The sequence below is a fragment of the Coenobita brevimanus genome, chromosome 75 (assembly GCF_032717465.1).
Source record: "Coenobita brevimanus isolate Jiangsu-jjx chromosome 75, ASM3271746v2, whole genome shotgun sequence".
In the NCBI taxonomy this organism is placed as follows: Eukaryota; Metazoa; Arthropoda; class Malacostraca; order Decapoda; family Coenobitidae; genus Coenobita; species Coenobita brevimanus.
In genome coordinates, this window is record NC_137028.1 from 8,051,840 (window position 1) to 8,196,018 (window position 144,179).

The 144,179-nt window shown below is 41.5% G+C and overlaps 1 protein-coding gene across 1 annotated transcript; it reads left to right on the forward strand.

The window, feature by feature from the left end:
* Positions 1 to 69,226: 69,226 nt before the first annotated feature.
* Positions 69,227 to 118,694, forward strand: LOC145408058 (uncharacterized). Its single transcript, XM_080278859.1, has 12 exons — positions 69,227 to 69,356; positions 73,815 to 73,894; positions 75,297 to 75,491; positions 84,970 to 85,167; positions 88,258 to 89,414; positions 95,857 to 96,030; positions 99,685 to 99,871; positions 100,350 to 100,476; positions 102,050 to 102,373; positions 102,725 to 103,001; positions 112,621 to 113,125; positions 118,632 to 118,694. The coding sequence occupies exons 1-12, from the start codon at positions 69,227 to 69,229 to the stop codon at positions 118,692 to 118,694; spliced, it is 3,417 nt and encodes a 1,138-aa protein (XP_080134985.1).
* Positions 118,695 to 144,179: the final 25,485 nt, after the last annotated feature.

Below are 144,179 nucleotides of genomic sequence, written 5' to 3' on the forward strand. Positions count from 1 at the left end.
ACTGGCACATGGAAATTAAAGTAAGCAGTGAATACAAGCAGAGGAGGTGAAACGTAGCCAGATCGTGCAAGACAGCGCCAAAGAAAAAGAAACAGACATGGTGCGCGAGAAATGACAAACACAGCATAAGGCAGAGAATGAGAGAGAGAGAGAGAGAGAGAGAGAGAGAGAGGGAGGGAGATGTACAAACAAGATGAAATGACACTACCACATAACTTCCCGGGCGAGGACGAAGGGTGGGAACAAAGGATGGAGGACGGAAAGTGAGAGCAATAATGAAAACCTGTTGTACCATCTCTCGCTCTCCACCCTACCTGCGCTCCCCCCCCCCTTCCACCGTTTCCTCAAGCTGCCCCATCCCATCCACATTCCACCCTCCACCTGCTCTACCCTTCCCTCCACCTGCCACCAAACACCTGCCCAGTCTTGCCCTGTTTCCATACTGATGACATACACGTGAAGGTGTTTTGATTACCTTTACAGTGCATTAGTCAGCAGACGTATTGGATGAGATTACCACTGAGATGGTGATGTCCGGTTCAAAGACGTTTCTTACCTCTCTCCCTATCCTCCGAAAGGAAGATGGTGGACTGCAGAAAGATAATTTCATCCTACAGTCCACCGGACACATAGCAACAACCACACGGTTATATTTACTCTCGTATAAAATTTTGTAAGTTCTTAATATCGTCGATCTGAGGAGCCCCTCCTAAGTTAAATTAAATTGACTGACGGTACCTAGAATGATACACAAAATACATTTTTGGCCCTAATGGATTAAGGCTAAAGAAAGCATGATTATCCTTAATCATTACGCTACAGTTTCGCGCATTGCAAGGAAATGCTGTAGTGTGAGGTGTGATGCTGTGCTGTGTGATATTGTTAAGTATGGTAGTGTCATGTGCGGTAACGTTTGTGCCGCAGTGTGAGGTGTGGAAGTATGTGTTGTGACAGTCTGAGGTGTGGCAGTGTTAGGTTGTAAGTACGTGATTTGATAGTCTGAGGTGTGGCAGTGTTAGGTGTGAAAGTGTGTGATGTTATATTGTGAGGTGTAACAGTGTGAGCCGTGGTAGCGTGTGCTGTCGAAGAGTTGGGTGTGATAGTCTCTTACGAGGTAATGTGTGGTGTAGCGTGAAGTATGGCAGCGTCAGGTGCAGGTATGAGATATATGTGTAAATATAGCAGTATGAAGACTGTATGTTGTAGATGAGTATGGCAGTGTGAGGTATAATTGAGATTTGCATGTATGAGTTCAGAAGTGTGAAATGTGTCTGAATGTAAAGTGAACTTTGGCAGTTTAAGTTATGGCTGAAAATGAGGTACTGTAGTTAAAGGTGTATTAGTGAAGAGTGACAGTTATTCTCTTCAGCCTAAGAGAGACCCCTGGGAGTGAAAGGGATATAACACAACCAGGTAAATATGCTAATACTTCTACCTGCACTCCGCCAGAGGTCTCACGCCAAGCAAAAAGCCCCTAATCCAAACAACCTTGGCTCAGCGAGGAGGTTTTCTCTCCCACCACTACGGGAAGAAGAGGAACCGTGGCGAAATTACCGTAAATACAAGAAACGGCAACAAAACGCAAATGAGAGAGCGGTCGACATCAGTGACACAGTTCTGAGTTGTGGGAGTTGTTGTTGTCACCAGAACAGGAGAGTTATGGCGGGAAAGTGAGACGGGGAAGAGGAGAAGGAGGAGGAGGAGGAAGAAGAAGAGGAGGAGGAGGAAAGGGAGGATAACTTTTTGACGGGTTCGTGATGGGAGAGAGGAATATTATATACATATATATCTATCTATATATATATATATATATATATATATATATATATATATATATATATATATATATAGTTTGTTAATGGAGGAGAGGAGACAGCAAGCACTAGAAAAAGTTGTGATTGGTTCATGAGGGGAGAGGAGAATATATTCAGTTTTTAGTGGAAGAGAGGAGACGGCGTAGAGGAGAGTAAGTCTGTGATTGTTCCTGGATGGGAGAAAGGAAAAAAGGAGAAGCACTGTCACTGGTTCATGAAGGGAACGAGGAAAACGAGAAAGATAACTTTGGTTCATGATGGGACGGTGGAGATCGGAAGATAAAACTGATCTATGATACTTGAGCGGAAACTGAGCGATAACTCTGGCCCATGATACGTGAGTGAGGACTGAGAAAACAAAGAGTATGTGACAAGTTCATAAAAAAAAAGATGGTGGTTGACAAGTAGGAGGAAAATTTTGGTCGATAATAGACGAAAAGAGATGAGGAGAAGGATTATGAGTGGTCCATGATGGGAGAGGAGAAAGGAGGAGAAGCACAATTTTGTGAGTTCTCCGTGATGAAAGAGAAGTGGAAAGGAGAAGGATTTACACTGTAGCTGGTTTTTATTTGACGGAACTATATCACTCTCAAAATTTGAATACCAAATCGTGGTTGCGTGAAATCCGATGTCTCATTTATGGGGTAGAAATAAATCTCTTTGGTTACTAGTCAAATGAACCCTCCAGTCTGACTATACCTGGCTATCAACTGAGCTGGAAGGGGTTAGGGATCTTTGTCAGGTGGAAACGAACAAACTATAGTGCAATTAGGGAAATGGGTATCTGTAAAGGTTGTTTGAATACATCACATGCTCCACTGATCCCAGGATGTCCTCTTCGTTATATTTCTGCCAGCTCTGTCTATCTTTGTATCTAACACACACACACACACACACACACACACACACACACACACACACACACACACACACACACACACACACACACACACACACACACACACACACACACACACACACACACACACACACACACACACACACACACACACACACACACACACACACACACACACACACACACACACACACACACACACACACACACACACACACACACACACACTACATACCCCGTTACACATACACGCCCTCCAATCTGACTACACTTAGCCATCAACTGAGTAAATCGAGCCGGAGGAGTTAGATATAGCCTTAATACACCGCTTCATTACGAGGTGCCTTTCCTAAGCTGTATGAAAATACCTATTAGCACCAAAATGAAACCGAAGAGGGCGTCATTCGAATTCAAGGGGTATCTTTGGAAATAGTTCACGATTAAAGAGATGAGAAAGAGAGAGGAGGGAAAAGATTTGGTACATCAAGGAATAGAGAAGACTTGGAGATGAGAAAGAATAAATTTATGCAGCTGCTTTTGGAGAGAAGACAGACAAAAGGTCCAGATATGATAAAGGAGTGAAAGAAGAAAGTGAGGGTGAAGAGAAATGATGAGAGGAAATCAGAAACGGATGTGGTAGAAGAGAGAAAAGGATGGAAGGAAGGGAAAAAATATTACAGAGAACAAGAGAAAAATAAGGAAAAGAAAGAATTAGAATAGGAAATGTAAAAAAAAAAAAGTAATAGAAATGAAAATGAATTAAAGGAGGCGAAATGAAAGAAAAATAGAAAGCACTGGAAAAAAAGGGGAACAGGAAAAAAGCAGATAAAACAAAATGCAAAAATAAGGAAAGGGAAAACAAAATATAGTATATTTATCAAGACGCAGCGGGAGAAAAACGGGACATGTATTATGAAGATACGGCAGTTTAGATCCAGTGTGGACCCTCCTCAGGTACTAACAGAGACGGAATATCTGGGTGTAATGTGTTATATTGTAGTGTGGTCAAAGGGAGGGAGAGAAGGAAGTACCTTTTCTCTCCAGGTTCCTTCCTTCTTTCCCTCCATCCTTTCTCTTACCCGCAAAAAAATACCGTAAATCCAGGTACCATGTTGTTCACTTAAAGTTGTTTTCATCATTTATTTACTGATGATTTAACACTTTATCTTCCCTTAAAGTTGCTTCGATCCATTACAAAGTTGTTTTGAAGCCATGAACCCAGAACATGTCTCATTTACTCCTGTTTCACTTAAAGTAAAATTTTGCCTGCTCGCATACTAGACTTTGGATGAGAACTGACTATACGTTTCTAAAACCGGTGTATCTTTTCAGTAAACACGAATTCAGTATACAGTGAAGTCAGTCTCTACTCAAGCACAGATACAGATGAAAAGCTTAACTCTTACAGTCCGATAAAGTATTCATTTTAATCTTCTTATCGCCGGATGATTTTCGTTTATGATAAGATAGACGCTTTGAACTGGAGGGATTAGGTACAGCTTCTTTTACTATGGGAGGTCCTTCCAAAATTGAATAACCGAGCTTAGTAGTAACTTAATAAAGATGATATATATAAGTCATGAGACTGAAGGGATTAAGTAAAGGTAACGACGGGAACACAGCGCGAGATGAGGAAAAGGGAGGATGACGGGATGTAAATAGAAGCGCGTAAAACCCCTGCCTTTCCCCCAGCGCTGCGCAAGCATGGAGAGCGGCGGCGGGCAAAGCGGCCACAGTTTTTACCCCAGAACTAGCTGAGGGGTGGGATCCAGCACAGCACGGGGGCAAAGAACATAATGGCAGGTAATGAGAGCAGGGTGGAGTGTAAACAGTGGATCGGGGAGAGAGGGGGTGGAGGGAAATGTTGATCCGCATTGAAGCTTAGCATCCCTGACAAAGTTCAGAGTCTAAGTAACACATCATCCCGGAATCCTCATTAGCCCTTAACCTCGGAAGATGACTCCTAAGTTAGTATGTCTAACAGCAGACATTCTGCCCACCAATGAGACCTTACAATGTTTAAGAGTCAAAAAACTATTCCATTTTACCATTAAACCTTCGAGGACGACGCATTTGCAATATTCAGCCCAATACCAAACGATTTTACTCCCCATCAGGAAATATAATGATATCTGAAAATTAATGGCGATTTTTCTGACCCCTTCACTCTTAGAGGTGAATCAAATCGTGTAATGGTCGCGAGGGTAAATGACGCTCTGGTAATGAAGACGTTATTAATAGTTGTTTCTAACCCTTTCAGCACGAGGAGCCACCCCTAGGCTGAATAATATCATGTTTGGCAGGAAAAAAAAAAAATCGAACTGTAAGGGGAATTGGGGATTGTTGCTAACCTCTCCAGCATCAAAGACCTCTGCTTAAGTAAATTTAGATCAACTGGCGATGGCAAAAAATAAAATATCAAGGACATCCCGATTCTAAAGGAGTTAATGGAGTTTGTTTCTGACCCTTCACGACCATGTGTATCCCTGAAGCCTAATAACAAACGTCTACTGCTGGCGAGAATTGATCGTCTGAGTATGCGTTACGCATTTTTTTTTTTTTTTTTGCTACGATATCGTAATGGTTCGTGGCAAAACGTTTATAAATTGCTGCGAAGAAAGAAGGCTAGGTTAGGAAACTCTAGTAAAGACGAGAAAATTAATGGTCAACATATAATTATTATGTTAGCCCGGGGCTGTCCGCTCTGATGGCCAGGTGAGGGGAAGTGTGGAGAAGGAGAGGGGAAGGAGAGGGCAGGAAAGGTGAGGGGAAGGAGGGGGTTGCGTGTGCTTGTAAAGCGTGAAGGAAATGTGTGTTTTGTGGAGGGAGGGGAAGGGGAAAGGGATGGGACGGGGAGCTGGAACACCGAGGGAAAGTTGCATTATGTTGTGATGCAGCTGCGGAACGACAAGTCCTGGGAAAATTAGGACACGGGGGAAAGCGGTGTAGCCCCCTCATTATAAGGGTCTGCCCTTAGCTGAATAGTCATCTAGCTATAGCTAATCGACTTCATTCAGGCTACTGCCTGACAAGTATATTCAGCTAAGGTAAACCCCAGTCCTTTAAAAGATTAGAACTTACCTCGATAAATCCTATATAGCAAGGTTGTCCAACCGGGGGAGCGTGGAGCCTCAGTAAGGGGTACGTAAACGGTCGCCAGGGTGAAATAATATACCATGCATAACAAGTCGGTAAAATTTTATTACCTTTAATTCCGTATGTAATGATATCTTATCCTGTTTCAATTACTTAAGCTTTAAAGGAGTATATAGTACTTTGCTTGATAAAATACACACACACACACACACACACACACACACACACACACACACACACACACACACACACACACACACACACACACACACACACACACACACACACACACATACATACATATATAGATAGATACACTTATATATGAGAGAGGGGGATGTGAGCTGGGGGAGGGCAGCGAAATGGTTGGGGACAGGGCGACATGGAGGCGATTTGTTTGTGGCCATCCCTGACGGGATTAAGACGCCTCTCTCTCTCTCTCTCTCTCTCTCTCTCTCTCCCTCTCTCTCTCTCTCTCTCTCTGTATGTATGTATATATATATATATATATATATATATATATATATATATATATATATATATAGTTATTAATATATGTTGTAAAATATTGTTTTAATTCTACTGTATTATTTGACACGTCTAAAACTTAAGTTATGGAATATATTGTCAAGAATCGGGGGGAGGGGGGTTCGTAGGTTTAGGTACATCTGGTTTTGGGTGCACAAACTGTTAAGAGTTAGACAGCCCTGCTTCATAGGAACGAGCCCTACCTGGGTATATACGGCAGAGATTTTTCAGCAGGGACATCTCTTGACCTAAAAGGTTTTATTGGATATATCTAACCCCGTCACACTACAACCTGTCTTCCTTAAGGTGAAGAAACTTATCTGGCGGTAGCTAAAATAAAAGAAAAAAAATCATCGTATGAAAATGATTTTTGGAGATTACTTTAGCGATTCATTAAGAGACTTTCCCTTTATGCCGACAAAAATAATATCATCAGGTAGAACGTAAACGACGCCTCACCGCAAGGCTAATGCAGGTTTTGTGCTTTATTACAATACTACCATTTTATTTTATTCAGCTTAAGAGAATTTTTGAACAGAAGGGGCTGGATACCACCTTGATTAATCCCTTCACTATGAAATCAGTCTCTTATGCAGTTTAAAGTCATCTGGCGATAGCAGAGAACAGACTATAAAGACATCATCGTGCTGATGGGAGTGAGCTGACATAAATCTCAGGTATATAGTAGCCTGGACAAAAATGACGCCGTGGGACAGAATGTGTTAAGATCCAGCATGACTGCTTGGCCTGGCCGTCCCGTCCTTGCTGCAGGGGCTCCGAACCTCAAGAGAATGTTGTCGGTTGGGTTAGCCAAACGTCTGGTATCATTAACCCTTTCAGTCCGATGACGCCTTTTATTTTTATTTTGTATTACATAGAGACAAGTCTACTTTATTTTCAGTTTAAGGAGACGTTTGGCAGTAATGGACTTAATTAAAAATTATATATATATATATATATATATATATATGAAGTATAAAGGTAACAGAAGTCTGATAAATAGCCTACACTTATGCTGGTGTTCGTTGCCAGCACTGTCATAATTGCCCGTTGTCACCAGCGTAATCGGTAACAGTAACATGGGACTGGCCAGCGCGGTGGCAGGTCTTTGTGTGCCCCACAACCCAGGTTGACCGGTCCGTTGTGTGTCCATACCGAAACTTTGAGCCTGAATATAACTCTTCGGCTTGAACTACTCACCACGCTGAGAAATTTAGACACATAGTTTCTATTGTAAACATATTTTAAGTAACTTGTGTTATGCAAAGAGGAAAATGCCAAGACTGAGCATGCTAAATGCATTCCGTATTTAAACTGACCGTCATAAATAAGGATATACATCTTCCCGTACTAGTTCATGACTATAGAGTAATGAGATCTTTATTCGTTCCATCTGGTGATTTCTTTTTCCCACCCACATAGTTGGCAAGGCACGGTGTTTCTCCAGGATGGAGTGGAATTTGGAAGTATTTCATAAGGAAAGCGTTATCTGGCAACTAGGAGCGTTTAGGGACCACGTATAAAAATAAAATATCGCATAGTGGTAGACTTCCACCAGGTTGTAGGCAGCGTGGGGCTCCCAACGGCTGCTCCACACGGGGAGACCTCCCCGGGGCTCATGGTCAATACTGGTTTGAACGGCCATTTTTATGAAGTAAGAAAACGAATTCTTGCACAGTGCAAGACCTCCACCCAGATCACGTCTTAGGCGTGGGACATTCCCATCCCCATGGGGGGACGACCCCAAGGCTGCAGTGCCATTTTTTTTTTTTTTTTTAACCTAGGAACACGAAGTTTGACACACTGTTAGACCTGCCCCCGGACCAGGTTTTAAGCACGGTAGAACCTCTAAGGATTGCTGGGGGGGGGGGGAGGACAGAGGTCTCACGCATTGCTAGAACGCACGGCGATGTATATGTATATATTTTTTTTACAAGGAACACAGAAATTTACGGTGGCACACCACCATCCAAACTCGGTTTTAGGCAGGATGGTACCCCGAGGGCCACCCTCAATAGTAAGGTGGCCACCGCAGATCCCTTGTTGTGACTTGCGGCTGTACAGTTTTGCTGTGGTTGCTTATTTTATGATTGCGACCACCAGACGTTAACGTTCAAGTGAGTCTGGAGTCACATCAACAGCAATAACGTACAACCAGTCGACTTAATTCAATTTAGGAAGAACCTCCAGCAGTGAAGGGGTTAATGACTACGTGGCCTGGTGCTACGGTGCGCTACTTACACACTGTCCGTCCCACTTAGCAGCGGCATGGCATTAGAGAGTCTGCGAAGGTATCAGTTTGTGGTGAGCCGCAGCCAGAGCCATCAGCTGTAGTCAAAGCAAGGGGGGTGTTGGGCTGAGGGTGAGGTGCGTGTGTGTGTGAGTGTGTGTGTGTGTGTGTGAGAGAGAGAGAGAGAGAGAGAGAGAGAGAGAGAGAGAGAGAGAGAGAGAGAGAGAGAGTTACGCCTTCAATACGACTCTTCATTTGAATCTTTCTGCAACAGACGATTTTATTCAGCTTAAGAGAGAGTTTTCGAAGTGGAGGGGTTGGAAGCAGTCTTCATTAACCCCTTCAAAGAGAAAATTAGGTCCTCGGATTGAAGGGATTAGAGGTGTAATTTTGTGGTGACCCGCAGCACGATAGACGGATGGTTAGATGGACTGACTGAGAGAAAGAGAGAGGGGGGTAGGGAGATGTATAGAAAGAAAGAAAGATAGATAGATAGATAAATAAATTGAAAAAGACAGGAAGACAACATGTTATTTTATATAAAGCAACATAGGTAACCTTTTATATAGTTTCATATTTTTGAGTAAGTTTAACACATATGAAATAGAGTAATCATTATTTTAGGACGAAATCCCTAGCGCGCAGTTGGCTTATGATTCTGAACAAAAGAACCCTTGACTATATGGCATCTGTATCATTATCTACGATATTTTCTGCACTATGCACATTAAACGAATTGTTCTGACCTCCACAATAAAAAATGATTTTCCATAAAAATAAAAGGTGCAGGGCCTTCTCAACATCCTGTACGCAAATCTTCTCTTCTGGCAGTTTAAAAAGTGGTTAGAAGCCACTATTCCAGCAAAAAAAAAAAAAAATGCTTTAGTATTACTCTCCAAATACTTTAATTTCAGTATTTTCTTAACTGCTTTATGGTAACATATGGAAAATTACTTTAAAAGTAAATCACATTGCTTATTGAAAATCCGTCTTTCAGCCCCATAGAAATTCATTCATACGATAACTAGATAGGTAAATAAATAAATTAATAAATAAACTTATTGATTGAATGATTGACTGATATACAAACAGGCAGATCGATAGTTGGATGGATGGACGGATGGACAGATGGATGGATGGATGGATGGATGGATATATGGCTGTTGTAATGGATGATTTCAGAACAGGGAGCGTGCTGGGTTTTGTTCAGCTTACATGAGACACCTTCCAGATTTTGTTTTTCTCTTGGAGGGAACTGTTACTGCGGGCTCATGGCCTTTGGTTCCTTCTTCCTCGCATAAAAAAAAAAAAAAAAAAAAATTGTAGTGGCGACCATGACACGGGCGTAGGTTCGAATCCACCCCAGGAGATGACTGGAGGATTTTCATCATAAAATACAGTAAACGAATGTAGACTGATCATCTACTCTTAAATATACTGGAGTACGTAGCCTAGCCTTGGGACCCTACGCCTCGAAGGGGGTAATATGGGACTGACTACTGTTTTATATCGAACCTCTCCAGCTCGAAAGTCTGTCCCAGCATCTCTTCTGACCTGAATACAGGGTGTCCCCAAACTGCCCTTGCATCATCACGGCAAATGTTTGTCTTGACTTCTTAAGTTAATTTACGGTATCACAGTTCTAATAACTTCACCAAATTGTCCTTATTAAAACGAAATCAAGCACCACCTTATATGGGGCTAGTTGTTAGTCAGTTCCTAAACTTAACATATTTTTATCGGTGGCTTCGAGGAGAGTGTCCAGTTGCTACTTATTATTGATGGTGCTCATGCTGAAGAGTACTAAATCTTGTAAAAGAAAAACTAGTTTTCTCTTAAATATGCATAAAATGCATGATTTTCTTTTTTACCCTCTTAAAGTTATGAAGGTAAATATAAAGATAATTTGTGGGCACCCTACATAATCGTCTGTGTCTACACAATATAAAATTCTACATGTAAGTGGTGGAGGTGGAGGTGTTAAGTAAAGTGAGAGTGTCGTCATATAGCGGTGCTGGTCCAAGGCTGAAGCATTAACGTGACTGCCAGTAATTCCTTCACTTACGTAAACCCGTCCTCACACACCACATTCGTCGCTTGCCTTCCAATAAACGACCAATTAAAGGTAATATTCCAAATTGCTCGCGTTTTTAGTTGATTATATCAGCTGAGCATTTCGAATATAGCTACGCAGTTCTGTATACACGGGAGTTGCACACGATGCCGAAATATTTAGGTCACACCGAAACTACAGCCTTTCATGTACAATTGCGACAGAAATAGCGATACACTTTTAGTCAACCAACGATGCTGTTACATAATACTCCGAAAAGTTTACTGCAATTCCAAGATAAAGATGTTGACCATATCAATGGGTTTCGAAATTTTTGTCTTGATCGTAACGATGTAAAACAGCACTTGTGTTCGCAATTGTTTAGTCAACAGAAATATCGTATCCTTGATATCACAGTGTCATATTCAGTTAGAACTGTATTCATGTACAGAGCCCAAGAGAAAACTTTTCGATATACTGTATGTGTTTATGGATCTTGCAGCAGAAATATTGTTACTCAGAGGCTGGATGAAAACAGTCTTTTGCGATGTCTTAGCCCGTTTCAGTATCCCTGGTAACTGTGGGATGGTTGTTGTTGTTGATCAACTCCGGTCTGTCTGGACAAGTACACCCATAAACCACAGGCAAGCAACTGCTCGTGCAGGACCGTCTGGTGCAGTGAATCGATGTTCCCTTGCGGTTGACAGAACCCCGCAACAGCTATAGGCGCTGGGAAAAGTGAGGAGGTTTGGTGAGTTCCCGCCCTTTAATTCATTAAGCCAGAACGCCTTTTTTTTTTTTTTTTTTTTTTTTTTTTTTTTTTCATGCAATCTCATGACTGTTTCATTCTATTTAAGATAGACTCTTCAAATCGGAATGAGGAAATTATTGTATCCGCCGTGTAAAAAAAAAAAAAAATAGATACTTAAATAGACAGATAGACAGACAGGTAAACAGAGAGATAGCACCTACAGCCTACCACGTCAAGGTCACAGCCACCACTTTCCATCCTGCCATCTGCTGTCGGCTTATTCACAAAGAAACTCAACCAGTTTTTACGACAGACACATTTCCATAGCATTGTAGTATTTATTATTAAATGTTATAGTGGTTGGTGGCATTTCTCACCTCATACTCAGTCTAATTTGCCTGTGAAATTTTTAGTACCTGCAAGAGTGGAACAATCTCATACAGAACCTAAGCTTAAGAAAGCTGTTGATTGTGTTGACAGACATTTCAAGATTCTCTCTAGTTTGGTTGTGAAATGCTTGCTACCTGCATGAGTGAAAAAAGGTATATGCAAGCAGTCCTTTATGCAACTTAAACATCTAAAAATAGGTGAAAGTTATACCAGAAATTTCATTATACCACCCCAGTTTAATTGCAATATGTTTGGGAGATATGTAGGTGAAGATAAATTTATTACATGCAGTCCTGTAGCCTACACAAATTAAGGTTAAGATAGTTTTGTTGAGAAATTTCTGCCAGTTGTATGAGTAAAGATGAAAGTATAATCAAGCAATTTTATACACGACTTAAACTCAGGAAAATGAGTGTATATGGCAACAGGTGGCCCCCTTAGCTGTCTGGCTTTTTACGGTCATGTGATTCTCCTGAACACGTGCTGCCTCGGGGTACTCCTCTGTTTTGCCTGCTCCCTTCCGTACGATGGCGTTTGTACTGTACCCTTGTTATACGATAAATACCATACCTAACTATCGCTGTATATCTGATGATGCAGTTGCTCTTGTGTATTGAAAGTACATCATCATCATCATCATTCTAACCTTACTTCCGCTAGTTAAAATGGAATGGTGAGGCAGAGGCAGGCTGCAGAAAGAGGAAAACGAACGCACATGCAAAACTGGAACCACCAACAGAGTGCCTAGTGAACTGGAAGACAAAATCATTCACACAGCATTCAAGCCTTAGAAACTTTGGCTTCACCTCACAAACAAAAACGATCCATATCTACATATTTTTCTGCATTAATTTTCTTTTTTTCATATACACATCTCAAATACCAAGTCATTAAAAAAAAAAAAAAACACGAACTTTAAATGAGATACTTCAACTTCAGTCTCTGGTATAATTGATCCCGAATGATCCTGAGTCACCCATAGCCAACGTCATTAGGAAGTGCAGTTAACATTCAAGAGAACTTAAAAACAATGGTATTAGACGGAAGGATTCTTATCATTTGCAGTGCTGGAGGACGGAACTTGTACTTAATCGTCATGAATACGTCGAATTGTACTTCTGCACTAATGGATTTTTCTCTGATTAGCTTCAGAACTTAAAATAAACCTCCAACAGCCAAAGGGATTAACATATAAAACTGAATCTCCCAGCATCTAACACAGCCGCAGCTCACTGCTCCTTCTCTTACGGCAACTCTTGCGGCTTCCAAAAATCTCATTCATACATTATACCACTGTTATCGTTCTTTTATCTTTACTTGGCCAAGATTTTCGTCCTTTTGCAGCTTACTTCACGCAGTTCATTGGTAGAAAAAGAGAGTATCTCGACCCTACATCATTTCCCTAGCACTTCTTCATGACTAGCATCATAGTCTTGTGTTAACATGTTGCAGTTTATTGGTAAAACACAGTACTTCGGCTCATATCAAGTCTATAGCACTTTTTTATGACTTGCACCATAGCCTCATGTTAATCTCTTCTTACAAATCAGCACTCAAGATGGAGAGGTGGCAGTTTTAGGCCAAGTTCTAACAAAAGCGGTATAGTTCGAGTGGCCGCACCCATTCTGACGTCACCCACGACAGGCGGCATCTGATGGCCCTCAATGAATTGCGGTTACGGTTGTGGTCAATCGCTTACCGCAGTTACTTAATCTTCTAACCTTATTACTTCATATGTGCGAATTCCTTAAATGACTTCACATGTCCGCATTATACGAACTTTATTACCAACTATGACGTCTTGGCTTCGTATTTTAGATGGCATAGAAGTCTTTGTAGCACCTCGCCCTAAACTGTTTATTTTGCATATTACAGTACACTTTAGCATTCTCATGTACGCTATTTATACCGTTTTATTCCATTCGCAGTTTGCATCAGTAACATACAGTTTAAGAACCTGTCGAGCTGTAATGTGCAAAATAAATCGCTAACGAAGTGGTGTCACGAAATCCCAAAGCCACTTCGATGCAGCCCATCGTTAGAGTTGTGGCGAAACACTTACCACAGAGTTGTTCAGTCCTGTCACCTTATTACTTCACATGCGAGAATGATGCCAAGTGTCTGACAGCTTTTGACACCTAGGGCTTGTGGTAAAGAAATTGGTCGGACGTGCTAGAGCCATTTGCGCAATGGTTCCAATCCAAGATGGGACGGGGAGGGGAGGGGGGTTATATATGATTTTTCGTCCGTTTTCTCCTCTCAGGTTTTTGTCTTGTTCTCTACACCCTACCTCACCCCATCCTTAGGTGGGAAAAGAGGTCTGACTGACGACGACGACGACGACGATGACGACTACGATGATGATGAGGAGGAGGAGGAAAAGAAGGATGGTGGTGATGATGATGATGATGATGATGATGACAAATTCTACTAGCGATGCAGGTCGGTCTCCTATGACTAAAAGTGAATGAAATCGCTTGAAGATAGCAAGATCAGACTGTATTAACACGTAATCAAGCTGAGGTAATTAATATCCAATCAATTAGTGAAGGAACGATCGACAGGTAGAATGATGTGTGTGTGTGTGTGTGTGTGTGTGTGTGTGTGTGTGTGTGTGTGTGTGTGTGTGTGTGTTCATTTCAGATCAGTCCAGTGAAGGGACGATGTATAGCGAATGGAGACTGAGAATGGCATCATACAAACCAGTTCTCTGTATGAAACCCACTTACTGAGGAATGCCGACAGCCATCTTACCCACAGTTATAGTTAAAGTCTCCCCCACAGTGAAGCTATTTGTGTTACTGGGAGCTTTTGAGTTATATTTAAAAAATAATCATAAACATTTTTGCAAAACTTGTGATTCAATGGTTAGGGCTCAGAAGTTAGAGACGTAAATTTTCATGGTCTGAGACTGTACAGGATGTCCTACGAGATATTCAAGAAATTTTAGGATGTTATACCAGGATGCCATATAAACCGTAAAGGAACTACATTTACTGATGACCTTATGGGTTTACTACAGGGAGGCCATTTGCTCTCACAGAGTCAACAAACTGTAACTGCAGTTCCGTAACGGCTGAGAAATGGACCCATGTAGATAGAGCTACCAAACACACGATTAAACCAAAATGAAGATCCAAAAAATCCGTATTCTCGTAGGCAAAAGAGGCCCCCTAGCACCTCTTCCTTACCAGTTTATTCCTGTGTCTGGACATGAATATTTTCTCTTGATATTTGTGCAATCTAGGTCGGTATTAAAAGGATATAAATAGTATAGAGGAGGTTATTATAGTTCTCTCACCTTAACTTGGCCCAGATTTTCTCCTTCTGTAGCTTATTTAGTAACAATTAAAGGTAATGCTGTAGCTCTACTTCTTAACATAGCACGTCGTGGCCAGCATCATATATTAGTGCTAATCTATTGCCACAACTCCGCATTCAAGATGAAAAGGTGGCAATTAAGCCTTGAAAGCCTTACGAAAATAAGATCCAAAGTAATAGTAGTTGTTGTAATTCCAGGTTCATTTGAAACGTGAACTCAGTGGACTGCAGGCAGAAGCTGTCTTCTTGCAGTCCGCCATCCTTCATTTGGGGGACAGGAGGGAACGGAAGTACGTTTGTATAAGCGGACAGTAAGGCCACCCAGTTATATCCGTGCCACCACGTGAGGGCGTCCCTCTCCAGTGCCTCGGGCTGAAGGATAGTCGCAAATTTTCTCGACCCCAGTTTGTGTATCGGTTTACTTATTAATGCGTTTGGCTTTACTCATGCAGGTACCAAATCACTTCACAACTTAGCTGGACCGCAATATCGAAGTGAAAAATACTACCAAAGAAAATTACTTCCGAAAATAAGTAGCTGTTACTGGGACTTGTTTATCTTTTTTATGGTGGTCCCAGGTTCGTCTGAAATGTGAACTCTGTGGACTGCAGGCTTAAAATGTCCTTCTGCAGTTCACCAACCTTCTTACGGGGTAAGGGAGGGAGGTGACTGTGAGACGTTTTTATAAATGGGTAGCTTCACCACCTCGTCATTCGGTGCCACCTTGGGAAGGCCTCCTTGTCAAAGATGTTTTATAAATTCTGCCCTAGAACTGCTGCTCTTTTATTTGTATTGTCTTATCTGAGTAAATCATTATCAGCTCTAGAAAAAGGCTAAGATTTTGCCTATCGACTGCACAAAGATTTATCTTTCTGTCTATCTATCTATCTGTCTCTCAGTCTCTCTATCTATCGCTGTTGCCACCACCACCACCATCATCTTCATCATCATCATCATCATCATCATCATCATCATCATCATCATATCCCTGCTTCCTATATTACTTATGGAGCAGGTAGAATCTTGAACAGGAAAGGTACAAACAAAGAATTTTCGTTTTTCCCAGCAAAAATGAGCCACATCACCAGACACTTTGCACTCAAGCCATTGCACTGAAGCGGCCGAAGAGACTGATTCAGGGGAGCCGGCGGTTTAGATAAAGCTTCCCCCAAACTGAAGATACTGTATTACTGAAAACCCTTCAACATACACATCCACCTTAGACCTACGAAGAGTCCTAGTTCGATTCCCGGACCGATTAGACTTTTAGATATAGTCTGTTCCCCCTTGCCCAGTGACACATCAGCTCTATATATCGTGTTCTAGATGATAAGGACATAGAAAACATTGATTATCAGCCGAAATTACCTAACTGCAGTCGATAGGTGTATATAACTTTTCCTCTAAATATAACAGGGTGGGACCATGTTTCAGAATCAAGAACTAAAAGACACCTACATTTTTCCCTTTCTAAGTTATTTCCCCACGTATTTCCTCTTACTCCCCCCACCCACCACCCTACAGCGACCCCCTCCCTGCGACCCCTCCCTCCCATCAGAACCACCCCAGCCAGCAAGTGTTTTGTAAGGCATAAAGAGGGAGAGGGAGTGAGGAAAGCGAGGGGACGGAGGTCGGAGAGGGAGGAGCCGTGTGGGGGTTGCGTCAGTGTGAAAGAAGGAGGAGAGGGGTTCGGTGAGGAGGAGAGGGAAGCAGAGGGGGGAAGGGGGGCAGCCACACCCTCCCAGACGTAGGTAATAGGCAGTTTCAAGATCTTTGGTGATTTAGGAGACTCAGCCTGTGTCGCTCTTCATGTTTGCTCTAAATATATCTGCTGTTGCGTAAATGGGAAAACATGTGCCTTTCTTCTTTTTTCTTCTTTTTTTATGGCAAGAGAGTAAAGCAATATGAGAATAATTTCAAAGATAATTGGAGATTATTGGTAAAACTAAGCCCCAGTTTTCTACGGTCATTTAAGGTGTTCCGGTACGAATTATTAGATTCGATTAGCCTGCAACCCACATTACAGAGTGCAGTCAGGTTCGATACGATATAGGTCCCACAAGGTACCATTTATCTTCGTCAGGTACTTCATAAATTCTTGTCCAAAACTAGGAACTTTTGTTCCCATTTGTCGTATGAATTTTAAGAGTCCGGCTGTGTAGGTCATTGGCAATGTGAAAGAAAGACTGAGGAGGACAGATTCAGAGTAGATTAAGTTATAAGATGCATTCAGAATGGCGATGAACACCTTTTGTAGGAGTTGGGAAGCTGTTTGTGTGTGTGTGTGTGTGTGTGTGTGTGGACCAGAGAAAGAGAGGGTGGGGGGTGAGGAATGAAGCAGTGAGAGGGAGGAAGGAAAATCAGACGGAAGGAAAAGCATACCGTATGTCGTCGAGGCGATTATGATGATGATGATGATGATGATGTTGATAATAATAATAATAATAATAATAATAATAATAATAATAATAACGAGTGCGTTAAACAGAAGAAATAAAAATAATGCGGTGACACATCTCCCTTCAGACCCACTCTTGCACCACTCTTCACCCCCGATATCTTTTTGAGTCGCTCCCTTATTTATCTTTTTCACTCACCCCTTCCACCCACCTGTCACCCTGCTAAATACTCCACTCTCACACGTAGGGTTACATGTCGAGGGTTCTTGCCTTGACGACCCTTTTCCTTCTATACTGGTTGCTTCTGAATACTTTTACTCATTTTTGGAAGGCCATTTGATCTGGAAAGCGTTGAAAGCAGTCGCCATTAGCCCGTTCTGAGCGATCACTGGGTGTTAGTCAAAACAAAGTACCTAAGTGCAACATTGCAAGCGATTTTTTTTTCATTATCGTTATCCCCTCCCTTCATTACCATGGCAACTTCCTCATATTTTTTCTGCCTATTGCCAGATGATTTAATATAGCTTAGGAGAAGGTCATTCGTAGTGAGAGGCCAGTTGAATGAAGTTCGATGCACAACACTTTTTAATCTGTTACTCGTTACTCTGTGAAGATCAGCTGGAAAGGAACACCAAAACAGCACTGACTGAAACCATGCTATGAGGAAGATTTATCAGGTGGAGTGCAACCGAGAGTTTTCTATCCGATTTACATCTGAAGAATGGCTGGGATTTATTGCTCGCATAATAGTTGGTGAGTGGGGTGTGCCTGCCGAGATAGATGAGAATGGGAGTGCGTTAGTGGACATTTGTGCTGGGAGGGGGTTGGTGGTAGCCAATACCCTCTTCAGGCATAAAATGATCCACAGGTATACATGGCGAGTGATGAGAAGGGTGGGTGGTGAACTGAATGAAAGGAAGGCAATGATTGATTATGTGTGTGTGGATGAAAGGATGCGAAGATGTGTAAAGGATGCAAGAGTGTATAGAGGTTGGGGGAGTGGACTTTCTGACCACTACTTGGTGGTGGCCAGAATTAGGATGCAAGTGAGATGGAGGAATAGAAGAAGGGAAAGACGAGAGGAAGGAGTAGTTGCAAGGAGAGTGGAAAGGTTACAAGAGGATGAGAAAAAGGCAGAGTATAAGAGAAGTGGAGGAACGATTGGGCAAATATGAATTGGAGCAGATGGGAGACGTGGAAGGTGTGTGTAAGATATTTACAGAAGAAATATGTGCAGCATGTGATGTGGTGTGTGGAAGGAAGAGAAGACGGAGGGGGGTGCAAGGAACAGCGTGGTGGACTGAAGAGGTGAAACAGGCTGTGGCACAAAAGAAGAAAGCATACAATGAATGGATGAGAAATAGGGGCGTGGAAGAAGTTGAGAGGCGGAAGAGAGAGTTATATGTGGAAAGGAAGAGAGAGGTGAAAAGATTAGTAAGAGAGAGTAAGAAGAGAGTGGATGAGGAATTTGGAAGGAATTTGAGTGTAAAGTGGAGGGACTGTAAGAAAATGTTCTGGAGAGAAGTGAAAAGAGTAAGACAGAGTGGAAGTGAAGTTAGCAGGGGAGTAAAAGATAAAAATGGTAGATTACTAGTGGAGAAGGGAGAAAAAGTGAGCAGATGGAGAGAACACTTTAAGGAATTGTTGAACGTAGAGGATGGAAGTAATGCGAGTATAAGTGGCTGGGGAATGGCTGGGAGAAGGAGGGAGGTGAGAAGACAGGAAGAATTCAGTAGGATAGAAGTTGTGGAAGCAATGAAGAAAGTTAAATCGGGGAAAGCCCCAGGAATTGATGGAGTGTGTGGTGAAATGCTGAAGCATGGGGGAGAGATAGTAGTAGAATGGATGTGGAAGATGTGCAGATTGGCCTGGGAGGAAGGTAGAGTCCCGGAGGATTGGAAGTCAGGTATAATTATTCCCTTGTACAAAGGAAAAGGGGAAAAAGAAGTGTGTGGTAATCATAGGGGCATTTGTCTTCTTAGTATAATAGGAAAAGTGTATGGTAGGATACTTATAGACAGAGTTAGAGAAAGAACAGAGAAATTAGTTGGAGAAGAACAGGGAGGCTTTAGGAAGGGAAGAGGTTGTGTAGATCAGATATTCATTCTTAGATCTTTAGTGGAAAAGTTTCTAGGGAAGGGAAAGAAGTTGTATGCGGCTTTCATGGATTTGGAGAAAGCATATGACAGGGTGGATAGACAAGGATTGTGGAAAGTGTTAAGAATATATGGAGTAGATGGGAAGTTGTTGAATGCTGTGAAGAGTATGTACGATGGTGCGAAGGCTGCAGTGCGTGTGGATGGTGAACTAAGTGAATTTTTCTTTTTGAAAGTTGGTTTGAAACAGGGATGTGTCATGTCTCCATGGTTGTTCAATCTGTACATGGATGGGGTAATAAAAGAGGTACAAGGTAGGGTAGTGGATGTTGGAGTGGCCCTGGTGAGAGAGGATAGTGTTTGGAAACTTCCTGTACTGTTGTTTGCAGATGATACTGTGTTGTTGAGTGAAGACGAAGGGGAACTGCAAGGCTTGGTGGATGAGTTTGAGAGAGTGTGTAAGAAACGGAACCTAAAGGTGAATGTAGGGAAGAGTAAAGTGATGGTCTTTGAGAGAGATGTAGTTAGTGAATGTACAGCGAGGTTAGATGGTGAGGAATTGGAAAATGTGAGTACGTTTAAGTATTTGGGTAGTGTGATGAGTAAGGATGGAGGTTTGGAGGGTGAAGTGCTTGAAAGGGTACAGCAGGGAAGAAAGGTTGCTGGTTCCTTGAAAGCAGTGATAAGAAACAGGGAAGTGAGCATGGAAGTGAAAAAGTTACTACATGACAGTATTGTGATACCAACTCTAACGTACGGAAGTGAAGCTTGGACATTGTTGGAAGGACACAAGTCAAGAGTGAGAGCAGTGGAAATGAGTTATTTAAGAGGTGCCTGTGGAGTCACGTGGAGAGACAGGCTGACGAATGAGGATATAAAGGAGCGTTGTGGTGTGGATGTGGATGTGATAGGAAGCGTTATGAGGAACACACTGAGGTGGTTTGGCCATGTGGAGAGGATGGAGGGTGAAAGACTGACGAAGAGAGTGTATGTGAGTGAGGTGGAGGGGGGAAGAGGAAGGGGGAGGCCGAGGATGAGATGGAGGGATGGGGTGGAGAGGTATATGAGAGAGGAAGGTGTGAGTTGGGAGCAGGGCAGTGAAATGGCGGGGGACAGGGCGACTTGGAGGCGATTTGTTTGTGGCCACCCCAAACGGGATTGAGGCGTCTGACAATAGATAGATAGAGATAGATAGATAATACCACTCAAGGACATGCAACTAATCGCTTTCGTCTTATATGTCAGGACTGAGTAACCTTGCCTTGGACTCGAGCACTTCTGATGGAGCAGTTAATATCTCGATAAAAGACATATATAATTATGAATGATCAGTGAACGGAGGGGTTGCCAGTGGAAGATGTTGTCAATTTTTACTTGACGTCATTGAGAGTTCTCCAACTTTTGTGTCTTCATATATTCTCGTTTCTGGATCCTGCCCACCCTATTCTCAATACTGAGAACAGGGTGGTGGTGGTGGGTGGTGGTGAAGTTGATGATACGAGTTATCCCCTTCACATCCAAAGACCTCTCCTTGGCAGAATAAAACCGTCTGAAACTAGCAAGAGTAAAATATAAATAAGACGTCCCGGTACTAAAGGGTTTATGGAAATCTCTCAGGCTGAATAAAATTGCCTAAAGGTTGCAGACATGAAATAAAAAAGGAAGTGTGGAACTGGAGAGGGGTGTTTATGTGTGTGTGTGTGTGTGTGTGTGTGTGTGTGTGTGTGTGTGTGTGTGTGTGTGTGTGTGTGTGTGTGTTTTAGGGGTATATGTATCTGTGCCTGTGTCTGTAACTGCCTATGTCTCTCTGTGAGAATAAAATCGGCTAAATTAACTGTAACGAGTCTAAACCACAAAAGACTTGGGGGAAACTAAGGGGTTAAGCTGACCTTGGGGAGCGGGTCATGACTACGTAAACACATGCATGACGGGTAAAGCAAACACGTGAATGAAAGCCATCGTTCAGCTCTATATCTGCTTGTTTAATTGGCCTGTGTTTGTTTATGCGCGTGTGTAGATCAGAATGACGTGTGTGTGTGTGTGTGTGTGTGTGTGTGTGTGTGTGTGTGTGTGTGTGTGTGTGTGTGTGTGGACTGTGTTTAGGGGAGGGTAGTGAACTTGTATGTGTATGAGTGTGTATGTGTGTACGTATGTGAGTGTTTGTACAGTATCGGTAAGTACTGTGTGTGACTACGTTGAGCGTGTACAAGTATGAATATTTGACTATGTATTTGTGGGTGAATATGTGTATATGTGCACGTGAAATTACCCGAGTGTATGTATATGTATTTATGTGCGTTTGAGTGTGTGCACGCGCTCGTGTAACCAGTGTGTGTTTGTTTGTAAGCACGTACGGCCTAGAATTGTGTGTATTTATAGACTGTGATTTAGAAGGGGTCGTGAACTTGTGTGTGTGTGTGTGTGTGTGTGTGTGTGTGTGTGTGTGTGTGTGTGTGTGTGTGTGTGTGCATTATACCTTAATATCATTCTGTATATTAGTGGTGCAAAATATGTCAGCATGAGAAAGATTTAGATCAGCGTTTCTCAACAGGTGGGCTGATAATTAGGCCATGAAGAGATATTTTTACTCACTGCACTTTACTTTGCCATCTTTCCATCTTGAATGTTGAATTGTAGCAAGAAATGAACACAAGAGTATGGTGCTAGTCGCGAAGAATATTATGGAAAGACTGTAGAACCATAGTATTGCTTTATTCTGCCACGGAACAATGGAAAATAAGCTGCCAAAGGACAAAGATCTCTTCCAAGTTAAGGTAAATGAACTCTAGTGAGCCGTGGATCATGCCTACCTTATTACGGATACCTATAGGGTTGATTCACAAATAAACGTAAAGTCAATTTGATTTATTTCTGCAAGAGGGACAAGGAAAGCATCAGAGCCAGACCAAAATAACCAAGACAATGATTCACGAACATAATACCACCTGTGATTATGATCTGTACTCGTATTTTGCCGTAAGGACTGGCTAATGGTAGAAACTGTATTCCCCTTTTTTTGTCCTTCCTCAAAAACATAGCTATAGATACGGGAAGCAGCTTATGGTGAGTTTGTTTGTGAATCGGAACCCATACTTGTAATGCAACTCGAATCATGAAAAATGAGCAGAAATTGGTTACGCACCCATTCATCTTGATTTTTGGATTACGAAAGGTACTGATTATCCGTCTTTCACGACGACCGTTTACGTTTTTCTTGCTTTACTCTACAACTTGCAGGTATGAATGAAGATTTTTCGATTGACTTACTAGATCAAAATATACGAGTAGAAACCGACTGCCATTTTCAGATTTAGGCCTTCCCTCAATCCATCCCGCCTGGATTTTACATTAGAGAAACACGGGTAAGTATCTCATTGACGGTGGACTCTCTGACTCATCCTATTAGTTATTTTAGTTATGCATTTTTGTTCGTATTGTGATAGAAAACAAAAATATTTGCAAATAATTTTTCATAACTGAAATTGTGCGTCAGTTTTGAAGGGAAACAAAATAAGTTTGGGCTAATTATGAATTATATTTTTAATTCTTTATGGGTGTACTGTACCTTAAGCAGATATAATTAAAGACAATGATCCTGTTTACACGCTGAGCCCTGATCAATATGGCACAAAGGGTCGCGTAATGGAAAAGTCCGAGAAGCCCCGATTATTATACCATAACGGAGGACGTTAAGGCGTAAAATGCAAAATAAATCGCCCACAAAGAGGTGCTACGAAACCACCCATGCCAATGAAAATGCTACACTACTTGCTACCGATTTACTGATACCTTGGCCTTACCCACCACCACCAAACAGAACTTGGGAAAGGAGGGGGAAAAAAATCTCCACTTGCTACGCCTCATTGGTGCCCGCAGACCGAGGAGTAGGAAGGGGAGGAGGAGCGGGAGGAGAAGGGGGAGGGAAGAGCAGAAAGAGGGGGAGGTAGTGGTGGGGGAAGGATGGAAGAAAAGTTAATGATGATGAAAAGGAGGATGACAATGATAATGATGATAATAAGGATGATGATGATATCCGGTACTGATAATTATGATGTTGATGATTAAGAAGAGGAAGAGGAGAAGAAGTTGAAGATGAAGAAGAAAGGAAGGAGGGAAGAAGAAGCGAGGACTAAAGTAATCTTCCTTCACTACGCCTCATCGGTGTGCTTGGTGAGGGCAGTGGCGTTAAAGACACGTACAATAGCAGACACTATCAAGACGGACACTTAGCGGTACTAGATCATCCGCTGTTTACGACGTTGCAATCCACCTGGCGGCGTATTCTCGAACTGCTTACGACGTTGTACACCACTTTGGGCTGTATTCTCATGTGCTTTGGAGTGTCCATGGCACTCTTTCTGTAGCAGTTTAGTTTGCAGTTGTTTTATAATATCGACGTAGTTTGCTTTATCATGGACGAAAATATTACAGTACAGTAGGCTATGTAGAAATAATCTGGAAAGGAAAAGGCGAAACTAGATCTCCTACATACCAAAAAATTAAAGAATATGTCCCTTGCCGCTAAATCAGCTAGTTGACAGGCCAGCTCATGCTAAAACAAATGCCGGTTGAAAAAGATGGTGAAAGAAATGCCACTGGAAGAAGGCTGCACCGGGGTCATTAAGGCAGACAGTTTTTGCTAAGTACCAGTCTGAGCACGACCCACAACAGTCAGTGGCACATCCAGGTCCCCAGTGTGGCATAAAAAAAAACACACAAATACAAAAATGAAAAATAAATGACAACACGAATATCATGATCCCTGAAGAAAGAAAGGCAAATAACTTAATCATTGCCAATTCTAGAAGCATGGGAGGACGGTGCATGCAGTGGGTACAGCCGGGGTGTCGGCCAGATGTCTCGAGTTGATGATACAGAATTATGTGTCGTGGGAAAGAGAAGGAGAGGAGGATCAAAAAAATAGGTGGAGAGATCATATAAGACAACATAACAGGAGAACAAGGAGACCAGGAAGAAAGTGGAGAAAGTGCTGGTGACACTTACCTCGTGGTTTCGAGGCGTCGTGTTTCTGTCAGGGAGATAAAGAATCAGAATTAATAACTTGTCTATGATTTAGTTTGCATATTGCACCTTATTATTCTGAAGTATGTTACTGGTGCAAACTCCGTCGAATAAGCGAGATATGAATACAAAATACAAAGGAAATGTAAAAGTGTAATATGCATAATAAATCGCAATGGAAGATTTGTTTCTAGGTAAGGCTCATTGTGAGGAGATATGATGATGGAAATATTGTATGGTTGTATCTGTTGCCAACATGAATGGGGCATGACATGGAAGGTGAGGTGTATGTGTCAGGTGAGATCTAGGGACGTATTGGAGGCTTCGTAACACCTCTCCCTTAGCGATTTAGAAAAAGTTTGCAAAAATTACGTACAAGAGGATATGTACGTTTAATGTAAAAAAGAAGTCACTAAGGAAAAGGTGCTATAGTAATCCAAAGCCAATTGGAATTCGACCCAGACGCGTAAGAAATTGTAGCGGCCAACAGGAGCGAAAGAAAACCGAGACCCATCAAGTAAGGTAGTTATAAAGTAAAATTAAATTGTGCGAGAAAATGAGGTGAAACGGAATGACAGTGAGTGAAAATGGGATGGACAGTAGCAACTTTCTAGACCACATTAACATAGCCTTGGATCTCTGCAGGTGAATGGGGCTGTTACTGTCTTTTTCTTTTTTTTTCCTTTTTTTACCGAGGACAAGTTATACAGATATGGTGGGAGAACTCAGGGATTTCGGTTTGTTGTGGGAAGAGGCTTAGTTACTCAAGAAGAGGTACAGCTAAAAAGTGAAGCCTCATAAAACTTGTTGCTCAACTGGATAATTCAGTGGTGTAAGCGACGTCATCAGGCCCAAGGTGACTGCCATTTGTCTTCCCAGGTGAACATGGTTTGAAGAAAAAACAAGCACAAAGTGGAGGGGGAAAAAAAAACAGGATGGAAATGGGCTAGAGTGAGAAAATGAGAATATTAATTGTGAGAAGAAAAAGTAAGATAAGAAATGAGGAAGAATATGAACAAGGTGGAGAGATAAAGTAAGAGAGTATACAAGACAGAACTGTGTGTCGTGGGAAGGAGGAGAGGAGGAGGATTTAAGAAAAAATAGGAGAGATAATATTACAGGAGAAGAAGGAGACTAAGAAGAAAGTGGAATGATATGGTAGGAGAGATTAACTAGAGAAGAGACTAAGAGTAAGGTCAACAGATAAGGTAGGGGAGTATATGAGGGAGGGTGCTGTGTGGTGGGAAGAGAGATTGTTACTGAATAGGGACTGAAATACCTGGAAATCTATTTATTAAGGCCACCTCTAGACGGACGTGGCGACATATATACTAATATGCACATAAAAATAGATGTACAGGTAGAAGAATACAGGTAGATAGATAGATATGGTAGACAGAGAGGCAGATTAGCAAATAGGCAGATAGAATACATGGTTGAATGGATGAAAAAACGAATGAATGAACTGAGAGAGAGAGAGACACACACACACACACACACACACACACACACACACACACACACACACACACACACACACACACACACACACACACACACACACACACACAAAGGCAATTGACGCCATAACAACACAGGATGTGTAATGAGAGGGTAGTAGAAGAGATACGAGGTGGGAGGAGGGTGAGGGAGAGAATGAAGAGGGGGAGGGAAGGAGGAGAGAGAAGGAGAGACGGAGAAGAGGGAGGGAAGATAGAAAGGGACGGGACAGGAGAGAGAGAGAGAAAGGAGGAGCAGAATGGACGGAGATGAGGGCAGCTGAGGGAAGGAAGGAGAAGAGGGAATATGAAAGAGGAAAGGAAGAGAAAGAATAAGAAGGAAGGAAAAAACAGAGGAGGGAGGAAGAAGGAGAGGAATCAAAGAGGTAGTGAAACAGGAAGAAAGAAAAAATTGAGGGAGCAAGAAGGAGGAGGGAGGAAAGTAGATGGAAGGATGTTGGAGAGGGAGCAAGGAGATGGAAGAAATAGAGAATAGAGGGAGCGATGAAGGAGAGAGACCACAAAGGAGAGAGGGGAGGAAGCAGAGAGAGGGAAGGAGTGACAGTCAGAAGGAGGAAGCAGAGGGAGAGAGGGAGGGAGGAAAGAAAGAGGTAAGTCAGGAGGGAGGGAGGCATAAGGATGTATGAACAGGATAGAGAGAAGAAAAGCAAGGAAAAGGAAGAAGGGAGCGTGAAGGTACGAGAAGAGGGAGAGGAGAGAGCGGAGAGAAGTAGGAAACGGAGAGATGGTGACAAGGAAGAAGGAGGGACTATGACCGAGATGGGAAGAAGGAAATGGTAAGGGAGGGAGGAAGGAGGAGAATAATGGACAAAAGAAAATAAGGGAGGGATGAAGGAAAGAAAGAAGGGGAAGATGACTGCTGAGAGAATAAGATGGGAGGGGAGAGGGAAAAAAAATAAGAGACGAAAGGAAAGGAGCAGAGAGAGCAGGAGGGGTCTGGGGAGGGAGGAAGAAGGAGAATGAATGGATAGAGAGACAGGAAGAAGGAAACTGAGACAACAGAGGGAGGAATGCAGGAAGAGAACGAGAGAGAGAAAGGGGGAGAGAGGGGAATGGAGGAACAGCAAGGAGGAGGAAGGAGAGGGAGGAGGAGGAAAGAGAAGGAGGAGGAGGAGTGTGAGGGTAGGGTGGAGGGAGGAGGCTTGGGGCGATGTATTCCTTGGCGGCAGCAATTTTCGGACGTCACACACACACACACACACACACACACACACACAAATATATATATATATATATATATATATATATATATATATATATATATATATATATATATATATATATATATATATATAAAAATACATGGGAGTTGCTGCCGGCATCCTAGTCTCTGGCCAAGACTTTTTATGCTCTCATACAAGCGGTGAGACATTGCGTCACGGGGCTTGGGGTACTGTATTACTCCAGTCAGTCCTCAAACACCAATATTCTCACAAATTACATCATTGACTCTAAGGTATTATATTACTTTAGTTGGTCCTCAGTTAGAATGCTAGTCCAGAATTTTTGCATCACAATTTGGACAACGACTAACCCTTTATCTCTGCTAATGAATCTCGAACTTTTTTTTTTCATTTCAGGTCGGTACCCACGTTTAAACCCTGCATATGGATCCTGAAGGACATATGGTGTATAATACCGAGGAACGCCGCTGTCTCTGACTGGAGAAGTTACCCGACCTACGCATAGGTATGGATGTGGGAGAGATTTGAAGTGTAGAGTGAGAAAAGCACGTGGATTTTTATTTTCATATTATTTTATCTATTTATATTTTTGAGCGACTGCTTAGAAGCGAGAACGTTTGTATGCGTCACAGATGTAACCTCATTGGACTCAGTCATGTGAGAACACTTCAATGTCTGCCCCTGGCTGGGATCGAACCTAGGCTTAGATCGGAGATAGTCAAAGCCAGGCTTGCGAGCCATCTGGGGCTCCTTGGCCTGTTAAGTCCGGCTCCCCTCCCCACCCCCCCAAAAAAAAAAATGGCATTAGTCCCCGTTGTCTTGCCGGCGTTCATGTACTGTATGTTCTTGACGGACTATTTACCAGTGCATCTTTTCCTGTATATGTACAACTACTATGAATTAAGGTCTACAGAGGCCCAATATATGATTATAAGAAAGTTTTCCACATCCTGTGCCTCTCAGGTATCTTAGAATTGTCATGTGTGGCCTTTGCCTCTTGAAAGCTTTGCCGCCCTGGTTTTAGATGAACTGGAAACTTGAATGCTACGAAAACACGCTACGCATCCGACTACCGGGGCTCCACCTCGTGAAAATATCTCTCTCATGGTTACGTGCCTCTTAACTTGCTATGAATACCTCCTGTTTCCAACACGCGACCACCACTCAATTATCCACCACTTTACCCACCCTACCCTAGCGCCTAATTGAGCAAGGGGCCCCACAGTGAAGGGTAACAGAGCCCACGCCTGCGACCCCAGCGCTCCAGGTCAAGCCCCAGCTTCTGTTACTGCCGACCTCGTGACCTCTGGGTTCCTGTTGCCTCTCACTAAGGAACGCCCGCTCTTAGGGGCGTATTAATAAACTTTCTTGGGCTGAAGTTGTGTGTAAGAACATTTACTTATACTTTTATATATAGGGTACACTCTAAGGCTTGTAAGATTCACTCAGCTGAATAAAATCGTCGGGAGCTATCTGGTATGAAAAAGAGAGCAGTCCCGACAATGAAAAGGTATGCTTATAAGTCTGTCTTAATTCAAACAGCTGCCAAACACTTCACAGCCAAACTAGAGTGAATCATAACGCGAATAATACGACAAAGCTCAATGGTTCGTGATAATATTTAACAGCTAAAGGCATTTGTTTGTCTCAAGATTTCGTTAAGGTCCTTAATGAATACTGTCCCTGATGTCACGTAGCTCAATAGTTAGGGGAGAGAGAGAGAGAGAGAGAGAGGACATTTGTTAGTTGGTTTGCTGGAATAAAGTTACAGCTATCTACTAAAAAAATAAAAATAAAAAAATAAGATAAATAACCACTTTAAGGTTTGAGAAGGGCTCTGTGACCACCTCCTTCTCGAGGAGTAGGTATAAGTGAGAAGAGGGAGAAGACATGGGGAGAAGGGTTAAGAGTGTGTAAAAAAAAAGTAGGGAGTACTGGCAAGGGAAGGGATGGAAGAGGAGCAAGAGGGGCATGTGCGAGAGGAGGGATTGAGAGTGGGAGGGGAGAGAATGAGCAGGGGTAAGGGAAAGTGTGGGAGTGGGAGGGAGGAGGAGGGGACAAAGTGTGAGTGAAAGGAATACTGGTAAAAAGAGAAAGTATGCGTGAAAATATCAGACATAGGAAAATTCTGAGTATCACCAGAAAATTAAAGCACGAAATATCAGTTGATAGGTAAAAGCAAATTAGTGTTTAAAAAATCCCTTATATGCAAACAGTACCTCACATAAATACATTCCTGGTATTATGTACTGTAGGTGGAAAAAGATGATGATGATGATGATGATAAACTCAACAACGAAGAGTCGTAAAGGAATAAGAACAGATTTGCCTAAATAACAGGTGATGACGGAGATGACTTACCTATATGCTTCGTGACAGTTGTTGATCCGGTCTGACACACACACACACACACACACACACACACACACACACACACACACACACACACACACACACACACACACACACACACACACACACACACACACACACACACACACACACACACACACACACACACACACACACACACACACACACACACACACACACACACACACACACACACACTAAAAACAAGTAGCTCCTGACCAAATCTAGCGACCGGAGCACATCTTGCGTCCACGTAGCATAACCGGGTAACTTTGCCTTCATGACAGCTAGAGATACACACTGATTAACATTATTTAAGCTGCCATTTAAGCCTTTGGGTACTCTGGTCTTTTCTCAGCTTAATGAAGCAGTTTGGCAGTAGCAAGACTCACGGAAGTATTATCAGCTTAGGAGGCTTTCTGTCACCTCATCTTTACCATCTTTTTTTTTTTTTTTTTTTTACCTCGCCCGAACTGAGTCCGGCGAGATACTGCTTTTGGTCGAGCCTTTTTGTTTGTTTGTTTCTTTGTTTCGCTGTTAGTTAGCAACATTACGGAAAAACGGCTGAATATAATTTCATGGAACTTTCAGGATATGTGGGCAGTGTTCCCAAAAGGAAGTGATTAAAATTTGGAGGTAATCGAGTGACCTTGAAAGTCAAAATCAAGGTCACGGGTTTTCAGAGGGCTGTGACTTGAAAACGGTTGGAGATATAGATATTTACTATTATAAACATACAGGAACTCGTAATATATGCTTTCATTTGGCACCAAGACCTTTGACCTTAAGTGACCTTAAAAGATCAAACTCAGGGTTACGGATATTCAGGAGGCTGTAACTAGAAACTGGTTGAAGATAGAGAAATATTTACTATCATCAATATATAGGAAGTCCCATTAAGGGTTTTTATTGGTACCATGACCTCTGACCGTACGTGACCTTGAAAGCTCAAACTCAAGGTCACGGATATTCAGGGGCTATAACTCGAAACTCGTTGAAGGTAGATATTTATTATCGTCGAGATATAGGAGGTCTCATACGGGCTTTCATTTGGCACCATGGCCTAGGACTTTGAGTGAACTTGAAAGGTCAAACCCAAGATCACGGTTTTTCAAAGGGTGTTACTTGAAAACATTTGTGCCATTACCTTGGACTTTAATTGTGTACCGTACTGACACTACATGGCAGTATCGATTCGGTATTTAACAGCAATGAAACAACTGCTGTCAGGCGAGGTTTGTTGTGCCTGGAACCACTTTTTTTTTTTTTTTTTACATCCGAACTGTAATGGAGGGAAGCATTGTTTTCGATCGTGTGTGTGTGTGTGTGTGTAATTCACAGGATCGGTCAAGATCACTTGATGGTAGTGATCGTCAGCTTTTACCCTCCCGGAAGGGAGCTGCGAGCTCATATAGTCCGATCTAAGGGCAAAGCTGTGACCTTCACACACCCGTCCCCTTGCTCAAGGGGGACAGTAACCACCCACTTCGTCAGTGAAACTTTTCGCAACCTGAGCGAGGCGCGAACTCCCGTCCACCAGTTGGCAAGCGAGAACGTTACCACTGCACCAGCGAGCGGTGTGTGTGTGTGTGTGTGTGTGTGTGTGTGTGTGTGTGTGTGTGTGTGTGTGTGGTCATTTTTAAATGCAAATGTGTGGCAGCTGGGACGCCCATCATCCACTCACTCGATGTAATGCTGCCTTCAAGTGATTACACTGAGAGACAAGCCAATTGGTTTCCTGTAACCCAGGAATCCAGTTACTACGCTGGGTGGTAACCAAATCTCCAAATGACGCTTGGTGGTCTAGTGGAATAAAGGCGCCCCAACTGGGTGGAGCTTTTAATGGTTTTCATGTGAGGGGTGGTTGAGGTTTATTGTTCACATATTTCTAATCAGGAATGAATGAGTCTGACAATCCTTGCCGTAAACGCCGGGACTGTGTAGCCTAGCCTCGGACACCTAAGCACCTGATAAGAAAGAAATAAGTTGGATGATTGCTGGATGGATGGATCGTAAATGTATGTATGTGTATGTATATCTGTACGTATTTTCGTTTGTTCATGTATGTAAACAGTACAAGACAGTTTTCATTCGATTTGGATCAGACTAGGTGGAGGAACTGAGAATCAGGCAAGGATGAAATTGTACGATTTTGACAACAGTAGATTGTAGGTAAGGGTCAAAGGGCAGGGTCAGCTCAATAGTTTTGTTCCTGTTTGAGCCAAACTTGGTGAAAGTGCTAAGGGTCAAACAAGAAAGAAGTGACTGATATTGAAAACAGTCGGCCAAAGGTCAGGGTCATAGGTCAAACGTTAGGTCCTAAGCTGTTGTACAGTGTGGGTGTTGCACTCTCTTAATGCTCCTTCCAGTTTATATATTATTTTTTTAGCCACTTTTTCAACCTTGTAGTTGACGGAATAATTCTGTCTGTTCGATGTATATGACGCGCATTATTAAAGCAAAAAAAATGCCATGTTAGTGTGTCGATGGTGCAGCTGGTTAGGGTTGTGAGGAGGCGCCAGGACTCAAAGGGCACGACTGATGTGTGAAGGATTGTGTGGCCCAGGTTAGTTTGAACACTGTTTGTAGTTCTCAAACTTTTGTATTTTTTCTTTATTTAGTACTCGACCCAACCTATCCGCAAGTCGGAAAACAGGTCAGGATGGTGATGATGATAATGAATCATGATCATCATCAGTTTCACACAGCACGATGATTTAATTTAGCTTGCGAAAGACATCTGTTAGTGGTACGAGTTAAGACAATGTGAGCCTACAAGTCACGTCCCTAGCACGACCCTCACGTCAGCACCTCCTTCAGAAACCTGCCCCCTCACGCATTTAACCCCAGGGAAAGTGTTTGGTGTCAGAGGTGGGGACGCTGCCTGGCTGGAGTTGAGGGAAGTGAGGATGGAAAGGGAAGAGTGGGGGTATGTTTCCATGATTGGGTCTGTTATTTAACCATTTCGTTGCGATAGTCTTTTTTTTTTTTTTTTTAGTTGTTGCTACCCACAATCTATTTTACTTGGCTTTTGAGAAACTCCTTTCTTTTACCTCGATGTGTTAGATGTAGTCTTCATTCGCCGTATCTACACAAAAACATTTGCTAAGTTGGGTATAATCGTGTGGAATTCGCAGCATCACACTAAAAGCATGTAACCAGATCCATAGGTTAACCGTCTTATTCTTGCTTTAATGCCAGACTTTTCTTTTCAACTAAGTGCTGGCTTTTGTCGTCCAAGGTTTAAAAGCAGTGTTTAGTAAGATTCGGTAAGACTATTTTATTTAGCTTGGGAAGGTCTTTCATACTGAAAGGTTTTATTGAAGCAACATCTAAGCTCTCCAGTTCGAAGTGTCTCCCTATGCTTGTATAAAATCGTCTGGAGATAGGAGGCATAAAATAAAGTGAAGGTCACGGATTCTTGGAGTTAACAGAAAAATTTAAAAATGTTCTGCAATATATATGCGACTTAACAGAGGTTTATTCTAAAATCTTCCTTCTCAGGTTGAATAACATCATTTAGAGCAAGGGTTCCCAGAAGGGGAGAATTCCACCTTTGGGGGGGAAATTTTAACATTCTTGGGGAAAATAAATAGATTAAACCAAATTGGCCAAAGTAGCCTTTTTATGTGTTGATGGTTATAGATTTTTTTTTTATTTTATGGCCAATTGCCTTTAATTTTTAGTTTGTGCGTTTTAAGAGTAAGGTCAGAATTTTTGTGGTCCTCAGATAATTTTCGTGCTGCATAAAAGCACGAATTCTTTTACATATTCTCAAGACTTTATAAAAATCTCCACAATACCGCTAGATTTCTTCCCGTTACACGACAAAAAGTACCGCTGAGTGGAGACAAATAACTCAAGAATCAAGAGGAACTTAACTCCCAAATGGAGGGATTCCACCAATTGGGAGTGGGGGGGGGGGGTGAATCATCAAAATAGTTTCTTGTAAATGTGGGGAATGACTTGGAAGGTTTGGGAACCTCTAGACTAGAGGTAGCAAGAAGAAATGTTTAAGACATCAGGCAATGCAAGGATGCTGGAAGTTAGGGCTGTATTGCAAGTGTCTTTGAAGATTTTGTAACACTTCTTCCGTAACGATTTATTCTGCACATTGCATCACAATACTCGTTGTTACTGATGTAAACCATGTCCATATAAACTGCCAAGAAGAGAATCATGAGGGATAATACGCAAATAATAATAATAATAATAATAATAATAATAATAACAATAATGATAATAATAATAATAATGATAATAATAATAATAATAATAATAATGAGGAAGAATTATAATAATAATAAAAATAATAATGATAATAATAATCATCATCATCATAATAATAATAGTCGACAAGAAATGGGAGCTATGCAGTCTCCTACGCCACCTAGAATATGGCCCTCAGAATGAAGAGAACAAAAGACTGTCAGTAAAGTCACACGTCATCCCCAGCCGTCCAGCTCGGTGAGGGTCAATGGAGCAGGATTAGTGGTCATGGATAGGAATCATTTGGCTGCGTGACCGTGGCCGGCCGTCACGCAGAGGGCCCTGGCTGCCAACATGTTAACTGTATATGATCACTCTTAGAATCTTTAGGTCTTTCTTACTACTTCACACTGACGATCACGCGTACAATCTACGGGAACTTATTTTTGCAAGACGCTAGAGAAGTATGACAAACTTGAGCTAATATTGTTCGCACTGCTGACAAGAAATCGTTAAAAAAAAAAAAAAAAAAAAAATCTCCACTAGGCTCAAACAATTAATTCTATTGCATCCATTTTCACGGGGTATACTCTTTTTAGCCCCTCCCCACCCCCATCACAATTCCAGCTCAATTTCCTCATTTCTTTGTCCCCCTCCCCCCGTCCATTTCTTTATCTAACTGCTCATTCATTCTTAGATATATTTTTAAATCTTCACAGCACTCAAGCCGCTAATCCTGCAACACCCATTTTCAGATATACTTTTTTGCCCCAGGCCCACCACCCACCCACGTTCCATTCCATCCCACCCATTCCTCTGTTCGTCACGCCCATTTATTTACCTCCACACCATATTGACGATTTCATGGAGCGACAAAGGCCATGTGGTCGACCAACGCACTTGTTTCCTCTCTTGATGAAAACAGTATTGCCCTGTGTGATGAGACGCCGATAGTTCGTCCACCTTAACTTGTAGGAGATATTCGTTTTATTTTTATTTTTATAGAATAAGATAATTCTGCTGCCCTACAACCTTTCTGTTCAGTTTCTTCGTGACTAATATCATACGCTAGTAATAATCTCTCTCACAGCTCAGCATTCAAGATGGATAGTTGGCAGTTTTAGACCAGCTTTGCGTGGACAAAATATACTACAAACACCGAAGGGTTTAACTCTCCTACCATGCCAACAGTTGGAGATGCTGCGTGTCGACAGTCATATTCGCGGGTACTGTTTATTAGAGTACGTGTGTTTTTATGGCGTGATGTTGCGCATACTGATGAGCACTGCAAACAACTGCAGCATATGAAACCCCAGTGATCTCTGCCTTTGCATCACCGGGATCAAACATATGGCATCAAGATTGCCGTCGGAGTTACTGGGACCATAGTTCAACAAAGCCCTAATCCTTTCAGGACGATGATGTGTTGTTTTAGTTTATTCTTGTTCATTTCAGACGATGTTATACAACTTGGGAAAGACGTCTATTATTGGAGAGGTTAATGAAAACTATAGGGAGCCCCTCCAGTTCCAAAACTCTTTTCTGAACTGAATGAAAACGTCTGGAGATAGCAAGATCTAGCACAAACTGACCCGCACCCAAACTCTGACCATGACCCATGTCCTTGATTTTAGACTGTTGTGCTCTAAAATCGAATCACTTCTCTCCAGATCCACATGCAACATATGCGCCAAGTTAGAATCACATCAGATCAGGCATTCATGAGATACTTTCCGTTCCCTTAATTTTGGCTTTAACTCGTGACATTACGTTTGATCGATCTGTGTCAAAGCCGAACCACTTCTTTCCGGACTCACACACCGGGAATGTGAAAATTTCAGTATAAATCAGATCAGATATTCATGAGATTCTATTAGCATACATACATACAGTCATACGTACATACAAAAAAACCTACACGACCACAATTTCAACCCCTTCAGTGTAGCTAATTAGATGTCACCGTAAAAAAGGGGGTTAAGAGAGGCTGATACTGGTGAAGAAGACATTAAAATAGGCGTAGGAAATTACTGCCAGATATGAACACTTCTCGCTGTCAGAAAAAGGCCAGTAAAAGTCAAGCCAAGTACCGGATGCTGACATGTAAGTTGCGCCGAAATGGGAGGTAGGACGCGCCAGAACGGGACCTCTGCCTCAACAGTCTCGTCACTGCGTGCTTTCGGGCCCTTCTCTTATGACAGTGGTTCCCTAGGGTGGCAACTACTCATATTCTCGTTGGCTTAGGAGGCTTTCTAGTATCTCCTTTTTAGCGGCCTCTCTTGATTATTGCTCCTCAGTATTATGTTTTATGTTATTTATATTTTTAATACCGATACATATTACGTAAATAATAAACAAGTGAATATTGATTCCTTTATTCCGACGACGTGCTTTTCATTATTGTCATTATTATCTCGACACAGTTCCATTCAACTTAGGGAACACTTTTTGAACTGGAGGGGTTAGATTGTCTTAATTATTTCTTTTTAATACGACAGGTCTTTCCTAAGCTCAATAAAATCATCTTTAACTAGCAAGAATAAAACGGATAAATACGTCATAAGATTGAAAGAGCTAACATGTCATATTCAGAAATACACTAGTAAAGAAGAAGTGCTAGCGAACCTCCTTTACAAACAGGAATGCGGCCTCTAGAGTGTTCTGTGCAATTCTTTATCTTGGCTGAGAACAACAGTTACTGATCTTTATGTCATGTTTATTGACTAAAAATAGCTACATATAATTTTAAGTCAGTCTGTGAGTTCATTTGCTTTCGTGCTTTCTGTTTCCTTGTCTTCAGGACCCTACCTCACCCCATCCTCATCCCATCCTTAGGTGGGAAAAGGAAGTCAGTTATGATGATGATGGACATGGATAAATATGCTCTTAACACAAAGACGTAGAGTGATTGGCGACCCCAGCTTAGACTTTCCGTCAGTTGTGTAAGATTTTCAGGACGATGTAATTTAGATCACAGCGTTAGTGTATAGTGAAGTGAGGAATGGACACTGGTGCATGAGTCTCTAGTTCCTAGTGAAAACAAAGTCAGTTCTTGGCAGAAGATACGACAACTAAGGGAGATGATGAAAGCTGCAGATGACGAAAGTGACTAAAAATAAAAGTGTCGTAAATTGATCAGACGGAAGAGTTATGCCTACATAAAGAAAACGTGATCATTGCTATCATTCATTCATTTCAACTTCGAGAATATTTCCGACCTTTCACAGCTTATTTTTCGTAGTTCAGTATCAGGATAAAACAATACTACGGCTCAGTATGCATTCCATAGGAATTCGTGACCAGCACCGTATTAACCTATTAATCGCTTTTTACAGCTCAGCCTTCAAGATGGAGAGATGGCAATCTTGCGGTAGTTAAAAGAAAATGGGGTAGAGATTGCCTCAGTAGCGGCTATAGCAGTAATAGTTTTAGCACGTGAGCAAGACTCCGCCACTGATGGCTACAAACGAAGGCAATGATCAGTAAACTTCAATCCCCTTCAGCAAACAATCTGTGGTCTAGTTATGTCTTGCTCTCTCCATTGTCTTACCCACCGTCTCACTGTGAACTCATCCTAACCTGCACTCTCTTGTGGGCCCGTAATTTCGTCGGTTAAGGAAACTCTCTAACACCTTTTCCTATGTGACTCACGTTGCTCATTTGACGGTACTGTCCTCTTCTATGTCATTTAAATCATTCATATTTCACTATACTCAGAATGAATAACATACAACTTGATATTCACCAACGGTATCCAAAAACACATCGCTAAGGAAGAGGTGTCAGGGAGCTTCCTTAACCGACGAGAATGTGGACCGTGGTGTTTGCCTTGTCTTACAGTGCATGAGACGCTCACTGGTCCTGGCTGTATCTGCTGGAGGGGGTACTTGTTATTACCTTAGTGTACATCCTGCAAAAGGAACACTGGGCTGCAACTCCACCCTCCAGTGACTTCTGAGGCTCTAACCAACCCTTATTAGGTTGTGCTCCAGGACCCGTATTCTCGTCACCTAAGGAAACGCCCTAACACCTTTTCTTAAGTGATTTATTTTGTCCATTACACCTTATTGTCCTCCTCTGCGTTACATAAATCCATCTAATATCGCCATCCTCTGCATTAATAACGTACGGAAGGAAATTAACCGGACATAATCCAAAAATGAAGTGCTAAGTAAGAGGTGTTAGGGAGCCTCCTTAACCGACGAGAATACGAGCCCAGGTGCTGTATTCATAAACTTTTCTAAGGTTAATTTATCCTTTATGTCCCTTAATTATACGTTTGTCTTCATTCACACAGCAGCCAAACACTTCACAGTCGAGCTAGAGGAATATTAAGTAACAAAAAAGACAAAACTAAACGAGCTGTGATAATAAATACTGACATTCTTACGGATATTTAACCATAAAAAATGGCTAAATTCCTTTATGAATGCCGATCCAGGCCGTATTTCCATCAGCTTACGAGGCCTTCTAACACCTCTTCCTTAGCGATTTATTTTGCTTACTAGGTATTCATAGCCTCGTTTAGGTTATTTATGTCTTTGTAATATGGACATAATATACGTAAATAACACACCAAAGAATATTGATATGTCCCGTGTTGAAACACAGTGGCTGGGAATAGGTGCTTGAAAACTTACTAAGCTCTCGAGAACACGACCGTAGATGTGTTTTTTGATGAGAGTGAAGATGGCTACAATTACTCGGAGTTGAGAGAGCAGTACACACACACACACACACACACACACAGGTGTGAATGTGGGAACAGACACACAACTATTAACGGCCCAGAGTTTCATTGACTCTCGCTCTCTTTCTGCTGACTTATATCCAGCCCCTCCAAGTTACGTATTCTTGTGGGCTGAGGAGGTTCCTTGGTACATCTTGCTCACACATTTTTTTTTTTTTTACATATTACCCCTGGACAGGTATGCCTTCACGCAGTGGTAATGATATAACCGTGCGACTCCTAAACGTCTCTTTCTCCCTGTTCGACAGGAGGATGGTTGACTCCAGGAGGGCAACTTAAAGCCTGTGGTCTACATTCACCACAGTGGTAAATCACAGAGAAGCTACTGAACAACCCAGGATTTTGGATTCAAACTCTGATGCACAATGACGTCTTTTTATGGGATCCATTATTTGCTTATAGTTTCCATATCAGTTACGTAGGGATGAGATAGATTAGAAATTTTTTTTAAAGAACGTGTTTAGACTTGACTTGTCACTTTGAAAATCTGCGTGTAGGTAGCAGAGGACGAGACGACTGGATTCTAGCTGGTCGAGCCAATTCGAGTGACTCCAGGTATATTATACACTTGTTCTGTCTGAATATGTTAAATGAAGTGTGACATGAGCTTACCCAAGACTTTCATTATTGATCGATTATTTTCTTTAAACTTCAGTCATAGCAACGCAAAAACAGGGTGGGATGATACTAAGGGGTACATTTTTTTACTGTTAGGTGACTGACTTCATTTAACTAACCTTATCATCTCTTCAAAATGTAAGCCAGTGTCATATAGGATCTCATCAATGTAGAATGAAAAGGGGTTTGGTTCTTAAAGCTACGTCTTTTGTGAGCAGCGCCAAATCCCACGTTCCAACCTTCAGAGTGGACGACTTCGCCTTGTGTATTTCATCCTACTATCATCAGACCATGTATTTTGACCCGTTTTCAGTACGATGACGTATATATATTTTTGGTATCACTAGATGATATCTTTCAGTACCGGAGAAACGCCTCTTCCCCCTTTAGAAATACCACCATGACTGACGCAACATCATCTCGCGTTACCATATTTAGGTATCTACACCAAAATGCGGAGAGCTATTGTATTTCTTCTGGCCCTTTCTTCCATCTTTCATTTTTTTTTTTTTTTAAGGTGGCGCCATTCCTTTATTTCTTCTCCAGTTCCCTTCAAACTTGGCGCAATTGTTCCTTGGGCCAGTTACCCCAAATATCTCTCTTTCATTTTTTTTTTTTCGAGGGGGGCGGGCTTTGGGGTTTTTAAAGAGATTTATGGAATCAAACGTCAGACCGTATTAACATGCAAATTTTGACATCCTGTGTTTCTGCATGTTCATTAATCATCAGGGCAACTTGCACAGAAGCATGTCAGAGTACTGTAGCTGTGTGGAGACCATCTTACATTCCCCTGGGGATGTTGGTGATCTTGTATTACGTTTATGTTCTTGTAACTGCGTAACGACTGACGCAACACCATCTCGCGTTACCCTAATTATGACGGTTTTATTCTTGTTACAGCTAGACGTTTGGCACATTATAATCTCGCTTTGCCTTAGTTTGGCGGTTGTTTTCTCCTCACAGCCAAATGTTTGACGCAACATTTAGAGTTACCTTAAGTTGGCAGTGAAATTCTTCTTACAGCTAGATGACTAACGCACCATCTCGAGTTACCGTCTGCGTACTGGAAACCCGCGGGCAAGGAGGACTGTGGTGGTGGAGGGGTGAGTGTCCTGGATGGAGTGGGGGTTGGGGGAGTTGTATCAGTGGCTGGGGGGCAGGAAGTCAGTCGTTGTGGTACCTGCACCCATTAACCCTCCACCCCCCAACCCATCCACCCCACAGCAAAACAAGTGAATGTAGATGAGAGCAACGGAGGCCATGCAACCCCTTCAGTACCATGGCGTACTTTTCATTTCATTCTTAGTATCCTCAGACAATGTTGAACAGATTAGGAGAGACGTTTCTAACTGGAGGGGGGTCAACTTTAGACTTCATTAACCCATTCACTAATTCGGTGCACTCCAAAATCGAATAAAATCGTCAGGAAACAGTGAAAGTAAATCAATAAAATATGTCATCTGATTGAAGAGGTAATTTCCCTAGCCATGTCAAACCCTGCTTTAATATTCTTGGCCTATCCGAGTTTTCTTAACATCCTCACGGTTCATTGTTTCCACGATATTGCTTGAGGTTCAAATTTAATCCAGTCTCAAAGGAAAACAAGTGAATGGAGATTAGCGCGACGGAGGCCATGTTTATCAATCTTAATGGTTACAAATCTCCGTGTTAGTAGTGGTAGTAGTAGTAGTAACCCGGGCGCTCGATAAATTATATAAATTGTAAAGGATCGCCGAGAGGGTTATGTTGAATATTCTCGACCTGTGAATAACTAACTTCCTAACCGTTCAGGGATGTGATTTTCAGGCGCATATATTGTCGAGTCCTTGCCATTACTTAGATTTGTTTTCCCGGAAGAACTAGCAACATAGGAAGACTGTAGCCCGCACTGTTCTTTCAATGTTCATCGTTCACCAGAGTAAAATAACCTACGATATCTTTCTGCTCGTAACCATTTTCTTTATTTCAGGTGGAACAGGAGATATGGGAAGACTCATCACCTCCCTTTCTTGCCCTTCCTGTAAAAAGCAAATCAGGATTACGACAGGGGATGGATCGTAAATAGAAATATCATACCAAGGTTCATTTTACAGCCTCCTATCTCAAAAAAAAAAAAAAAAAAAAAAAAAAAACGTAAATGGGCGTCGACTTTTTAGTTACCTCACTTTAATAACACTTTAATAACTATTTTATTTTATTCTTACAACCTTAAAACTATCTTCAGCTTAGAGGGAACGTCTTGAAGGGAAGGGGTTAATGAAAGGTATATCTAATCCCTTCAGTTCGGAAAGCTTATCCTTAGGAGCATAAAATCGTCTGGAGATGGCAATAACAACTAGAAAGCACTCACACAGCGCATACCTCCGCCAATGCCATTGTCATTGAAAAGGATCCGGATCCGGATCCGTGGAGATATTGTGTGGAATATATAGGATCCGGATCCGTCCCAGAATTTTATCAATTCATCCTTGACCCATGGCCCAATCTTCCACAAAATATTATTGAAATTCATTGAGAACTTTTGGAGATGTTGTGCGGGATACATAGGATCCGGATCCACCACCAAATTGAATCAATTCTTTCATGGCCCACGGCCCAACCTTCCACAAAATTTCATTGATATTCACTGAGAACTTTTGGAGATATCGTGTGAACAAACAAACATGGGTGAATACATAACCTCCTCCAACTTCGTTGGCGGAGATAAAATAAAGCAGACATCAACGAACTGAGGTGGCTGTTATATTTATTCATCAGTCAATCTATTTATCTATCAGTCTGTCCAACTATCTAACTTTTTATTGCCCACACTGATGTCTTGCCATCGTAACACTTACAATTTTAGCGCATCCACTAGAGAGCAAAAGAAGCGAATGTAGCAACGGACGTCAGGCGTAATCTTCTGGTCACGCTGAGAGTTTCAGATCCTTGTGGTGGTTTTACTTTTTCCCATACTCTTGAGACGAAAAATATTGATGGCAGATGAGCGACTTGTTTTAACTGTCTTGGTCTATGAATTCCTTCCTTCCTGATAATTTAAAACTTCCATGGCAAGCTTCAGTTTTGATATTTATGCCAGAATTTAAAAAAAAAAAAAAGTGCTTGTAGACGATTGCGAAATGAAAACAAGTCAGAAGCCGAGGTGAAAACAAATGAATGTAGATGATCCCAAATTGAAAACAAGTTAATGTAGGTGATCACGAAATTAAAACACACTAATGTAGATAATGCAGAAATGAGAACAAGTCAATGTAGATGATCCCGAAACGAAAACAAGTAAATGTAGATATTCCAGATATGAACACGAGTGAGTGTAGATGATTCCGAAGTGAAAACAAGTGAATGTAAATGATCGAGAAATGAAAACAAATCAATGAAGATAACCCCGAAATGAAAACAGATTAATGTAGATGATCGCGAAATGAAAACAAGTCAATGTAGATAATCACCACGGCGGCCATGTTTAATCTTCTAGCTGTGCAAACAATTCTAAATCGCTTTGATGTTGCTTTGTATCGTGGCCGCTGGAGAGGAACACTGAAAATTGTAGGCGAGTACTGTGGAGGGTATGTTTAAATTTCTTGCCTCCACCACTCTATAATTTCCCGTTCTTCATGCTTAGGTTAATTCTACTTCCTCCCGCCCTACAGAAAAAAAAAAAAAAAAAAACGACAGTAGATGGGCGCAACGGAGACGCAACAGAGGCCATGTTTAAGTGTCTAGCCAAACTGATAGTTCCAAGTCTCTGTGTACTGCATTTCATCTGATCCACTTAAGAGGAATATAGTAATTGTAGATGAGTGACGTGGATACTGTGTTTAATTTTATTTGACTTTGAAATCTAACAGTTCAAGCCTTCTGCGGTAACTCTGAATTCTAATCAGGTAGCCCAAGAGGAGAACAAGTGAAAGCTGATGAGTGATGGCTGCCATATTTTTAACTTCTGGTCTTGCTGCTGCCTTCATCTTCTTAGCCAACGGATTTCCTTCCATCCTAGCAGTTCGACGCTTTCAGGGTATAACTTGAGATTCAGTTTTAAGTCTGGCGTCCCACATAAATAAACAAAAAAATATATAAAAGTGAATGTAAATGAACACAGAAACCCATGTTAAATTGTTTGGCCCTGTGAATCTCTTTTATTAGTTTCAGTTTCAGCTCATACGCCACGGGGCTAAAAAGTAAACATTCAGCGACGGAGGCTGTATTTAATTTTCCTGCCATCCTATCAGCCCCAAGCCGGATAATATTTAGAAGCCACAACTGGAATTCAAGTATTTTGAAGTGTTTTATGTTTATATCTGATAATTTTCTAATACTTCTCTTCTAAGACAATTTCCTCGCAAATGACCCCAGGGGTTATAATGACCCCCAGGGGGAGTTAATGACCTCAAGGTGGAGGGGAAGGAGTTCATCGGCGACGGAAGTGTCACAGAGGAAAAGTGTCAGCAAATGGTGAGATATAAACAAACATTTCAAACTACGAAAGTGCCATAGAGGGTGTCAGCAAATGGTGAGATATGGACATAAACATTTCAAACTAGGAAAGTGTCATAGAAGAAAAGTATCAGCAAATAGCGAGGTACAAACAGGAACACTTCTAACTGCCTGAATCCCAGCTGTGGCTTCTGCTAAGTATTTACCTCCAAACCTCCGTGGCACTCTTGCTTTTTGTTCTGATCGCCCTCAAAGGAAAACAAATGAATGTGGCTGAGGGACAACATAATTATGATCTTTTGACATCTGCCATCCTGATGAACAGGTGATTACTTAGATAGACGTACAGATAGGCAGATAGGTGGATAGACAGATAGACTGAGAGAGACAAATAGGTAGATAAACAAACAGGCATATAGACAGACAGATACATACATATATACCATATATACATACATACAGAGAGAGAGAGTGAGAGAGAGAGAGAGAGAGAGATTACACTGACCACAAGACGTAGGTACAATTTCCAGATCTCCATAGTTATTTCCGCTTGTTAAAAAGTTCCGTAACAAATAGGGAAGGAGTAAGACTTATCAGGAGCCACGGTGCCTTGGGAGCTATCGCGTTCGCATCCCGGTGGTATGTTCCCTTTAGTCTGGGCTCAGTTTTACGGTAAGGGCACAAATAAGCTACAAAAAAGACGTTGCCGTATTGAAGGGGTTGGAGTAATAACACTCTACAGTCAACGCACTAAAGCACAACAACGTCATTCAAACCCCGTAAATCCAGGTGCCGTCCTTTCTCGCTTACACTCACCGCTACAACATAATTTTATTCAACTTAGGACAGGCCTCTCGCTGTGAAAGGGCTTACTGAGGCTGTCTGTATCTCATCCAGGTAGAAATTTCCATCCTAAGCTGAATAAAGCCGTCAGGAGATGGTACGAGCAAAACAGAAATAAATCGCATGGCTCAGTAGGTTAAAATATGAGTTACAGGTTTATGGGAAATTACTTGCCATCGCTGTTGGTTATTACAGCTCTGTGCATATTCATAGTAATTATTGTTGCTTTTCTGGTGACTTTGCTTTCCTTCGGTGTACAGATGCGGTCAGTAGCAAGTTACTCAAGAATTACAAATAATCGATGCTGGCAATCACTCATATAATTATCGAGAACTGTTTAATTTGTTTTCGTGCACTAGCGGTCAGCACTGGTAAAGCCACTGGACTGTTGTGTAGCGGAGGAGCGACTTGTGTTGTGTGGTCTGCAATCTATGAGGCGAAGTTATTGCTTGTGTGATTCACCACTGTTACAACAGGTAATGGCTTACCACAAATTCCAGAGGTCATCCGTATATATATATATATATATATATATATATATATATATATATATATATATATATATATATATATATATATATATATCCCATTGGAGCCCAGTGTCCGGAATATTGGACAGAACTGGGATTTTTCAAGCCTTTATAAAGTAGGGGACCCCCGGGTAGGGACCTATGAGCTTCGCGACTATGAGCCGATAGGCGGAGGGCGGCACGCTTAGTACCCACCCAGTGCCATGCCTCGCCCAGCACCCCTGGGATCCAATGGGAAATATAGATAGATAGATTGATTGATTGATAGATAGATAGATAAATAGATAGACAGATAGATATAGATGTGTGTGTGTGTGTGTGTGTGTGTGTGTGTGTGTGTGTGTGTGTGTGTGTACTCCCAATCAGTTTACCCACACTTCTTACAGTAGGTCCACGTTTCTAGGATGTAACTGATGATCCAGTCAATATTTTCTTGAAACTGAGTGAAAGACGATCGAAGGTGGCTGCTGGAGGAAAGGGGGAATGGAGAATTGGAGCAAGTGAGCCCATGAGGGAGGGAGGGCCAGTGGCGGCGTCGGTGTGAGGCAATGGATGGCCGAATGTGGAGCAGGGGAGGAGAAAATGATGCCTAAGTACCGCGCGCCATATTCCACCACCAGGGAAAATGTAGGTTGCGTCCTTCCTCTCCCTCTTCCCCCCCCCCACCTCCTTTCTTCTCATCTTTCTCTCATCTTCCATTCTCCTTTCCCAAACTTTTCTGTTCAAACCTCCTCACCTGTCCTTCGTTCCTTATCCAACACATCATTCTCTCCATTTCCCTTTTACCTCTCTCTGCCTCTTCTATTCAGGCCTCTCCCATCTTCCCTTTCGCAACACCCTTTCTCTCCCCGACTTATTTTTCTCTCCCTCCCCACCTCACCTATTCTCCTCTTCCCATCCCCGCCCTTCTCCTTACCTCTCATCCTCTCCCCACCTGCTTTTTTTTCCCCTCCTTACCCTCCCATCCTAGCCTGTCCTCCACATCTCATTCTTTTCCCTGTTCCTCTCCCATCTTCGAATCTTGGACTAATCAGACTAGCGGAAAATTTGTCTTCCCTTATTTCTGTTCACTCAGTAGAACTCAGCAGAAACTCATAGTCTGTTTCACTGACCCTCTTGTTGCAGGAAATGGACGCCTTCATGTTGTGGCACCGATACAGTCGGGCAGTTCCGTCTCTCAGCTCCCTCCGTCTCCCGAAAGGAAGCTGATGAACTAGAGGAGAAAGGCAACTTCAGCCTGCAGTCTACCGGGTGCACAAAGATGTGTCTAGGTTCATAACAATAACAATAACTGACTCACGCAGTGTGGCAGATACAATATAATCTAAACTTCTCTTCGTCTTTTCCTCCTCCCACTCTCAATCTCACCACACCTCACACAAACGCCTGGTGTGTGTGAGGGGGAAGGTGGGCTGGAAAGACATTTCCTCAGCTTCTGCAAGCAGAACAATGCTGGTAACATATATTCCTTGCTTTTCATTTCTTCTTGATTTCCTTAAGCACTTCTCACATTTCTTCTAGATTTCTCTTCCCATGCCCTCCAGATCCCTCTATCCCTACTTCTCTACCCCTCCCTCCCCTGCACCACGCCCCTTTCTCTGCCTAGGGAAAATCCTGAGGGGGAAGGAAATGGTCTGTTTTCTCCAAGTTACGAAAACACCATCTGGTTCACACGACAAATCTTCCTCCTCCACACCAGCACTTTCTGTTCCACTTAATTTTCCCCTTAATCCATTCGCTGACTCATGGTTTGGCACTGCTTTTGTCTAATTCATTCACTGACACTACTTTTTCTGTGATTAATTATTTTGCTTATTTTCACTGTTTTTCCCTCTGTTACTATACTGTTTTTCCCTTTCGATCAGTACCTTTCTACCTAGTCCATTCAGTGACTCACTATTTTTTCCTAATCTGTCAACTAACTCATAGCTTAGCACTGTTTTCTGCCTAATCCATTCACTGATTCACTTTTCCTCTTAATCCATTCACTGACACACTTTTCCTCCTAATCCATTCACTGACTCATGGCCAAGCACTGATTTCTTCCTATCATCATTACTCACCCTGTTCCCCCTCTTTCAGTCGCCGGATTAGCAATGTCCTCAGCCTAATACTCGTATGTCCTTTGACTCATTATGCCCCCTCCCCCCGCCAAAAAAAAAAAAAAAAAACATTCCCTACTACTGTCTTTCTTTACCAGCTACATCAATACGGTGGAATCTTATTTTTTTTTCCTAGTTCTCGCAGTCTCTAGAAGAGTTTATTCAGCTTTGGATAGACTTTTCCAACTAGAGGGATTAGATACAGGCCTAATTAACCCTTTGACTACCAGGGAACTCTCCTAATCAAAATAGAATCAGTCATTGGCAGAAAAAAAAAATCAACCGCAAAAAAAAAAAAAAAAGGCATCATCGTCGTGAAGGGAGATGTTCTTTTTGTTTTATTCTTTCTGTCTCCAGTAGATAAAATTCGTCTTCAGAGATATTTTTCAAACTGAACGGGACAGATTCTTGCCTTTACTTGTCTTGTTACTACTGAGACACCTCCCAAGCTGAATAAAATTGTCTATAAGAAGCAAGCATAACATGGAAAAAGCGTCATCGTAGTGAATGGGTAAACAGCTTCAGTACGATGACGTCTTTATTCCCTTTAGTCCAATTATTTTCATAGTCTGTTCTTGCTAATACCAGACGCCTTTATGCACCGTAGCAGAGGGTTTTCGAACTGGAGGGGGTCAGATGCAGCCTTCGTTGACCCGTTCGCCACAAAAGGTATTCCCCAAGCTGAATAAAATCGTCTGGAGTTAGCAAGAGCAAATTAATTAAACGCTCCAGTCTCTCTCTCTCTCTCTCTCTCTCTCTCTCTCTCTCTCTCTCACACCTGCTAGACGATTTTATTCAGCTACAGGGAGACTTCTTGACCCGGTAGTAAAAGGGTTAGACGCCATCTCCAGTAACCTTCCCAGTCCTGCGAAGTATTTCGCATGTTGTACTCGCTACCTCCAGACGATTTTCTTAAGTCTGAAGGAGGCTCTTGGAGATGGTGGGACTGGGTTTAACCTTAATTAATCCCTTTACCTCTGTTAATAAAATCGTTGAATAAAGTCGTTCGGTGATAGGAAAAATAAAACACAACACGACATCGAACTGAAGGGGTTATATCTTGAATCCGGTGACGTCTGTTAGTTTTTTTTTTTACTTGTTTGTTTTTGTTTGTACTTGCTATTACCAGATGATTCTATTTAGCTATGTGGATTTTTTTTTTTTTTTTTTGGGGGGGGACATGAGAAATGAAATGTAAGGGAGAGGGAGGCCGGGGACAGGATAGAAGAATAGAGTGGAGAGGCATATATGTGAAGAGGTGTGTGAACTGGAGAATGGGCAGCCTGATGAAGGACGACGAGATGACATGGAGATGATTTGTTTGTGGCCACCCCTTCTGAGATTAAGGCGTCTGGCAATAGATAGATAGATAGGCAGACCAGATAGACATATAGAGAGATAGACAGACAGATAGTTAGATAGATAGATAGACTGACAAACTAAGAGAAAGGTAGATATATAGATAGCCACAGGAAGATAGTCAGAATAGAGTATTATAAATGGGAAAAATGGAAGGCTGATCATCCTGGGAAAATCAGACTTATCACGTAGTTCAAAAATGCCACCGGATTCATTATTATACACATTTTTTTTTATATGAGGGAACTAGATCATTCATACAACTTGAATACGTAATCATGTTTGTGTTAAATTCGATAAGCCTTAGTTAATAGGTAGGAATGAGTCTCCTTGATTACTAGTCGAATTTAGCCTCCAATCTGATTACGTTTGACCATTAATTGGGGTGAAGGAGGTTAGGGATCTTTGTCACACGAGATTAAATACCAGTTGAATACTTTATCATGGTTATGTGAATTTTGATTAGCCTTAGTTACGAGACAGGAATGAGTCTCCTTGGTTCCTAGTCAAATTTATCTTCCAATCTGACTGCGTTTGGCCGCTAACTGAGCTGAAGGAGGTTAGCGATCTTTGTAGACGAGATTAAACACAACTTGAATACTTTGTTATGGTTGTGTGATAAACGTTGGAGCTAGGAATGAGTCTCCGTGGTTACTAGACAAATTTATCTTCCACTCTGATTACATATGGCCATTAGCTAAACTGAAAGAGGTTAGAGATCTTTGTCAGACAAGATTAAACAGACGTCTATACTCGCTATCTTGGGACATCGTATTCATAGCCATTATTCATTAATTTCAACTACGCGGAGACTTTCATCCTTTTGCACCTTGTTTCCCGTAATTCAATGGCGAATGAGATAGTCCTATGGCTCATTATCCATTCTATAAAACTTCTTCGTGACTAGCACCATAATCTAATATTAATCTCTTGTTACAGCTCAGTATTTCCAATGGAGAGATGGCAGTGTTACTCTTACATCCTTTGTATTCTAACTTGGCCTAAAATTGTCATCTTTCTGTTAATTACTGCATTCTAACAACAGACTAACACCAAAATATGATTCTAGTCACGAAGAAGTACTATGGAAGGAATGAAGAGCCGTACTGTTGTCCACTGCCACTGAGCTACGTGAAATAAGTAGCAAAGAGACGAACATCTGGGCCAGGTTGGTGTAAAAGTACTATAGTTGATGTGAAAAGAGAGTAGTGTTTGGGTATTTGTTGGGGGTGTTCAGGACGTACCGGTGTGGTAGTACGGAGGAGCATTGACCATGGTTACTTTCGAATTCAGCTCAACAAACGATTCCCTGCAACAACCAGGATCGAAACCCAGACTGCATACCAATTTAACACCACCGTTGCTCTTCCAGTGCCACAATAACGAAGATGAACGTACTGAAGATGATGATGGTGATGTAGTGATGATAATGAAGCGATAAGCCCTATCTCCTCTCTCCCTTCCTTCTATCTCCCACCCACCCACTCCGATAAGGTTTTCCATGTCACCTGTTTAGAGGTCGATTCCGAAGTGGCTTTGCCGATTGCGTAACTGACGGCGATTTATTCTGCACGCTTCACCTCATTAACTCCGTCGACAAAGTTCGTCGGAGGTCATGTATTCATTCGTGTTTGTTTGTCTGTTTGTCTGTGTACAAGATATCAAAAAAATAAAAAAAAGTTGTTATTGGATTTTAATTTTTCTCTGATGGATAGGAAGAGTTGGTTCGATTTTGAGGAGGATAAAGATCCGGAATGGATGCAGGAATAAATCATAAATTTTATTGGTGCTAGAGGAGGCATACGCTCTCTGATTTGTGTAACAGGGCAGACTTAGACTGTAGAATTAACTGACTAAGGTATATTAGACCATGAAAGTATTCCTATGGCAGGGAAGGGGAATTACAGCGGTAAATAATAAATCTTATTGGCGTTGACGAAGGTATGCGTTCTCTAAGTGCTTTCTTGCGTATTATTGATGCAAACTATCTCCGTATTAAAGCAACACATATCATGCAAGAGATATGCAAAATAAATCGCTATGAAGAGGTGCTACGAAGCAGCCCAACACTTAGTGTATGAGAGTTGAAAAGTCTCCAGTAACTCTTTCGGGACGGGAAAAATCTTCTTCTTAAATTACAATTCTCCCTATTATTTACTTATTATTACTATTATTATTATTATTATTATTATTATTATTATTATTATCATCATCTCTGGAACTCGCTTCCCCAGAGTTGTTTCCCTCCAAATTTCAACCCACAGCTGTTCAAGTCTAACTGTTACAGATATTTTATGAACAGAGGACACCAGTAATCTGGTGTATGGATTATTTTTTTGTTTTACTCATTTGTTTTTCCTTCCTCTGTTCTGTTATTTATATAAAAAAAAAAGATTATTATTATTGTTATGATCAGTAGTAGTAGTAGTAGTAGTAGCAGTAGTATGATCATATGCTATTGTTGTTTTTGTTGTTGTTTTCGTCCTCTGCTCGCATCCTTCTCCTTTCCAGCATCTCCCAGCGTAAATCCGATGCGTAGCTGAGAGGGAGGGATGAGGGTCGGGGAAGGGGGGAGGGGTGTTGAATTTGGGGGTCAGGGTGGGGGCGTGTTGAGGTGGTGGGTGGCGTCAGCAGGGGAGTTATCGATCAATGGTGACTCAGGGGCGGCCAGTGGGTGGGAGGAGAGTGGGGAGGAGAGTGAGGAAGGGAGGGAAAGAGGGGGGGACGTCTTTCTCCACTACTCTGGCATTTCTCATTGTGGCCCGCGGCTCTGGGTCGGCCGGCCACTGACTCGCTTGCGCCTCATTCACTGGCTCGTCTAAAATAGATTTCTTGGATTTACTGACAAATTTGAGATCAACCGCCTCTAGTAACTCTATTTATTTATTTATTGCTAGAAGCTATGAGGCTGTGGAAGTTCCTGTGCTTGTCTTTCTTTGTCCTTCCAAAAACAAATTACTTTTTTTTTTATAGCCTATTCTTGCAACATCATTGGGTTTTATTTAGTTTACAAGAGACGCCTGGAAGCGGAGGGGGGGGGGGAAGTGAAAAGAATGCTGAATAAGATAATAAAATTGAAATATTATAAAGAAAAGTCCTCTTAATGAAGTGGCTAAACTGGTATTGGACTGCACCATGCTTGTTCCTCACATTGCCTTACCACTTTTATTTTCCGCGTGCTGATAGTTCCAATAAGCAGTTCCATTAAACCGAAAGCAATAGTAGGTGTGCAGTATTTACCTCTCTTTCCACTGTGCAGTGACTTGTTCGACTCATTAAATCATATCCACATATTTTCTGTTAATTTTAACCAGACACAAAATTTCCATCTCTCCATCTTGAATTACGTGCTTTAGCAAGAATAGATTAACAGTACAATATGCTGCTAGTCACGAAGAAGCACTATGGAAAGAATCCAGAGCCGTAGTATTACTTTATTCTCCCATTGAGCAAAGGAAAAGTATGGTTATTTTGTGCCTAAACAATTATGTACCAGTATATAATTAAATGTATGCGTGTGCTGGTTTTGGAAGAGAGATCAATCCTCCCCACACTAAGGGAAAACACAAGGCTTGGTGGATTTGGGTCGCTCAGTTGACCACGCCACACAAACAGCAAAAGGGAGGGTGATGTGATGTATGGATGGGTGGGGTGGGGGAGGTAGTATCCGTAGTGCTCTGCCTCTCACTCTGCCCACACACTCACCCACACACTCACCCACACCATAAACACTACTACACTAGGCATTTATCCACAACACACACACACACACACACACACACACACACACACACACACACACACACACACACACACACACACACACACACACACACACACACACACACACACACACACACACACACACACACACACACACACACACACACACACACACACACACATACATTGCCACTCACTAACCCACACCACACTGCCCGCACACTAACCCACACGACAAAACACTCCTCGACACACCCAGCAAGCTCGAAGTCAGTTGTAGCCTCGCATAGAAGAACAATGAGCGGGACAGGCGGGAGTTCCCGAAGACTAGATTGTTCTTCTCTCCGGGGACATAACCACAAGACGGACTTTCTCCCTTAATGGCAACCTTCTGGCGGACGCATCTGCCGCTACGGGGGAGGTCGAGAGAGACAACACATTGCTCTCGATCGTAGCTTACCACCTCTTTGCTTGTCAGACAATTTTGTTCGGTTTAGGGGAAGCCTCTTATAGTGATGGGGGTTTAAGAAGGCTGTATCTTATCCCTCACGTTCGGAAAGACAGTCTTGTCTGAGGAAAATCGTCTGCCATTTTAAGATTTTCCTGTTAGCCCCCCCCCCATTGTTTTTTGTACCTCCAGATGACTTTATTTAGCTTACGAAAGAGCTGTTGTATTAGAGAGAGGAGTGATGGCTGTCTAACCCCTTCTATTCAAGAAATCTCCAGAGATTAATTAAATCATCCGGAGAGTGCAAAATTATAAAGGGAAAGTAGAAATGACGTTCTCGGGGCTCAGCGGGTTACGTCAATTGCCGTTTTCTTCAAGTCTCTTCTCGTTGTATGAGCATAGAGCACAGAACTATATTTATGATGCTAACAACGATGATTATGTTGATGATCTTGAGTTTCTCATACGTATGTTGTAGGCCTATGTATTCATCTCAGAGATAATCATTTCACTTTTCTTCTTTCTTTTCCGAACGACAGTGCTTGTCATATAAGCTACTCTTTTCAAACTGCAAGACAAATTCATACACCATCCTTTCCTTATCCGGCAAAGAAAAAAAAAAATAAAGTGCATCATCAGGCAAAGGTGCTCTCACTTCCACTTCATTACCCTCGACGTCGGAACTGCACATTTATTTCTTTGGCTTTATTTTTCGATTCTGGCCATTGACAGTCCGCTCCGTAACGTCTAACAGTCCCACCAGGAGCCACATGTCGTCGCATGATATCGCTGCGGCAGTAATACCCGATAACTATACTTAATACAAGATGGTATTATTTCGTTCAGAATTGATTTGATGGTATCGGACTTTTTTTTTTTTTTTTTTTGTGAGTTTAGGGGAAAATCGGTTACTGTATTAGGGTGAGGTAGTTCAAAGTCACTAACTTTTTTTTTTTTTTTTCCTTTGTTCCAGTTCGGGATCGGTTCACATCTTTACGGACACCAGCTGGCTGTTCTGTCCACTGCACCGCCACATTGCAAGTGTAGTATGCGAGCGTGTCAGGTGACCAACGAGCTGGTCTGTAATGCGGCTTCACCCAGAGAGTCAGGATACTCTACACAGACTCCACCACTGAGATGCTATGGAAAAACTGACGGAGATTAGTGAAGAGCATGGTAAGGGAGGTCAGAGATCCTTATCCGACCTTGAGTAAGGGTAAACTCGAACCTGAGAGACGAACTTCGATCGAATCAGGACCAGAGGTTACCCTTGGTCCATAAATACCCAATAAATTACTTGATGGACCTGAACAAGAGTGTGAATCTTGGCCCAATGCCTGATAAGCTGCACCAATGAAGAACAAGAACCTGAGCTCTCCATTCAAAAGTCAGGCATTCCCCGGGTTGCCTTACAAGTGTAGCTGGTTTCAACTGAGCGTCCGGGGCAAGATTTGCGTTTTAAAATACCATCTTCAGACAAGAAGCTTGATGTTTATGAGGAGAATTTGTCTATATTTGGCATCAAGTGTTCTGACCGTGCATGGGTCTCCCGCACCGCTGTTGAGGTCGCCACTGCCCAAAGCCAAGGCAAAGCCTCAGGAAACACGGTTGTTTCTGTGGCCGTGAGACGAAGTGGCAGCGTCTATTACCCGTGCCATATCCATGCTGTCTTCAGAACTCAGGAGAAAACAGGCTCTTCCCGCCCATGGGCAAAGGGAACTGGTTGAACTTATTCTTCACCTTCGCAGTGACATTACTGTTTGATTATTTACACATTCAGTTATCATTCTGGGTGGTGCTCACTGGGTAAACATTGAATTTATTGCATGCAAAGCAGTAACTCAGGCGCTTCAAAATATGAAGGGTTCATGTGTCTGAACGGTGTGACGCTGGCCCTCCCTCACGTCACGTCACGTCACGCCGCCGGTGTAACATCACGCCACCACTATGACAGCCTAAGTGACCCCTAATCATCATCAGTTAAGGCTGCAGTAATGACCATGTTTTAGAAAACGTGATATATGCATATTTTACTGTTCCTTCTTTCATATACTGTACTACCCTTACGACCTTTACACACACACACACACACACACACACACACACACACACACACACACACAAGAGACCGAGACTTAGAAAACTGATTGTGTGCCTTGATGACCCCCTTGTGTTTCGTAAGTTTTATCCTAAGATTTCTTCTCAATCGAAAGGAAACTCAGTAAGCGCGTGTGATCAGACACGTATGGAAGGATGTGTTTGTGGATTCATGCCTCACTTCGAATGCAACGGTAAATAGACACGACGGTCATATTTCTCTTATGCCATGGTGTTGTTTTAAATCGTCTGTAGTGGCTCCACCTTTGCGCCCCTTCATTGTCTGGGATGTTTTTTGCCACTTAGATACGTTCGTTGCTCCCATGTCGGGGAAAAGGCTCAGTGCAAAACTGATGATTAGATCTGATTTGAAATTGAGGAAAATATCAAAATACTTATTATGTTTACAATCAAAAGTAAAATAAGCACAGGCTTGAGCCTGTAACTTACATTTGGTTTTCAGCACGAAATCGAAAGCCGTATTTCCATACACAGGCCAGCAGCTTCTTTTCTTTGCCCAACAGAGTAGTTTTTACGGCCGTATACTTAGAAATTAAATCGCAGACTGGAAAACAAGCCTCAGGTTTTAGGCGGAGATGGTTAATGAAATGGATCAGCATACATTCCACATTACGAAGCACATTCAGCAACGATACAGAGAGGCCAGATACGCCCTGTCATCGTCAATTGTTTCAAAATTTATCATCAGCCATTGAGAACTTACCTTCCCTTTCGCGATTCAAACAATTACGTGCTGTCGTTATTCTCACAAACTATCCCCAGAATGGAGCTCTTGTGAATTCCATCCTTCAACACTGTTTCTTTTCTGGATTAGGAAACATAAATTTAAGAGCGCATATTATGGTTCTCCGCTGAACGCCATCCTTCAACGCTGTTTCTATATGGGGGTCAAGAAGCAGAAATTTAAAAGTACATACCTTCTTTTTCCGGCATCAGGTCAAAGCAGTGCAGTGCGTTTATATTTCTGGAAATGTGTAGCAATGGTTGTACAGTGGCACGTTGCTGTTTCATGCTAGGTAATGCCTGGGTGCCGTACCTCACACCTTCGCTATCGCCATCAGTGGCTTGCTCAGAGCGACCCACCTTTGTAGTTTATAAATCCTGCATGCTTTTCAGGGTTCACCATTTTCTTTTTCTTCTTTTTATATTGGAAGCATTTGTTTCCCCGCCGCCTGTTTTGCCTATTAGGGTCATGTGGTCGTATAAATAAGACAAACTCTTATCTGACGTCATAGTCCCGGAGGAATTAACGTCATACAAAGATACTCTTTTGTATCTCATCGAACCGATAATGAAAGCTGATGAGTTAAGATGTGGCAAGTACTGAAAGATTTTGTATATGGCATCCTCGCCGAGTTCTCAAAATATTATTAGACAATAGTTTGGAAGAGAGTGATCATCAGTATACGTTTGCTTTATCTTGTAAGAAAATTTACGTTCCCTAAACCGACCTTCATTAAACTGTATACTTTATGGAAACGATATTTTTTCTACTGCTGACGTTGTTGTTGTTGTTGTTGTTGTTGTTCCAGGATCATCTTGACGTGATTAACTGATAACTAACAGAATAACGCATATTAGTCATGCTACTGGCTTAGTGCTACCATAACTCGCCAATATGCGAAAACTACTCCAATGAAATAGTGGACATGTCATTTTATACATGTCATTTAGCGTACTTCAGTCTTCGCTTTTTACAGTGACGTAAAGTTATGTTTATATGGATATTTTTCCTTTGAAGAGGTAGCAATCAAAACTGCCTTGACCATGAGAACTAACAACAACTGCCAGTAAAAGATAGTAGACGGTTGGGTAGGCTACCATCGACTCTGATATCTACCACAATGAGAGTGAAAGGTGGCTATAATTTTCCAAATTACCAGTAGCCACTCAGTCATCACTCTTAGACAGGAAACCCAGCCAGAGCGTAAACACTGTAGTGTCAAAATCCAGGCTTATACTCTCACACTATTACAAATTTTATTACGTACCTGAGATTTCTTTTTCTCACCAGTTCCCACCACCTGTTGGGAAAGTGATTGGCCGGTTTTGACAATTAGTTAACCCTTTGAGTCGGGGAACGTATTCTACTGGCTTGTTCTTGCTACATCCAGATATTTTATTTATCTACAGGAAGGTGAGAACTTACATATTGGTCATTGAAAGCTATATCTAAATCTCCTAGTTCGAAAAGTCACTTCTAAACCAAATCAGATCATCTGGAGGTAGCAAGAATTAAAATAAAAATGAATTCATCATCGAACTGATGCGATTCAGCTTCTAGCCCATGGAACACCTAATCCAGCTCCTCTATAGTACGCAAGCATCTTAGACGAAACGGGACGTCATTTGATATGACTAACTAATGTCAGTTATTTTACTGACTCAGGACCATATTCTTGCAGGCTGAAATGGCTTTCTAGCATCTTTTCCTCACCATTTTATATGTTCATGTGGCAGGTTAGTATTAACGCATGAAACGTGAATTATAGCCATATTGTAAAGATTTACAGGCAAGTAACATACACGGTGACATAAAGGCGTGATATGGAAAATGCCTCTCTAAGAAAGAACTGCCAGAAAGCTTCCTAAAGTGCCAAGAATAGGGTCCTTGGTGATAATAAAGCATATCAGAACTCACCAGGACAACGCATGTTTGGTGAGTATCCCGGGGTGTGTCCTGTGTGTGTGGCGACGCAAACTGGTGATCAACGCAGGACAAAACAGTGGGCGAGACAGGTAGGCGTGGCAGGGAAGGACGAAATAATGACAGGGACGGGTGGAGGCGTGGGGGCCGGAGCGAGACAGGAAAAAAATGGTGGGAAGGATGGGTGGCCAGGACAGGTGGGTGTGGCGGGATAGGACAGAGCTATGAACGGGACAAGTGGAGTGGGAGTGGGAACTTGACAGGGCAAAAGAGAGGGCAGGGAAAATCAGTGGACAGCACGACAGATGAGTGAAACGCAACAGGTCAAAAGCAGGACAAAGTAATGGGTGGGACAGCTAGACAAAGTAGGACAAAAAGAATGGGTGAGAAAGGTAGACAGAGCAAGACGAAAACGGCACCAAAAAAAAAAAAAAAAAAAAAAAAAAAAGAGCTACAAGAAAACAGAACTGGACAAAAGCAGGGCAAAACAATGGGGGAGGGGACAGGGAAAATGGATGTGGGACAGTGCACGACAAAAACTAGTGGTTAGAACAGGTAAGTTGGACACTGCAAGACAAAAGGTTGGGCATGGCAGATCAGAAAAAGTGAGACGACAGGACAGAACAAGGGAGTATGTCAGGTTTGTGTCGAGGAACACTACGGAGAAAAAAAAAAAAAATGGACAGAACAGAGTGCAGGTCAGGTAGGACAAAACTTTAGGTAGAACAAACAGGTGGGCGTAACTGGACAAAACGCTGGGGAGGACAGTTACGTAAGACAAGGCAGGACAAAACAAAGGAGGTGATGACAAAACAAGAAATCGTCAGGCAGCGTAGACAGCGAACAAGGATGCCACCAAACTTGCCAAACCCTGTCGCGTCGCCCACCCTCCGTACCTGTCGGGCGAGGAGTGTGTACTGAGCGTCTCTTCTGACTCTCACTCCTCCCCCGTTGCCTACCACCCTCGCAACTAACAGCGTGCGTAAGACTGGGGAGGAGGGAGGGAAGAACGCACGTGCTGAATACGTGCGTGTGTGTGTGGGAGCGCGTGTGGGAACTGTGCTTGTATTTGTGTGTGGGTGGGTGGGCGGAGGGAGTGTGTGTGTGTGTGTGTGTGTGTGTGGGTGGGTGGGTGGGTGGGTGAGTGAAGTGTGTTTGTGTGTGTGCGGGTGGGTAGGTGGGTGGAGGGTGTGTGTGGGGGGGGGAACGAGGCAAATGAAGAGAAGGTGTCTACGTGGGGGTATGTGGGGAGATAGTTTGAGGGAGTGTATGTGCATCTTTTTGTTTCGTGTGTGTGTGTGTGTGTGTGTGTGTGTGTGTGTGTGTGTGTGTGTGTGTGTGAATAACGAGACTTTGGTCAGTCCGCTTTTATTGTGACTACACTACACTTTCACTGTCTCGGAACAAGGTAGACCAATAGTAGTATTAAAGAGAATTCTAACCAATTTTTATGATTAAAAAAATTCTCAATAACAGTTCATTATTATTACAAACCGTCCGGTGCTGGAGAGGGACGCCTTCGTGTGGTAGCACTGTTATAACTGGGCGGCTCCGATACAGTATTACACGAACGTCCCGCAACTTCCTCCCTGAGTCCTCAAAAGACTGATGATGAACTGCGGGAGAAGGGCAACATCAGCCTGTAGTCCACTGGGTTCGTGTTTCTCTTGAACCTGGGGTTACTTCTGCTACTACTAATATAGATCGTCCTGTACTTTTTCTTTGTCTTTTTTTTCTTTTAATTGTTTTAAATTTGTTTTGACTGAAGTGTTTGGTAGATGTATGAGTGAAAAAAAGAAGAAAAAAAGCGTATTCAAGGAATCTTGTGCGCTGCTAATTCGTAAGGGAGTTTATTTATATGGTCTCAACTTCGGTAAGGATAATGGAAGGCTTTATTTTCGATGTCCAGGATTCCAAAGGCTTGAATAATGAGTGAATGGACGTCTGGCCCATTTCCGATATGCTGGCAAGAGTAAAGCATTAACACGTCATCGTACTGAAGGGTTTAGTAGCCTACGTATTGTTACCGGAAAGGAACTTGGTGGTGTAGTGGTTATAACATCCATTAGTTCATTCGCTTTAACTTGGCTGAGATATTTGTCCTTGTTCAGCCTGTTTCTTATAGCTCCACTGCAGAATAAATCAATACTACGGTCGTGCGTCCTTTCCTAGCAATTTTTCGATACCATTTTATTCTAGTCTCTTGTTGTAGCTCAACATTCAAGATGGGGAGAGCAATTTATGCCTAGTTGATGTGAATAGAGTATAGCAGGAGGGATGACTTTGCCTTCCGCGCATGTGTTTATAACTCCCATAGCATTTTTTGGTAACGAAAATATAACATTAACAACCACATTATTTAAACTTTGTGAGCGAATATGTTGACAAATTCTAAATATGTGATGAATACATGTAAAACACCTGTAATTACAAAAAGTGGATATATTGACTTCTGCTCTACATAACACAGCCAGCAACGACTTATAAAGAGGAGGTTTCTTATGTATACGATTACATATTTTAGTGGAGATATTTGAAAAAAAAAAAAATGCGGATTTGCCTTCTCATGCATGATCACAAACTGTTCAGTTCAGGGATGTTATTTATATTTTGTTCTTGCTTCCTACTGGCAGTTTCGTTTTGCTAAAGATACAGATCAGAAACTGGAGGGGTTACATATAACCTTAACGTCTTCACCTCGATGACGAACTTTTTGATCAAATCCTTTCACGCAAAGCTGTAGCCAGTGTAATTATTTGCTAAGCGCTCGCGCGCTTGTGCCTGCGTGCGTGTGTGCTTGTGTGTGTGTGTGTGTGTGTGTGTGTGTGTGTGTGTGTGTGTGTATGTGAAAGAGAGAGAGAGAGAGAGAGAGAGAGAGAGAGAGAGACTGTTTCTGTGTTAACAGTATAACTCAAACACTTTTATCCGATTTTACCCCAAGTTGGTGGACATGTTGAAGGCCTGGCAAGCGGTTGACGCATTGATTTTCGGACCAGTAAGTCAAAGGCCAAGGTCACAGGGCAAAATCAACTTAAATAGTTTTAAGCTTACTTAGACCAAAAGTAATTAAATAGTTGTCTGCAAGGCAAGGATGAAGGGATTCGATTTTGAGAACACTCACTCAAAGGTCGAGGTCACAGGGGCAAGGCCAGAGTTTTTACGTGCGTTTGTGTCTGTGTGTGAACATAAAAAAAAAAAATGTTATCCGATATTCGCTAAACTTTGTGTAAGGGTTGAGGATTAGTTAATGGGTTGACCTATTGTCTGTAAGAAGAATTATCCAAAGGTCAAGGTCACATGTAAGGGCAATGTTAAGGTTTTGATCTGATTAGACCAAGCACGGTAAGGGATTGAATGTATGGCAGGATCTCACTCAAAGGTCAGGGTCATAGTTCAAATGTTTTTTATTCGATTGGAAACAAACCAGGTATAAAGGCTGAGGGTCAGGGAATGGTTTAGAAGTTCAGTATTGAGAACAAAGGATCAAAGGCAAAGGTCACAGGGCAATGTCAATTCACACAGAATACGATTTGGACTAAACTTAACGGAATGGTTGAGAGTCAGACAGGGGTGAATTAAGTCGATTTTGAGAACAACCAATGAAAGGTCAAGGTCACAGGGCAAAGTCAAGTATTCAACTCGTAGACCAGCTCAAGGGCGATGGTGTTTTCTGGGTGTTCCTTTTATTTCATTCTTGTTAACTTCAAGCAGATTTATTCATCTCTGGAAGAACATTGATAGATACAGCATTCATGAGCTCGTTCACTAAAAAGAATACACCCAAATAGGAAGGAAATGGTCATCTTAGTGAAGGGATTAACCTTTCCTAAGCTATATTACAGTACAATGCCTGAAAAATAACAAGAATAGTTTGTATAAAGACGTCATAGCACGGAAGGGGTTAATAACACGTTCGTAAGACGTTATCTTACTAAAAGTATTACTGTGTCGTCATTTCCTCGTTAATCGCTTTACTCTACAAACCATCTGACCCACTGACCTATTGATTTAATAGCTAATATATCATTGCTGATAGGTAATTAGTGTAATGAATGACGTATTGTGTTGTTGACACCTGATATCATTAACCTTTTGAATCCGGTGACATCCTCTTCATTTTATTCCTGCTGCATTCATGTGATTTTATTCATTTCAAGGGGACAATTTGCATTTTAGTGGTTAAATATAGCGTTCACCGACCCTGAGTACACTACAAGCAAACAAAGCAAGAGGTACAGGATATGCTAGAAGCTTCTTCACAGTTAAAAGTTCCACAGTTGCACCCAACATTTGACGCACAGTATACATACATATATATATATATATATATATATATATATATATATATATATATATATATATATATATATATATATATATATATATATATATATATATATATATATATATATATATATATATATATATATATATATATGAGAGAGAGAGAGAAAAAAAAAATACCAACTTAAACGTCAGGGGAAGGCATGGCGCAGAATCCATGAACAAAATAATGATGTCTGAGGGTCAGGGGAAGGCATGGTGCAGAATCCACGAACAAAATAATGATGTCTGAGGGGGAAAATATGTATACCGGAACATTATCTTAAGAATGTGAGAGACATGAATGCTCAAGATGGAATCATATTATAGCAGAAATCAATACTGTTTGTTTCAGTATGTAGTGAGGTTACGTCAGGGTTCAATAATAAGTAGAGTACTATAAGCCATACATCACGTCATCTTTTGAAAACTCCACTGTACTGTCAGGAACATCAGTTCGCCAAATATATTCCACCAGTCTTGCTTCTCACTGCCCTCTGCTAGCAAACTTTCCTAATTTAAGAAAGATTTGATGTATTTTTATGCCCATAAAGAAGTCCCTGGTATCAGGCGTAGGAGACGCGGGGGGGGGGGGGATTGGGGGCTGCTTCCCCCGTAGGACAAATAAAAGGTGTATTCCTCAGGGCATAAGCTGATTTTTTCAGGGTAGATCCTTCTGATGGTTTTACTGGTATCTTTTATGTACAGTAAACTGCATGGTTGTAAGTATTAGGAGATCGAACAACATTAGTTATTTTCAGCAAACTCCTTCTGCCACTCCTCCCCCCCCCCTTCAGTGAAATGCCTTCCCGGATGGTTATGCTTGGTATGGTGCATGGGGAAGATACCGGTACTAACGAACATGCCCTATGTGAGAAGTGGAAGCAATGGAATATTATGCGAACTGTTGTCTCTGACTGTAAGTCAGCATGTTTGCCACGTACTGTCTATTTACCTTTACCCCTGATCTCCGGAAAATGTAAGACACTTTGAATATGTCCTAGGGAAGGAAGAAAGGACAAGAAGCAGTGCCAAGGTACATCAAACCCGTCTCCGGCAGTCATTTTAGTGCTGACGTATACACACAGCAGGACATCTAGTCAAAGATGCCACATATCAGATTTGGAGTAAATCGGGTGAAAATTGACGATTTTATGCCCATTTGAAATTTTATGCCCGACCCACCTGGCATTGACCCCTTACCGCTGACTGGGGGGTGACCCCCCTGATGTAATAAGGCTTGTTATGGGATACAGATTTGAAAGATGCACCTTTAGGTTATGGTTTCATGTCGCTATGACGAATTTTAAAGGAGTTATGGAGGGGGGGGGAAGTCCCTTTTTTTTTTTTTTTTTTTTTTTTTGGCCTACAGCCTGGGCCTTGGCCCAATTTGGCCCCAGATTTAATCAGGTGATCAGAAGCCCATCATCCCTGTAATTTTAGTCTAAATCGCATCAGTAGTTTTCGCGTTAAGTTGTTAACAGACAGACAGACAGACCAACAAACAAACAAACAAGCAGACGTGAAAACAATACCCGTTCCCGAGCTCCTCTCGGGCGGGGACGGGTAATAATGAAGTAAAAACACGAGTAATGGAGAGGGGGATGGCTTTCGTAATGAATGGTGATGGATGGAATATCTCAAATTTGTTGTATGCTGATGATGCAGTATTACTTGCAAATATGGACAAGAATTTGGTAGACTAGTGCAGAGTTTTGCTGATGTCTGTGAGCGTCGTGCCTTGAGAGTAAATGTAGGAAAGAGTAAAGAGGCGGTAACTGAGAGAGAAGGTGACTCCTAGTGCGATGTTACAGTGAATGGAGAGAGCCTGGAATTGGCGAGAAAGTTCAAATGCCTGAGTTCAGTGATAAAAAAGAGAGGAACCTGTGCAAAAGAAGTGGAAAGTAGAGTGACACAAGGAAGGAAAGTAGCTGGTGCAATGAAGGTCTTGATAAGAAACAGAGGCTTCAGTGTTGCAGCTGCACGAGGCTTACATGAAGGAGTGTTAGTGGCAGCTGTAACATATGGATGTGAGACTAGGGTGTGGCATGAAAATGAAAAGTCAAGAGTGAGCGCAATGGAGATGGGACTGATGAGGAATCTGTGTGGAATACAGAGAGTGGACAGGATATGAAGTGATGTGATTCGTGAAAGATGTGGAGTGAGGAAGTCTGTGGACATGAGAATCGAGAAGAGTGTACTCAGATGATATGGTCATGTGGAGAGAATGGGTAACAATCCAGTGGTGAAAAAGGTATATCTGAGCGAATCTGAAGGAGGGAGGAGGCGAGGTAGGCTAAGGAGAAGGTGGAGGGATATGGTGGATGAGTGTGTGAGGAAGAGAGGTTTGGAAGTCGGTGAGGCTAGGGGACTGACAAGAGATCGAGCTGGCCGGATGTGAGGAGAAGCTCATGATCAGGGATTTGGCACCCCTTTTTTACGTGACAACGTCTGGATTGACTATGTCGGATACGTTTATGTGAAGCTACAGAACGTGGTGAATGTTTTTGGCGTATCAGATGGAGCCAGGATTCCGGGGGCTTGAATGGTGAGCGAATGGAATCGTGGCCCATTGGATTTGGCAAATTTGGGCTGTCTGGACGTTGCTACTCCTCACCCTGTCCTAGCTTGGGAAAGGAGGTCCGGATGACGATGACGATGATTAGCACCAAGCCATAATATGGCTATGTGGCACTGTAGGAGTAGAGGAAAAATAACGGCTGGAAGAAACACGGAAATATCAAGAAGAGCGGTAGGACAGAGGAGCAGACGGGGACAGTAAGGAATGACTGGAGACAAAAAAGGCCCCCTTCGAGTCGCCTCTAACGGCAAGCAGGGATACTGGGAAAGTATTCTTCCTCCCCCCCTCCCCAGGGGATTATGTCCAAGGGAGGGTTCGGAGGAAAATAATGGGTCTTTAATTTTCTGTTGCGCTGTGCCTTCTAGATAAACATTTGCTGGCCACGTGAAGAATGGGAGGGGCTAGGAGGAGGGAACATATTCTAGGTAGCATAGGAGGCTTTGTAACACCTCTTCATTAGCAATTTGTCTTGCATAACACCTTTACATTCTCTCGTATATTATTTGTATCGTTTAAATGTAGACTTGATTTGCATCATCAACATACAAAACGATACTGAAGTAAAATGTGCTGAGTAAATTGATAAGGAAGAGGTGTTAAGAAATCTGAGCTTCTTAGAACCCGACCCTAGAAGTATATACACCCTATCCTTTTACCGGCTGTTGTGGCACAATGATGACGTTTGGAGGTGATAGTCAGTCAGACCCAGCTAGAAATAAATAAATCCATAAATAAATAAATAAATGGAGGTCTCACCCATCACCAAAGTCACAGCACAAAAACTGATCCCGCTAGCAGTGTGGTTCGGTGCATGTACATTTGTGGTCGGCAGTTCTTTTACACTGCCTCAAAACGGTGTCAGAACCTAATGTTATATTGCTAAACGAATCAGTAGTGAGCGTGTTGGCAGGGTCATAAAACTATAGTCTCTCCTCATTAGTTCGGTACCCCAGACATGTCAATGACTGTTGACCACAACTGTACCTAAAATCACCTCCATCACTCCGGGAATAATAGCGCTTCTTGGAGGCCCACAATTTTTAATATGCAAGAGCTAACCAAATACAGAACTTAGATATTACAGTAGACTACGTCCTAGCTGCCACCAATATATTACTGAGCCTACTGAAGGATCAGCTTAGAGTCCTATCTCTGCCTCAGTCTCTCCCTGCACATTTATCACGACCTTTTTCATATATATGTCTGAGCGCATTTTCTTCACAGTGACAGTAAGGTTTCTTCAGGTAGACCTGCTTGGAAACGCATCCGTGTCATTGTTGCATTATATACATAGAGTCCTTATTCTGTAGCAAAGGCTTGTTGTTGTTGTCGTTGTTGCAGTTGCTGTTATTGTTGCTGTTGTTGGTTGTGATGTGGTGGTGGTGGGAGTGGTGTTGTTATGACCCCAGCTTCATCGGAACATGAACCCAATGGATTGCCCCTCTACAATTCACCATCCACCCTTGGGGATTATGGAAGGTGAAAGACGTTCGTATAACCTCGCAGCCGAGTCACCCAACTGTATCAGTGCCACCATATGAATGCATCCCTCTGCAACACTGCAGCAAGGGGCATTGCTGCGTTATCCATGCATAGGCTATGGTGGCCCAGCATGGGTCCTGAAGATAGTAGACTACTGCAACACACTTACCCCAGGTGACAACAGTCAACCAGCAGAGACCCATGTGATGCCTAGTTTGATGTACGGCAACTAGGTGAGACTAGAGAAGAAAATATGACTGCCACAGAAGTAGGTGGTCAGTGTCTAGAGGCAGTGACTCCCAAGCGATGTCCCCCAGTGGTCAGTGTAGTGGAATGAGAGTGATGACATGTAGAAGTACGTTACCCATTTACTGCCACAGGATACTTGTAATCCCTGACCCATTGTCTGATTGTGGTACCCCGTGAAGAGCAACTGGCGTAAGAGCTCCATGAAGATAGGTTGAATGTTGTCTAGACCTCACAGAAGCCCACCGGAATTGACAAGCGATACGAGATTAATATTTCAGTAAGATGTTAAAAACAGCCAGTCTCATTTTGTCCCCTTCAAGGAGTAGGTACCCCGAAGCAAAGCTACCATAGTCCAGTACATTTCAGGGTAGATGACACATAATACCACCTTGGGTGGTATTATGTGACTGTAAAACTTCCAGTCGCCTCTTTCAGATCAACCTGTATCTTCGACCGGTGCATTCTAACCAACAGGCCACTAAGTTCAGTGTAAAGGATTAAAAACTCGTACTCTCGCTAGAGTTCTTTTGCGCTAACTTGGCCCAGGTTTTCGTCTTTTTGGAGCTTATTTCACGTAGCTGAGTGGCAGAAAAAGACAACACTATGACCCTACGTCCTTTCTGTAGCACTACTCGGACATCTTGACTAGCGCCATATGCTAGTGTTGACAGCTTAGTATTCGAGATGAAGTGGTGCCAATTTTAGGTCAAGTCAAAGTATCAAGAACATAGTCAAACAGAGCCCTGTGGCACTGACGATCCTCTCTTACAGGCGTTTAGTACCTTTATGACTGGAGGAAATGGTAGCTTTTATCCAACTTATTCCAGATGGGCAGTCGTGGTCGTCAGCGACAACACCTTTACAGTAGCCTTGGTAGCTCCGAACAGACAATGACTGTAGTGGAAATTTTGCAGGAATATATATTCATTAAGCCACGTGAAGGCCCACTGCTGTGTATGATTGAAAAAGAAAAAAGAACGAAAAAACAATCGGGAGGCCAGGGCCGATCTTCCTATCATTAGGGAATGTCGAATCCAGAAATGGAAGGGGTTCAGGAAGTCTAGCGGTTGTGTGTGTGTGTGTGTGTGTGTGTGTGTGTGTGTCTGTGTCTGTGTGTGTGTGTGTGTGTGTGTGTGTGTGTGTTTTCTTGCAGCAAATGCACATACTTTTTTGAATGAAAACAGAAATTCATGTTGAAAGTTCGTTTGTATGAATTTAACAATTGATGAAGCTTTGCCATGTTTTTTAATTGCTTTAAGTTGTAAATGCATGATGGGTAAAAAAAAAAAAAAACTTTTAACATTCCCTGATCCGTCCCTGTAATGATGTAACCCTCGATGACTGTTTACATCACTGAAATGTACTTGAGAACCTACTGTACTGTAGATGGGACTTCCCCTCCCCGGGGAAGAGGGGGAAGAATACCTCCCCAGTATCACTGGTTGTCGTAAGAGGCGACTAAAAGGGGCATTTTGTCTACAATCTTTCTCTCCTTATTGTCCTTTTCTCCTCTGTCGTATGCATCTTCTTAATATTTCCTCTTTTCTTCCGGCCTTTATTTTCATTCTACTCCTCTCAGGTTAGACATTTGGTTTCCTGTCACGAATATTTGAAAGATGACAAATCTGTCAGTTTCTTTAAGGGCCTTCCATTGACGCTGATACTTCCTCCCTTCCTGGTATCCTCTGCCTTGTCCTTCCTACTCCTTAGTATACCTTGAGATTATAACGTAATGGCATATGATCTTTGCTATTTGGCAGCTGGATTTCATTCATTCGCTCACCTAGATGTGCCAAGAAATCTTTCCTCTCAGCTATGACATAAAACCTCCAGGGCCACATCAGTTTCCATAACGCATGACATTTATCAGTATTTGAGTGGCAGGGCAAGCATAGAAGGCAGGACCTCAGAGTTTATGTGAAACCTGATGGAGCTGAGTCTGATGGCATACGAAGGTGAAGATGGTAAGGTCAGTTGCATGAGCATTCGTCAAAAGCTAAATGTGGTCGAGTAACATGACCATCTATACTCTGCCAATGAGACAGAAACGACATACTGTAGAGTTGTTTTCCCCCCTTGGCTGCAGTGAAGAATGAAGTCTACCAGTGTTTCTCCATAATCACTCTTATTCCCTTCTGCTGTCTCGTTGATTAATTTTTAGTATACAGGTGCTATTTAAGTTAGGAATATAGCGTAAAGAACATAAGAGAGGATAACTGCAGTAGGCCAGTTAGCCCATGCTAGGCAGCTTATAAAAAAAATAACTGAACTACTTACATGAGATAAGGATATCAAAGAAGGTAGCTATCACATTGCTGATTGTCATATTTTATATTTTTTTTAAAGAAACTCGATTATATGTCAGTTTCCTCCAGAATATTGTGACTGATTATTGCTCTTTTCCTTCTTTATTGAATGTGCCCTAGACGTTCATGAAGTGCGAGATATGAGACCTTACCACTATTTTAAGTACTTTATTCTCTTCAAACTGAAGATCGTTGAATAATTGCCTCTGTTAAACTAAACTTTCCTGTATGTATTTCACAATATTATCTCAATATCACGCATGTTTAAGATCAAACTGTAATTTAACTCGGTTTCTCACATTGGACATAATACATCTTAAATTTCAAATTTGTATTAGCACTACCGTTTAATGGAATTCCGTAAATCATGCATTTCATATTTTTTTCGGATCTTTGAATGTAAGTTTTCGTTTATATAACTTGCCTAACATTAAAATTAAGTGCATGTTTGTACTTTGTACATAATGAATGAATTTTTCTGTGAGCTATTGTGTCAATAAATAAATTATATTTACAGAGGAGATGTTTGTTTTCAAGAAATATAGCGCTTGCGCCTCCCGTGGTCTGCCAACGATCAAGAAGGACTCTTTTCTGCTCATGAAAAAGATTGCCATTGAAAGTACAATGAAATTTGGGAATTTTTCACGTGCATTCTAGTAACACTTACTTTATAATATTAATTTGATCACTAATGTGAGATAAGTATTGGAGTTTAAGATATAAAATATTATAATTTTATTGTTTCCCTGAGGGTACAACGGATTACTGGAACTTTATTTGGGGTCTACCATTTTGTTGTGGAACGAACACTGACTGAGTGACGACCCTAGATTAAGATGATTGGTGGGTTTTGGAAGGGGTTAGACACATGAAGCCTAAACAGGAAGACCCAAAGGAAATGGTGGGGGGCTGCTGCGTGTGTTCGGACGAGAATGGCTGGACGGAGAACCCTCTCGTGTACTGCGATGGTCAAGGCTGCACCGTCGCCGTTCACCAAGGTAATAACAAACCCATATATTTAAGATACACGCAGTTTCATTGTAGCCAGGGTGCTCAGTGTAGTTTTCTTTCACCGTTCTAACAGGTTGACACGAACTGGTCGTAATTGCTAACATCTTATGGGCGCAAGCTCACATGACAAAGATGTTGTCTGTACTTTGTTGTCGTAGGAGCATTAGAGTTAGATGTTAACCTGATCGTAGCAAAGGACCCCCATTGCCCCTCTATTACCTAGAAGTAAAGAACACCTATGGCAGTGGGCCACAAATGGTTCTGAGTGTTTCTGCCTGTACATGTCATAGGTGTTTTATGCTTGGCTTAGTGAAGTCACACAAGGATTGGCTTTTGGAGGCCTAATTCAAATTCTATTAGCTTGTTCTTACAGCTTATCCTAAAAATTAACGGTGAATTCTTAGCAGAAGCCACGACACAATTTCAGCAATGATATATTCTTATCTAATGCTTTTTTTTGAGGGGTCATATGATTTTGTTTTCTGTTGGAAATCATTTGTTTTCCAGTTGTGATACCCCTCATCCCAAGGATCGTGGTGACGAGAAAATGAGTGATTTGAGGAATGAATATCAATGAAAGTTGAACTAGTAGTATGAAAATAAAATTAGAAGAGTACAGCTTCATTGCTGAAGTGATAAGTTTCCTGGCATTGATGATTTATTTTTTTTTAATGCAAGAAAGAAGGAACCAAAGGTCAGGAGCCCACAAACTTCCTTCCAAGAAAAAACAAAAACAATACAAAAGAGAGCCTAATTCAAGATCATTTCATTTCGAGATGCATGGGCACACTGCATTTGAAAGACTGGAGATCATAGGGAGTACCGGTAGGAAATACAGACAGAGGGAGACAGTTCCAGAGTTGACCTGTTGCATAAATGAAGGACTGGGAGTAATGGTTAACTTTTGCATTAGATAGTTGACAGAAAAAGGATGAGAGGTTGTTGCTAGACGGGTGCTACACAGCCATCATAGAGGTGGAAGGATGCAAGCAAACAGTTCAGAGGAACAGTGACCATGGAAGTAGCAACAGAAAAGAGATAAAGATGCAACAGTATGGCGAAGAGACAGAGGTTGAAGGGAGCCAGTAAGAAGAGGAGAGTTGATAAGAAGAAAAACCTTTGACTCCACGCTATTGAGTAGAGCTGTATATGGGGAGCCTCCCCTCATATGAGAGTTGTACCCTAAACACTGGCAAATGAAAACCATGTATAATGTCAACAACTGTGCAGGGTAAAGAAGGCATTGGTATGGAGTCGGCTTAGCACACCTAATCTCTTGGAAGCAGATTTTACAAGAGATGCAATATGACCTTTCCAAGATAAGTCCCAAGTGAATAAAACCCCAAGCATGTTCAAGGATGGGTAAATTTTTACTTTAGTCCCACCCTGCCATATTTTCTCAAGAGTTTCAGAATGCAATGTTTTATAGTGTTTCTCATGTGAATCTGATAGTCATTTCTGTCGCAAATCACTCGTTTTACGTAACCCCCCCCCCCACTGTACCAAGGTTATTGGGGGAATACGACGAAAACGAGTAATTTTCACTGAAAATGACCACCAGAATCACATGCATAACACTAAAACATTGCATTCTGAAACTCCTGAGAAAGAATAATGGGGGACCTGTGGGAAAGCGTGGTTTTGGGTGGGGGAAACACGGAAAATCGAGTGATTTCCGACTGGAACTGGTATCCAAATCAAACGAAAAACACTAAAATCTTTCGGAAAAATATAATTTTCAGCTCCTTGAGTTCGTGTTTCCTAACTGGGGGGCTTTGCCCCCCAGACCCCCCAGCCCTGGCCGTGTTTCCTAACTGGGGGGCTTTGCTCCCCAGACCCCCCATTACATTAACCTAACCTAACCTAACCTATCCTAGGGGAATGCTTACCTAGAGATCAGAAACGGTGAATTTGCACTGCACCTTCCCCTTACTCTTCCTACTTTCTTTTCCACCGGCCACAGTACCACTGATGTCTGTCTTCCCGATATTTGCAGGGCAAATCACACTCTTTACACTGCACTGCACTTGTCAAAACCCCGTGTTTTCTTAGTAGTTCAATAGATGTTTCGTTATTACTGTGATAGTCCTTGATAATCTGCCAGTAGTCCGTCTTACACCAGATACAAGCTTTGAAATCAACAACACGTTCTTCAGCACCGGAGGCCATGACTGTGACTGACTTTCAAATCTCGAGCGTACTTGCGTCACCCACAAATACTTCAAGCTGATTGGCTGGTTTTACTTACGACTGTTGTGATTGGCTGGTTTCAAAAGTCCCTCTTCCTTTGCGACGCCTGATTGGCTGTTTTTAAAGCTCACATATACGAAATTACCAGCCGAGTACACTCGAGTCCAGCTGACTTAGACCGAGTGAACATGCCCGCACCAGCTAATATGTTTACTCCACCATGTTGGCTCCTGGATCCTTCAGACAATTAAGAAAAATAACATATATCTCGGAAAGTATTTATATGCGACGGATGTTTACTGAAAAGAAAATGATGTACTCAATATACCCGACATATAGAGATAAGTCACATTTTCCAGCGACCGGGTGGGATTAAAGTAAAATAATACCCAAGGATGATGCAGGGTTGAGCTTGATATTATTAAACATTAGTGGGTACTCCTGTGGAAGAGTGTATCAGGTTGATAGTTGTAAAAACTGAGTTTCTGATGCATTAAAAACAACAAGATTATTTTTACCTCAGTCAGAGATACGATGTTTTAAGCATTAACCTGCCTAGATGCAGTTCAACCTAACCTAGGCCTTAGCAGTCAAACAAGAGATATTAAATTATACGTGTTTGGAAGCGTAACGGGGGGGGGGGAGTGGCTTCATCCCTCAGACACCCCTTAATGTTTAAATTTATACCATACCTGAGAAATGTAAATTAGCTTCCTGATCCTCGTAACACCCCGTCATTGTTTGGAGAGGGTTCCAGTAACATGAACAGCGTGTTGGCCATGACTGTTCTGATTTCATATCTTCACTGTATCCTGGCATGAGAGTTGCAGTGCTGTGGTTGGTTGTACATGTATCCAAAAGTTGAGTGCTGGTTGGTGCGGTCAAGATCTGCAGACAACTGTTAGTGGGACAGTGAAAGGAGGTGAGGTACAGCAGGAGGAACTGAACACTGTAAATTAGGACATTAAATAACTCCATTATTATTCATTTGTGACTTGTGGTTTAGAAGAAAAGTGTTTCCAAATGGTGCGATATAAATATTCAGCTCTTCAGAGTCCTTGAAATCCAGCTTTGGCTTCTACTGAATGTTAACCAGATTATCAGCTGAACTAGTGCAAAATCATGGCAAAGATTAATTTGTCAGTACGGTGATCGAATTAGGGAAGCAAAAGTAGTCTATAGCAACTATAAAAGAGCATGTTTCATTTATTTTTTACATTTAATGCTGGTAGCAGGTAGGTGAGTTTAACAGGAAATTGCTATGAGTAATGTGGTAGTGGTACAACCTATTATTCCTTTTGTTGGAAATTCTAGTTTTTGCTGTGGGAGGGGGGGGGGAATGGCAAAATAGGGTATTTCCTATAAAAATTATCCTTAAAAATATTTGAAGTACATCGTAAACTTCATTTGGACGAAAGTCAAGACAAAATGGTGAAACTGCAGGAAAGCTGTCATGCATAGAATTTACAGTTGTATTTTTTTTTTTTCATTAAATTGTAATTATTATTGTGAGAGATATTAAAAAGCTGTAGAGGCAATTTGTTTGTGGCCACCCCTTACAGGATTCAGGCGACTACCTTGTACAGTAGATAGAAATGCATTATCTTGAAGATATCATCCTCATCAGTTTTACTTGCAAACTTTGGTGAGTGGCTACCTGCCATGTTGGACTTTCAGGTTGCTTTCAGTCTGTCACTAATTGTTGATTCCTACTCTTAATATGATTTAACCAAATTTTACTAACTGGAACGATTTGGAGTCGAATCAGTTTCAGGTTCAAATTGAGTCAGGGCTGTGATGATGGTGATATGTAGTTTTGTTTTTTCCATTGACATAAGTTTAAGTATGAACAGTTCAGGAGGTGTACCAGTATGTACCGTAATTAATGTTACTGAAGTCAAAAAATGGGCTGAATTTTGCTTGAATTGTCTTTGGCACGGTACTAGATATGTGGTTTTGTAGCATATTTTATTGGTAGAAGAACTGTACGGCAGCACTTTTAACTTGATTTTTGAATGTTCGGCTGATTTCCAGCAAAATGCAGTATTACTAATATGGGTACCAGTATTTAATATATGATTGCTTTGTTGTTCACCTTCCCTCTAATTGTCTCAGCATTTTTATAGGTTGCCATTTGGGTGATCTCAAATATATTGAGACTTTATTAGCTTATTTTGTAATTACAGGTAGCTTATATAATGAAAATTGCATGCTTTAAAGCAATGCTTTAATGTATTGTTTAACTTTTTCTCCAGCCTGCTATGGTATAGTGACTGTTCCTACTGGAGCCTGGTTTTGTCGCAAATGTGAAAGTCAAGAACGGGCTGCCAGAGTTGTAAGTATTGTACTGTACTTCTTCCATTCCCTTACTTTCTCAGTAGCATTGCAATCCCATAGTATACAGTATTGTAATGGAACTAATATTTCATTGCTGCTTAACATTGTAGTGTGTTCCTTTAGTTCATAGGCTGTGTGGCTGGCATTGATAACATCCATCTTGTATAAATGGGTATACTTAGGGGTGGGGAGGGTAGTGTGTTGTTTGTCCCACAGATTGAAGTGAGAAGGTGGCGCACGATGGGTGTCGAACCCTGCAGTTGAGTGAATCGAGCAGGTGGTGTGCGAAGTGCTCCTAGCAGGGCCTCGCTGCCAGCAGGTTGAGATTTTCAGAAGTGCTCAGTGCTTTCTTGAAAATTTCATTTAGTTCAGTCCTTTAGGTACAGTATTGAAATTTTAAATATTTTCAGTATTTTGCTCATTATATTTATGCTTTGATTGTCACAGTTTACTTTTACATTATTTGATGAGAGATAATAAGCTGAAATTACAGAAGCTATACTGTACTGTGTAAGTACCTGATGATCCCTCTGAATATGGCAAGGCTTTTACCTGTTAATCATTAATGCATTCATAGAGCATTAATGCAGTCAGGACTATATTCTGACAACCACCAGAAAATTTTATGCATCTGAGGGATGTTCCTGGCAGACAAAAAGTTAAATTAACAATTTACTGCACAGTCCAGTACAGTAGTAACACTGATATGCTGTAATATCAAGCAGCTGCTCAGTATAGTCCCATAAATGGAAATTAATCCCTCGCTTTATATGGTCAGTTCCTGAGCAGTTACAGTACATAACTTACACATTACTGATGTCCTCTAAATAACCATTAGAGTCTATGACAGTTATTTCTAGCAAATCTGGTATATTTGGTAAGTCTGAGGAATAACAGTAACTTAGTGAAAACTTGCAGAGTTGCTGTAAAACATTACTGACTTGTGCATTAATGAACAGTACATTGCTGTATACTTTAGTGCTTCATTTTGTTGTATTCAGGACTACGCAGTAGGGTATATATATTAACTGCTGTACAAGGGAATAATTCTGCCATATATGTTTCAGACTGGTTAATGATTCCTCAGAGGTTTTTTGTTTGCCAGCAGTATAGTTATTTTTTTCAAGTACTGGTATTCATTGGTTTGTCATTTGTATTCTTTGCTTTATTTTTGGTGCACAGTAGCATGATAATTGTATTAATAATAATTATATGTACCTCATTTATTTAAAGATGATAATGCACACAGAACTACAATGCCAGCCACCATGTCTGTGGTGAACATTCTTTCTCTCTGTAGTTGTTCACTGGTATATTGTATACTGTATTGCCATATACCCTATCCCCCTCCCCCTGGCACCCCACACCCACTGACACCTACCCTGTGGCCGCTCACCCAGCACTCAGGCGGGAGGCGCATTTTTTCGCAGAGGTGCGAACTGTGCCCGAGTAAAGATGGGGCCCTCAAGCGCACGGACTCAGGAGGTTGGGCGCATGTGGTGTGTGCGCTTTACATCCCCGAGGTGCGCTTCGGCAACGTCACAACCATGGAACCCATCATGCTGCAGCTTATACCACAGGACCGCTTCAACAAGGTACTGTACTACTTACCATATGGCAAGATTTTGTGTCCAGTCTCATCCTCTACATGTTTTTTTCATTTATCAGACACAGTCTGATTTCTCAAGAATTCATGAGGATAGCTTTCTAAAATCTATGTTGTTTTCTCAGTCTTATATTTGTCTTGTTGCATCTTAACACTTGGTTCTGATCTGTCCCACAGTGCTTGCTGTATAACTTTCCCTGATTGTAAATCCAAGGTGGAGGGGGCACACCTCATTGGATTTACAGGATAACATAGATTTACTGTCTTTTCTGATGATGATGCTGTTTGTCCAGCAAAGATTAAGATAATTCTATAAAAATTGAATTTTATATACAATCTCTTTTTCTTATTAAGAATATATGGAGTAGATGGGAAGTTGTTGAGTGCTGTGAAGAGTATGTATGAGGGGGCTAAGGCTGCAGTGCGTGTGGATAGAGAACTGAGTGAATTTTTCTATTTGAAGGTTGGGTTGAATCAGGGATGTGTCATGTCTTCATGGTTGTTCAATATGTATATGGATGGAATTATAAAAGAGATACAAGGTAGGGCAGTGGATGTTGGAGTGGCCCTAATGAGAGAGGGCAGTGTCTGGAAACTCCCTATACTGTTGTTTGCAGATGATACATTGTTGTTAAGTGAAGGCGAAGGGAAGTTGGAAGGCTTGGTGGATGGGTTTGGAAGAGTGTGTAAGAAACAGAATCTAAAGGTGAATGTAGGGAAGTGTAAAGTTATGGTCTTCAAGAGAAGTGAAGTCAGTGAATGTACAGTGAGGTTGGATGAGGAGGAAATGGAAAATGTGAGTACATTTAAGTACTTGGGTTATGTGATGAGTAAGGATGGAAGTTTGGAGGGTGAAGTGCTTGAAAGGGTACAACAAGGAAGAAAGGTTGCTGGTTCCTTGAAAGCAGTGATAAGAAACAGGGAAGTGAGCATGAAAGTGAAAAAGTTACTACATGACAGTATTGTGATACCAACTCTAATGTATGGAAGCGAAGCTTGGACCTTGTTGGAGGAACGCAAGTCAAGAGTGAGAGCAATGGAAGTGAGTTATTTGAGAGGAGCATGTGGAGTCATATGGAGAGACAGACTGACAAATGAGGATGTGAAGGAGCATTGTGGTGTGGATATGGATGTAATAGGAAGCATTAGGAGAAACACACTGAGGTGGTTTGGCCATGTGGAGAGGATGGAGAGTGAGAGACTGATGAGGAGAGTATGTGAGTGAGGTGGAGAGGGAGAGAGGGAAGGGGAGGCCAAGGATGTGATGGAGGGATGGAGTGGAGAGGTATATGAGGGAGGGGGATGTGAGCTGGGAGCAGGGCAGTGAAATGGTGGGGGACAGGGCAATGTGGAGGCGATTTGTTTGTGGCCACCCCATATGGGATTAAGGTGTCTGGCAGTAGTCAGATAGATCTTTTACTGTATACAGTATAATCCCTATTATTGGGTTACCAGTCAACCGGAATTATCAGACAAACGGGAAAATTCATGGACTGGCAAGTATATAAATAATATAAGTGTATGCCACTTTCGTTGGCCACCCCAGCAAGGGTTAGTCACGTGAGACTAGGTGAAGTCGGGGGATGTGAAGTGAAGGCATTTCCGGTCAAGGTCGTTTCCTAGTTAATCACCTTTCCAGCCCTCCTCCCCCTCTTCCACCCCCTCAAGGTTAGTCACGCTACATACTTCCATAAGTCGCCAGTTAGCTTGCCGCCATCAGTCAGTAATCAAGCACTCTCGTTGTTGTGCTATCCTGTGTTGCCGTGTAATGATTAGTATTTTGTACACTGAAACCTAAAGTGCAAACAAATCTTAACACATTGTGGTCACCTTGAAACAAGAGCTGGACAGATGCAACAGTCTTGAAAATGATGACCATTGTAAGACACTGATAACAGAATTTAACATAGGAAATTCCATGAGTTATGATACAAAATCCCAGGGACCCAAGCAGTTTTGTATGTGTGTTTGTGTGTGAAAAGCAAGATGAATAATTCCTTTGAAAAAAGGTATACTCTTCATTGGCGGAAAACATAAGGTACCAGTGCAGTTTTCTCCCTAACCAACCGACTCTAACTACCCACAAGCTTCCAGCATCTTACAGTACCTTGGCAAGTCCAGTCTATTAAATATTATTCATTTTATTCATAAAAACATGGAAAATATATTGTAGAAATAAATCATGAGCACTTATAGGTGAACTGATGATTTAGGAAGAAGTAGAGTTATCACGAGTTCACGACTCTCTTACTCAGATGTGTGTATGTGCCCTCACTGACCGCCATCACTCCACCCCTCGCTTCTTCACTCAGCTGTTTTCCAAATAAAACAGTAAATATGTAGGGATTGGAAGTACTGTAATTTTGTCAAATAAAAAAAATTGGTTCATTTCTGTTAGCTGGAGTTTATCTTTTCTGCCAGTACATTGGCATCAACTGTGTTCTGAGATGTCATCTTAGAACGCATTTGCATTGGCATCAAATGCATTTAAAATGATATTTCAGAATGCATTTGCATTGGCATTGTCATCAAATGTGTTCCAAATTTGTCATCGTAGAACGCTTTTGCTGTCATCAAATGCGTTCTAAGATGATGTCATCTTAAATCGCATTTGCATTGGCATCAGATGTGTTTTAAGATTTTCATCTTGGAACCCATTTGCAGTCATCATATGTGTTCTATGATGATGTCAGCTTAGAAAGCATTTGCATTGTCATCAAATGTTTTAAGATGATGTCATATTAGAACGCCGTTGCATCGGCATTGTCATCAAATGTGTTCTAAGATGATGTCATCTTAGAACACATTTGCATTGGCTGAGAAGAAAAACTCCAGTTGATAGAAATGAAGCATTTATTTTAGGCTATTTGATTAAATACTGTGCTTGGAATTCCTTCATATTTATTGTATTATCTGCAAAACATCTGAGTGGCGAGTGAGGGATAGTGGCGGCGGTCAAATGAAGAATAAATGGGTAGGCCATGGCACATATACACAACTGTGAGCAAAAGAGTCATGATAACTGTAGCTACTGCAGAACACTTCATTCCAAATCATCTGTTCACCAACAAATGCCCAAGATTTATTACGTTGGATTATTTTTCTGTTTGATGAATAAAATACTGTGTAATGAATAATAGTTAACAAAACAGATTTACCTTTAGACTTTGCACCACTGCAAGACTTCAGCCAAATGTGTTACGTCATAGGGGGTGTGTTTTAGGGTATTTCAATGGAAAAATGTTAGTGTGGCCCTGGATACGAGTGGTATTGTATATACGGTACTGCAATGATGTAGTCTATGTAAAAGTACAGTACTGTATATAATATCAGATACCCGGGAAAAATCGGTAACAGGGAAGGTAAATTCCGCAAGCCTCTTGGTTAACTGGGATTGTACTGTATGTGTGTTTGTATTAGCTACCAATTTCCACTCAGTTAATGCTGGCATACCACAAGGACAGTTCTGTCTCCAACCCTATTCCTAATTCATATTACCGTAATGATCTCTTATCTGTCACCTATAATCCCAATCATTCGTATGCAGATGACTCAATACTCCACACTTCATTCACACTTGAACATTCCTTTTCAAAGTTTAATATCTCTAACTCACGACTCAGTACAGCCATCTCCATAAATCAAGACTTATCTAAGATCACTGAATGGAGACAAAATAACCTTGTCTCATTTAATGTCTGTAAAATCAAATATATACAGTTTACTAATAGACAGATATTGCCAGATTCCTATATTTCCATCAATGCTTCTAATATTCCTATCTCTAAAAGTATTGAAATTCTTGATGTTTCACTTAACAGTGCCCTCAATGGACCTCTCATGTCAGATCACTTGCTAAAACCACCTCAAAGAAACTTGGAGTCTGTAACCTCTTCACTTATGAGCAGTTCACTATGACTTATAAGGGTCATGTGTGCTCTCACTGGAATATTGTTCACCCTTGTGGAATGGATGTTGAGAGGCTGTATTAAAACAACTAGACATAATTCAGAATAAAGCCATTAGAATTATTAATAACCCTGTTATTAAAAATCAACTACAGTACCTCTCCTGCAAGTAAGAAGAAATGTAACTACAGGGCTCATGTTTGGCGAGCCACAGCTCGCAAATGCGAGTATTTTTTCCCTTCGGCGAACAAATTTTTCATGCAAGTTGCCTTTTGGTGAGGAGAAAATACATCCACTTTGGCGAGGAGTAAACTGCAAAATAAATCTCACTTAAATGAACAAAATACGTTGTGATCGATTATTAAGTCTTTCCTTGTCGCCATTGTGAATGTTTAAAACCTCATTATATGACTCTAATCATCACAATGTGTAAATAAATATATTTATTGCTCGTAAAATATTTCGGCTCGTAGTCAGTTTGACTACTAAAAATTAATTTGGCTCGTAAATCTGAAACCTTAGGATCCATTTGGCTTGCAACCATCGGCAGTTAGCAAGAGCCCTGAACTACCTCTCCTGCAAGTAAGAAGGAATGTTGCCTCCCATGCATTATTTTACAGATACTTACATGACAAATGTTCAGAAAAAGTTGCATCCATTATGCCACCTCCATGCCTTCTGCCTTGCTACATGGGCATCTGGTACCACTAATGACTGGAATGCCACACAGTCATATTGCAGAACTTCTGCCTATCAGAATTCTTTTCTTCCCTGAACTGCATCTCTTTGGAACTCGCTTCCCCAGAATTGTTTCCCCCCAAACTTCAATCTACAACTATTCAAATCTGTTACAGATTATTTATGAATGGAGGACACTAGTAATGTGGTGTATGGATAATTTATTTATTTATTTACTCTTTTATTTGTGTTCACTCTCATCTTATGTGTTGGGACCAACTGCCTATCCCTGGGCTCCTACACTCCTTATGGGGTGATGATGGATGGATGGATGGATTTGTTTTTCCTTCATCCATTCTGTTATTGAAAAAAAAAAAATGTGTATATATCTATCTATCTATCTATCTATCTATAGTACAGGAATTGAGCCAAGCTCGTATTGTCCTTTCTCCATATCAACTTTTATCCAGTCTAGTTTAAATACATGGATGCTTTTTGCATTCACCATCTCCTTGTCTAAATCATTCCAGGTATGTATACTTCTGTTTGGGAAACTGAACCTTTTAAGATCATTAAGTCATCTGCTCTTCCTTAATTTAAATTCATGACCTCTTGTTCTTTCGTCATCCAGTACGAAAAGATTCTCTCTATCCACCTTTTCCAGACCTCTTACAATTCTAAACATTACTCAAATCTCCTCTTTCCTTTCTCTGACACAGTATTGGTAAATTCAGTTTTTCCAACCTCTTGTTATAGGTCAGTTCCTTTAAGCAAGGTATCATCCTCATAGCCATCTGTTGTACCTTCTCCAGTTTATCAATACTGTATGCTTTTTCAGATGAGGTGACCATATAGCTGCATAGTCTTAGTCTTATCATGGACACTATCAACTTCTCCAGCATTTCCTCATCCATATACAGTACAGTGGAATTTTGAATTTCGACGGACATAAGTGCCTAAAAATCACCGCGAAATTCAAATAATTGAAATTTAAACTGAACTTCTTATGGGAAAAATTAGTTTGGGTCCTGGGCCTCCAAACCTAACTATGTAAAATCATGATTTTTTGCCCACACCCCCTGTAAACTTTATGAACTATAATTATGGTTATGTAACTATAGTTCTGCATTGTATTGCCATACTGTCAGCAAGTATATACAGTGAGTCCTCAAAATACGAAAGGGATAGGGACCAAAAAAAACTCTCGTAATCCGAAATTTCATATATCAGAACGATTTTCCCCATTGAAATATACATATAAAGGGGGGGATGCGTTCCAGGACCCCATTGGACCCCCCACTAAAGCTTTACCCCTCCTATTTAGAAGCATGCAATACACGTATACAGTACTATACTATTGTACGGACATAAAAGATAAAACATACAACTATTTACTATAGTAATAGTACACTGTACAGTTAAATATAGACCTGTGCTGCAGCTGGAGATTCGTGTTGTTGATATGGTGCTAAGTCCATGTGAAAGCTGCTGGTCCTCGTGGCTTAGCAGGCGGCTGAAGATGAAGAGAAGGAGGTGGCCATCTTCTTGTACACTTCCTTTTTCTTCGTCACAGTCCCAACGGTTGATGGTGCAAGGCCTAAAGCTCGCCCAATCTCCGAGACTCCCTGCCCCTCCTTGTGGCATCTTATTATCTCCAATTTCCTCTCAAGAGTGAGAGTATGATGCTGTTTCTTCGTTGCACCTGGTTCCCTGGATGCTGGAGATGATGCAGGGCGCTTGGGAGGCATGATGAAAATACGAAAAGGTGAAGAACAACGAAAAACAGAGGAACGTACAATGAAGCTGAGAGGAGAGGACGGACGTGACTCGACTGGGAAGCGCGCAAAAATGTGTTTACCAGAGAGGGGTTAGTTCGTTTTCTCGCTGCAAGCGAGCGCGGTGCTATGCAGCACGCCCATTTTGAATTTTTCGTATTTCCACTCATATCATTTTTCGTACCATCGAGACATACTGTACTTTCGTATTGTGGAATTTGTCCTACATTTATCGCTTTCGTACCATCGGAAATTCGTACTTTTTTTTGTATTTCAAGGACTCACTGTACTTGGTGTATTTCTGTCCTTTCCTGTATTGCCATTTCTCTTTTGGCTGCATCCATGTTTTGACGGGTAATTATCTGACAGTGAATTGTCTCGGAACCATATCTTCATATGCTTCACATATGAATAAATGATGTTGATTTTCATTCTCTTCTTGACACATGTCAAATTAGGTTAGGCTCATACTTTTTCTTATAATTTTCCTTCACTTCTAGCATTTTGTTTTGCATCAAAAATAATATCTTTGCTAGTTTTGGTTGGAGTCTGGCCCTGAGAGCATCGAAAAGTGCGATTTTGCATGGAAAAGTGAGGTAGTTGGACCATTCCAAAATGCATCAAAATTTGAGTTGTAAAATTCTGAAGTCAAAATTCAAAATTCCACTGTAACTAAAAGCCACTCTCGTGTTGGTCAGTAACTCATACATGCCACCAGTGATTCTGTTTATATGCTTTTCTGATGACAGGTCATCTTGTATAATCACTCCCAAGTCCTCCTCTTCATTTGCTAATTATCTCATTGCCCATTTGATATATCCAATTTGGTCTTTTTCACTCACTCCCATTTGTAACACATGACACTTCTTGGCATTCATTTCCTTTTCTCCAAACCTGGCTCCGTTTGTTGAGTTAATTCAAGTCCTCTTGCAGCTCATTACAACTATCAGTATATTTAATATGTTTCGTGATTTTAGCATCATTTGCGAACATACTCATGTAACTATTCAAACCTTCTGGCAAATCATTTATATATATTAAAAATATTGTTAGAGCCAAGACAGAGCCCAGAGGCACTCCACCACTCACATCTTTTCATTGTGAAGTCTCGTCTCGTATGACTGTTCTGATTTGCCTTCCTACCAGATAATCCTCCATCCGCTTTAATAGTTTCCCTATGCTCTCCTCCGAAGGTCTTCAGCTTCCACAGTAATCTGTTATAGGGCACCCTGTCAGATGCTTTCCTGAGGTCTAGGTAGGCACAGTCTTCCCAGCCCTCACTCACTTGTATGACATCTATCAACCTACTACAGCAACTTAGTAGATTGGTAAAACAAGATCTTCCCTCCCCAATTCCAAATTATCTCTGTGTTATCTCCAAGTTTTGGTGAACTTGCAGTTCAATTTCTTCTAAATACCTAATCCATCTTTTTCTGATAATTTTCTCATATTTTACAAACAGCACTAGTAAGTGATACAGGTCTATAGATGAGTGGATCATCCCTGTCTCCTCCCTTGAAGATTGGCACAATATTTACTCTATCCCAGTCTAGGTACCTCCCCATTTTCCTGAGAGGCCCTTTGTGATGACAGAAACCTAACCATGCCTGTTTGTGTGTGTGTGTGTGTGTATGTGTGTTGTTTTGTGTTGTGCCATGTTATGTTGTGTTGTGTAGTGTAGTGTAGTGCAAATGAATCTGGAATTTGAGACAAAGAAATAGAGTGATCCCTTGGTTATGCATAATTGGTAGCAGACTTGGTGCATGATAATGAAATTGCCCAGTTACAAAAATACAGAACCTGTGGAATTTATCCTAATTGGAACCAGTCATTCGAAGTGCAAGACCAAATTTTCCCCTTTTTTTTTTTACATCAATTTAGACTCTCTGAATGCATACATACTGTTATGGCAAGTATTGGAAACATATGGGCATGATTAGGTTAATAGAAAGTGATGTAAAGGGCACAGTAAGGACGAAACATGTAGAGAGACATGAGATGGACTTGAGGTAAGGGGCTCTGAGGTTAGGAGATGGAGAGTTTGTTGTCTCCCCCACCTAGGATTAACTCCTCAAGTAGGTCCTCATCTTTGAATTCCTCAGAGCCATTAGAAACCACAGACACTGCACCATCATTGTTCGCAGAAGCCAGCTCAAATGTGTGATGATGTTGTCTTTGGGCTGGAAAATACGTGATAACGGCAGGAGTGCAGATTTTCATCTTGCATTGATAATGAAAACCACTGTAACCAAGTGAATGATAGCCAAAGGATCATTGTACTTGAGAATAAACCAAAGGCTTAAAGCAGGAAAATATTCAGTCAGAAAAATTAAACAAGGGAGACTGTTTCAGAGTCTGCATTTTGTAATCCCATAAAGCACTGCATCTGAATGAAAAGATTTCAAGCAAGAGGAGAGAGAAACTGGTGAAGATTATTCGAGATATTGAGCAGTATATGAGAGAGGGGGGTGTGAGTTGGGAGCAGGGCAGTGAAATGGCGGGGGACAGGGCGACGTGGATGCGATTTGTTTGTGGCCACCCTGTACGGGATTGAGGTGTCAGGCAATAGATAGATAGCGTTGCTGTTTATATAAAAGATTGAGAATAACCATCAGTTCTTACAGTAGAGAATTTGACAGAAAAGGAATGAGAGGATGTCAATAGACTGGTGCTGTGTGCCTGCTTTAATAGGGTAGCATGCAGGCAGAAAGTGCAGATGAACAGTGTAAGAGCAAAGAAAGCATAATTTGCCATTATGGAGAAAGAACAAAACTGAGAAAAGTCTGTGGCAGGAGGGGGAGGTGATGAGAGGAAGTCACCCCCCCCCCCATACTACTGCTGTTGCTCTGTAGTGATCCACCTTATGTACAAGACCTGTACTCATTACTGGAGTGAATAAGGCCCACTTTGCAAGTCAGCAGCAATGCAAGGTTAAAGAAATTACGGTAATTTCAAGTTTTGGCGAACTTACAGTTCAACTAGTTGTGCTGTACAACAGTACACTCTCCTCTGCTATGCACTGGCTTCTGAGGGATTTAATTGTGACATGGCTTTTAAGAAATTATTTTGTGTTGTCAACTAATTTTTTATTGCATTGCTTTTTCAGTCGTGCTACATTTGCGAAGAAAGTGGCAAGGAAAGTCGAGCCATTATTGGTGCATGCATGCAGTGCAACAAGTCAGGATGTAAACAACACTTCCATGTCACCTGTGCTCAAAGTATGGGGCTGCTTTGTGAGGAGGCTGGCAATTATCTTGATAATGTAAAATATTGTGGGTATTGCCAGTATCATTTCTCAAAGTTGGTAAGTATTTACATTTTTGTATTTGTTTACTTGCAAGCATGTACAGTTGACTGTCAGAAAGCAGGCTTTTAAGAATCCAGAATTATCTAGAATTTTGACAAGTGGAGACTTGAATGTCCCACCCATATTCCAGTTCAAATTGAGTGCCATTATTTTATCTCTTAACGGCTAATAAATGTTAGCGGCAGGTCACGAATCATCTGTGTCACAGGGGGTTAACATGTCATTGTTTATCTCCATGTGCTTGGCTTCACATACACTTCTGTGACTTTCACGTTTATTATAATCTACCATTGCAGTGGCCATCATGATAAAAACATTGTGAAAATTCATTGTCGCCAAGAGTAGAAAGCATACTACATTACTTTAAGTCTTGGTAATGCCAAAGTCATATGAAAATCAGATCAGTCTGTTGTGCAAACTGTATGAACAAAGCATTTGGAAGTTTAGAGATTAACTTGCATGAAGAAGCAGCCTTATAACGTTTTAAAGTTTTGTGCTGGCAGTATTACTAGAAGTGTTTGCATCAGGATTTTACAAACTGCAATGATTCAGAGTAAGTGAAGTGAGTGCGAAGGTAGGGTCTATGTGTCTATGGCTGAAGCAAGAGCAGTGGTGGCTGTTTATACTGGCAGGCTCATCCAGTCGAGCAGATTCACTGACAAATTTACGATCAGTTTCCCCTCATAATTGCAATCTGTTCATGCAGGAAGAATGAGTGGCATGGGAAAAATTTGTTTGCTCCATTCCTTGTCTTTACTAAAATGTATGAAAACTAATGCAGTCAAAAAATAAGACTGTGAATCCGGGCCCAAGCACACATGCACAGTGCAAACGTATTGTTACCTCAGCTGATTGTGTGTGATGACAATAGAGTTAATTAGAAATTCAGACATTCTACTTTTTAACTTTAATCCATAAATACTGGACTGTATTTGTTAAATAATTCCAGCATTCACCAATCCATAACCCAAACTGTTGTTTTTAGTATTTAGAGTTTAGCTGCATTTGTTTGTGCTCTTACAGTGACTTATGGCTACCAAACTTCCCAATGAAAGTAGAGTTAAAAAAAAGTTAAGAAATATTTTAAAGAAAGCAGTTTGTGATGGTAATTGACCACTGTAAGGCCTGTTCATTGTAAAAATTGTTAGAATTCTTTAAAAATGTTGCACCTTTATTTCATATTTCACCATTCAGAAATCCAGAATACTTTTGAATCCAGAAGTACCTTTTTCCCAAGTATGCCAGTTTTTTGACAGTTGACCGTATTTTTGTGGATGTATGTAATTATCCTGGAAATGCCTCCTTTTTAGGACATATTTGGGAATGGCAAAATTGGAAGAGAGAAGTGCTGAAGAATATATGACAGCTGTAATGAAGTAGACACAAGGTTTGAACAATGGCAGTGAACACTGGGGAAAGTTGAATACGTAAGAAGTTTCCTTAAGTGGATGATGGAGATGAGGATGTGCTTCACCTTGGTAGGAACCTGTTTATAAGGTGGAGCCAGGATTCATGGACTTCATTGGTGTGTGAATGAGTGTCTGGCCTATTCACTGGGCGTGCTGTTGCTAAGTCTAACTCTTTGGTGCAGTGAGGATCAGGAGTTACATTTTTAGCAGTAAAGATACAGTACTTAATGTGAGGAGTGTAAGTTGAATTACTTGGAGAGGAAGGGTCATGGTGGGGAGTGAAGACTCAGTAGAGGTATAGATTCAGATGGAGAAATGGTGTGGAATGAGATATTAGAAAACAAGACACTGATAAATTTGAGGAAGACATGACAGATAGAAGGCCGTAGGGATGATGCACAGGAACAGCTGGTCCTGACTGGGAATAAGGCAAAGAAGATCGATAGGCCTTAGTCATATACTCTTTGTCCAGCACCTCACACTTAAGAGTTAATAGAAATGTGTTGAGGTGACTCAGAGCTACATGCAGAATGATTGAAAGTAGACAGAGAGGACAGAGATGAAGTTTTTTATATTCAGAACTTTAAAGATGAGCAGAAATAGTGGAAGGTAGTTCAATAAGACTTACCAATAAAATCCATGGGTTCACTATTGGTCTATATAGATTCTATGGCCCATCTCCATTTCCACGTGTACCATGTATTTATCATACCTTTCCTTAAAAATATTTATTGAGGGCGCACTCACTACATTCTCTGGGAAAAGGGTAGAATGACAGGCAAAAGTAGCAGTAAGTGTGCCATGCACAGTTTTCTCACAAATAATTTGTATATACTAAAATAATTTTTATATATAGTACTGCTTAATGCAGTCTTCATTTCAGGATAGCATTAAAAATAAGTGTATTGATATAAGCTGTACAGTAGTGTGAGTTATTATGCTGAAAAATTTGACAGCTTATCATGACTGCTGATTAATGAAATATAATGACATGGTTTTTACACACTTACCTTAGTAAGATACATTTTTTATTAGGGCATGACTTACAAGGAACTTTCCTATGAAATTTGGTTCCTTAATCCATATTACAGTTTGAGAGTTTAATTTACCATATGACAGATAAGTAGCCGATCATGTTCAGTTTGGTGAAATATGTGCATACAGTCAGTATTTGTAAATTATATGTATAAGATGGCAATGAAGTATGTACCTTTGGGATGAATGATGTATCGTAGTAACTTTTGTGTGTGTGTGTGTATGTGTGTGTGTGATAGCTTGCATAGTAATAAAAGACGAGAGGTATAACAGTTTCTGTATGGAGGCTCAGGCATTTTGTGTCAGTTTGTTGTGTTTGGGTTTTATGACTAGTACCCTGACAGAAGTTTGGGTGATAAGTAGTTGTTGAGAGGATTATTTGATTGGCTCGTGTTTTATTACATTAAGAGCCAAGTTATATCTGCAAAAGAAAGAAAACATTGTGACTTACAACAGTGACATTCTGTGTGGTGTGTGAGCTTTGTGTCTTCCCTTCCCACACAGACATACACACACTTTTTTAACGAACTGCACTGGTTTAGTGTATGTATGAGCAAATAGCTGTAATTATTAGCTTTTATAGTTTGTTGTTTTAGCCAAGTGGATTTTAATTATCAAAGCATCTCAGTTTCCAATTTTTCAGAGAAAAGGAAGCCACGTCAAGACAATCCCTCCATATCGTCCCGTCCCTCTGGAAGCCGGAGCTTCTGATGAGGATAAAGCCTCTGGTTCAATAGATTCCAGAGACCCTAAGTTAAAGAAGAGAACAGGGCGGCCACCAGGAGTGAAACCTTCATCAAGCCGGGAGGGAAAAATTGGTGACATGATAGGTCCTGGTAGCAGCAGTGGTAGTAGTGGTGGTAGTAGTGCAGGTGGGACACTGGAACGTCATGAAAGAGCTCCTACAAATGAAGACAATACTAGCTCAACACCTGGGAGCTCTGGATTAACCCTAGGAGGCAGTGTTGCTTCTTCCGTACCTCCCAACAAAATGGACAGAACCAATAAAGTGTCTGAAGCGAATGTTGGAGTGAGTTCCCCTCTTGTGGTGACAGTGACTACAAAACCCTTGGCCCCAGTGACAGTCAGTGCATTTGCCTCCAGCTCAACAACAAGTACTCCCCCTCTCTCTGCTGCCTCATCCTCCTCATTAACTTCAAGTTCTTCAACATTTCCCACATCATTATCCCCATCAGTATCAACATCTTACTCACTTGCAACAATATCAACATCCACATCATCAACAACAGTGACATCTCTCTCCTCTGCTGTCTCTACCCTAGCATCCTCATTGATAACATCTGTAGCCTCTTCTGTAGTAACCACAGCCCCAGTTATAGCTCGTCCCAAACTTTCCGAGTCCCACCCTCCAACTTCCACACCACAGGAGGCCCCTAGCCAGATATCCCTGCCTCATAACCACCTGAGCAGTCCAGCAAACACCCCACTTTCAACCGACACAGACAAGGACAGTAAGGATAAGCAACAGGACCGTAACAGAAAACTCCGTCGCAATGGCCCTCGAACTCCAAGTGGAAATAGTAACTTTGGTGATACAGAGTCAATTGTTTCCAATGATGAGGCCCAGTCTAGTGATTTGGTCTTGAATATATGTGAAGAAAAAAACCTGAGTGCGGAAAAAGAATCAAATAAAGTGCCAAGTAAACCTCTGGACTCTTCTGATGATGGTGGGAGTTTAAATGTGCAGTTCACCCCAAATATAAGTAACAAAAGTACCCCTGATCCATTCACACCAACATCAGCTGACTTTGCTACAAGTGAGCCAACAAAAAGAGGGAGGTAAGCAGCTGCTGGTACCATTTTTTATTTAGGCTGATTATACGATTGTTTACCAGTACCGATTGCTATTATTTATTGCACTGTAGATTGTTATTTACTGATCATGTTATTACTTACCAGCCTCAGTCATCCCTGAGTGGCATTATGTGAGCAGTAAACCCCAGCCATCCCTTGGATATAAACTTCCACAGGCTCAATCTGATTGGAGTGCCTGAATTACCCACTAAACCACCAGGTGCCATAGTTTGGTTATGTAGTTACCACCCAGCGTAATAATGATTTCCTGGTGCACGGGAAACCATTTGGCTTGTCACTCAATGTAGACTCATCCGCAGACAGAAGGAAGAGGAAAGAATGAAGGAAAGAAAGACTAACAAGGAAGGAAAAGAGGAAACCCCCTCTTGTTTAGAAATAGATATGAAAGACCAGACCTGTTTTAACTTGCCGCATGCCAGCAGACTTTGGACGCTTATGGAGCCGTGGTGCCTGCCAATTTTCGACCCCTCCCCCTTTTTTTTGGGGGGGAGGGTTAGAAATGATGAGAAAACATGAAGAACAACCATAAAAGTACTCATAGAAGCCATGTAGGTCGATTTTGAGGTCGATTCTCCCTGACCAGGCAGCTGAAAACTTCCGAGTAACACCCATAGACTACCGGCTGGCTCTGACACCCATTGAGTTGAGGTAGGAGATCTTCGTTACCTTCATTGGTAACTATGCTGTTCAAGCCAAAAACACTCTTGTTGGGTATGTAGATGATATAGGAAGGCCTAGAGAGGCCAGGAATATCCCAGTCAATTTTGTGGCACCTAAGTTGAATTTTCGAATTTTGGCAGATATATCAAATTGCTAACGTACATGAACGTCAACGGCACTGTCTGCACATATAGGGGCCGACATACATGTACGTTGTTGGCAGGGGGTGGGTTAAGCAGTAAGAAACAGACTGGAGGAAGAGGAGTTTGTACTGGAGGTGAGATTGTGGAGGAAAAAGTTAAAAAGTGGAGGTGAGAGGACTGAGTGGACACCATTGGGCAAAAATCTGATATTAAAACTGTCGAGTGCACAAATAGTAATAACGTGGTTCTGCCTGTTGAGCCTTGACATAAGCTGTGTTATTTAGGTGAGATAGTTTTGATGTTTAGCCAGAGATCATGCTTTCTGAATAAAAAATGAGAAATCTATGTGAAGAGCAGGTAGGTGAATTTACGTATGGTAGATGGAGTGTCAGGTTGGGGAAGAGTAGTGTAACTTTTTTTTTTTTTTTTTTTTTTTTTTTTTTTTTCTCGAGTGCTACTATATACCTCACAGGTTGATAGGAGCTTTAACCCCTCTGTGCTGGGCCGTTTATACTGCCATTGCCCTCTCAGTATGGGCAATTTTCCCAAAGTTGCATGTTTTCAAACCTTAACATCTCGAAAAGTATTGCAGTTAGGGAAGTATTAAAACCCATATTACTCAGCAATTCCTCTTCTTGCGAATAAAACCATCCCTGGGTCTGTAGGTGGTCGCGTTGTTGAGTAAGGACGTGAAGAATAATGTACTTTTTGGCTGCAGGGTAGGCTGTATTCGCGCGTGTGCGCATGACACCAACTTTCACTTTGCTTTCATCGTGATAACTTCTCCTTTACTAGATAAGCTAGACACAGTTGCATCCAAGACACTCCCTATGGCACTATCATTTAGCCCTTTCCTAGTATCTGTGTAAAGAAGCTTGGCAGGAGTGGATGAGGCAAGGGTCCACATAAAGCAGGAACTGAATCAGACAAGAGTCTTAAGAAAACATCATCCTACACCTGGCAGAGTCACAGAGACAACTGAATATGCTTGCCTCAGGTGCCGGGAGGCTATCCCCACCCTTTGGTGACGAGATCAAGTGGTGCCCACTTCAAACTGTGGCACAAAAACCCTTGTGATTATAGCCATCCCCTGACAGCCCCAATTCACCAATTTAGCGTCGGATATAACCATCTCCGAGTGGCTAGGGGTTAATATGTAGGTATCATATGCATAATCATAGGTTTAGGTTGCCAAAAATAGATCAGCTTAAAATTTTTGTATGGGATGGAAACCTAGGAGCTGAAACTACTGCAGTACTTGAATAGCGAAGGTCATGGTCAGTAGATGTAAGGGAAATACTGTGCTGTAACGTCATGGTGTGTGTCCCATTGCTGTGTGTAAATGAGGAGTTGGGAGGAATTCTACTGTGTAATTGACTTGTAGTGGAGAGGCCTGTAAAAGATGCCATTGTGTTAGTGGTAGACTGTTGGATGTAAAATTACCAGTGTGCGATATGTAGGGGTATATGGGTGTGAATGATTGAATAAAAGTGTTAGCTTAGGAGATGTCTGCATGGACTTTATGGAATTTTCATGTCTGGAGACATGTTAATTGTGGGAGATGGTGCATAGGCTAACTTCATTGCTAGAATAAGAAGTGGATGAAAGAGATTTAAGTACTTTTCACCTTTCTTGGCCTTGAAAGAGCTCTCCATTCTTGCCAAAGATCCATTATGCAAAACATTTGTGAAGTGTTATATATAAGAGACAAGGTAACATGTGCTGTAGATTGGCATTCACAAAAATTATTGGAATGTTGTGGTGGATGAGTTGGGTTTTACTGAGTGGCAGAACAGAGAAGAGCATGCAGCAAGAGAGAGAGAGCAGATGAAATATGAAAGAGGTGAGATATTTTGGTAGGTTGAGGTGGTTACAATTTGAGTTGAGGGAGGAGGAGGACTGGCTGAGGAGGTTCACATGTGAATGTGGGGGAAAGAATGTCCACAGATAGACCGAGGAAGACATGGAGTGAAATACTGCATAGAGAGCTGCCATCCAATGAAAGGGCACAGACATACAGATGCTAGAATGGTCAGTGATTTTTAAATGTGGATGTAATGAAAACCAACATGTTAGAACATGGTCAGTGAGGATTCTGGTATGTTGCTGGAGGTCCAAAGGTTGGCCCTGTGGGGAATATTTTTACATAATCCAAGTCCAAAATGAATCTAAATAAAGTTTTACAGCCATCTAAAATGCCACATACTGCCACTTTAAATCATTTTACTGGTACTGTAAATATGATGGGAGCCTAGCTTGGGCTGAGTTGTACCATATGTAAATGTTAACTGATTCTTTCTGTTGTCCAAAGATGATGATGGATAGCATTTTCAGACCATTGAATATAAAGGAGGCTTCTGCATTGACAAGTGTTTGTTGAGAAAAGATCATAGGAAACAAGAATATGCTTTCAGAGTTATGAATTGTCCAAGTGGATGAAGTATACATGTACTGAATGTACTGAAGTATGAACACACATTGACTGTGTTGCTTGTAAAGTATTCAGTGGTTTTGGTCAGAGTCTAGAGTCTGTTTAGGTAGTTACTGTATGGAAGGAAGAAAATAAATCATTGCTTTTGTTGATGAAGGAGCCATTTCCTTGTGAGTATGTAATGATGGACATTATTTGTTGTTTGATAGACTTTGAAGTGTTGTGAAGCAGCTTTTAAGATCTTAGCATAATGGGACTATCACAGGAAGGGGAAGGATAGACCAGAAGGAAAAGATTAATCAGTTCAGTCTGATGGCATGCTTTATATTTTATTCTTGTTACCATCTGATGATTTTATTCATCTAAGGAAGAGCTTTTGTTGATAGTGTTGATTAAAATTATACCAGTATCTAACCTGACCTCTTGGCAGTGCCTCCTTTAAGGTGTATAAAATTTTTTGAAGGTCTCAAGAATAAAATGGAAAATACATGTAGCCTATTGAAAGGAGTTAAGAAATGAGAGTGAAAGAACAGGACTTAGTGGGTATGTAATACTACTGGGGACATACTGCTGGTAGTATTCTCTAGCAGGAACCATTTCGGTTTTGTCACGAAGTCAGTGGTTATCATGACTGCTTGCTACCTGCACACATTTACAGTTTCCCTCATGGAAAGCCTTGTGCTACACACAACAACCTCTTTGCTAACACTGTGTGTTCAGAGCATTCTTTAAGCCCTCGTAGTCAACTGTGTCAGGTTGAGCAACCCCAGTCTGTCTGGCCAAGCAGACTCATCAATTGCAGGCAAGTAATTGCCCCTGCAGTGTTTGCTTGCTAGCTTTCATATGATCGTGTGAACAACTTTTTTTTTTCTCTGCCGGTACCGGTACTGTGCTTCGCTCATCTTATTTTCTTTGATGCTTTTGCATCATACATGTCATAACGTAATTATGTACAGTATCACAAGTACAGTACTCTGTTAGCATCTTCACATTCCGTTTGATGCCAAACATTCTGATTCCTCAGTGTTTTTATATTTTTCTTACTTCTTTTCATTACTTGAGAGAAGCTTGGGTGCATTCTCTGATTTTCAAATCCCATAGCTTTTTCACAACCTGAATCAGATTGCATACTTTCTTACTGCTGCACCAAAGCATTTCTTTCAAATCTCATCAACTCCTGCTGAATGCAACTCTTTCATCTTCTCTGTTTTATTGATTCATGTACTGCAAACCAAACACCCAACTTTTTCACCCGACATTTTTCCCCACCCTCCCCACCCCATGCTAGATATGAGGATAACAGTTTGTCTCTCCATAGCATCTTAAGTTTCTGAATTAATTTTAAATTTATAAGTTCTTTATACACCTCTATCAAAATTTCTGGATTTTTTCAGTGCCTGGTTGTTGATGTGGGCCTAGGTTCATCTGATCATGAACCCGGTGGACTGCAGGCTGAAGCTGCATTTCTCCCTCAGTCCAACATCCTCTTCTAGGGGGAAAGGGAGGGAGTTGACAGATGTTTGTAATATTGGGCAGTGGCGTTACCAACCTGATTATATCAGTTCCACTGCTTGGAGGCATTCCCCTCCAGCACTGTATTATATAGCACTTCCTCCTGTTGCAGTTGTCCATATTTAATTTTTTTTTTTATCCCTATTTTTTTCTTTCATTTTTTTATTGTGTGTGTCATGCTTGTAGTCTTGGTGCTTTTGTCGCTTTAAGATTTCAAGTTTTGTTTTGTTTATAAAGGGTCCAACATGCATGGATGCGTCAGCCTTGGTCAACTAATGGTGATTCCCCATGCTGTTCAGTATCTAGCAGATTCTCCATTGAGCCCCTTATCCTACACGTCACACTGTATTGCCTCATCCCAGATCTTTTTCAGCCTGCCTCGTGCAACTCTACCCTCAGTGTTCTCAGCTGTCACCCTCTGCACCCGGTTGTCATTCTCCATCCTCCTTACATGCCTAAACCATCTCAGTCTATCCATTCTCATCACAGTGTTAATTCAAGTCCCATCCTACCTCTTAACTCTTCATTTGCAATTCAAACATCTCCAGGCCTGTCATTCAAGGATGCACTGCACATCCATCTACTCATTTTCATCCCTGTGCAATTGAGCCATGAATATCCGCTTCCTTCACTGTCCAGGTTTCACTACCGCACAGCATTACACTCCTAACACATGCTGCAGACAGGGACCTGCTAGCATGCAGGGAGAGTCCTCTCATTGTCAGGAGAGGCAAGACCTGCCTGAACTTTTTCCAACCTCTTTTTACCCTAATCACAGAGGAAGCTCCAGACCTACCTCCAGCACATACCCTTTCCCCCAAATAACAGAACTCCTCAACACACTCAAGAGACTAACAAGGTCACATCTTTCCCACCTGTCAGTTTCTGCGTGCTCCCCCCTACACACTGCACACACAAATGAGCATTATTTCACACCCTACGAGTATCTCTGATACTGTTACATCTCTTATGTACCCACTTATCACATACACTGCACAAGATGGAATTATTTCCTGGCAGCTCAGTGGTAGAGCGCCTGACTCGGGACAGAAGGATAGTGAGTTCGCATCGCTCCCGGGTAAGCTGCTGTGGCGGGAAAGGTAGTGCTGTCCTGTCACCCAGCTGATTGTAGCAGCCATGGCTCAGTGGGTTAGAGCGTTCTGACCAAAGTGTCGGAGGTTCAGGTCCATCCAAGGGTCATTGGTAAACATCAGAAAGGGCATCCGGTCTTAAAGTGCTGCACACTCCAAAACCTAAGTCCTCTACTCAGGGGCAATGTCTTAGCTGTTATCGACAAAAGGGGACACGGCGGGGGGGCACTCTTGGAACAAACTGCGCCTGGCCACACTCCTGCTTTGACAGTATCACCACCATCCCTAGATACTATTTTATCAATTATTTTATCCATATTTTATCAATTATTTTATCCATGTTTACTATCAACCTCTTGTACTCCATTCCATCTCTACTTTCTAAATCTTTCCTCTGCTTCCCACTTATTGCATGTGATCAACACCAAGTCATCATACAACACCTCAAATGGGAGTCTTCTCAAGGGTAAATTTTAAGCATAAGATAGACAAAATTATATGAACATGGGTAATTTAATCTGTAACCTTCTTTGTGTTTTATTGTTTTTTTATGCATGTATATGTATTAGGTCTGGAAGTCAAGAACGTGGGCGACGATCAAAGCGTGGTGTGGGTAAGCGAGGCCGCCCTGGAGGTGGGAGAGATCTTGGGGGGCGTGACTCAGGGGCATCCTCCCCGGACTCCTTCACTAGTGAGGCCGCACCTGCACCTAAGCGTGGCAGGAAAAAGGCAGAGTCAAAAGAGTAAGTGGTTATACTGTGCCTTTGCAGTCGTAAATATCAGTTCCATTTCACTAGGATATATAATGAGACTTAACAGTGACTGAAAGCCAGTGATGAGGTCTAAGGAACCCAACAAAGCATCCAGAGTATTGTGAAGAGTTTTTTACTTTTTCAGCAAAATTGTGAAATAATATTGTTATCCACAACTGTCCTTAAGTATTATTTTTGCAGGATGTTCAGAAGTCAAGTTTTAAAATAGCTTTGGTAATTTCACTTGTTTATTGAAGCTCATGCAGTTACACGCTACACAGTACAGGTATAGGGTGTAGTATGTGTTGTTAAACTACTTGGATGTGTTTCGTGTGAGGTTGGGAAAAAAAATCATCATCATCTGACCTTCCCGTCTGAAGGATGGAGTGAGGCAGAATCCAGAGAGTAAGGAAAGAGAGTTTTTGAAAGTGGGAGAGCTGCCAGCAGGATTTTGACATCATGGGTCTTGTCAAAATTTGTAAAACCTCTTTGTCTGCTAGGACTGAGCTGGCCATTGGTGTTGTTGAAACTTGTGACAGAGGATAACTTGAACTTACAGGATCACATGTTTCAGAGTTTGTGGAGATGAAGTCCGGTGTGTGTTAGTGACTGTACGTCTTTTAGTACAGTATTTGACATTAATGGCATTCAGATCATTGTCACAGTACGTAGTGATTTTTTCCTTTTGACAGTTGCAGTGGTTTTGGACCAATGTAATGTTTGCAGTGACAGTAGATAATGTTTGATTTATTTTATATATATATATATATCCATCCATCCATCCATCCATCCATCGTCCAATCCTATGTTGCCCCATGAGGAGCGTAGGAGCCCGGAGCTAGGCAAGTTGGTCCTGACATGTAAGATGAGAGTGACCAGCCTCACCCATCCCTGAGTGGCATTACGTGAGCAGTAAGCCCCAATCACCCCTTGGATATAAACCTTCACTGGCTCAATCCGATTGGAGCTCCGTAATTACCCGCTAAACAACCAGACGTGAAAATTTGGTTATGTGGTTTCCATCCAGCGTAGTTAATGGTTTCCTGGTGTACAGGAAACCATTTGGCTCATCACACAGTGTAGAGTCACCCACAGGCAGAAGGAAGAGGAAAGAACGAAGGAAAGAAAGACAGAAGAGGGAGTGTACAGTCACCCGTAGGGTGGCTAGGTTTACGATGGAAGAGTTGGGGGGTGGGATGGGACTGGCATGTAATGGTGCTGTGATGAGGAGAGGTAGATTGAGATGGTTTGGGCATGTGGAGAGGATGGGGGATGATAATTGGGTGCAGAAAGTGAGAAGAGTTAATGTTGGGGTTAGAGTTGCGAGGGGTAGACCGAAAAAGACCTGGGACGAGGTCATTGAGTGTGACCTCAGGGTTAAGGAACTGAATAGGGAAGCTACTAGAGATCAAGCAGCATGGAGAGCCACCACTGGGTGACCAAGGCCTTCGCATGCAAGCATGTTGGAGCCTTCAAAAATGAAATGAATGCTTCACAATCTAGTCTAAATGGTTGTAACATTATCATGGCATAATCATAGTAGTGTGTTAGGAAGAACAGTTAATTGATTTCTTATAATAGCTAGATGACTCACAAAGTCAAATGTTGATATTACAGCAGTGAATAAGTGCTAAGATTGAAAGAATGAGGGTTCACTGTGTACTGTGATCTCTCAGTTATTCGGACGTTCATTAGCCAAACGTGTTGAGTATCTGGATGCTGGGCCTTGGCTCTATTAAACCATTATCTGAAAATGCTTGCTATTATCTGGACATAAAAGTGCCCGAAAACTTCGGCCGGCCAGCCGACCTGTCCAAACATTCAGTATCGTGGCCACTGGGCTCGAGTCGTGAGGGGGAAGTAGTCTGTAACCCACAACCAGAGCTAAAATGTCCTTCTGACCCTGTACTGAATGGTCAGAATCACAAGCTTGTCCTATCATTCCCAGCAAACCTCCAGCATCTGAGTAATACGACTGTAACCCACAAGTGATGTCAAAACATCCGTGCACGTTCCCCACTGAATGTCTAATATCGCTCAACCATGGGGTCTAAGTCTTTCCCAACCGCCACCTCCATCGAACACAGACCACGAGCCATGAGTAAATGTACGGCAAAAATGCCCATCCCCCTGTTGAGAGAAGAGGGAGAATCCTACCCACAGCCTTGCCTCTCCCCCCCCCTCCCTTCCCTCCTCCATACCCTCCCAGCAAGTTTTTTGCGATTAATTCGACTACTATTGATCGTATGGAAATTCTGTGGTGACCACAAGAAAGTTCGTGAAATTCTGCATCTAGACATAATTATGCTTAACTCTTGAAAGATGCCAGCAAAATTTTGAATTATGATGGTGGGAAGTTATAATAAAGTAAGTTTTACCCTTGAACACTTTATTCCTGCTTGAATTTCGTACTCGTACTTGTAAGTTTTATTTGTTTTTATTAGCTTATAGTATAAACACCAGCGAAGATGATGGTATATGATTTATACCAATACTGTATAACTAATTTACGGTGGCATATTTGACCGTGGAGTTTTTTTTTTTTTTTTTTTTTGCTGGAGCAATCACTTGACGCAGACAACAGATTTTCAAACAGTTGTCAGTTTTTTTGTGGATTTTTGTTGTTTATGCACTGTTTTCATGATGTTCATCATTAATATGGATAATCATAAGTGTTTTGATGTCTAAATATGGCAAATTGACCTGAAAACAGTGCCAAAATTAGGAGTACTGTACATACAGTCGTGTATAGGTAGGGTGTTTTTTGGTTTTCAGTGTTTTTTTTTTTTTTTTTTTTTTTTTTTTTTTTTTTTTTAATGGTTTTCTTGGTGTTTTGCCTTACTTTGCATATTCCTATGTGTGTTTTGATGTCTAAATATGGTAGATTGACCTGAAAACAGTGCCAAAATTAGGAGGGGTACTGTACATACAGTCATGTATAAGTCGGGTGTTTTTTTATTTTCAGTGTGTTTTTTTTATGGTTTTCTTGGTGTTTAGCATTACTTTGGATATTCCTATGTGTGTTTTGATGTCTAAATATGGCATATTGACCTGAAAACAGTGCCAGAATTAGGAGGGGTACTGTACATACAGCGGTGTATAGTTTTTTTTTTTTTTTTTTTTTTTTTTTTTTTTTTTTTTATAGCATTACTTTGGATATTCCTATGTGCATTTTGGTGTCAAAATGTGGCAGATTGACTGGAAAACAGTGCCAAGATTGGGGGGGGTATTGTACATCTTGGTGTATAGTTTTTTTTTTTTTCCTGGTGTTTAGCATTTCTTTGGATATTCCTGTGTGTATTTTGATGTTGAAATATTCCTGAATGACTGGAAAACACTGCCAAATTAAGCATAGGGACTGTACAAATAAGTTAGGTATAGGTTGGAGGTGGGTATAGGTGGGGTCTGGGTGTGGTAGGGAAATAGTGTTCATTATCTGGATGTTGCCACTATCCAGACATGCCTTTGACTTTATTATGTCTGGATAAATGAGGGATTACTGTATTTAAAGTGGTAGTTTAAGGCTAGCAGTACATTACATAGGTGAATCTTAATTTGCATTAGAGCCTTCATTTATAATGGCCTTATTATGTGATGAGACATTTTTGGGGTGTAAGTTTCAACACATATGCTCTATCATTTCAGCCAATTATCCTCAGTCATCACTAATGGCATTGGTGCCAATACCCTTTTATTGGGAAATGAGTTAAATCCGGCATCTGCAGTGGCTCAGAAGATGACAGATACTCTTCATGCTGAACTTGAAGCGCATTCCATATACAAAGATGAAGATAAGATGCTTGTTGGACCTGCCCTTCCAGGGAAGAAGGAGGTATGTAACATTTTGTTTTGTTTCCCAGGTCCTGAAAATAATAGTCACCTTTAACCCCATGAATGCTTTGACATTGTTTCAATTTATTCTTGCTGCTACAGCAGTTTTATTCAGTGAAGAATAATGGCCTAGTATTGAAAGATTTAATGAGGACAAGAACCCTAAGCATCAACATTTAGAACTTCATTTATTTACGTAACACCATTGTTTTATGATTAGGATGTGCTTCTGAAAACTGACATGATAAAATTAATCTTTTAGAAATCATATAAGGGAGGAAAATGATCATGTAATGAGAAATTGTGCACCACAGCGATGGTTTAAGTGAATAAACTCACTACAAAAATTCTAAAATTCTTTATTCTTCTTGATCATATAAGCAAATGATTGTATTCTGTGTGATTATATAACATGGATGTGCTGTATATGTTTATTGCTTTGTATACAGTACATGATATAATTACTTTTATGCTGGCAGAACAATGGGAGTAATATCAGTGCAAGCAACCAGCCACCACCGTTTCCTCAGAGCTTAGAACAGCTCCTGGAACGACAATGGGAGCAAGGCAGCCAGTTCCTCATGGAGCAAGCACAGCACTTTGATAGTAAGTGAATGAAAACATAAGTTAGTATGGGCATGAGAATGTGTTGCAAATACACAGAATGAAGTGAATTGATTGGGGATGTCACAGGAAAAAGATTGCTAGCAGCAGCAGAGAAAAGTAGGTGGATGATTTATTGGTGAGAAAATGTGTAATGGAAGAAAAAAAGTTGTGAGAAAAATTAAAGGGTGGAGCAGCCTAGAGACTCATTGGTCATGGCCATCCCCTGTGGGAGAGTTCTCTGGATGGGTAAGGCATTTCTTTTTGTTAATTTCATTGTACACTCTTAATACTATACTTTGCACTGTCAGTGTTTTCTTAAAGTATTAAAGTGTTCCTGGATGTACAGTACTACTTTCATGTGTTTATTTTCTTGTTTTGGGGCCTTACCTTGCTTTATCATCAACCCACCCTTGGATGGGATAAATAGCAGATTCAGTTAAAATTATATTGAAGTTCTGTTTATGCACTCGTTTGATTTAATTATTGGTTGTTTAGTACCCACCCTATTATTTTTGTAGGAACCCGCTTTTGTGTGTGTATGTTTGGGGGAGTTGGGGTTTGCAGTGATCAGAGTGCATTCTAAAATGGATGTGATGCAGTCATGAGCAGGTTCATATCTTAAATTTGTTATTGAGGTAAAGTCACAGGAAATGTGTGTTAACCTTCCTCAGGTAGACCTACAGTTTGCTTATAGCTTCGGTACACCAGGGTCTGTCAGACCCAGCTTTAAAAAATACTGTAGTGTCACACATTTTATATAATGAATTCCTGAATATCCTACAATGTATTAGGTCTTATCAGTTACAAAACTATGTGAATAAGTTTTAATTCATTGAACTCCACATATTTTTAAAAATAATTATGAAAAAAAAGCCAAACTAAATTTTTTTTTTTTTCCCCATACACGAAAACAAAGAAAACTATGAGTCTAGCACTTATGTCACAACATGAGGGATGGAGGACCTTCATTATGGGCATAGTGGATCCCACACAACACAAAATCAACTTGCAGACTCATAGTGAAAAATTCTCCCCCTTCTCAGGTACACATGGGCCTCATTGACCTGACATGGAATTCTGAGTGATATATTGCAAAAACAGAGACACGAAAGTAACCCCCCTACACCCTGCATGGGCACAAAATGTTAGGAAGCTATTGAGAAGGACAGGGATCCCAGGCATCTATAAGTTACTGAACTATACCATAAAAAAATTGCCCAGGTCTGTAAGACCCAGGTGTACCTGAGGAGAGTTATCTGTGACCACACTTGCCAGGTTTTAGCCTTTCAAAGGAGAGATGGAGAATTACAAATTGTTTGAAAATGAGGTAATGGGCAGTGTTTAGAGGGGTCATTTATGCATGAGAGAAGTGAAAAAGAAGTGTGGCATAAAAGATTTATTTGGATTAGTTGAGAGACATTAATACAGAAAAGATTTGTCTTATGGAGATCCAAAAATGGGTGGGTAGTTTGTGCTTAATTATCAGTTTGAAGTGGTTTAATAATAGTTTGGAGGATGACATGTTAAGGGTTTGTCATTGAGGAATTGATAGTAATGCACTTGTATTTCCCAGTTGCATCATTGCTGTCATGCCTGCATCAGCTGCGACAGGAGAATGTCCGCTTGGAAGAAACGGTTAGTTCACTAATTTCAAGAAGGGACCACTTGCTGGCAGTCAATGCCCGGCTTTCTGTGCCTCTCAGCTCTCCCACCCCTGCCAACAATTCCTCCCCTGGTGGTCCAAACCCACCCCCAACCTCCATCTCCTCGGGGTCGTCGTCTTCCTCTTCTGCAGGCAGTGCAACACACACAACCCACACATCTGCCCCTCGGCCTTCCAGTCATGGGCCAGCACCTCTTCCACCACGACCACATTCTCAGGGACACCACCCCCCAGGTCAGCTGTTTTGTACACTTTTAGGTGCTTGCATGTGTGTTTGTTTATTAAATCAGATTATTGAAAACAGTATTATAATGTTGGATAAATTTAAGCATGTTATGAGCTGTATTGTTATGAGTCACTTCATGAGAGGACAGGACAACTACTTTGATGTGATGGGGATTTTCATTTTTTTTAATGGAATTTTAACTGTAGCTCAGTGGCAGAGTTAATTATATACTATGACTACATCCTTTCCATAGCCAATCATGTCTTGTTTTGACCCAGCATTCAGAGTGGAGAGAGAACAGTTTTAGACCAAACTAAAGTGGACAGATTATAATATGTTAACTTGTTCACCTCCATCAGCAACAGTTTCTGGTGGAGGGAGCCATGCAGGAGGGCCTCCCCCTGGTGGTGGAGGAGGTGGAAGCCATAGAGGTGCATCTCCTCATGACCGGCGTGGACCTTCACCTCATGACCGCAGGGGCACATCCCCACATGACAGAAGGGCACCACCCCCACCAGTTCCATTGGAGAATGGTCTTGGAGAACCAGAGTATCGGTACAGAAGCCCTGGCACTGAACACCGGCAGCAGTCACCTATGTTACCACCAGGAGCACAGCCTAGTCCTACACAGTTAAGGTATATCAGCACGTGAAACATTTGCAGTTAAAGCTCAGGGAAGAAAGGTGGCTGTGATAAACAGAGGGCTGAGTTTGGAAACTGCTAAAGGATTGTACAGAGTAATTCACTAATGTCAGGCCCCAGTATACTGCCAGTATATTCATTATTAGTCATCATCACCATCATCATCATCATCATCATCATCATCATCATCATTCATCATCATCATCATCATCATCATCATCATCATCATCATCATCCGGACCTCCTTTCCCACCTTAGGGCAGGGTGAGGAGTAGCAGTGTCCAGACAACCCAAATTTGCCCAATCCAATGGGCCACGTTTCCATTCACTCATCATTCAAGCCCCTGGAATCTTGGCTCTATTGGATACGCCAAAAACATTCACCACGTACTGTAGCTTCACATAAACATATCTGTTTGAGTCAATTATTAGTACACAAAAATGAAACTCTGTATATGCGCAGTCAACCCTCATGTGATCAAAAAACACAAGTTGTATTGGACTGCCACTATGTGCTCAAACCTACCCCCCACCCCCCCATACAGCCATGCTAGAAGTTTATAACTATTTATTCTCCAACCTACAGTTTTGCATCAACATCCATACTGTACATCTATATCCCCAGTACTCCTGAGTAGTTGTACTGCCTGTAAACAAGGCAGGCAGAGGCAAAATGAATAGTTACTGTATTTCATGAATACTTTTCTTCACTTTACATTTTGAGATAGAAATACTGTATACTGTTTAGCAGTACAATGTATAGATAATTTTCTTCCCTACATATTGGAAAAAACAAAAAAAGTTGCTGTAGTTCAGTTAGAAATTATATTATGAAAGTAAATGTTACCAGGCCATGGGAGCTGCTGCTGGTGTAAATAAGACTGAGACAAATTTAATAGTTATTTCACTAATTCTTTAATTCATTCCAGTTTTTGAGAGGGGAATGTACTTTATTTTGGAATAATGTACTGAAAGATAGTTGTAGATTTCCATCCCTGCGTATGGGTAGAAAAACGGTCGTTGTTGCCCAGTGGAGAAGACTGCCGTCTGTATTTTGCTTCTACTCCCTAATTCTTTTCCACAGTACTCCTGAGTAGTTGTACTTCTGTTATTAGTGTAAACAAGACTAGCAATAGCTTTTATAAAACAAACATATCAATTGTCATTTTGCTGGACGCAACCTGCATCATCTGATAACGAGCTGTTGGATTTTGGTTGGACGCTATCCGAGTCAGATGGCAATGAGCGGGTGGAATTTGTGCCGACACCTCACTCACAAGGGTTAAGCTGTCAGTAATAGTACAGTACTATGATTAACCCTCTGTCATTAGAAATTAAAGCAGCATCCATGTGAAATATAACATTTCCACCAGTGTGGTGCTGAGTGGCCATTACACTGGTTGAACTAGGGACTGATCCGTTCATGATGTCCTGCCTGATAAATGAGTGTGTATTATTAAATATTTTTATGCCTTTGAGGCTACCATAAGAGAAAAATATTAAAAGCAATCCCCAGACACTGTGTTAAAAGGAAACATTTGTACAGAGATTGCAGCAGTCTGAGAAGATATGTTGCACAAAGCATTTTGTAGAATGGAACACAGGGTTCACTGTGTTCAAATTTTTAGTGAGACCACTTTCTGTGCTGAAGAAGGAAGCCTTCACATTGTGGGCTTAGTATAACAAAGTTCTGCTAATTGGTTATACATATGTCCCTCTTCCGTCCTGTTCATGGCACCCTCAGATGGACCTTTTTCAATGAAGTGGGGAACTTCAGTCAGCAGTCTACCAGGTTCACTTACATATGAGCCTGGGGCCACAACAACAGTGTAAGACCACTTTCAGCATATAATGTAATTGGGGATAAATTTTTGTGAACTGAAGAAAGTAAGTAGTATATTTCACAAATCTTTCCATTAATAATGAAAATGTGGACATAATTCTGAGGTCTTAATGTAGTGAAGCACTCTGTTTGAAGGTGTATTGGTGCCCACATTATAATGTATATGGGTATGAAAATTTGGTATTCTATCTATATACCTAGGCTGCTTCCCCCAAGGAAAGGGAGGTAGCCGAGACAGGACGACACACTCCCCATGTACTCATCCATTCAAACACATTCATTCGCATCTTAGTCCCAAGGGGAGAACGGACAGATCCTCACCGCACCACTCCGCACAAGGGTCAACTGCGCAATGCAATCAGTGACATCCGCAGCAGGGCCCGACAGCAGAGCTGGTTTACCCCTGCCACATCATAACAGACCCATCCCCTTACCCGCACCTGACCTGACTAGCTGATCAGACCAAATGCGGGAGAATATCCCCTCAGGGCTGCGTCATCACTTATTCATTCACAATTTCTCTCCATTTATTTCTGTCACGCACAGCCACTCTTCCTTGCTCAACAGACATCCCTCTCGCATCCAGTGCTCTCTTCACACTGTCCGTCCATCCTATTCGTGGTCTTCCTCTCAGCCTTACACCTCTCACGTCAGGTCTAGGTATCTTTTTCACCAGTCGCTCATTATCCATTCTCTCCATATGCCCAAACCATCGCAACACCCTCTGCTCAACTCTACCAGCCATCTCCCAAATAACTCCAGTTCTCCTTCGCACTTCATCATTTCGCACTCGATCCATACGCGTCACTCCACACATACTCCTCAGACACCTCATCTCCATTACATTCAAACTTTTCCTCTCTGCTACACCCATATTCCATGTTTCAGCCCCATATAACGCAGTCGGTACCACAACACCCTCATACAACCTTCTCTTTACATCCATTCTAAGCGAACGACATTTAAACACTTTTTTCATTCCTCCCAGCACCTTTCCTACTTCATTTATTCTAAACTTCACTTCTGCATCTATTCTTCCATCCACAGCAACATGTGACCCTAGATATTTAAAACACTCTACCTCCTCAAGCAACTCGCCATTCAAAGCTATATTCATCTCCCTACCATCTACCAACCTCGTACACTTCATCACTTTACTCTTATTCTCACTTACTTTCAATTTCCTTCTTTCACACACCCTTCCAAACTCCTCTGCCAACTGTCTCAATCTCTCCTCTGAATCAGCCACCAGTGCAGTATCATCTGCAAACAGCAGCTGCTTCAGATTCCACTCTCCACCATCAACATTCACCAGACTCAGACCTCCACCTAAAACTCTTGCATTCACCTCCCTTACAACACCATCCATGTAAATATTAAACAACCAAGGCGACATCACACATCCCTGTCGCAGCCCCACTCTCACAGGAAACCAGTCACTCACAGCATTTCCCACTCTTACACACGCTCTACTATTTACATAAAAACTTTTCACCCCTTTTAGTAACCTACCATCAAGTCCATACAATCTTAAAACAGTCCACAAAGCCTCCCTATCAATTCTATCATACGCTTTCTCTAAATCCATGAATGCCCAAAACACATCCTTGCCTTTCGCTAAATACTTTTCACACCCTTGTCTCACAGCAAACACCTGATCCACGCATCCCCTCCCTCTCCTAAAGCCACACTTGTCTTCACCAATTACTCCCTCTGTACCCTTTCTAACTCTCATAATTAACACTCTACCATAAACCTTACCTACAACACTTAACAGACTTATACCCCTAAAGCTAGTACATTCATGCTTATCACCCTTGCCTTTATACAACGGGACCACAGAAGCACTTGCCCAGTCAGTTGGCACCATACCTTTCACAAAGCACACATTCAACAATCTTACTAACCAGTCAACAATGGTCACTCCACCACTCTTCAGGCATTCAACAGCACACCCATCCATACCTGCAGCTTTCCCTGTTTTCATCTCCTTTACTGCCTTCTCCACTTCCTCCTTTGTGATCAAAGAATCATTCAACTCTCCCAACACATTTATTCCTTGCACCCTTCCATCTGCCACAATCTCAGCCACCCTTTCCTCCTCTACATTTAACAATCTTTCAAAATACTCTGCCCATCTCTTCCTTACTGCATCCATCTCAATAAACATCCTTCCATCCTCTGCTTTTACTCGTTCTTCCTTCCCAGACTCTTCCTTTCGCACCCTTTTCACCTCCTTCCAAAACATTTTCTTATTCTGTTGAAAATTCTCTGTAAGCCGCCTACCCCACCTCTCATCTGCTGCCACTTTAGCATCACGCACAGCCCTTCTCGCCCTATTCCTCTTTTCCCTATACCTTTCATATGACATCTCATCCTTCCTCTGCAGCCACACTTCATATGCACGTCTCTTCTCAGCCACAGCCATACTTACTTCGTCGCACCACCATTCACTTCCTTTTCTTACACCACCACCCACACGTCTCACACCACACACCTCTTCTGCATGCCCCACCACAGCACTCTTAAACAACTGCCATTCCTCCTCCACACTGCCATTTTCCTGATCTTTCAGTGTGTTCCACTCATCTTTCAATTTTTCCTGATACTCTATCTTTTTCTCTCTTTTATCCAACTCACTCACTTTCAAAACCTCCCTGCCACACCTAACCCTCCTAGCTCTCACCCATCTCTTACCTACTCTTAACTTTCCCTCCACCAGGTAGTGGTCAGACATACCTCCACCCTCCCCTCTCAGAACTCTCACATCCAACAATCTTCCTATTACATTCCTAGACACGACCACAAAGTCCATCAAAGCTGTATCAACAACCCTTCCACCCTCCTGTCTCACCCATGTATACTTATAAATATCTTTCTTCTCAAACAGCGTATTTCCAATCACCATCTCTCGCTCAACACACATCGCTATCATTCGTTCCCCATTTTCATTTCTTCCAGGCACACCATGCATACCAACTACACCTTCAGCTGCTACATTTCCCACTCTAGCATTCAGATCTCCCATCATTACCACATTCACATTCGCTCCAAAACTCTGCAGACACTCATCAACATCATTCCAGAAAGACTCCCTCTCTTGTTCATCCCTTTCACTACCAGGCCCATATGCACTCACAAACACCCACAACTCACGTTCAAATTTCGCTTTCACCCACATCAGTCTCGATGACACCTCCTTCCATTCAGTCACACACTGCTGTACTTCCGGACTCACTAACAAGGCCACACCTTCTCTTGCCCTTCCTCTATCAACACCTGACAATCTTCCATTCACACTTCCAAACATAGACTTACCCTTCCCTTTCATCTTTGTTTCACTCAAAGCAAACACATCCAACTTTCTTCTCACAAACATTCTTCCAATCTCCTCCCTTTTAGCCTCAATTGTACTACATCCACGCACATTCATAGACCCAATCTTCAGGGTACGGGGATAACTCCATCCCCCATCCCTTCCTCTGGCCTGTCTCTTTTTAGGAACTAAAAAACAGAGGATGGGGTCCCTAGTCCCCTCACCCCTCCCCTTTTAGTCGCCTTTTATGACACGCAGGGAATACGGTGGCAGTATTCTTCCTAACACAACCTGGCCGCAGAGTAGTAGTACTACCCCATAGTGCGGCCAGATTGTGTCCCCCCCGCCACAGGGGAGAAATTTGGTATTGTATTTTGAAAAGTCAACAATGAGAGATGTGAGAATGGAACTGCTAAGCAATGTTTGTTGGTTGAGGAGGGTTGGTAGAATAAAAGCATCATGATTGTGAAAATTTCATATTAAAGATAAATGGTAGAAGTGAATATGATTTGATGATGTGATCATATGGAAAGAAGAAATTTAGATAGGGTTGTGGGATGGAAGAATTATACCCACAAAGAGAGTATGTTTATTAAGATGTTGCAGTTATGACTTGACTTGGATCATTTTCAGGGCCATTCATAGTGCAGTGAAATCGAGACATGAATGTGTGAGAAATTTATTTCTGTATGACAGTGAGGCTTGGCTTGAGAAAAGAGGGTACATGCAGTGTGGAATGCACAGAAATGATAATGCCATAATAAATGAGAAGGTTCTCTGTGAGAGGAAAATTGAGAGGAGGAGGGAGGGGAAGTGCTGATTGGGGGTCATATTTTTTAATGTGGAGGGAAGACTACCCAGAAGCAGACTAAGCACGATGTGGGACAAGGTCCTTTGTGTAGATCTCTAGGCTTGGGTATTGAGCTAGAGAGTAGCTCAAGATCATGACACATGGGGAGCTGCCATTGAGTGAAAAGACCTGCACATGCTCGTGTGGTTAAGGATCTATAAATATAGAAAAATTATATATGGCAGTGAGTTTAAGGTGGGAGGAGGTGTGGTAGGTCAAGAAGATGGATGAATATAAATAGGTGAGTGTGATGTAAAGTATGAAGTTGCAGAAGCTGAAGAATTGACAAAGGTTGGAAATGGTTGGTAGTTGTTTCTAAAGACTGGAATGATTTTGTGGCATGTTTTACTGGGCATGCTCTTGATAATTGTCCAACTTTTATGCTTTCTCTATTTATGTGTCAGGATATTACCACACCTAGCTTTTTGGTGGGAATAAGAGTTGAGATGATATTAATAATATTTTTCATAGACATTTTCTTTCATAAGTTTTTATTCTTTTTATGCAGTATTTTATATTTCCCCAATAATTCATCTGTAATCTCAGTGAACTTCTTCTGTTTCATTTCTATTAACAATTGTTTTCCTTTACTGTAGTGGATATATGGTACTTACTGCATAGTACTAATTTCTTTCATGAACGGACATGATAAGGGCAGTAAATATATTATTGTTTGTATTGATTTACTTGAAATAGGGCAGCAACATTTTCAGAGGTAGGGAAAATTGTAAAAGGAATCTATGTTTTGTAATTCATACATGGTCGCCAGATGTTAGGGAGGTAAAGTCTTGAAATAAGGTATTTGGCTGTGTGATATGTGTAAAAAGGGAGTTGGGAGGAATCTTATCTTGTGTTTAACTTGAATGGATCCACAGAAGATGCATTGGTGTTGGAGGTAGACTGCAAGATATGAAAAATTTTCAGTGTTCGGTAGAAGTATCCAGACTGAATCATAGAATGAAAAGTATCAGCTGGGGAGACTTGGAATGTGAGGAGTATTGTTACCTGGAGAACATAGTGAGTGCAGAAACAGAGCCTGGCTCCTTTGCTAAAATGAGAAGTGTATGGAAGAAGTTCTGAAATCTGTTTTCCTGCCTGGCTATGAAAGGTCTCTCCTTTCATACATAATGTGCACTGTGTATAAATGTGCAAGAATTGTTACTCTCTACAGCAGTTAGATTGCACCTGTGAGAGAAAAGGATATAAGAGTTTGGAAACAGCATTAAGGATTATGCTGAGGTGGATGAGTAAGGTCTCACTAGGTGACAGTACTGAGAGTGTTGCGCTGTGAGGGAGGTCTCACGAAAGAAGATTTAGAGAAGCAGCGCAAACTAGTTTATTAGGTTGTAATGGTTTAATAATTTAGACGCGTTAAAAGAAGAGAGAGGAAGAGGACTGGTTGAGGTGGGTAGTAGGTGTGAATGTGGAGGAATGGCCAATTGAGGAGGATGTAGGTTGAAGTTGTGTGTGGAGACCGGACTAGGGGATTGAATGGGAAAATGACTGAAGATCGCAGCTTATGGAAAGCTTCCATTAAGTGAAAAGATATAAGCATGCTAGCATGGTCATTGGTCTCTATAGGATGCTGTGAGAGGTTAAAAGGTAAGAGAAGAATTATTCATTCGTTCATCATCTAATCTAGTGTTGCCCTGGGAGGAACATAGGAGCCTGTGGCTAGGCAAGTTGGTTCTGACATTTAAGGGAAGGATTATAATCACAAAATAACCTATCCTTTCCTTTCTTCCTTCTCTCTTTCCTGCCTTCCTCCTGTCTTTTTTTCCCTTCATTCTTTCCTCTCCCATCTGTCTGCAGGTGACTCTGCACTGAGTGACAAGCAAATGGTTTCCTTTTCCTGTACACCAGGAGACCATTTACTACACTGGGTGGTAATCGCATAACTAAATTATGGCACCACGTGGTTTAGTGGATAGTTACGGTGCTCTAGTCAGTTTGAGCCTGTGCAGATTTATATCCAAGGGATGGTTGGGGTTTATTTCTAACCTAATGCCACTCAGGGATGAGTGATGCTGGTCGCTCATCTTAAATGTCGGCACCAACTTGCCTAGCCCCGGGCTTCTATGCTCCTCATGGGGCAACACAGGATTAGATGATGAATGAATAGACATGCAGTGTAGTTGCATTCAGCAGTGTTCACACTCTAGTTATAGATCCAACTGCTTCTTGTTGTTGTTATAATTCTCATCTGAACACAGTGGACTATTGAAAAACCAGCCACTTCAGCCAGGTGATCTCACAGAAAAAGAGTGTTTGATTTTGTTTGTTTGTGAAGGATTTTCTGTATTGTGAGAGTTAGGTGCATCATGGATTAGCTAGGTGTACCCAGTGACCTGGGGAATGGCAGTTTCTAAGAAATGAATGTTTTGTGGGAGTTAATGAAGGATGCTTTTTGACAGGAGATTTTGGATGGCTGTGGTGGCTATATGTTTGTGAAATGTGGTGTCAAGTGGAAGAGGAAGGATGCTGTTGAAGCATTCTGTTCATTGATGGGAAGATGCGCATCTTTTTGTTTCTTTGTGCTGGGAGGATAGTGCTGTATAAAGGTTGGAGTCCTATGGTGAAGCAGAGAATTATGTACCTCTCATGGTCATGTGGTCCTTATTTGGAAATAATCTTGTATCTTGGTGCAGGTGATCTATGTTTGTGGTCTTTTTACATCTTGTTATTGTCTTTTGATCTTTGTTAATATTTTGATGATTTTTCCATGTTGGTGACTACTAAGGTGAGGCCCAGCTTGAGTTTGCATGATCTATTGTTGCTTAGATGAACTGTTTTTAAACTATTTTCACTGATCCCTCCTGCAGTTGGAAGGCAGTGCCTCTGAGTATTTTCAGTGCATCAAATTTACAAGATGCCTTTGCATTGATGTTGCTTGTGTGCTGTGAAAAAGTCATATGTTTATCTAAAGTAAGTGCAAGAGTTTTTAGATGTTGTAAGGGGAGTGGCTGATTTCAGCAGCTTACTACTACACAGGATGTTTTGAGTTTGTGGGAGTATTCGGTAGTATAGCCAAGGAATGTAATCAGACAGTTATCATGGAGACGGTCTTGATATACTAACAGGAAGATTCCCATTCATTGTCAGCAGTGAGTGAAATGTACACATGAAATTTATTATGCATTTATATCTTATATTTGTCAGGGACATAAAAGATGTCTTACAGGTGAAATGATCTGGACTATGGAAGCATAGCCTCATGCCATCCAGTTTTCCCAGAGAGGTAGTAAAGGATTCAGTGGTACCATATACCAAATATCTTTGAAAAGTCCAGGTATCATGAAACACTCCTTTGGTGCTGTGTGCTTTGCATGGCATCAAATGTGATATCATTGTTATGATTATAATCACCGAAGTGGAGGCAGTTATTGTCTCCAATATTTTAGTAATTTTCTGAGCTATATCATGATTTTAGTGAAAGAGCTAAATTAAGCTGAACAACATCAGGTATATTAGTTTGGCTACCATTAGACCAAGCAATCTTCTGTCATTTAGGAGTAGCTTCACAGCCTCAGTGGGTTACTATATTGCACTGAGAGAATTACAGTCATTGTATCATAGGTTTTATAATGTATCTTTGATTATACAGACACAGTCCAGCAGGAGGCAACTACCATCCAAGTGTGTCACCTCATGGGGTTGGCTCTCCAAGTCCATCAGGCGTTCCACATGGTCACCCAGTGACCTCACATGCTCCACCCTCTCATGCACCCCCTCACTCCATGGCACCATCGCATGGACCCTCTCATGGTTCTTCTCATGGACCCTCTGGTCATGGCCCTTCAGGGCAAGGTGCTGCAAGCCACAGTTCTCCTCATGGCCCTCCACCACATGGACCTCCCCCACATGGGCCCCAGCCACCGATGTCAGTGGCACATAGCTCTGCTCACAATGTGGCCATCAGCAGGCAGTCTGAGGTACACCGTGGAGACATGGTTCGCCTTCACTCGGGGCCCCCGCCACCTCAGCACCCAGGTCCAAACATTGGGCCTGGGGCATACTCAGTTTATCAGTTGGTCTCTCCTGTTCCTGGTCCCCACCATTCACCAGTTCCTCCTCTGAGTCAACCACACCCTCCTCCACCACATGCTCAAGTAAGGGACAACCAGTAGCAGTGCAATCTGCCCTCTTACCTCATGTTATATTGTCACAGCAGTCAGCTTCATACACTTTTCACATGGTGTTTTATGTGTAGATACATTACAATGATTGATAATGAAAATCTTATGTGCTCTTGTATTGGGTACTGAAAACAAATGAGTAGTTATTTCTTAATGTTCTTCAGAGTGTGCAAAGTGCTTGAATTTCTGTATTCTTGAGGTATACAGTACTGTGTAAAGATTTAATAGGCAGTTCATAGACTGCTGGTTACAATTAGTGTATATTTTAAAGAAACTAGCAATTTTATCTTGACAATGCATCTATATGCAACATGCAGGTACAGTATATAAATTTATGAAATACATACGAGATGTCACATTTATAAGGGATGTAAGTGCCAAAATGTATTTTCTAAATACAGGGAATGAATTTTTTTCATTTTCTGTGTCAAATTTTGTGAGGAACAGTAGCCTAGCATACTGTGAAGGCTGCCAGAGATGTAATGGAAATGAATCTCAAAAGCTCCAAGCCTTCCAATTTTAACTCTGAAGAAATCAAAGTGTCATTCTGACACTTGCACATCTTGTTAAGGCCACACCTCATATATTTATATTATGCAAAAATATATTTGGAGGTTTATGGTATCAAGAATAATGCATTCTTAATACTGTAGGGTAAAGCATTACCAATCAGAATAAATTAAGGTAGTGGTAGCACTCTGGACCACTGGAAATTTTCTTCTCTTTAGAAGTGTTTACCTTGAAATTCCAGTAGCTACTTAGTTCAAGAAACTTAGGACAGTTTGAATAGTTATTGGCTCAAGCTGATTGGAATTAGGAAGATGGCATTGTGTATATTCAGCTTTTGATTAAAATTGTAAGTCTTCAGGGAAGAAAATGCAAAAAAATTTATATCAGTTTCACAAGAAAATTGTATCCTTAGGTGTATGCACCAGTTTTTAGTACCACATGTAGTACCATAATAAAACTTTATGCCGGAATTATTTATACGCGTATGTACTGTATAATGAAACATGGCATTATGAGTTAAACACTGTCAGCTTTTAAGGCATTCTGCAAATCCCTCCATTGGCTATTGTGATAAATGTTTGATTAGAATAATCATTATCAGTTGACTGATTTCACGTCCTGAATTGGAACAAATTACAGATGATCCTCTACAGAAATGTGTAGGTTGTACTGTAGGCCCTCTGTATTTGCAGTGACTGAGTTTGGGAAACCTTATTGAGTTCACAGAGCCGTGAATGCGATCTCCCAGGTCCTTAACTTACATAGAGAAATATAAAGCCATCCATGAATCTGTGTCACTTACTGAACAAGACTTTAGACATTACTATCCATCTGTCTATTGCCAGACGCCGCAATTCCGTAAGGGATGGCCATAAACAAATTGCCTCCATGTCTCCCTGCTGGATTTTGGCACTAGGTTCTTATTGTTCTTCTTCTTCCATGTCTCCCTGTTCCCCACCATTTCACTACCCTGCTCCAAGCTCACACCCCTCTCATATACCTCTTCACTCCATCCCTCAACCTCATCCTCGGTCTCCCCCTCTCTCTCACCCCCTCCACCTTACCCACATATGCTCTTCTCATCAGTCTTTTGCCATGGCCACCACCTCATTGTGTTTCTCATAACGCTTCGTATCACATTCACGTCCACACCATAATGCTCCTTCACTTCCTCATTTGTCTGTCTGTCTCTCTATGTGATTCCACATGCTTATTTCAAATAACTCGTTTCCATTGCTCTCACTCTTGACTTATGTCCCTCCAACAAGGTCCAGGCTTCACTTCCATACATTAGACTTGGTATCACAGTACTGTCATGCAGTAACTTTTCACTTCCATGCTCACTTCCCTGTTTCTTATCACTGCTTTCAAAGAACCAGCATCCTTTTTTCCTTGTTGTCCTTTCAAGCACTTCACCCTCTATATTTCCATCCTTATGCATTACACTACCCAAGTACTTAAATGTTCTCAACATTTTCCATTTCCTCCTCATCTAACCACACTGTACATTCAGTGACTTCATTTCTTCTGAAGACCATAACTTTACTCTTCCCTACATTCATCTTTAGATTCCATTTCTTACACACTCTCCCTAACTCATTCACCAAGCCTTGCAGTTCCCCTTCGTCTTCATTTGAAAACACAGAATCATCTGCAAACAACAATAGAGTTTCCAGACACTGCCCTCTCTCATTAGGGCCACTCCAACATCCACTGCCCTACCTCGTTCCGGTATCTCGTTTATAACCCCATCTATATACAGATCGAACAACCATGGAGAAATGATACATCCTTGTTTCAATCCAACCTTCAAATAGAGAAATTCACTCTGTTCACTGTCCACACGCACTGATGCCTTGGCACCCTCATACATACTCTTCACGGCATTCAGCAACTTCCCATTTACTCCATATATTCTTAATACTTTCCACAGACCTTGTCTATCCACCCTGTCATAAGCTTTCTCCAAATGCATGAAGGCTGCATAAACTTCTTTCCCTTGAAACTTTTCCATTAAGGATGTAGGAATGAATGTCTGATCTACTCAACCTTTTCCTTTCCTAAAACCTCCCTGTTCTTCTCCAGCTAATTCCTCTGTTATTTCCCAAACTCTTTCAATAAGTATCCTACTATATACTTTTCATAAACTGTGTGTAAAGGAAGAATACGATATTTAAGGTGGCACATCAGGTGAAGAGGGATGATCGGGATATTATAGGTTAGCAGTATGTGAAGAATGTTGAAGGAAGGGTAGTGGTGAACAGTGGGGATATTAAAAATGCATAGAGAGAGCATTATAGCCAGTTGTTGAGTGAGAAGGTTGACTGGGGCAGAAAAGGTTTGGAGCCAGCAGATCCAGTGTTTGGCCCTTGGCCTGTGATTGACGCTGCTACAGTGGGTGAGGCAATAGCGGGATGCAGTTGGGGAAGACAGCAGGTGTGTCTGGGTTGACCGCTGAAATGTTGAAGGCCTCAGGAGATATAGGAGTGAGGTTAGTCACTGATCTGATAAATACGATTATATATTAATGTGTTGTCCAAGATGATTGGCTGAAGAGTGTAGTTGTAAATGTGTACAAGGGGAAGGGTGATGTGCTGGAAAGAGGAAATTATAGAGGTATAAAGCTTTTTGATCAGATAATGAAGGTACTAGAGAGAGTTCTAGAAGGTATGATTAGAGAAAGAGTGAATATTGATGAGATGCAGTTTGGGTTTATGCCAGGCAGGGGGACCACAGATGCCATATTCATTGTTCGACAGCTTCAGGAAAAATATTTAGGAAAGATAAGGGAACTGTACTTATTTTTGTTGATTTTGAAAAGGCCTTTGACTGAGTCCCTAGAGAGGTGGTGAAGTGGGCAATAAGACAGCTAGGGATGGAGGAGTGGCTGGTTAGGGTGGTTATGGCCATGTATATGGGTGCTCGCACCTGGGTAAGAGTGAATGGAGATTTGAGTGATGAGTTTTCCATGAATGTTGGTGTGCTTCAGGGGTCAGTTTTGAGTCCCTTGTTGTTCATCATGGTACTTGAAGCCCTCTCACATGACTTTAGAAATGGACTCTCGTGGTAGGTGTTGTCTGCTGATGATTTGGTGTTGATACCAGAGAATGAAAGGGAGATGGAGGAAAGATTTAGGAAGTGGAAAGATGGTATGGGGCACAAGGGCTTAAGAGTAAATGCAGATAAAACAAAAGTGATGATATCTGGGGTTGGTGGCAGTACTGTCAAAGAAGAGGGAGAGTGGCCATGTGCAATCATTCTGCAAGGGTGTGGGAAGTACTTCCATCTTGTACAGTGTTTGTGATAAGTGGGTGCATAAGAGATGTGGTATTAGAGGTAGACTGCGAGATAATGCTGATTTTATGTGTGTGGCATGCTGGGGAGAGCAGGTGGAGATGGTGAGGCTTGGAAGGATTGAACTTGCTGGTGAGTCTCTTGATTGTGCGGAAGAGTTTTGTTATTTGGGAAACATGTTATGTGCTGGAGATGGGGCCAGAGCTAGCTCTGTGGCCAGGGTGAGAAGTGGTTGGAAGAAGTTCAGGGAGCTGTTGCCTCTCTTGACATGGAGAGGGCTACCCCTACATATTAAGGGATCTTTGTATGGAGCATGTGTTAGGAGTGTAATACTGTATGGTAGTGAGACCTGGGCAGTAAAGGAAGAGGATACTCACAGGCTCAAACATACAGAAATGACAATGATTAGGTGGATGTGCAGTGCGTCCCTGTGTGCAAGGCCTGAGGGGGCTGGGTTTACAATGTAAGAGTTTAGAGGTATGATGAGACTGGAGTGTTTTGGTGGTGTGATGAGGAGAGATAGATTGAAGTGGTTTGGGCATGTGGAGAGGATGGGGGATGGTAATTGGGCGCAGAAGGTGAGAAGCATTAATATTGGGGGTGTGGTTGCGAGGGGTAGACCGAAAAAGATGTGGGACAAGGTCATTAAGTGTGACCTCATGGTTAAGGGACTGAACAGGAAGGCTGCCATAGATCGAGCAGCATGGAGAGCCACCATTAGGTGACCAAGGACGACGCATGCAAGCATGTTGGAGCCTTCAAAAACGAAAATGAATTACACTAAGCCACTTATATTTGCATTACTTTCATTCTCTGTGTTCAACAATTCCTTTAAGTGTTCTCTCCATCTGCTCACTTTTTCTCCCTTCTCCACTAGTAATCTGCCATTTTTATCATTCAGTCCCCGACTAACTTCTTTAACACCCTGTCTAACTTTCTTTACCTCTTTCCAGAACATTTTCTTACATTCCCTCCAATCTACACTCAGATTCCTTCCAAATTCGTCATCCACTCTCTTCTTACTCTGACTAATCTTTTCACCTCTCTCCTCTTTACATATCTCTGTCTTCTGTCTCTCAACTTCCTCCACACCCTTGTTTCTCATCCATTCACGATATGCTTTATTCTCTTGTGCCACAGCCTGTCTTACCACTTCATTGCACCATGTTGTTCCTTGCACACTCTTTCATCTTCTGTTCACCCTACACACCACCTTACATGCCATAATATTCATACATGAACTCTCACCACCCCAGTTCTTTTGCCATTTCATTGAGGCATCGCTTCTTTTCTCCTTGGGATTTTAGGAGTATGAGCGACCTTGGCAGAAGCTAGTGTATGATGCTTAGGGACAACAGTAAGGTAAAATCATATTGCAGAAAATCTTTCATTGATGAATATCATAGCCACAAAGTCAGTCTGCAAGTAGCTGAGGGTTACTAGCAAAGAGGAAATTCCACAGATAGTGAGGGTTAGGCATAGTCTAGTCAACACTTTTTTTTTTTTTCTCCTGGTCAGCAGTTACTTAGTTTCAAGGGAAATGAGGTAATGAGGAATGAAAGTACTGTACAGTGTGTAATCCCATTGAGAATGAAAGTAACTCTGGATCCATAAATGTGATGAAGAGTGAGAGTACAATGTAAAATCCTGTAACTTTGTAGTTGTTTCCTACCAGGTGATGCGACGGGACCTGGTTGAGTCTGGTCGCGGGGGACCGGGTTCGCTGGAGAAGAGATGACACAGAGACTCCTGGGCTCGCACTAGAAGATAACACCACACTTCTGCCCTCCACCCTTTTTAAGCCAACCAACCCCTTGTATCCAACAGTTTTTGCAATTGTGGTTTATGGCTCAGTATAATTTTGGCTCTGGCATTTCCCATGGACCCCCTTGACTCGATATCAGATATCAGTTGCGATATGCCAGCATGAGTGACGACGACCTCTTCCATTTGCAGAAATGGGTAACTAATGCTCCTAATTGACAATTGATAAACTTTTTAAGGGAGTCATGTTATTGTGGCCCCTTGATAATCATGTGCCGTGTTATTGCACTTTAAAATGTGTAACTTTGATACATTGTAAATAATGTGCAAGAATAGCAGGGGATTTTTTATTTCTGGGATTGACTACTGGTAGTTTTTATATAGAATGTTGATTTTAGATAGGTAACTATGATCTCCAGTAAGTTTCTCACTCATTCATCAAGAGTTAAGCAGTGTGTTTTCCAACTTAGTTTACCTGTGGGTGACATTTTGCTAACTTCGGACTGTTGTAAGTATAATGTGTAAAACTGTCCTAATAGTATATTGATGAATTTTTTTACAAACAGCTTTACAAACTATAGTAAATATAAAATTTATGGTAAATGGTTAAAGTACAAATGCCACATGTTATCACCTAAGTACTTTTTGTCTGATTAACCTATACATTACAGTACAGTACTAGGAGTTCCGCTAGTACATACTGGTACAGTTTGTAATACCTGGTGTACATTTTGAGATGTGTGGTAAGAATTTTTATGTTGTTCATAAGCACAGTAATTGGACAAGAATGTCAATAGGTGATGACTTGTTGATGTGAGAATTCTTGTCATTGATTAAATTATTTTATGTGATTTGTGGACCAATTTAAGGTTTGTACATGATGTCTGTATTGAGGAAAGTTTTTGATATTTTGCAAATTTTGTGGAGTCAGATTACCTGAAATAATTATCCCTGCACTGCATATAATAACTATGATTTACAGTGAGACTTCTGAAGTCACCAGTGTTAGCTTTTTAGCACATGTACATTTTTAAGATACTTTAATGCAAAATGAAGTAAACTATAAATTACTGTAAGGTTCTGGTACTTACTACTACTACTATTCTGCAGGTTGAGAAGTTGAATGTTTTGCAAGTAGTGCCACACGGGAGAAAAACTTTCTTGCTCTTTAATGTGAAGCTTCATTATTAGTAGAAATGGGGCAAGCTTGTAAATATATTTTTAAGGTATGTAAAGCCTCTTTTTATGTTAAATATATTTTTAAGTAATAACATCCTGGCCCATATTGACCTGAGTACAAGTAGCCTAGCTCTGAAGTGTTTGCAGTTTTTGTACTATCACTCATCATAATTAAGATTATTGTCAGTTTTGGCAGCATTCTCATATTTGGCACGTGGGGATGTAGTGTAGTGTCCTTTTGTTACTGACAGTTTTGAGTCCATGAATTAGGTTGGGTACTGCATTAGTATGTGTGGTTATCTTGTAGCTCTATATACTAATAACCCTTTGAATCTGAGCGATGTTTTGTTTTGTTTATTCTTGATGCAGTCAGACCATTTAATCAGCACTGGAAAGGCCTTTCATACTGAAATGGTTGTTAAGGCTGTTGCTAACCTCTCCAGTCTGAAAAGTCTGTCCTAAGCTGAATAAAAATCCTCAGGCGATGGCAAGAATAAATGGATGTCCCTAGGCTCACTGGGTTAACATTGACTTGCTGGTGCTGCTGCCTGCACTAGCTAACAACACTAATGGCAGCTCTGAAAATGGCTCACATAATACTGCCTCATACACATTATGACTGTGTAGAAGAATTGTTTTTGTTTCATAGTGAGATATGTTGACCAATTTACAATACTTTTGCTATGTTTTGTAATTTATTTTAGTTCCTATTTATTATGGCATTAAACATTATGGGATGTGACCCTTCAAATTATAAGGTGCTGAAGTAAGGGAAGTATTTTTACATTGTGTATTATCTGTAATTCAGTTTTGTACCATTAAAAAATGCTGATGAAGAAACTTAAAAACTAATGTTTCATTACTAGAGTATTTACTGCAGTTCAGATACAGGCCAGTCGTAGTAACGATGAACTGCCTTATTTGTAATTTCTTCCTTGTAGTTTTATATTGGTGAAGTGTCCACATTTTTTATGATAAAATTCATGCCACTTTTTTTTTTTTTTTCCTAAATTGTATAAAGAAAATTGTACAAGCTACCATATACTGCATTAATTATAGTTTTCAGAAAAATTAAAATTTTAATAACTAGTACTGTATATGCAGTAAATCTGAATGCAATAAAGGGATGGAGATAGAGATATTCTAGAGTTGGGGTAAACTACTGATTGCATGATCAAACCAGTAAATGAACTACTGTTAGATGCTTACTAACTGCAAATGAACAAAACCACATTGTGAAATTTAGTCCAATAGTTTTAGAAAGCTATAGCTAATCTCAGTGAGAAAGGGAATAAGGCACCAGCAACACAGATAGGTAGATTTTGTTAACTCTGACCCCTCAAAGACAAGGACATCTTGAAATATTTAAAGGTGGAACATATTTCAGTTTTGCATCATGGTGAAATTGAGGGCTACATTCTTTTTTAAATTTATCATGAAATTCCTCGTCCTTCTGTCTACAGCTGACTTTACACTTCCTCTTCTGTGTTTCTTTCCTTCATTCTTTCTTCTTCCTTCTGCCTGTGGATGACTCTACACTGAGTGACAAGCCAAATGGTTTCTTGTACACCAGGAAACCATTTACTATGCTGGATGGTAACCATATAACCAAATTTTGGCACCTGGTGGTTTAGTGGGTAATTACAGCACTCCAATCAGATTGAGCCTGTGTAGGTTTATATCCAAGGGGTGGTTGGAAATTATTGCTCATGTAATGCCACTCAGGGATGAGTGAGGCTGGTCAGTCTCATCTTAAGCACCAAGATCAACTTGCCTAGCCCCGTGCTCTTATGCTGCTCATGGGGAAACGTTGGATGATGAATGAATGATGAGTATGCAACCACATCACAAGTGTGAAATGTGTCCATACAAGCATGGTTGTGTTATTTGGGCCTTTTTGTTACATTTGGCTCTTTTTTCAGAAAGTGACATCAATGAAAGGCAGTTTTCATGCCAGTTTCAGAAAGATACAACATGCCATGACTGGCCTAATAGCTGAGAAAAAGACAAAGTTTTTGTTGCTGTGTTCTGACCCAGCAGAAATGTATTTTTGTTTTTTATCCGTATTTGGCTCCTTGTAGGGGGAAAAAAATCAGGTACCACTGGATGGCAGTTGTCATGACAGTTTCAGTATATTGTAGTAGGGCATGCCATGACTGGTTCAGTAGCTGAAAAGAAAACAGTTTTTGATGCTTTTCATGGAGGGAAGTGTTGCACATCAAAATTTTGGCCTAAGTACAGTGTTCTCACTTGCTTTGCATACCTGAACAAATTATCATCATCATCATCATCCGGACCTCCTTTCCCACCTTAAGGCAGGGTGAGGAGTAGTAATGTCCAGACAGCCCAAATTTGCCCAATCCAATGGGCCACGCTTCCATTTACTCATCATTCAAGCCCCTGGAATCCTGGCTTTATCTGATAAGCCAAAAACATTCACCACACCCAGCTTCACATAACACATCCAACAGAGTCAATCCGGATGCTGTCACGTTAAAAATAATTTGTTATTAAAGACAGAATCAGATTTTTACCCTAGCAGAAAGACCAAATTGATGGCTTCTAATTTCTTTAGCATTTTCTTACTACCAAGGTTTTTAATTAAACTTGGTTGCATATAGTTGTAGCAAAAATTGATTGCTCTCTCTCTCTCTCTCTCTCTCTCTCTCTCACTCTTACATATTCATTTTGAATTCTTGTCACTTAACATCTTAAATGTCAGGACCAACTTGCCTAGCCCCAGGCTCCTATGCTCCTTATGGGGCAACATAGGATTGGATGATGGATGGATGGGTCACTTGACATTTTAAGCCTCCCAGTCTGTTTTTTTTTTTTTTTTTTTTTCTCCAGCTTGCACTTCATTTGCCCTACTAGGGATCTCTCAGGCTGAATAACATTATCTTGTAGGAGTAAGAATGAAATATGTCATCATACTGAAGGGGTTAATGACATGAGCATTCTAGAAATCATTGTATGTTTTGCTAGCATTTCCATAGCAACCAGTAAGAGTGAGGAGCTACATATTGTTATTTAGTGTGTGTTGTAGTTGTTTTAGTTAAACCTAAATGCTTAACAGTATTCTTATTGTAATATAGTAGTACTGTATTTCAGATCAAAATGACATCATGATCCAACTTCAGTTTCCCTGGTTTACATGTGAAGAGATGTAGGACATTTTGAAAATGGGGAAACAGGGTCATTTCTGCAGTAAATTATTGTCAAATGTTATGAACTAGAACTAAAGATATTTTAGTATGTCTGGTTCACATTATCTGACCAAGGTCTGCGATGGCCTGCTTACTGCAGGGTTGAGTTCAGTGTCTCCATTGTACATGAACTTTTTCATCATCATTTTCACACACAAATCAGAGGACAAATTAATTGGCTAGTATAAACTCCATTGTTTTGTAGTGTAGATATGATGCTTCGTGTACAGATTTTGGTAACTGGGTCACCACTGCCTTATACTGTAACCAGTTTATTTTTACCCAGCAGAACTAGGTCAGTCCTGCAACTTGAATATTCCTTGAGCTTGCATATAATTGGATAAACTCTAATTACGAGGTAGGAGTGAGTCTCCTTGGTTACTAGTCAACCTCCAGTCTGGGTACACTTAGCCATCAGCTGTGCTGAAAGTGGTTGGGGATGATTGCCAGGTTAAACTAACACTCTTTACTTAGAGTAATTTCTCATTTAACATGCCCATACTTTAAATGTTTTTCAGTATAAAGAAGTTTATTAGTATAAGAACACTTTCACGTAGCTTTCCACCATTTATTATTAACCTCTTCAGTTGTTGATATGCCTTGTTTTATTCTTATTTTCTCTATGCAAATTTTTTTAGTTTAGAATTCAAGCATTAAATTGAAGAGGTTAGGTAATACCATCTTTAACCTCATTATTAGTCGGGTGTTTTCCTAACCTGGAAAAGAAAAATCTTGCATCAGTAGGAGTAAACTACATAAATATGTCACCATACTGAAGGGGCTTAGGTGTCAGGGTGTGGAGTGAAGGATAAAGATTGGTAGAACACACTAGTAACAGTATGTATTGCAAAATGCATTTTTTTTTTTTTTTTTTTTTTGGTACTTAGAGACTTCAACACTTAATACCGTATATTCAGATACACCTTTCATATCGGCGTTTTATCCACATTGGATGCCATGAATGAAATGTTTGTAATTTGAGATGAACATTTTTGTCAGAACATTGCCCTTATTGCAAAGGAAGTCTCACATAGTACTATAGTTTTCAGGAACACATTACATGTCCATGATTTTTATTTTTTATTGTCATTTTTTTTTTTCCCACGTGACTGTTGAAATTTGGATGACAGTCTGAAGTGGAGGAGTCATACACGTTCCACTATTTTACTTTACGCATATATAAAGACCATGGACCCTGCTAACATGTGGAGGTATTTTCACTTGATGGTAGACATACATGTCATGATCTTGCCATTTCCATTCTTATTAACCCATTCATCCTGAGAAGTCTCCCATAGATTGAAAAAAAGTTGTCTGCAGGCAGCAACGATATAATAAAATATACGTCAGTTATTGTATACGGAAGATTGTTTCTAGATCCCAGTCTTCATCTTATGTACAAATAGTCCTCATTTTGTCAGAGACGTCTTCCAGAATATTTCTATTAATTTGGTTCTGGAATTCAGGGGAGACTGGCAGATCACTTGTATGGACGGCAGAGAAGCTTTATTCAACAGTTGTTTTATAATTACGGTACATTGGACTTAGTAGCAAAAAACGAACATATAAAATGGCATCTTATTTATATCCAGGGTTTTACTGTATACTTCCACCTCAGGTGGATTATTTTTTTATTGAAACCATTTCCAGATTATTTTATTCGGGTTAGGAGACCCCCGTAGTAGTGAAAGGATAACAGAGGCTGCATTTAACCTATTTGTGAAGGCATTCCTAACACAGCTTTCAAGGCCTTGGCCATGCTTTTTTTTTTTTTTTTTTTTTGTAATGGTAACTCAGTAATATTTGGTGTCATGTAACTCCAGTACCACTGGTATGCCATCAGCAAGTTGCCTGTGCAGTTTTTTTTTTTGGCTTTGTCCACGTACTGTCACCAACCATTACCAGAGACATAGGGTTTTAGTTCAGAGTTTCCCTTCTGCCCCAGCTTAGTCAAACCTACCCCTGGGAATAGATTTCAGTTGTGTAGAAGAGATGTGTACAGGATGTACAATAGTCGTGGCCTGGACATAGCATGAATGTGGTTAAGTCCATTGTGTGGGAGCATTGTGCGTGGCCATCTACTGGACTATTTTCTTTGCACCACTCCCATAGTAATACCTCCCACAGATAGTAATCACCATCCACCTCCTACCTGAAGTCAAATAATTAATGAAAAAAAACTCACTAGACTTAAGAGGTTTCTCATATTCCAGTTGAACAAATGTGTGCTTTATAGTCATTTGCGCAGCAGTTTGATTTTCAGTATGCCCGTGTATGGGTAATGTTTTTCCTTCCAGGTTAGGCTCTTCCAGTCACTCCACAGTTGCATAAAGCCTTGTTATAAGTCATTTATTTGCCTTTGCTACAGTGACATTTTGCAACTTATTCCTTTTACTACTAGGCAGTCTTATTCAGATTAGGAGACCCTCTTTCACAGTTAAGGGATTTATGAATGCTTCGTCTAGCTTCTCCAGTTGGAAAGTCTCTCCTGAGCTGAATAGAATTGGAGATAAATGACTGAAGTACAAAAGACATCTTTAGGCTGAGGTAAATTAAGTTTGCATTTATAAGTTTTAGTGCTACCCAAACTGAGTTGCCAGTTTCTCCTTATAAAGAATTTTAAATGTGTGGAAAGTGGGGATTCAGATGTATGGATCACATCTCTAACCGAAGATTTCTCAAATTCCAGTTGAACAAATGTTCGCTTTACAGTCATTTGCCCAGCAGTTTGATTTTCAGTATGCCCGTGTATATTATCAGCCAATGTTATACCAGCACCATTGGGATTTATATATATATATATATATATATATATATATATATATATATATATATATATATATATATATATATATATATATATATATATATATTACACACACACACGAGTGTGACCTCGGAGATAAGAGACTGAACTGGGGGGCTGCCAGAGGTCGAGCAGCATGGAGAATTGCTGTTAGGTGATCAAGGACGACGCATTCAAGCATGTTGGAGCCTTTGTAAACGAAATGAAGAGCACTTTCATATGTCCCTATAAGCATGATAACACCTTTTGTATTTTAGTCTTGCTCACTGTAGACATTTTATTCAGCTTAAGGGAAACCTCTCACAGTAAAGGGTTAAGAAAGATAATTTTCATCACGAGTGCTGGAGGTCACTCATAAACCTAAGAAAATTGTCATCGCAGTAAGAGAGTTATGTTACTTCGATTTATCCGCCAACAAAGTTGGAGGAGGTTATGTATTCACTCCTGTTTGTCTGTGTATTTATGTGTTTGTCCACACGCTATCTCTAAAAAGGTATTGGTGAATTCCAATGAAATTTTGTGGATATGTGGGTCATGGGCCAAGGAAGAGTTGGTTATATTTCGGCAGCGATCTCAGTCGTCTGGCACAAGCATTGGTAGAATTATATGCTGTCTGAGTGTGCTTGACTTGTTACATGTTTGATCTGTCAAAACACAGTTCTAAACCCCTTCAGCATGTGGATGTCTTTCTTACTTTGTCGTAGGTTGTATGCTATTTTATGTAGCATGGGAGACTGCTGCCGTCATAGTGAAGCTGAGTAAAATTGCCCTGTGTTACCAAGATTAAAATACATACAAAAGTTTTCACGATTGGAAAGAGGGACACTTGAGGAAAATTCTACTTGCCTACTATTTTGAACCTTTGAATGTAAAGCAGGAACTAAGGAAATAGCTAGACACTCACCCATCTGGTAACTGTGTAAGTGGGGTTGGGTTATGGGAGGAGGAGGGTTAGGGCAACTAATGGCTCTTATCCCTCCATCTCCCATCCTTTCCCTTCTTATGCCCAAGTGCTATTTAGGCAAGTATCTGGCTACTGTTTTACCAGTGCTTATCTCACACTTAGAGGTTCGAACTGATAGGCAAGTTTATAACACAGAACTTTCCTCGAGTGCCAAGAATAAATTATAAAGGTGTCATTGTAGTGATGGGGCTAGAAATCACTAGCCCCAGTCCCATTATTAACCCTTTCATGGTACAGAATGTCACTAAGGTACAGTAATTCCTGAGATATCTAATAATGTGTTTAACTACAAAGCTGTTAATCAGTATAGCAACACACTTGCACAGATCATTCCAGTGTTATTTTTGCAGTTTTCACAGGAGCATTTGTCTCAGTATATCACCTATTTCTCTGCCTATTAACATGAAAAATTTATATAGTACACATAGGTACACTGTCAAAGCATCGGTTACATTTCAGCATGATTTGATATTGGAGAAGATAACCTGTCTTGCTTGAGTGTAACTCTTTACTGAAGTGATTTTCCCTAAACACAGTAAGTTTCAGGAGCACATCTGTATTATATGAGATATTATTGTGCAGGTATTTTATACTGGCCACACTGGATTATTCAGTTCATTAGAAGGAAAATCAAAAATTGGTTTGATCTATTTAATTACTATGAATGTTTTATGAAGTCCTGATTGTTCAGCAGGTTGTCTTATTAGTTGCAGATTTCAGAGGCCTTTTTTTTTTTTTTTTTTTTTTTTTTTTTTTTAGCAAAAAAATAATTTTTAGCATAAAATTAAATTTTGTCAAGTGCAAAAAACCTTGCAGTAGCTATTCTCAGATGACTAGGAAAACAGGACTGATTTTGTGTAGGGAAACTGCATCTGCATTTAACAGCAGAGCTTTATTTCACCATGTGGATTTGTCAGTACTGTTCATATTCTGTGTCAAGAAACAGTTTTGCATCAATGCACACAATGATTTATTTAGTTTTTCTAATATAAAGTCATCCTTCAGGCTAAAATGAAAGAGTGTAGAGGCAGTTGTGTCTCGGGGTATCCCTTACTGTTGATGTACATGGGTAAATTTTGTTAGTTCAGTCTCCTGGATATGAGAGGCACCTTAGCTGAACAAGGTAGTTTGACTTTAGCCAGATTAACATGATGTCTTGTACTCAAGGGAATAAAGGAGGATTCAGTACAGGTACATACAGGAATACCTTCATATAATCTTTAGGTAGACATTGTCAATATATGCTTTTGAGATTTGGTTTAGTAAATTAGGTTAAGTTAGTACAGCTATGCACAATTAAAAAATGCTTCCAATCCTTCTCATTGTATAGTTTGTACCTGAAGCTCAAATGTATCTTTTATCACTTAGGTTATTTTACTAATTAGATTATAAGGAACTTCAGGCAGATTTTGTTTGATGCTACACAAAATAAAATGTGTGTACTGGATGATTAATTATTTACAGTAAGGTCTCATTATATGCTGCCATTTTAGCAGTTAAGTCCATAGTGAATTGTCTGCTAACCTTTCCATTCTGACAACATTTTGTATTTTATTCTACCTATCTCCAGCTGATTTATTCACTTTAAAAATACTTTTTTCACTGGAGGAGGTAGATATAGCCTTCATTATATCCTTCAGTACAAGTGATCTTTCCTAAATTGAATAATTGTGTCTGAAGATATCAATGATAAACTCAAAAAAAAAGGCATTGTTTGATTGAAGGGGTAGTAGTAGTTGTAGTCCCAGGTATATCTGAAAAATGGACCTGGTGGACTGCTAGCTGAGGGTGAACATTTACAGCTCATCATGATCCCTGTGGGGGACCAAGAAGTACAGGTAGTTGAGGGATGTTCGTATAACCAGGTAGTTGAGCAGCTTGGTTATATCCATGCTATCACATGAGGCATCCTTCTCCAGCACTAATTGAAGGGGTGAAGCTCTGTTGCATCTTAGAAATGGTTTACCAGTTTCTGCCAATTTACACTTAAGAAAAAAAAAAATGGCAGTTTGAATCATCCCTGATGTATAATGAGGACTTAACATTGTATTGATGCATAGCCAAGGTGATGCAGAACAATTCGTGATATTTGTAGGAGTCCTTACCAAACTTGAGTGAGTCTACCCTTTGTTGCTGAAACTTTCCTAGTGTCATCCCCATCATCATATATATATATATATATATTTTTTTTTTTTTTTTTTTTTTTATCATCTGTGATAATGTTGTTTTATAAATTAATCATTTGTAAAAATTGTAATATAGTACACACATTTTGTGATTGTGATTTAATCCTACATGTAATGAATAGTTCCAGTACAGCACATAATTATTGAAGTAAATCAGACTATTAGAATTAATAATAAGCAGTTTTGTCATGATAATTTTCATTGCAGTAAACTTTTCATAGCTGAGTTATTAATGTCAAGTAAAATTGGTACGGTCTCCAAAACTCCTGTTATTTTGTTGTATCTTTAGTTAACAAATTGACAAAGTGATTTGACAGGATTATGACATAAATGAAAGTATTGGTATGATTAGTTTCATTAGAATTATGAAAGGTTCCATGAAGGTCAACATCATGTCAGATGGGAAGATAGGGAGAGATCCACAAACTTATTACCAATTCCTAGTTGTAGCTGAGGCTTGTTTTTATAGGAAGAACAAGAGATTGGAAGATTCAACCCTTGCCTTTCCTCACCTTTCTTGAAAATTTTTAGAAACATGTAATGCTCTTCTCATGACTGTGACTAGTTTCTACAGATAGAATGAGAGATTTGTCACCCATGTCACATTAGAGTGCTTTCCTCTGTATGGGACAGTTGTCTGATGCACACAGAGATCAAGGGTGTGACCTTGTGCTTGACACCTCACCCTCATACTCCTCTAGGATGCTTAATGAATTAGGCAGTACAACTGAATGTATCCCATTGGAGTCTCAGTCCAAAGGGTGAATGGGGTTTATTGCTCAAGTAATAGTTCTCTGATGCACACAGAGATCAAGGGTGTGACCTTGTGCTTGACACCTCACCCTCATACTCCTTTAGGATGCTTAATGAATTAGGCAGTACAACTGAATGTATCCCATTGGAGTCTCAGTCCAAAGGGTGAATGGGGTTTATTGCTCAAGTAATGCACCTAATGGGCAAACAACTTGTCACTTACCTTTAATGTCTGATATTCCAAAAGATTGTTTTCTGTTTGTGTATAAGTTCTCTCCTGATAGAACAATATAGAATTGGATGATGGTTGGAAGATTCTAGACCCTTCATCTCATTCTTGCAAAAACAAATCATAGTTACAACAGGAAACTGATCTTGAGTTTGTTTGTGAATCCAGGTCCTGTACAATATGTCAAAAGATCAAGTTTGTGGCTGTTGAGGTTAGTGTGAGCTGTCTTGTGAGTTACAAGCCATCAGGGAATTAAAGTACAAACTCTTGTCTTCTGGAAAGCATATGCTATGTTAATGTTTATTAGCTAGTGTTATATTTAGACATTATTTTAGCACTGTTGTAAGGGAATATCAACCATGTTTTGGCAGTTATATCTGATGGCACTTTGAGCTGTATTTCTAGTTGGCCTTGGAAATTATGTAATGCCTCTTTCTCGGCAATTTATTGCTCACATTGCACATTAATAATCTTCACGTATGTCACTGATGCAAACCGTCAGTATCAAGAACATGTACAAAACATACAAGAGATAGTAAGGTTTGTGATAGAAAATAAGTTGCCAAGGAGGGGAGACTACTAAGTGTATGCCAATGAGGATACGGCCATTAGTCGGCTGCGTCTTTTTAATGGTTTAGCCTGAGAGAAATAGAGTGATGCTCGAGCCCTGCAACCCCACCTGTCATGTGTGTTACCCCAGCTGTACTGTGTGCATCTTTAAATTATTTATGGAATTCAGTAGGAATATATCTGCATACATCAACTTAAATTCTGCATACTGCCTTAATTATATGTTCCAATATTAGTACTGTACTTTGCTCACTTTCCAGAGTAACACAAGTTGTAAACCTGGAAGTTAATATTCAGTGTCATTCTCTTTGTGACGTACACTTAATATATAATCTTGACATGGGAAACCTTCATGTCTTTGGTCTTGTTTGAGTTGCTTTCATCTTGCTTGCATTGTTTCCTTCAAATTGGTAATGTTATTCGCATATACCGGTAAGTGAAGTACTGTATTTCTTTCCAATCCCATTATGATTCATGATTACCTGACTGACTTTCATGACTGATATTCCAAAAGATTGTTTTGTGTTTGAATGTCATTTTGAATTATGCAGGTACATATAGTACTCTACCTGGATACATTGTATGTTGTGTCTTGTGCTGCCTTACCCAACCTAGATTCAGAGGTCTACTTTGTCAGTGTTCAAGCTTGTGTGTTTCTATTGTACTGGAAAAGGGGTTTCGAGAAGTGAATGCATTTCATGTGATGCTTTGTCATCTGTTACATTGTTAATGCTTAATTGTATGTGGATACTAATTGTTCACAACTTTCCACTGTGGGTATTGTCTCTTGTATTGTGGTTTAAGATATATAGATGGTGCACGTACAGTAGGAACATGCACGTGATGTGTTGCCAAATATTGTTATTTCAGAATTGGTTGATAATTGTCAGTGATAGGCTGTGCAAGCCCTCCTGTGTATGTCTGATATTTTTAATATGTTATCAAATGCAAGGACTTGAACTCCTTCAAATTGATAACATGTTTCTACTGTAATTTGTTTTTGCTGCTACCAGTCGAGTTTACTCGAGGGAAACCTATTGTACTGAATAGGTAAATGAAGACTATTTGTAACCTCTCCAGTTTGAGAAGTATATTCCAAACTGAATTAAGTCATCTGGTATTGATAAGAATACAGTCGTCCACGTCTAACACGGTTAATTGCTTCCGCACCCCTACTTTGGTAGAGAAATTTTGTGTGACAGGGATTTTTGAAACCCCTATTTCCTTCAGCACCCCTGCCCAAAGTCCATTTTTTCCCCCCTTGTGCAAAATTTTTTCATACCCCCAAATTTTAACATCCTAAAACGCATTAATATGATTCAAAAAATTGTAAAAGCCACATTTCATTTCCCTTATGGGAGGATAAGAGGAGACACAGACTGCCAGAGAGAAGGTAGAGGGGAGAACAGTGGTTAAAATCCTTCAAAGTTAATAGCACTTATAACACTCTTCACATCATCATCATCTACAGTATGTTATCCATGGCTTCTTCTTCCTGCTGGCATTGGATATCCTTTTCCTGGAGTTCAGCAGCAGCCCACCTGGTTCAAATAACCTTGTTAACTTCATCAATGGCTTTGTTAGAAGCGATAGTGCTTCCCGAAAATTGTACCGTGTTACACCATTTTCATGTTAGAGAAAACCATATTAGAAGGGGATGGACTGTATTAAAAAACAAAACAAAACAAAAAATCATCAAAAAGGGTTAAACATCATCTGAGAGCTATTTATCTAATGTCTAGGTAATTGATATACAGTAACATATACTGTATTTCAGTTTCTGTTACGAACTACAATTTCTTAAATTTGTTTTACTGTACTGTATATTATTTATCTTTCACTTACTGTACAGGTAAATATGAAAAATAAGTCTCTTTCAGAATGCATCACCATAACTGTTCAATCATTTGACTGGATGCAAGTTGAGCATGCTTATCCCACTTGAATTGCTGATATATGCTTTTAAATTGTAGTACCATGTCATTTGGTTTAATAGCTTCATAATCAGCCATGGGTTTGTAACAGAATAAGCATTACAAAGTTTATTTTGATTATGAGTAAGGCCAGCAATATTATTAGCATGGAGTAGTTAAAGTAATTCACTCATTCTATCATCTAAGCCAGTGTTGCCCCATGAGGCACATAGGAGCCCAGAGTTAGGCAAGTTGGTCCTGAAATATTAGATGAGAGTGACCAGCCTCACTCATCCCTGAGTGGCATTACATGAGCAGTAAACCCCAACCATCCCTTAGATATAAACCTGCACCAGCTCAGTCTGATTGGAATGCCCTAATTGCCCACTGAACCACCTTGTGCCATAATTTGGTTATACAGTTACCACCCAGTGTAGTAAATGGTTTCTTGGTGTACGGGAAACCATTTCACTTGTCACTCAGTGTAGAGTCAACCATAGACAGAAGGAAGAGGAAGGAGTGAAGGAAGAAAAGACAGAAGAGGAAGGATGGAAAGAAGGAAGGAAGAGGAAAAGGCAGGCACCTGAGAGCAGCACTACATCGAGTGAGTGGATGGTGAACTCCACCAACCAAAAAGTTAAAGTAATAATAATAATAATAATAATCCATCCATCCAACGTCAATCCTACGTTGCCCCATGAGGAGCGTAGGAGGCCGGGGCTAGGCAAGTTGGTCCTGACATTTGAAATGAGAGTGACCAACCTCACTCATCCCTGAGTGGCATTGCATGAGCAGTAAACCCCAACTACCCCTTGGATATAAACCTGCATCAGCTCAATCCAACTGGAGCACCGTAGTTACCCACCAAACCATCAGGTGCCATAATTTGGTTGTATTGTTACCACCCAGCATAGTAAATGGTTTCCTGGTGTACAGGAAACCATTTGGCTCGTCACTCAGTGTAGAGTCACCCATAGGCAGAAGGAAGAAGAAAGAATGAAGGAAAGAAAGCCAGAAGATGGAGAATAATAATAACAATAACAATAATAATAATGATAAAGGTGCATTTCCCTATCAACAGCAATGTTAACATACATATACCTGCTCTTTCCTGACAGGGAATTTGTCTCAAACTTTGCAGCCATGATGATACAAGAGAAATACTCTGTTTCAGGTTGTACTGTTGAGAGTATCCGACCTTGTAGTTGGATCACAGCAAGTTAAGTAGAGTGAACATACTAAGAAGTACATGCTGTACTAAGTTTTGGAAATGCTTTCATTGTCAAAAAAAAAAAAAAAAAGTTTGCTATTGGCTAAAGCATCAATAAATAATGGTAAGTAACAAGTTGTGGCTCTGGGTTTATCTGCCAACCCCTTAGAAAACCATTGTACACTCAACCCTATTATGGGGGCACCGTAAGTGAAGGCAGCTGTCATTTTTAATTGATTGGTCATCTGCATGCAGAGTAAAAAACACCTTGAGGCACATAGCTGTGATGCTTATTTCTGTAACTTCAGTTTTTTATCCTTTGGAGGGTTATTCATCCACCGTACTGGAACAGAAGGTCTCTGCATCATCCAGGTTACCACAGCTCCTTTCCCCCATGTTAGTCCAAGTACAGGACTCATTTTACCTACTTACCCACTAGGGTGGAAGGACACCAGAGGTGAGTGCCATCTGTTTAGTTGCACCAGGATGCTAACCATGGTGCTATTGAGCCAGCAGCTTTGTAGCTAGGAATGCTAACCATTCAGCCACCACAGCAATACATACAGTAATTTAGTGATAAAAAGAGTTATCACTACCTGGTGCTTACTCTCACATATTCCACATTACACAGTCTTCTATTTTCAAAATTCCCTCAGGATGTGTTGTTTGTTACACTTTGTCTTTTTTACTCAAAAATTCCCATAAAGGTGTGGTTTTATAGAAACTAAAAGTCTATCAGTTATTAAAGTGGCATAAGTGTTCTCTCTTATACAAAACCCTGAAACATAGAAAGCATGATGTAATATCTGGCAGTGATTTTATGTACATGGATATACAGTACATATATAATTGTATATACTAGTACATATTATGTATGTGTATTAATACATAAATAAGTATGTACTTTATTACATCTTAGAAGATACAAATTGAAATGTGTGTTCATCCACAACACTGTCGGCTCCTTCGGACCTTTCTTGTCACATCATACCCTTTCATGTGTGTACACATTAATTTTTTATTCATTACTGTTAAGATCTTTGATAAATATATGGCCATTGCATAAGTTGACATTAATTTCAGTTTTGTTCTCATGTAGAATTTTTTGCAAGTTTTTTAATGGGGGGTTAGTCCTAAATGCAGGTTTCTGGGTTACAGAAATGTGAGAATTCTTTTACTCTTACCCTGTCTAGCTATGCAAAGTAGAAAAAATGTCAGGCGGTGATGTTGATTAAAATTTAAAAAAACTAAAAACATGAGTTATAGTTTAAAGTAATTAATTATAATTTTCTGTAAACTCAGAGTTTAATGCAGTACTATTGTATACTGTAGTAAAAAAAGAAAAGCTGGTATAGTTACAGAAAATAAGGAAATATAATTGTGATAAAAGTACTGTATATGGTCCGTTGATGGGCATACAGTCCCAGTTACAGTTAGTTTAGGTACAGTATATTTTATCTAATGTTGTTAGTGTGTTCAGACTGTTTCATGTGATTGGTCAGAATTGTTGGGCCTGTTACAATGCCAGATAAATTTATAAAGGAAGATTCCAAATTCAGAATAAGATTAATTCCCTTAAAGCATGTCATTTTCAAAAACATGTCACAAATGTTTGGGAAGAGGTTCAAAATTCCAAAAACACAATAGAATCAAAGGCCATTAATATCTGAGTAGTTACATGATGCATGAAAATGGGTCAGGGTTGCAGTTTTCCTTTTATTGGTATTAACCGGTATTGGAAGTCATCAAAGTTATTTTTGTATTTTCCTTAACTGTGAATGTACTAATTTTGAAATTGATTTAACTGACAGTTGTCAAATTTTGACATTTATAATTTTTGTAAAGTTAGTCACCTACCTCAGTGGCCCCACGTGACTTTCAAATAAATTGGAAAAAGATACCATTTGTCTTTAGCAGCCACTTGCTGTGCTAGAGAGGGATGCCTTCATTTGATAACACCCATATGACCAGGCAGCTTTCACTGCCCAGTTACATAAATATCCCTCATTTTCTTGCTATTCTGTACAAGGAAGATGGTGAATTGGATGAGAAAAGTAACCAGTCTGCTGTCAACCAGGGTCACATCCAAGTGAACCTGGGGCCACAGTAACAAGTCTTTTGATGTGGTCTCACTCCAGTGACACTGCTGTATGCAGGGTTAGGTTACAGAGGGTTGTTTGACAGTATCACTTGCTGATCCCCTTGTCTTTACGTCTTTTTTGTAGGTTAGTACCTGTACTACAGAACAATTTTATAAAGTTTAGGTTGTGCAAAAGTTAATGAAAGCTGTATCTAACTTCTCTGGTTTGAATTGTCTATCCTGAGCTGAAGAAATTATGTGAAGATTGCAGGAATCAAATACAGTAATCCCTCGATTATCCAACGTAATAGGGCCAAAGGCATTTCCGGGTAGTGGCTCCATCCAGATAGCGGACTTCTTCCCTGGCCCCTATTCATACGTAATCTAATTTTGAAAGCCAGTGTAAAAGGCCACTACAGTACATCGTTCAATACTTGTTCTTGTTGTTTAACATTCTGGTCAAGCAGACCTATAAACCTCAGCCAAGCAATTACCATGGTAAAGCAGACCCATCAACCACAGACAAGCAATCACTACTGCAGGGCCATACCTGCAGTAACATGAGAAAAATATCTACACAAGAAAAATACAGTGGGCTCACAAAATATAATGGTATAATGAAATAAAGCATGGTAAAACAGAATAAAATCATGGTAGATTACAGTAAGCTACAATAAAATCAACATAAATACTCACAGTTCCTCACTGGGCATCATGCTGAATAACCTGTTACCTCAATTCAGACTGTTGTACTGTGGCTGGTGAAGCTGTTGCACTGCACAGTACATCCCATGTGGTCTAGTGGCATAGTCGGAGGAGCTTAGTCTGAGTCAGAGTCAAGAAGGATCTCTGGCAGTCGGCCCAGGGGAGCGACTGTAGGACATGGTGATGGACTGCCTACTTCAGGTGACTGAAAATTGTCTCAAACTCACGTCGAGGGGAGACACAATGGATGACGACGTGATAGGTTGAGGCTCTGTTGTTGAAGGCATGGTTTGATGCCGTGGTCATGGCAGAGCAGAGGTGGACTGCGTGGGGTTCAGAGGCCTGAAAAAGGAGTCGATCTTGGACTGGCAATAGGAGCGATGATTCAGGCATCGGATGACACTCTCCTGCACAGAACACAGATCCTCCACAAGGCGAAGATGCATCATCTCTATGTCACATTCCGGGTGCTCAACGTACTCAAACACCTGTTTGAGATGTGCCCAGAATGTGCTCAGGCGGGGGATGGCTGGAGTGCTGCACTTTTCCGGGTTGCCCGCATCGTCCTCGTCATCCTCATTACCGTTTTCTGGCCGGGCAGCAGCAACACAAGTGGCAGTCTCAAAGTCCGATGTAGCATGATAGCCAGGATCACCCCCATTGTCGTCTAACCACTCCCGCACATCAACATCCACAGGCTCTCCTGCATTATGAAGACGAGTGTGGGAGTCATCCATGTCAAAGTCCACAGAGTTGTGTTTGCTCAAATGTCCCTGAAGGAGACAAGACCAATCACTTTTGAGGGTTTTCTTGGAGGCTTCCTTCCATGCACTCGTCCGGTTGTACACTGCAGGCTTAAGATATTAGCACCGCAGGTTTTGTAGTGTCCTCTGCCTTCGCGTGTCGAGCCTCTGACTCTACTCGTCCTCATCCTTGAGAACAACCAACACTTCATCGAGGAACCTCCATCGGTACAGCTTCTTTGTGGCCATGATCACACCCTGGACCATTAGTTGAATCAGAGCAGTGGCATCAGGTGGCAAAAACATGCACCTGATGCGACTGTCATCTGCAACCAGTTCTCTCTCAGAGGGATGCTAGGGGGTATTGTCCAGGAGAGCCTTTACCTGGTCATGAGGGACTCTAAGTTCTTCCATTTGATAACAGATGACTATGACGAAATGCCTGTGGAACCAGTCTGTGAAGATCTTGCAGGTAAACCAGGTCTTCACAGAATGAAGACACACCGGTCCGAGCTCAACAGGAAGGACATTAGCCCACTAGGGCAATGGAGCTGCTTTACATGCCGAACAGTAACAGGTTTCAGCCGGTGCAGCCCATTAGTATTAGCACAGCACAAAACAGATACCCATTGTTCAGACAACTTGTGGCCAGGCACACGCTTCTCCTTCTCATCTGCCAGAGTGTTTGCGGGCACTAAGCGGCAGCCTGACACTGCGGCACACAAAGACATTCTTGCCTGTCCGGGCGGAAATTTTTCACACGACCATAATTTCGAAACAGACACAAGCATTTAGTCTGGACAGTGGGATGGTCCGGGCACAGAATGGTACCACACAACAGGAAGAACATTAGCCCACTAGGGCAATGGAGCTGCTTTACATGCCGAACAGTAACAGGTTTCAGCTGGTGCGGCCCATTAGTATTAGCACAGCACAAAACAGATACCCATTGTTCAGACAACTTGTGGCCAGGCACACGCTTCTCCTTCTCATCTGCCAGAGTGTTTGCGGGCACTAAGCGGCAGCTGACACTGCGGCACACAAAGACATTCTTGCCTGTCCGGGCGGAAATTTTTCACACGACCATAATTCGAAACAGACGCAAGCATTTAGTCTGGACAGTGGGATGGTCCGGGTAATGACTGTCCGCATAGCAAGAGATTACTATAGAAAAAATACATCCCTAGGTGAGGTGCCCTGTGACAGCAGCAGTGCTGGGGCACCACACTCCACTGGGACGGTGTCGCTTCCAGCTCCCCTGGGAGGTGGTGCCACTGCATAGAGGTGTCCCATCAGCACCAGACAAAAGGGGTTGCATTTGCTTGTGCTGTATACTGTTTATATCAAAGAATCCTGTTGGAGATAATTCACTAACAGACTTACAGTTGACTCCCTGCCATAACTGTAGTTTATTTTCCAGGCAAGGACAAAGCAGGTTTCAGAGCTGGAGTGCAATAGCCAGGACGTTGATTCACTCACAAAATTATCAATTTCAGGTTGTAGGCAAGGTTATTTATTATTATTATTTTATATTTAAGAAGGACACTGGAGGGATGTGCAGAATTTTTCCATGACACTTATCCTGCAGAATAGGTGTTGTGGATGCATGTTTGTAAATGAAACTGTTCCCAAAACCTGTAATCACAAAAACTTTCCATCTTTTCCATTGTAATTATATATATATTTTTTTCTATAAGAAGAACAGGTGAAAAGAAGGTCATGAAGTCTCTTTCCCTGCCCTTCCTGCAAAAGCAGATTTTAGCTATGGCAAGGAATTTAATACTGTATAAGTTTTCCAATCCAGGCCCAGAGGTATAGGGGATGGTACACCTGTACTCAGTGCCAGCCAAATTGTCCATAGAGCTGCACCCTTTCAGCCTCCATCTGAGACTTATGGAAGGTCAGTGGGAAATTTAAATATAAATGTGAACATACTATGTGACACAGATCACCATATCATTAGTAGGAAGAAAAGTATGTTAAACAACTAGAGATGATTGGAGTAGGTGTGAGTCTACGTATAAGTCTGTTGGCACAGAGTATAGCCTACAGTAATAACCATATTATACTACTTATCTGTTGCACTTCTTATATGATTTTATGCAACTTGTGTGAGACATCTTGTGAACTGGGGAAACAGTGGCACAGTTTCCAAGATCACTGTTCACATCAGGGTTCAAATCTCCGTGCATTTGGAGATTTTTCTCAATGTCAGGTTGACCCACCAATACGTCTTGACAGGCACCTGCCGACTTATCAAGTTGTGAGAGAGAGGAATGTCTCCCGACAGGCACCTGCCGATTTATCAAGTTGTGAGGGGGAGGAATGTCTCCCTCGGTGATGCCTTCTGTCATAGGCCCTGTTTATGATGCCAGAGCTAAAGTAAGGTTGTCACTGCCGCCATTTGGCATTGTGCAGGACACTCATTCCTAAGTGTATAGAGGAGCCAGCATCTTTTCTCTACCTGCATGATGCCTTATGTATTACTTTAAGCATTTAAACACTTCAGTAGCCCCATCAGTATATATATATATATATATATATATATATATATATATATATATATATATATATATATATATATATATTTTAAATACCTGGTTGTCATACCTGTTCATGGTAGCTTATGTGCATTATGGCATTATGCACACTGTTTGTCTGTGTTAACAGTATAACTCAGTTTTTATCTAATTTGGACCAAATGTGTACGAAGGTTGAGGGTCACCCAAGGCTGAAGTATGTGAACAGTAGCCTACATCAAAGGTCAAGATCACAGGGCAAGGTCAGCTCAGTTTTGATTTGACGGACCTGACTTGGTGGAAGGGTTAAAGGTAAAGTAAGGATAAGTGATACAGCTTTGAGAACCAACAGTTAAAGGTCAGTCACAGGGCAAGGTTAAGCTTGTAGGGTGTGGGTGATCGACACCCTGAGTGCTCCTTCTTGCATTTACTAAAGTTGCAGTGCCTCTCTTTATGTTTGTGGATAATTGGGCTGAGCTTAGGGGAGTGATGTCTTGAGTTTTGGCAGCTCCCATACGCTGATCAGTAGCGCGGAAATATCCCACGGATGCGATGTCATGGGTAGGCTACCAGTGCATCGCATTGGTTGGTTAGGAGATTTATGGAATGATGGTACAAGTTTCGGCACCCCCCATTGGCTAAGAACTTAATGGAGGAAGACTGTGCAGGAAACTTGGCTCTGACTGTTACACATAGGCTGGGAGATAGGTTTCGAGTATCACACAGGATACTAGATAGACAGGGGTCTTAGTCTAAAAAGGAGGCAATACACAACTTTCACAGTCACTGCACGGGAGGCTCGTTCCCAGTGAGAAGTCAAAATATGGGTTTTATTGTGCACGAGGTAGTTCAAGAATCCTTATTCTGATACTGATTTTATTTCTTGACTGACAGTAATTATATATATTTGTTATGCTGGATGTTTTTAGGTCGACTTCTCGTCCCAAAGACACCAGCCACTGAGCGGGGTCCTCTATCGAGACCGAAACTAGAACACAGAACAAGAGGAACAGGGCAAAAAACTCGGCAGACCAACCTTACACCTATATTGCCTTAATTCTGATTCCCTTCCAATATACAGCAAATATAGCCTATACAGTATAGGTTATATGGACAATGTCAGGCCTTGATACACAACATTTATACACACAACATATATAAGTGTAGTCTCTGGACGTCATTACTATTTACCAACAATACACCGTAGTTGTAAGTACAGTCTGAATAACCTTTACCATACAGTCTTAGTGTACTACTCATAAGTTCTAGACTTAATCAGTTCTCACTGCGTATTAGGGGTGCCGCCATGTTGTGTATAGACAGTTCTCAGTACACCATAGGTGTGGGTAATACAATTACATGTAACACAGACACTGTCAGTCCCTGCTTCACAATGGTGGCACTGGTATTACACTGCTGGGCTTATTGGGCCGCCGAGACCTGAGCTAATTATAAGTGGCGCCCGGCCGTGGGAGGCTGGTAGTCGGGGGTACCCTTCCCGTAAGGGGCACGGAACAACTGCAAGAGGGTGAGGTCGTCCGGTCGTGGCTGCAGACTGGTGTACAGGGAGGCCCTTTCCTGGTGGGGCCTCGATCTGGGGGGTGGCTCTCGGGACTGGGGCCTGACAGCGTCAATAGACGCGCCTGTCGTCGCCTGCTCCTGGCGGAGGGTGAGGTCGTCCGGGCATGGCTGTGGACTGGTGTACAGGGAGGCCCTTTCCTGGTGAGGCCGCGACCTGGAGGGTGGCCCTTGGAACTTGGGCCTGACAGGGTCAATAGAAGCACCTGTCGTCACCTGCTCCTAGTGGAGGATGAGGGCATGGCTGCGGACTGGTGCACAGGGAGGCCCTTTCCTGGTGGGGCTTCGACCTGGTGAGTGGCCCTCGGGGCTGGGACCAAACAGCATCAGGAGCCGAGCCTGCCGCTTCTTACTCCAGGTGGAGGGCCGGCGGTGAGTTGGGTCAGGGCTGTCCCGCCCTGAGGTCCTGGGGGTGTCCCTAAGAAGACGTGGGCTGTGGTCGCCTCTGGACTGGGGCGCCATCAGGGGTTGGCAGCAGCGTCTCGTCCGTGGGGCGTCCGTCAGGGCTGGGTGTCATCCGGGGGCAGGCTGAAGGGCGTGGATCCCTTCCTCAGGTATTGGACCCCACCACCAGTCCTCAAATGGCAGCTCCTCTGGGGGTCCACACCTGGAGAGAGAGAGAGGAGAGAATGTCCCGTGCAGCCTCCAGGTGGAGGGTGGGCCACGCTAGGGACTTCCTCCGACGTGGAAGTCCTTGAGACTCTGGGTGAAGGGCGGACGGTGGCCGAGGTCGCGGTTCCAAAGTCCCCAAGGGCAGCAGCTGATGGGCAGACAGTGGCCAACCCTTCCCCGACCCAGATGGTGGCCAAGGTTGCGGTGCCGGTCCCGTAGGAGCAGGAGGTGGACAAAGGGCAGACGGTGGCTGTCCCTTTCCTAGTCCGGACGGTGGCTGAGACCGCGGTTCCACCTCTCTCTGGCGTACCAGGGGTGGTTGCAGTGGCACTGCAAGGGCTACAGCAGATGGACTGGCGGTGGCTGATCCTTCCCCAGTCCAGACGGTGGCTGATACCGCGGTGCTGACTGGGACTGTGAGTTCACAAGTCCCACCCCGATCCTAACAAGGGCTTGCTCGGGCAAGAAGTAATTGCCCATCCCTGCTATGGTGAAGTACGTCGCGTTGAGGGCAAAAGGGGCATAGGGCCGGGGCATACATGAGCCCGTTTCACTCCGAGTCTGCACCCTGTTTACCTGGCCCACTGTGGTGTCTTCCTAGGGTGGGGGTGGGGCTGCGGCTCCGTAGTGGGATGGGGGGTTTAATGGCGGGAGCGTGCATTTCAATATTGTCACTGGATTCTATTTCTTGGTTTACACAGGGTGGATATGCACTGTCACAGAGTTATGATAATGACACCGAGTTTTGCCTCTCGTCTTGCACAGGATGGATATGCACTGTCTTGAATGTCTTCCCTCACTTTACCAAATTTCACTATTCACTTGCACTGTACAGTCTTTGCCTCTCCTCACAGTTTGTGGGGGCCATGTATCACAGTCACTGTTATATATAATGTCACTGATAGGGCAAAGGGGAAGGGGGAAAACCTGGGGACTCACAGTCATCAGCCTGGGGTAGGCAGAATCCCTTCAGGAGTCCCTTCGTCCCACAGCCATGGGACTACTTGCAGGGGCATCGTCTCTAGTCTAGGGCTTGGGCTGGGCGTGGTGAAGGGCCCCTCACTGTCGGGGCTGGGAACTGGAGTCTGGCCCTCAGGGCTAGGGGCAAACAGGTTCTGGAGGCACACTCTCAGGCGCCTGGTGGAGGAAGGGTGTCGCCTACGTTGGGGGGGGAGAGGTCTCGCCCTGGGGTCCTGGGGACGCCCTCAGCGGTCCGTCGGCTGTGGTCTCCTTCCCGCAGTGTTGCCGTCAGGGTGGGGCTGTGGTGTCGCTCCCGGCCGGAGTTCATCGGGTGGGGGTCCTCCTCGGGGGCTGACTTGATGGAGAATAGCCCCGGGGAAAACACTGGGCCTCTCCACCAGTCCTCAGGGCAGAAGTCCTCTTCCTGGAGGTTGCCTTGGTCTGGGTGGACAGAGGAGCGGCCTGCACTCCTGCCGGTAGGCAGTGCTGATTGCAGGTCGCCCTCATGCTGCAGAGTCACAGGGGGCGAGGGACTTTGGTGTTCCTCCCCGGTGCGGCTACCAGCCGTCGCCGAGTTTCCTTGGGCAACAGACGAAGGGTGGCTACAGACCGTCCCTTCGCTGTCAGTGTGGCTTACGGCCGTCACCGGGGCCTGACTCCCTGACGGGAATGTAGACAAAGTGCAGCTACAGGCTGTCGCTTGCCTACCGGTGCAGCCACAGGCTGTCGCCGAAGTCCCGTATGTAGGGCAATATGTAGACGAGGAGTGGCTACAGGCTGCCTCCTGCCTACTGGCGCGGCTACAGGCCGTTGCCGGTGTCATGCCCTCCAAGGCAACTGCAGAAGGAGAGGGGGCGTACCTTTCTCTCCCCTCGTGCTGCCTCAGGCCATCATGGGTTCTGCAGGGGGTGATGGAGTGGCTACTGGTTGTTTCCTCTTTTGGGGCCCGGCTACAGGCCGTGGCCTTTTTGGTGTGCGGCTACCGGCCGTCACAAGGGCCCGGCTACAGGTCATGGCCCTTTTAGCGGAGCAGCTACAGACCGTCTCATTGTTTTTAGAGCAGCTACAGGCCATATTTTGTTTTACACGGCTACCAGCCGTCGCTGGGGTGCTGCTTGGAGCTGATGGTTCAGCTCCATCCCGATCCTGGCGAGGGCTAGCTCGCCCGAAAGGTAGTGCACTCGGACTTGGGTGGTCTTGCCGGGCACACTCCCGGTGAATAGGGGTCGCGCGGCCCAGGGGGACT

Bases quoted from the DNA above. Each gene is read 5' to 3' on its own strand.
- LOC145408058 (XM_080278859.1), top strand. From the start codon at position 69,227: ATGAAGCCTAAACAGGAAGACCCAAAGGAAATGGTGGGGGGCTGCTGC. The intron at 99,872-100,349 runs GTATGTAACATT...TTATGCTGGCAG, and splicing joins CCCTTCCAGGGAAGAAGGAG to AACAATGGGAGTAATATCAG. The intron at 102,374-102,724 runs GTCAGCTGTTTT...CACCTCCATCAG, and splicing joins TCAGGGACACCACCCCCCAG to CAACAGTTTCTGGTGGAGGG.